The 110,773-nt window shown below is 34.7% G+C and overlaps 16 protein-coding genes and 2 pseudogenes across 30 annotated transcripts; 9 read left to right on the plus strand and 9 right to left on the minus strand.

The window, feature by feature from the left end:
• Nucleotides 1-4,217: 4,217 nt before the first annotated feature.
• Nucleotides 4,218-6,164, plus strand: LOC123213548 (AT-hook motif nuclear-localized protein 25-like). Its single transcript, XM_044633011.1, has one exon. The coding sequence runs from the start codon at nucleotides 4,842-4,844 to the stop codon at nucleotides 5,676-5,678; it is 837 nt and encodes a 278-aa protein (XP_044488946.1). The 5' UTR covers nucleotides 4,218-4,841; the 3' UTR covers nucleotides 5,679-6,164.
• Nucleotides 6,165-7,319: 1,155 nt separating this feature from the next.
• LOC123213306 (cellulose synthase-like protein D4) lies at nucleotides 7,320-10,580 on the plus strand. Its single transcript, XM_044632706.1, is given in 9 exon segments — nucleotides 7,320-7,731; nucleotides 7,734-7,904; nucleotides 7,907-7,958; nucleotides 8,069-8,457; nucleotides 8,460-8,869; nucleotides 8,941-9,223; nucleotides 9,226-9,244; nucleotides 9,320-9,565; nucleotides 9,567-10,580. Coding segments are annotated over 9 exon segments (2,643 nt in total). The 3' UTR covers nucleotides 10,228-10,580.
• A 75-nt stretch (nucleotides 10,581-10,655) lies between these two features.
• Nucleotides 10,656-18,411, minus strand: LOC123213308 (AT-rich interactive domain-containing protein 6-like). 2 transcript variants are annotated; one of them, XM_044632710.1, is made up of 13 exons: nucleotides 18,187-18,411; nucleotides 17,100-18,028; nucleotides 16,965-17,004; nucleotides 16,647-16,699; nucleotides 16,266-16,311; nucleotides 16,048-16,140; nucleotides 14,712-14,834; nucleotides 14,532-14,583; nucleotides 14,335-14,410; nucleotides 14,170-14,236; nucleotides 14,021-14,071; nucleotides 11,595-11,687; nucleotides 10,656-11,132 (listed from the first exon to the last, which is right to left on the minus strand). In XM_044632710.1, exons 2-13 carry the CDS (start codon nucleotides 17,882-17,884, stop codon nucleotides 11,028-11,030), a joined length of 1,584 nt encoding a protein of 527 aa, XP_044488645.1. In that variant the 5' UTR covers nucleotides 17,885-18,028; nucleotides 18,187-18,411; the 3' UTR covers nucleotides 10,656-11,027. The 2 variants fall into 2 exon arrangements, with proteins under 2 accessions (XP_044488645.1, XP_044488643.1); XM_044632708.1 differs by having other exon boundaries at nucleotides 17,100-17,902; nucleotides 18,187-18,405.
• Nucleotides 18,412-18,681: 270 nt separating this feature from the next.
• LOC123213307 (protein FAR1-RELATED SEQUENCE 9) lies at nucleotides 18,682-22,230 on the minus strand. The gene is made up of 3 exons (XM_044632707.1): nucleotides 22,042-22,230; nucleotides 20,202-21,696; nucleotides 18,682-19,011 (listed from the first exon to the last, which is right to left on the minus strand). The coding sequence occupies exons 2-3, from the start codon at nucleotides 21,678-21,680 to the stop codon at nucleotides 18,844-18,846; spliced, it is 1,647 nt and encodes a 548-aa protein (XP_044488642.1). The 5' UTR covers nucleotides 21,681-21,696; nucleotides 22,042-22,230; the 3' UTR covers nucleotides 18,682-18,843.
• Nucleotides 22,231-22,998: 768 nt separating this feature from the next.
• LOC123214478 (protein FAR1-RELATED SEQUENCE 5) lies at nucleotides 22,999-26,667 on the minus strand. Of its 3 annotated transcripts, none has more exons than XM_044634261.1 (3): nucleotides 24,084-26,667; nucleotides 23,629-23,674; nucleotides 22,999-23,375 (listed from the first exon to the last, which is right to left on the minus strand). In XM_044634261.1, the coding sequence occupies exons 1-2, from the start codon at nucleotides 26,244-26,246 to the stop codon at nucleotides 23,636-23,638; spliced, it is 2,202 nt and encodes a 733-aa protein (XP_044490196.1). In that variant the 5' UTR covers nucleotides 26,247-26,667; the 3' UTR covers nucleotides 22,999-23,375; nucleotides 23,629-23,635. The 3 variants fall into 3 exon arrangements, with proteins under 3 accessions (XP_044490196.1, XP_044490195.1, XP_044490197.1); XM_044634262.1 differs by having other exon boundaries at nucleotides 23,273-23,375; nucleotides 23,629-23,679; XM_044634260.1 differs by lacking the exon at nucleotides 23,629-23,674 and having other exon boundaries at nucleotides 24,084-26,665.
• A 4,052-nt stretch (nucleotides 26,668-30,719) lies between these two features.
• Nucleotides 30,720-31,754, plus strand: LOC123214819. The gene has a single exon (XM_044634814.1). The coding sequence runs from the start codon at nucleotides 30,941-30,943 to the stop codon at nucleotides 31,661-31,663; it is 723 nt and encodes a 240-aa protein (XP_044490749.1). The 5' UTR covers nucleotides 30,720-30,940; the 3' UTR covers nucleotides 31,664-31,754.
• Nucleotides 31,755-34,177: 2,423 nt separating this feature from the next.
• On the plus strand, nucleotides 34,178-37,065 carry LOC123213205 (probable L-type lectin-domain containing receptor kinase S.5). The gene is made up of 2 exons (XM_044632592.1): nucleotides 34,178-35,770; nucleotides 36,144-37,065. Exons 1-2 carry the CDS (start codon nucleotides 34,495-34,497, stop codon nucleotides 36,929-36,931), a joined length of 2,064 nt encoding a protein of 687 aa, XP_044488527.1. The 5' UTR covers nucleotides 34,178-34,494; the 3' UTR covers nucleotides 36,932-37,065.
• Nucleotides 37,066-38,689: 1,624 nt separating this feature from the next.
• On the minus strand, nucleotides 38,690-41,205 carry LOC123214581 (transcription termination factor MTERF6, chloroplastic/mitochondrial-like). 4 transcript variants are annotated; one of them, XM_044634441.1, is made up of 3 exons: nucleotides 41,060-41,205; nucleotides 39,579-40,574; nucleotides 38,690-39,114 (listed from the first exon to the last, which is right to left on the minus strand). In XM_044634441.1, the coding sequence occupies exon 2, from the start codon at nucleotides 40,567-40,569 to the stop codon at nucleotides 39,580-39,582; it is 990 nt and encodes a 329-aa protein (XP_044490376.1). In that variant the 5' UTR covers nucleotides 40,570-40,574; nucleotides 41,060-41,205; the 3' UTR covers nucleotides 38,690-39,114; nucleotide 39,579. The 4 variants fall into 4 exon arrangements, with proteins under 4 accessions (XP_044490376.1, XP_044490378.1, XP_044490375.1 ...); XM_044634443.1 differs by having other exon boundaries at nucleotides 38,690-39,054; nucleotides 39,579-40,601; XM_044634440.1 differs by having other exon boundaries at nucleotides 39,579-40,601.
• A 142-nt stretch (nucleotides 41,206-41,347) lies between these two features.
• Nucleotides 41,348-42,456, plus strand: LOC123214583 (pentatricopeptide repeat-containing protein At4g38150-like). Its single transcript, XM_044634444.1, has one exon. It carries the CDS (start codon nucleotides 41,535-41,537, stop codon nucleotides 42,324-42,326), a length of 792 nt encoding a protein of 263 aa, XP_044490379.1. The 5' UTR covers nucleotides 41,348-41,534; the 3' UTR covers nucleotides 42,327-42,456.
• Nucleotides 42,457-51,430: 8,974 nt separating this feature from the next.
• Nucleotides 51,431-53,931, plus strand: LOC123213719 (AP-1 complex subunit sigma-2-like). Of its 2 annotated transcripts, XM_044633203.1 has the most exons (8): nucleotides 51,452-51,527; nucleotides 51,744-51,863; nucleotides 52,507-52,593; nucleotides 52,774-52,865; nucleotides 52,950-53,058; nucleotides 53,170-53,205; nucleotides 53,409-53,495; nucleotides 53,591-53,931. In XM_044633203.1, exons 2-8 carry the CDS (start codon nucleotides 51,807-51,809, stop codon nucleotides 53,660-53,662), a joined length of 540 nt encoding a protein of 179 aa, XP_044489138.1. In that variant the 5' UTR covers nucleotides 51,452-51,527; nucleotides 51,744-51,806; the 3' UTR covers nucleotides 53,663-53,931. The 2 variants fall into 2 exon arrangements, with proteins under 2 accessions (XP_044489139.1, XP_044489138.1); XM_044633204.1 differs by lacking the exon at nucleotides 51,744-51,863 and having other exon boundaries at nucleotides 51,431-51,527.
• Nucleotides 53,932-54,884: 953 nt separating this feature from the next.
• On the minus strand, nucleotides 54,885-67,487 carry LOC123213718 (phototropin-2). Of its 3 annotated transcripts, none has more exons than XM_044633202.1 (24): nucleotides 67,106-67,487; nucleotides 66,048-66,673; nucleotides 65,777-65,959; nucleotides 65,353-65,444; nucleotides 65,004-65,271; nucleotides 64,484-64,700; nucleotides 64,310-64,380; nucleotides 63,452-63,558; nucleotides 63,240-63,289; nucleotides 63,034-63,138; nucleotides 62,392-62,451; nucleotides 61,815-61,904; nucleotides 61,585-61,661; nucleotides 60,228-60,312; nucleotides 60,027-60,107; nucleotides 58,876-58,979; nucleotides 58,520-58,569; nucleotides 58,020-58,126; nucleotides 57,282-57,404; nucleotides 57,002-57,053; nucleotides 56,664-56,776; nucleotides 55,503-55,643; nucleotides 55,304-55,422; nucleotides 54,885-55,181 (listed from the first exon to the last, which is right to left on the minus strand). In XM_044633202.1, the coding sequence occupies exons 2-23, from the start codon at nucleotides 66,635-66,637 to the stop codon at nucleotides 55,306-55,308; spliced, it is 2,883 nt and encodes a 960-aa protein (XP_044489137.1). In that variant the 5' UTR covers nucleotides 66,638-66,673; nucleotides 67,106-67,487; the 3' UTR covers nucleotides 54,885-55,181; nucleotides 55,304-55,305. The 3 variants fall into 3 exon arrangements, with proteins under 3 accessions (XP_044489137.1, XP_044489135.1, XP_044489136.1); XM_044633200.1 differs by having other exon boundaries at nucleotides 54,885-55,197; nucleotides 67,106-67,486; XM_044633201.1 differs by having other exon boundaries at nucleotides 54,885-55,197; nucleotides 67,007-67,486.
• A 2,538-nt stretch (nucleotides 67,488-70,025) lies between these two features.
• On the minus strand, nucleotides 70,026-71,236 carry LOC123212671 (annotated as a pseudogene).
• A 1,270-nt stretch (nucleotides 71,237-72,506) lies between these two features.
• LOC123214762 (histone deacetylase 19) lies at nucleotides 72,507-76,512 on the plus strand. Its single transcript, XM_044634737.1, has 8 exons — nucleotides 72,507-72,674; nucleotides 72,895-73,422; nucleotides 73,572-74,012; nucleotides 74,549-74,779; nucleotides 75,395-75,465; nucleotides 75,548-75,605; nucleotides 75,965-76,036; nucleotides 76,142-76,512. Exons 2-8 carry the CDS (start codon nucleotides 72,895-72,897, stop codon nucleotides 76,238-76,240), a joined length of 1,500 nt encoding a protein of 499 aa, XP_044490672.1. The 5' UTR covers nucleotides 72,507-72,674; the 3' UTR covers nucleotides 76,241-76,512.
• A 150-nt stretch (nucleotides 76,513-76,662) lies between these two features.
• On the minus strand, nucleotides 76,663-84,669 carry LOC123214760 (beta-amylase 7-like). Of its 5 annotated transcripts, XR_006501892.1 has the most exons (12): nucleotides 84,173-84,669; nucleotides 82,661-83,265; nucleotides 81,775-82,059; nucleotides 81,354-81,431; nucleotides 80,873-81,076; nucleotides 80,474-80,668; nucleotides 79,283-79,447; nucleotides 78,174-78,434; nucleotides 77,698-77,916; nucleotides 77,279-77,515; nucleotides 76,916-77,101; nucleotides 76,663-76,833 (listed from the first exon to the last, which is right to left on the minus strand). XR_006501892.1 is itself a non-coding variant. In XM_044634733.1 (11 exons), the coding sequence occupies exons 2-10, from the start codon at nucleotides 83,099-83,101 to the stop codon at nucleotides 77,285-77,287; spliced, it is 2,013 nt and encodes a 670-aa protein (XP_044490668.1). In that variant the 5' UTR covers nucleotides 83,102-83,265; nucleotides 84,173-84,669; the 3' UTR covers nucleotides 76,663-77,101; nucleotides 77,279-77,284. The 5 variants fall into 5 exon arrangements, 4 of the variants coding, with proteins under 4 accessions (XP_044490668.1, XP_044490667.1, XP_044490666.1 ...); XM_044634733.1 differs by having other exon boundaries at nucleotides 76,663-77,101; nucleotides 81,775-81,993; XM_044634732.1 differs by having other exon boundaries at nucleotides 76,663-77,092.
• A 110-nt stretch (nucleotides 84,670-84,779) lies between these two features.
• On the minus strand, nucleotides 84,780-87,231 carry LOC123214315 (annotated as a pseudogene).
• Nucleotides 87,232-87,772: 541 nt separating this feature from the next.
• On the minus strand, nucleotides 87,773-94,347 carry LOC123214761 (probable receptor-like protein kinase At1g49730). Of its 2 annotated transcripts, none has more exons than XM_044634735.1 (9): nucleotides 93,887-94,347; nucleotides 91,424-91,975; nucleotides 90,719-91,012; nucleotides 90,343-90,604; nucleotides 90,173-90,225; nucleotides 89,666-89,733; nucleotides 89,457-89,546; nucleotides 88,787-88,871; nucleotides 87,773-88,700 (listed from the first exon to the last, which is right to left on the minus strand). In XM_044634735.1, exons 1-9 carry the CDS (start codon nucleotides 93,963-93,965, stop codon nucleotides 88,156-88,158), a joined length of 2,028 nt encoding a protein of 675 aa, XP_044490670.1. In that variant the 5' UTR covers nucleotides 93,966-94,347; the 3' UTR covers nucleotides 87,773-88,155. The 2 variants fall into 2 exon arrangements, with proteins under 2 accessions (XP_044490670.1, XP_044490671.1); XM_044634736.1 differs by lacking the exon at nucleotides 93,887-94,347 and adding an exon at nucleotides 93,787-93,851.
• A 4,323-nt stretch (nucleotides 94,348-98,670) lies between these two features.
• On the plus strand, nucleotides 98,671-101,037 carry LOC123214316 (PI-PLC X domain-containing protein At5g67130-like). The gene is made up of 9 exons (XM_044634071.1): nucleotides 98,671-98,682; nucleotides 98,776-98,835; nucleotides 98,916-99,038; nucleotides 99,135-99,275; nucleotides 99,357-99,455; nucleotides 99,557-99,860; nucleotides 100,411-100,634; nucleotides 100,704-100,790; nucleotides 100,879-101,037. Exons 1-9 carry the CDS (start codon nucleotides 98,671-98,673, stop codon nucleotides 101,035-101,037), a joined length of 1,209 nt encoding a protein of 402 aa, XP_044490006.1.
• A 1,835-nt stretch (nucleotides 101,038-102,872) lies between these two features.
• On the plus strand, nucleotides 102,873-106,160 carry LOC123214739 (PI-PLC X domain-containing protein At5g67130-like). The gene is made up of 9 exons (XM_044634704.1): nucleotides 102,873-103,111; nucleotides 103,244-103,303; nucleotides 103,399-103,521; nucleotides 103,630-103,767; nucleotides 104,542-104,640; nucleotides 104,895-105,198; nucleotides 105,286-105,509; nucleotides 105,606-105,692; nucleotides 105,776-106,160. The coding sequence occupies exons 1-9, from the start codon at nucleotides 103,007-103,009 to the stop codon at nucleotides 105,935-105,937; spliced, it is 1,302 nt and encodes a 433-aa protein (XP_044490639.1). The 5' UTR covers nucleotides 102,873-103,006; the 3' UTR covers nucleotides 105,938-106,160.
• Nucleotides 106,161-110,773: the final 4,613 nt, after the last annotated feature.

Genomic DNA, 110,773 nt, shown 5'->3' on the forward strand with positions numbered 1-110,773 from the left:
TAATTTATTTGTACTATGTTATAAACTTATAATATTTTTAATCATGTAATCATAGAATTCCTTCGTTATAAATGAGAGATTATAAATAAAATGTTTGAGGTATTGTCCTCGATTTTAATAATTGAAAAATAATTTGTATTTAAAAGTTTTAATTAAAATTTAAAAAAATTATTTAATTGGGCCAAATCGTGGGTCGGGTCTTGGACCTTCAAAATTTCATAGGTTAACCCAACTTGAAGGCCTATTATTGTGCAGGCCTAAAGTCTGACCCATTGACATGCCTGTCTCCATCTTTGAACTTCACCAACATAAAAATGAATTTCTAACCCTAACACAAATTAGGAATGAATGTTGACTACTTTCTCTCTTTTGATTGGCCAAATGGCTCACTCCCACCAAAGGTTTAATCCATTTCTAAACTCTCCTTTACAAGATTTCAAAAACTTAAATACCCACCCATTATCTAACTTTTATTGAAATTCTCTGTTAATTATAAAGGTAAAACCATTATTTTATTAGTAATATTAAAATAAATTAAATTTTATCTTATTTTTCTACTTTAATTTTAAAAATTATTATTCGCCTTTATCCTAAGTTTTAAAAAGTTAACATTTCTGTTTTACGGTTTACTTTTAAAAACCCAACATTTTCTGACCACTAGAACAACTTCTAACTGCCTTCTTCAACCCACTGAACTCTCCCACCTGACTTGCTCTCTCTGTGATTGGAATCCTCCCAGTGTGAGTTCGTTGTACACAAAGACGAAAAGTTGATTCGTCTTTGTACACAACAACTCTTTATCTTTAATTTATTGTTGTGAGCCGATGACAGACAAAGAGCAAACGAGAAGACAACTAGTTGTTCTACCTCAAATACAAATTAGGAATGAATGTTGATCACTTTCTCTTTTTTTATAATCCAAAGCCTGTTTAATTTTCTAGCATGAGACTCCACACATTTAATGTATATACTTAGTAGAGAAGAGCACCAATAAAAGGAAGCAAAAAGAAAGGGTTAAGAGTCTAAACAAAGAATAATATGATAAGTATTTTATATAATTATAATTCCATAATAAAGCAAATGTATGATGATTGCATCCACTTAAATACTAAACTTCCAATCAATGTTGTTTTCTTTTCGTCAATATACAGATAGCTGATGCAACCTTTTTGTTGGCTCAAGAAAGGTGGTTAAATTTTATTAATATTAATCAAATTTTATAATATTATCCAAACCCCAACCCATATGATCAGTGGACACCATGTGACTGATTGATCATGCATACATAATTAATATATATATATATATATATATATATATATATATATATGTATATATATGTGTGTGTGTGTGTGTGTGTGTGTGTGTGTGCGTGTGTGTGTGGCTTTTCTTCATTCATTAATATAAAATAACTTAATTTTTTGAAGATTATGTAGCACTAATGATTGAAATTAGCGATAATATTAATTAAGCAGTGGTACAGAAAAGTATGTGGAGAATGGAAATAGGTGTGGTCCATTGTAGGGAAAAGAGGGAGGCCTTTCATTGCAGAAGAAGCTGGAGGCTGTAGATGACAATGATGTAATAATAAACATGTAATGTGGAAAGTGTCTTTGTAGAAGAAGTATACAGGAGAAGTGTGCTGATGAGATAAGATTGAGCAAGTTCCAATGTCCCAACACCTCTCACGTGCCTGACATGCTCGCCCTCATGGCTTTCATCCTCTCCCTATGCCACCACTCCTTAGTTATGTTTAATTCATTTCTCATTAATTTGTATTTACGCATCATTAATATGATATGTTGAAGAAGAAGAAAGAACCCTCCATTTATTAACTATTTTTATTCTTCAAGCTATTGGATTTACACGTAAAAGTGTCTTAGTTGGAGGCGACCATAAAACATTATCAATGCAATGAATATAGTCGGTAGAACTAGAGGAATGATGACTAATTAGTTTTATTTGAATAAATGGGCTGACTATATTGACTTATACTCAGTCTAGTTGATTAAATTGCATAATCAAGTTCGTCACAAAGGATGAATTAATTTAGCCCGAAATAATTATTCTCACCCAAGGTTTAGTTAATGTCCAAACCCTCACCCATAAAATTTAAAAAACTTAAATAACTACATATAAACTGTTAAAGTTAACAAAATTTATTAGTTTTAAGGATAAAATTATCATTTAACTAGTGATATTAAAAAAAAAATAAAACTTTATCTCATTCTCCCTCTTAAACCTTAAAAACTAATAATTTTTTCTAAACTTAAGTTTTGAAAAGTTATATTTTTCTTCTAGGATTTCAATTTTCAGTGACAATTTCCGGTGACAACTGCTTTCTCCGGCACTCTCTTGGTAATGTCTCTCCCTCTCCAATGTTGTCTCTCCTTCTCAATGTCCCATCGTTCATCTGAACGACAAATCATTCAACTTCATCTTAATCGTTCGACTCTCCCGATGAAGCCTAAAATATAGAATCTTAAAATCTATGACAATAATTCGTCTGGATGAATCATTCGTCATCCAAATGAATGATGAGGCACCATGAGAGATGACTGGAAAGGAGAGACAACGTCAAAAAAGGAGAGACATCATCGGGAAAGCATAAGAGAAGACGGCTATCATTGGAAATTGTCATTGAAAAATTGAAACCCTAAAGGAAAATATAACTTTTCAAAACTTAAGCTTAAAAGAAAATTATTAGTTTTTAAGGTTAAAAGAGGACGGGCGGGGTGAGAGGGGCTTTTAGATAACACTTATTAAATGATAACTTTATATATAAAACTAACTAATTTTAATAATTAATGAATAGCTATTTGAGTTTTTAAAACTTTGTAAGTAGGAGTTTGGAAATTCGCTAAACCCTGGATGAGATTAAGTTTTTTCACCATTAATTTAACACATTAATAATGCATGAAAATTTGATGTATGCCTTCATTGTCACGAAAGCATGCTCCTTTATTCTTTTTTTTTTTTTTTTTCCAATTAGGTCATATCTATTCCCACCCAAATTACATTTTTCATCCTTTAAGTTGAAAAAGTTAATATGTCCATCTATGATCCACTTTTGTAAATAGAAACTATTTGGTTTCACAATAAATAATTAGTTTATTTTCTTAATAAAATTATAAACTAAAATAAACAGTTAATACATATATCTGTTATTAATTGGTTCCTATTTTTATTAAAATTATAGAAATACTTTGAACTAATTTTAAATCATGTTATAATTATATTAATTTTCTATTCTTTATCAATATCTTTATATTTTCTTTATGCTTAGTGTTGTTGTAGGTTTTCTAGTGGTGATAAGGTTGCCACCTTGTCACCACCCACTTGTTCGACTCTATCTATGTCGAATTAGATTGTTCCTCTCTCGTTGTCATCAAATGGAAACATCAATCTCTTGTTATACTACTCTCACCCACAACATTAGACTGATCACAACTTGGTTTGATCTTCTTAACCTATTAATTGAGATACTTAATTTCAATGTTTATTCCTTTTCCTCCCCCATTGCCTCTCCCCGAGAAGCCCTCGAGTTGTTGTACGCTCCCTTAAAAACCCAAAATTTATTCACTCAAAATTAATTCACCACCTCCAACTCACCCAAAATCGTTTCACCACCTCCAAATCCAACATACTCAAATCTCATCTCTACCACAACCACAATTAAACCAATTCCCAACTCAATCACAATCATCACCTTGAAAACCTTTGCTTTTTGGGAGGCATTTGGATGAGAAACAGGTTAGGGAGGAAGAAAAGGAAGACAAATGTAAGGAAGAAGAGTATTTGGACATTGTTTCATTAAATTGTATGCTTTGTTTTTTTTTTATTGTTCGTTCTTTTAAAATTGATATATTTTTCAGGGTTTTGATGGCTTCATTAAATGTTACATAATTTTTCATTTCTAACTAATGAATTACAAAATTTTTGCATTTCAGGCTTAGTTTTTTTTTTTTTCAACCAAGAAAAAAAAAGTTTTCATTAGCACTTTTTGGAAGAAATCAAAGAGTATTGATTAAAATGATTTTATTGTCCTTTCACATAATGATTTTCATTAACGGCAATGAACCAATAGGTGGGTAAATGGTTTTTTGAAAGTGAAAGGATGGGAGATTGTTCTTTCATCAAAGGAGGGGTCATCTGGCCCTTCAGATAAAGTATTGCTTCGATGCCGCCTCTCTCTTTCCTTGCGTTTTCTACTTTTTTCCCCTTTATATTCCTCCCTAAGAATCCAATTCATTCAAACCGTGGTTTTCAAACATTCAAACTGGCTCATAGATTTTCAGAGAGCCCAAAAAAAGAATACCCCTATTATATTAATATATAATATAACATATAATTTACATTAAAATAATTTGTGCCTGCTCTTCTTCTATATATAATCACTGTTCAGGTATAGGTTTCTGGCCTTTGTTTTTCCTTTAAGTTTCTGTGGCAAGCCGTCTTCCATTATTCCTTTCTTCCTCCACAAATCTATGGATCCGATTATACAAGTGCTTTTAAGCTATCCTCCACAAAAAAGTATCAAGTTTGAATGCATTTTGATAGCAGTAGAACTATCACAGTGAAGAGAAATAAACTGTTAAAGCAAATTTACAAGCGATCTCTCTAATACTTCTGCTAGGGCGCTGTATTATTAGGGCAATTCTGGATTTGCTTCTTTCCGTATATCTTGTGCATATTAATTTGTAGAAGAAAACTGTTTATATTTTCTTATAGATCTTCCTTTGTATAGGTAAAGTAGAACTGAAAGTCTGGTTTCAAAATTTGGATTTTTTTTCTTGCTACTTATTCTGAGCTAGAAGAAAAAAAAAATTTATATATTGGTAATGTCAGGGTTAGAACCAAGTCCAGGTTCTCGCTATGTCCATCAGCTTCTGCAGCTCCAAAACCAAACGGATTCGGAAGAATCGCCGGAGCAAGAGCAAAGAAGTAGTCATGACTCCGATGCAGCCGCCACCAGTTCAGGCGGAGGAGGCACTGCTTCCGGCCGCAGGCCCCGTGGACGTCCCCCGGGCTCGAAGAACAAGTCCAAGCCACCTATTATTATTACTCGAGACAGTCCAAACGCGCTTAGATCTCATGTTCTTGAAATTTCAGCCGGCTCAGACATAGTGGATTCTGTGGCAAACTACGCCAGCCGCCGTGGGCGAGGCGTTTGTATCCTTAGTGGAACGGGGGCGGTTACAAACGTGACATTGAAGCAGCCGGCTGCCCCGGCTGGGAGTGTCATAACACTACATGGGCGGTTCGAGATATTGTCCCTCACAGGAACATCACTGCCACCGCCAGCGCCTCCGGAAGCGGGTGGCTTGACCATATATCTGGCGCGTGGACAGGGACAGGTGGTGGGAGGGAGCGTTGTGGGGCCTTTGACGGCTTCAGGTCCGGTGGTTTTGATGGCGGCATCATTTGCCAATGCAGTGTATGATAGGTTACCACTGGAGGAAGAAGAATCACCAGGGCAGGTTCAGCCTGCGGCTTCGCAGTCATCGGGAGTGACAGGCGGTGGAGGGCAATTGGGCGACGGAGGAAGTAATTCCGGTGTTGGAGGTGTTCCTTTCTATAATTTGGGAGTGAATATGGGAAATTATCCTTTCCCTGGTGATGTTTTCGGTTGGGGTAGTGGTGCCACTGCTGGTAGTACTACAAGGCCACCATTTTAGCAATAATTTAAGTTTGATGATTCGTAAGTGTGAAAAAAGTAAGAAAAGGAAGAAGGTGAAATCAAATTAAACTTGCCTCTGTAGAAATGCAGTAGTATGTCCTCTAGAATTAAAGCTAAGTTATGAAGAAAAGAGGAAAGAAGACCCATGTACGTAGGGCTTGAAGCTTCTGAATCAGTAAGTCCGACATTTATAATTTTTCAATTTCTGTTGATAATCTATATATCTATATCTATATATATGTATATCCTCTGCACTTGGTGGGGAATAATTTATTTTATTCATCTATTTTTAACATCATTTTATATATGTTTTTGTAATCCTCTAGTCAGTAGCTCCAGTTTGTACTGTGCTGACCATTATTACATAAGAAGAGCTGGGAAAGGAAAGTTCTAATGTCAGTTACAAACTGGCCTGCTAGAATTTTACATATGTTTCTCGGTCAATCTCTTTGTTGTTAAAAAGATTCTAATTGAACCACCGGCTTGGGCAGAAAGGAAAAACCCTAATTCCAAATAGCAAGAAAACAGATGTTATATATGGTGTGGGAACTTTCGAAACATTGAAACTAGAAACATTCTTCCTTAATTTTACTTGCTATAGAATTGCTTATAACTAGCATGTTATTTATGTCTATAACTTCAAAAATTATAATATGCAGTCTAGTTAGGTTGATCCATTTCTAAGAATTAATGGTTTTTTGGGCACTTTCCATGAATGTATTAACCTACCATAATTACATTCTTGATTTATTCCACATGCTGTGGGGTTCCTGAAACTTGAATAATCTTCATAAATTCCTTGAACAATTTAGCAAGTAATGCTGTGGGGTTCCTGGAAATATGGTTTCCATGTTCAGGTTTTCAAAGAAGCATTAATGTAATTAATTAGTTACAATTAATTTAGCAAGTGCGAATCTATAGTTACAATGAAATGAAATTCCATGCATTCATGATCAAATTATTTAAACAAAGAAATCATTTGGTCAGAAAGCTGAATTTTTTTTTTCAGCTCAGAATATATGTAATGTAAACTCTGCAGGATCTCTATTTTTAACTTATAATTAACTTGGGTTTCCTAAGTCACAAGTTAATTTGCCTCAAATTATTTTAAACTGAAGTTGATATTGTTGATTTTTTTTTTCTATAAAATTAATCGATCATGATAAATGAGGCATATTTTGTTGCATGGATCTTTTAAAGCTTGGGTTCCTATCGTACGTTCATGAGGAACAACCATGCAAGGATTCACCTATGGAAATTAATTAAAAGCATTTTGCAGGCGATGGATGATGAACAAATAAATATTCTTAATTAATTGATAATTATCTAGTGGCTGATATTGAAACCCGTTACATGTAACACTTTGTAAAGAAATTAATAAATGTAGATGGGTTTGTATATTAACGAAGACATTGGAGGGAAAAAAAAAAAAAAAGCTTGGCATTGATCAATGGTGTAAAAATTTCATGGACGTGGAAGAAAGTTTTGAAACTACTGTCTGTGCTTTCAAACAATCTTCTTACAATTCGTAAGAACTGCTTTGTATCAGACTCGGGTCTGTCGCCATTTTATCAATCTGCAACGTATAATTGTAATTAAAATCTAGCTAGGATTAGGAAAAAACGAAGGTTTATTTAACATGGCTTCTCTAACTTCACAAACGTCCAGGAAGGTAAAAAATGGCAGGAGTTTAAAGGATTCTCCCACCGGTGGCAATTCAACCAGTGGACAAACTGTAAAATTTGCAAGGAGAACTTCGAGTGGGCGGTATGTCAGTTTGTCAAGAGGAGACCTTGACACGTCTGGTGAAATATCAGGAGATTACACGAATTATACAGTCCACATTCCTCCAACACCTGACAACCAGCCCATGGATTCTTCTGTGGTTGTCAAGGCTGAAGAGCAACACGAATTATACGTTTCTTTGATTAACAAAGTTTATCAGTTTCAGCACATAATTTGAAGAGTTAATTGATAGTCTTAATGATAAAAGTGTTTCTTTTCCAGGTTCAAAATATGCAGAGATTGTCAATCGGATGGACAAAAGGAAAATGTCTGTGTCCGGGTTGCAAGGAGCCTTATAGGGTTGGAGATGGAGACTATGATGATGATGCTCCCAATTTTTCGAATCCAAAAGCGAATAACATGACCATGATGAAGAGAAACCAAAATGGAGAATTTGATCACAACAGATTGTTGTTTGAGAAAAATGGTACTCAAGGATACGGCCCCTCAGTAGGATATTGCCAATCCCACAAGCTATTTTCAACCCCTACAGGTTAACTTGTTTGAATGGTTAGCATGATAAATTAGACTTGGTTATACTAAATTAAACGAATTAATGATTAACCCTTGGTTTTGTTTTTTCTCTTGGGTCCTTGCCTGCAGGATGTTAATTTTTATTCTCAGAGTGGTGTTGGCGTTTTTCTTCCACTGGAGACTAATGAATCCAAATACTGATGCAGTATGGTTGTGGGCTATTTCGATTACTTGCCAGCTTTGGTTTGCTTTCTCTTGGATTCTTAATCAAATTCCCAAGCTCTGCCCAATCAATCATTCTAAAGACCTGGAAGCCCGCCGTGACAAGTTTGACATGCCTTCACCTTCCAATTCTACTGGCCGCTCTGATCTTCCCGGTGTTGATGTGTTTGTACCCACTGCTGATCCTGAAAGAGAGCCACCCCTTGTCACTGCCAACACTATTCTTTTGATTCTTGTCTTTGATTACCCTGTAGAGAAGCTTGGTTGTTACATTTCTGACGATGGAGACGCCTTTCTTAAATTGAGGCCATGACTGAGGCTGCAAGCTTCGCTGATTTATGGGTTCCATTTTGTCAAAAACATAATAACGAGCCAAGGAATCCTGATAGCTACTTCTCCTTGAAAGTTGACCCGATAAAGAACAAAAGTAGGCCTGATTTTGTCAAGGATAGGCGGAAAATAAAGAGAGAGTATGATGAGTTTAAAGTGAGGATTAATGGGCTGCTAGACTCAATCAGGAGGAGATCTGATGTTTTCAATGCGAGGGAAGAAATGCAGATGAAGCATATGAGGGAGAGTGGGGCTGTTCCTACTGAGCCGTTGAAGGTGACTAAGGCTACGTGGATGGCTGATGGTACTCAGTGGCCTGGGACTTGGGCAGTTCCTTCCAGTGGCCACGCCAAAGGTGATCATTCTGGTATTCTTCAGGTATCATCATCTTATACTTGGCATGGCCATTTTTTCATCATCGTATGATTATAATTCAATCTTCCTGATAGGTAATGCTGAAGCCTCCTAGCAGTGACCCTCTAATGAGACGGGCAGATGATGATAAGATCACAGACTTAACAGATGAGGATATACGCCTACCTTTATTTGTGTCTATGTCACGGGAGAGTCTACATTCCATGCGATTTGGAAATTCAATACTGCTGGCTGAATCTACTCCCATTGCAGAATTTCAAGGCTGACCTCTCGCTGATCATCCTTCTGTCTCCTATGGACGTCCTGGTGCTCTTAGAATCCCCGGGGACCCACTTGATGCTACTACAGTAGCTGAAGCAGCTCTGTCATTTCTTGTTGGTACGTTTCTACATTTTTTAAATCTTACTTGAGGTCCAAATCTTGAGTTTTTTTTTTTTTTTTCGTATATGACAGGTACGCAGACAAGACAGAATGGGGTGAGCGAGTGGCCGGATTTATGGTTTTCACTGAAGATGTGGTGACAGGCTTCCGTATGCACAATGGTGGATGGCAATCTGTGTATTGTATCACCAATCGTGATGCATTTTGCGGTTCACTTCCGATCAATCTTACAGATCAATGCCATCAGGCGCTGCGATGAGCAACAGGCTCAGTTGAGATTTTCTTCTCCAGGAACAAAGTGTTTCTTGCCTCCCTGCAGCCTCATAATGTATAATTTCCTCCCTGCCCTTTTGCTGCTTTCAGGACACTTCAGTGTGAAAACTCTAAATATTGTCTTCGTAGTTTACCTCCTAATTATAACTCTTGTCTGATCGGGGCTAGCCATTCTTGTGGTGAAGTGGGCTGGTATAGGATTGGAAGAGTGGTGGAGAAATGAGCAGTTTTGGCTCATATCTGGAACCACTGCCCACTTGGCTGCAGTTGTCCATGGTCTTCCACAAATGATGGCAAGGATTGAAATTTCTTCCACATTGACTACCAAATCTGCATCAGAAGATGAAGATGACATTTATGCAGACCTCTATCTAGTGAAGCGGACTTCCCTGATGATTCTGCCAATTCTTATAGCCATGATATATACAATTGCCATAGTCATAGCATTCTTGAGGCAAATTTACAGCACAGTACCACAGTGGATTAAGTTCATTGGTGGAGCTTTCTTTAGCTTCTGGGTGTTGGCTCACAAGGGCTTGATGAGCAGAAGAGGGAAGACACCAACAATTGTATTTGTTCGGACAGGTCTCATTGCTATTACACTTTCCTTGCTAAGGATTTCCATTAGTCCACCTGGAACCGATGGATCAGCTACAGTTGGAGGTGGCTGTTTCCATTTCCCAGAAACTGGAACCAAATACTGGTAAACTATCTTCTACTTCATTGCTATACGAAGTCAGAGGTGGTGATTTTACAAGATTTTAATGCCTAAAAATGAAGAAGAAGAAGAGTTTGCATTTACCTAGTCCTTCCTTTATCTAATCTAATGGATGTAAGTTAAGAGATAGGATATACAAAGAGGTTTTGTTCCATGACACTGTAAACTGAAACCATATTTAGTGTATTAGTAATCTGCTATGTGCTCCAAACTACAATTAGATGCTGCAAACAAGAAATAAAGCAGCCTAATATTATACCATTCTCTACTTTGTTGGTTTCAGTTCTCTGTTCATACCTGCAAAACTCGTATGATAATTAAAATCCATGGCAAGAGGCCGCTACAGTATATGCACAGAGAAATACATTTAACAAACAACTAGGAAGAAGAAATTTGCAACATCGGTAACATGCGAGCTATAAAATAAGAGTTATTTGCTTATCAAACTATGTTCTGACATACAGAAGCTAAAAATGCAATAGAAAGAAGGAATTTGTGACATAAACTACCCTCCTGAAAGGTAAAAGATACAGTGTTCCACATATTTATCTCTCTCAACAATAAAAGGAAAACCATAATCATCCATACCTATCCAACTATTATACTAAATTATAAACATAACTAGAAGCTTTCATAAAATAAGCCTGATCTTCAATTGCCATTGTGGACTAGTTTTCTTACACCGCAAAATCTGACTTGAAAATTTGATGTTAGTTTGTTTCATCTTCTTGTGGCCAAGCCAAAGGAAAAATTCCTGTATGCGGGGAAAGCGACAACAATCTCCACAATCTACGGATCTGACTGTTCAAATGGGACACGCACAAACAACTGGCCGTGCAGAGTAACGACAGCAGATGTTTGATGTGGATCAATTCTGGACGGTAAGCTAACAACCTATTAAAATGGAAAAACAACATGACATATGGCCATACAATTTCCATAAATAAAACAAAATTATTAGTATGAGACTTCCATAAAGTTTCTTTTAGTTTTTTCCACTCTTGCTTTTTTATCCTCCTCACAGAGCAATGTCTAATGAGAAAAAATCACATCAACCCAATGACTTCATGTTTCTTGCATTGATTTAAATTATTATGAGATCAGAATTCAACACAATCCACCTAACATCATTACCATTAAGTGCTCTAATAACCAAACATATTAAGTGGTACACTTTGGAGAGGTTTAGATAGTAACAAAATACTTTGCTATTTGGGATATCTAACAGCTCATTAAAGAGAGAAGAGATCCACAATACTTTTCAAGTGACGTAAAGATGCTGCAAAGCCAAAATGACTACACATATAGCAAAATCACAATTGCTAGATAATTTAATCTTATCAACCCTTGACTAACCTTCTTAAAAGGTGTCACACCCCAGGGATTATCCAGTTGCTCTGGTTGGCCAGATATAACCAAGCGTCCTGCTGGATCAGACTGAACATGCACCTGGTTCACCAAGAACAGAGTAAAAGCAATTATCAACGGAAGCTGGAGCATCAAAAGCAAAAATTGAGCAAACATTTGTTAAAAGTGCGAATTGTACAGGTTTATGAGAAGGTTTCTCCTTGTTTGATAAATATTTTTACTTAATATATATTAGTTTTCTGATAACCAAGAAAATTCAAGAATGAGCATTTGTTTCGAAACTAGCAACTACTACTAAACCCTATAACTTTTAGTAGTTACAATACAGTGAAATATAATATACAAGGTAGGGGATGTATAGGGAGATTTGAATGTCATAAATTTTGTTAAATCCCTTGGAATTGTGCGTACATGAACACTAGAAAGTGCATTTGTGATCTGACTACAGTCGGTTCATTTAAATACAGGCCGGTGAACAAAAACCATAACCTTGGCAATAGCTACAAATTAAAGGCCAGTGAACAAAAACCATACAGACCGGTTAAACCAAGCCGGTATAAAGTCCACCCAACCTAGACATCTATGCGGTTGACTAATGTTATTATACAATCAGGTCAACCTTAAGCTCTGAAACTAATTCTGAAAGAAAGAGTAGTGCTATGTGCACAACGTTGTATACAAACAATAATATATCGTTATGTGATTAGATAGTTGAAAATTAAAGATAAAACAACACTCAATCACATGATGACACATCGTTATTTGTACATAAAGTTGTGTATATAGTATTATTGCTGAAAGAATATACAACTCTGACTTTAATTTATGAAATAAGGGTACAATATATAGGAAGTGGACACAACCCACGCTCTCATAAAAAATGGAAACAAATTAAAGCTCCTAGTATTCTAACCAGATTCTTTCTAAAACAACAAGAAAATCAAATTAGTAACTACCTCTAATAATAAAAAATAGTCGACTATCCTATCTACATAAATATTCAAAATATCCTCTCAATGTATTTTAATAAGAGCAACCAATATGGGGCTCCATTGAGTTAATCAACTAGGCCACAACGATGGAATTGTTGAGATCCCACATTGCATATGTTGGATCTCTAGTATTGGGTAATCTAGTCTCATCAGTCCTCTTAGTATGTTGGAATACTAAGAGGACTGATTGGGACCATTGAAGTTTTTTTCCATTCAGCTTCTGATTGATGATCTGTACGGATGATTCGGATCCAGAAGATTGTGAGACCCTGGTTTGCTGGATTTATTCAGATGAAGTAGTAGATGATACAACCTTCTTTGAACTATAGACTTCTTTTCCTGTGTTCATGGTTGTAAGTCTTCAAAAAAAGATTGACGAGACCAGCAGAAAAAGGAATATCAGGTAGATCTATAGTTTCCAGTAGCAGATCTGCGATTTACCAAGAGATAAACAACACTTCCTGTGGGCTACCTTTGTGTTTCTAGTGATGACGAAGGACTACAGAGGTATTGACACTTCCTGTGCTATTTCAGCATTGTCTTTTTTCAACAACTTTTTGGGCTTTTCCAACTGCTTCTAAACCTTTTCAGAGTTTCTGTGACAATTCCGGCTAAAGTTTGTGCTTTTATGGTGGCTTTTGGGCTTTTTCGTTTGCTTCCAGACTTTTTTGACAGCTTGTGGATTTTTCTGACAGTAAAGGGGTTACCGGTGATTTCTGTTTTCCAACAAACTCTCACCTAGATCTCCTCAAGGCCCCCAAAAAAAAAAAAAAGGCCAGTTCTCTACTTAGGATTGTGACTTTGGTACCATGAAACTAATTTTGTGAGAATATACACAACTCTGATTTTAATCTTTGAAATAAGAGTACAATATATAGGAAGTGAACACACCCCACAATCCCATAAGAAAATAAATTGAAGCTTCTAATGTTCTAACAAGATTCTTTCTAAAACAACAAGGAAATCATATTAGTAATTTCCTCTAATAATAAAAAATAATCAACTATCTTATATACACAAATATATAGAATATAATGTCAATATATCCTAAATGAATACCTAAGATTTCTACATCCGTAACTCTGAAATTGAGACCAGCCTATTAGAAGACAACTTTAACCAAATATAATTTCACATGTTGGGTTCCCTTTTTGAACAGTTATGGGGAGAAGGGATTTGAACCAGAAAGTATGATTTCTTCTACTCCAGGAATCTTTTTTAACTTCCCTGCAATATTGATTTTGAATTTTCGTTTTTTCAATTGCCTTGGGTTGCCATGTACATTTCAATCCATACTTCAGAATTCTTGTTCGTACTTTTGTGAATGTTTTAACTTTTAGTATCACACCAATTTCTGCTTACAGTTTGAAAAACAAACAAACAAACAAAATGCAACATAGAGTATTCCATTTAAAGTGTTACCTCCTCTCGCAAAAGCCCAGGAACTAAAGCGTATACTTCAAAGCAATCACTCTGCATACAACCAATTTTTTCTGTGATAGTTATACATCCATCAAAATATTATTCAATGGAAAAATATTACACTTTCATAAGAGCAACACTAAACTTACAGTTCTTTGCACATTAATCTTCACCCAATCGGCAGGAGGTCCAATATCAAGTACCATTGTATCCGATCTGCCACAAGAATGGCAATGAACTCTCAATAGTCAGAATATAATTTGATTTATTACAGAAGTTAAGAAGTAGACCAAAAAGCATTCGCTGATCTTAACTGTGAATTCGCTCCTTTCACAGTAGAAATGTGAACAGTATGCTCAACACTTGATGGCTTTTTACGCTTCAGCATGCCTGAGTCAATAAAACCAAGTTTCAGAGAGTAATGGTCCAACAACAGGAAAATATACTATAAAAAATGGGGGACAATGTTGACAATTGAGGTTGCTCAACATGCTGACAGTTGAATTTGTACCTATATTTTTAATCTGTCTATCACTCTTTGGTGTAGAGCTTGAGTTCTTTTCCTAGTTAAGAAAAAATATTTTGTTTTAAAACAGTTAATAAAGCACAATGGAAAGTGAAGAGGTTTATTTAAAATAAAATAAAGTGAAAAAAAATAGATTTAGCTAATAATTTATACATCTTCACAGACCTTGATGATTGGCTGACAAACCTCACCACTACCAAGAAGACGCTTAGAATGCCAACCCTGCATAGCACGAGCTGCGGCATCCCTCCGAGCCCTGCCCGATCCTAAACCTTGGCAGCTAACAGACTGCAGCAATTCATATGAATCACACATAAGTTGCATGACTTTTTAGTAATTTCATGCACATGAGCATCATTTTGTACATAATTTAGCACTACAATTAGCAATAACAAAAAAAAGTACCAGAAAGCCCATCCAATGACAAGCACAATCACCACAAATGCTACAAATGGCCCAAAGATCACTGGCAATTTCTTTTTCTGGTTTATTTTAAATAAATTATATTAGAAACACCAAAGTTCAATTCCTTCAGGGAAAGATTTAGATCGAGAAAACTAGAAGCAACAATGAGAAAAGTGTCATAAAATCAAACCTCACTCATCTTCAAACACCAATATACACCTAACATAGATTATTAATCTCCTAATTAGCTTTATCTAGTCCCCCAGAATTTCATCAAGCAACCTACCATAAATATTCACAACCACTCTAAAGACACGGCTTAAAAGAATCAACAGAATATAGTAGCAAAATATTTCCCAAAGCTACCACTTAAAAAGATAGCAACTAAAAGCATAGCCAACATACTCCACGCCAACCCACACAGAGAGATGCTTATACCACTATCAACCACCCCACTGAGATTTTACAACAGATCATCTTCCCTTGTATTGATCAAATCAACATGACTGATACAACTGACCAACACCAACTACAAATTTTCCCAACCATCCAATTCTTTGGCATATCCCCCCACAAATCACAATTTCCAACACACTCCACAATCCATCAGTGGATTTATTTTCCCACAAGAGCATTCCTAAGCACCATGTAAATTATTATGTGTAGTGAACATTTAAATCTATGTAAGGAATTGCAATTTATAAGGGAACAAAAAAGATCAAAAGGGCCTAATTTACAAAGGGTAACAACTCCTACTTCCATGATGCCATCAATAACAAATCACTTCATGCCTTTGCCTTGCTAAGAATGTGAACTTCTATTTTCACCAGCAATCTTCCATTCCTAAATCTTTCTTATAGTTTCTGTCCAACAGAGTATCACCCAGAACGTATCCTCGAAATTCAATACCCCACAAAAAAGTAGACAAAATCTCATAATCTCATTCCTTTCGAGAAGCACAGAGAACATGGTGCTACCAAATAAGACTATAATGTATACATGGTGTATCATGATAAGCACAAACAAATCGTAGCAATAAGATAAAACATTTCATTCTTGACACATCAAAGACATGGTTGAACATCCTTCAAATTACCTGACTCTCAATCCTACTGGGCTCTGTAAGGGAAACATCACGGTAAGAATGCTCACCATCTTGCAATCTGTGCTTCTCATATTCGAGTAAAGCCTGCAAAAAGTGATGATTAATAAAGATTTAAAAGATGCAAATAAGCAGTTGGCTTTTCTTTTTTCCTCAAAATAAAATTGCATTAAAAAAAAAAAAACCAAAATCGACAAAGCTAAGAATGTAACCTTCTCATAAAAAATTCGGAACGTCCAGGAGACAGTGGTGCATGTCCTATCCAAATGTAAACCACATAAATCTATTGACACAATAACTTTAATTCTTTTATTAAAAAAAGTAAACAAATAAAAGCACAGTGATTAATAATTATCATTATCAACAAAAGCAAGTAGAAAAGTAATCAGGGATGAGTTATATAACAAATAATGGTTCACTAAACATTATCCAGGGGAAGCATACATATTGTTGTAACTTGTAAACTTGGGTATCTCAACCAAATAAAAAACACAGTATAACAGACAGTGTGATCAAATTTATTAAAACAAATTCATAAGATGAAAACGTAATGCTTTCCATCATTTTTTCCATAGATATATAGTCATCCTTACTTTGGGGGATTGAATGATTCTCCCACTTGCCTCCACAATTTGCATGAAGTGACCTGCAAATGCCCAGAAACATTAAAAAGCTTTAATACCTCTGGTAATACTTTCATTCACTAAAACGGAATACAAAGACCAAGTGAACTACAGCTGGATGATTGAGCAGAATCAGAAACCACCAGAAACTAAACACAATATAGGCACCCGGTACAACATATAGCTTAACTTAGAAGCACAGTGAAATCAAGCTTCTCTGATCAGCATTTGAAATAAATAAATAATTACTTGAACAAGAAAAAATTTCAAGAGATAAACCAAACAAACCTCTTCATAGCCACCAAGTTTGATCACAGCTCTCCATAACCTAAACCAAAGTACCACAATAACCTCAAATAAGTTAAAAACTCCCCAGTAGAAACCATACTCAAACTCAAACGACTATGATGGACAAATACATACTTGAGCAAATTCAGGTCCTCTTTGTAGAACTTCGGGTGCTTAAATTCTAGGCTTCTCTCTTTATAGAAATTTTCTACCTCCTTTACAAATGCTATTTGCTCCTCCTCAGTTCCTGATTCATTACCCTCAGCAACTGGAGGTTCATAAAGAAAGGAAAGGTTTGAGCTTTTCATACCAACTTCACACCCAACATCCACATTAGGATTTGACTCCTTAACTTCACTGTTCGGAGACAACTCTGTTTCAGTCACTCCATTCAATTCCTGATCTTTTTCATCAATTTCAGCTTTTATCTCAGAAGACCTCAAATCCGATGCAACACAGCCCAGCGGATTTAGTGGAAGCTCATGGTCACCATCATTCTTGCTATGAGAAAGTTCATTCGCAGTTTCATCAACAGCTGCAGCATCATTCTCCACTTTAGCAGCAGCAGCAAATTTGACCAAATTTTTATCATCAACAATTGATTCATCAGCCTTGTCATTGTTATCCACTGTCTCCATTTTGGCATCTTCATCTTTGCCATTTAATCCATCCACATTGTCACAAGGTTGAACATCAGCAAGGGTTTGGTTATTAACAACAGCAGGTTTACCATCAGTGGCTAATCCAATACTTTTGACATCAGCATCCTTAACTTTCTTAGTGGCGTCTCCATTTTCTGGTTCAGACGAAGGTGGGTCTTTGGCTTCAAGCTGATGGTTCTTATCGTTCATATTCACGTCCTCCTCCATATCCTCTTTTCCCTTTTCTTTTTTGACGCCACCCGTCTCACTATCGCTCATTTTAAAAAACAAAACTTCCTGTACATTTAAGCAAAGTTAAACTCCTCCAAAACGAAAAGAAAGAAAGAAAGCCCTAAAAGCCAAAAGGATCTCCGCAACAATATAAGCAGAAGACAGGCCGCAGCTAACATATACAGTTGCCTCCTTTAAAATAAAAAGTAAAAGAAAAACACAAAGAAACATAATTTACATACAGAGAAAAATACGTAGTTAGTTTAAAATAACAATGGAGAGTAAAGTAACAATAAAAAAAAAATTAAAAAAAAAAAAACCAATGGGGGAGTAAAGAAGAAGAACCGTACTTGGGTTGAGCTGAGAGATAAAGCAGCCGTTTAAGTTAAGTTGAGATTAGCTTAAAACCCTAACGCTGTTTTTTGTATTGTTTTGTTTAGGAGTTGCAGAAAGCCAGAAACAAGTGAGAACGCGGCAGTGTTTGTTTGCATAGAAGGGGGAAGACAGAGCAGAGCTAAACTGTCACGCCTCTATTTATCTTCTCATCTTTCTCACATGTGTCACCAAACTATACCTCCATTTTTTTAAATATTTCCAAATTTTTTCTTTTTGTTTTACAAATTTCCCCTTTTCTTTGTATGTTTCTTGACTTTCCTTCTGCTACAATACACCGATACCATCCACCGTTTTTTCATATTATTTTATTTCCAATTAATTATCTTTGATTGAAAAATGTGAACTGTATTGAATGAACAACTTTTCTGTTGCGTATTTTGCTGAATAAAATGTACTAGTTGATTTTTTTCCTCTTTAAGATGCAACATTGGAACATTGTCCCGTTTGCCTTATGAGAAGAACCCTATGATTGAAGTTACATTCAAGAATACTGTAGTATAAGATTATCCGAAGTCTTTGTCATACATTCTAAACTACAATCTGAACAAATTATTTCGCCACAAATGATACAGAATGGTAAAGCAGACTATTGACTTGCCCTTACAACGCTATCATTCTTTCAAACTAAGCCTCGCATTTTGCACCTTCACTGTTAACTTTAATTTCTGTTCTTCCATGTCTCGTAAAACGGCTAGCAGATTTGTCCGGTAAACTTCGCATCGATGATTTATGCTTTCCAACTCCGCTGTCATTTCACGAATTTTCTTTTCCTTCTCATCCTGGACAGGAGAAGGGAGAAAAATATAAGAGAAAATTAAATGAAGGCATACCTAGTGACCTAGTGATGTTGTAGACAAAGAAAATATATTGTCTTCAGATATTATAAAACGTTCTAAGACATCAGTATAAGGTCATTCAGCAATATATGTGACACACGCATAACGAAGAAGAAGAACAAAACTCAGAGGAGCATCAATAAAAGGTCATTCTCACTAGTGTAAGTACAAGTATAGACCAACATGAATAATACAAAAAAACAAGCAACTATGATATGCAACAAAACACTTAAAGATACATACACCAATTAAGGAGGATAAAAAACAAAATTCTGAGTAACCCACAAATTCTCAGTTATGAAATTGTATTTTGGTTAAGTCTGACACATCCTGGAATGCTTCAAAATTAAGTTGCTCCCACTTTTTGTTTATTTATTGATGCACTTAGATCCTGCAATTGAGCCAAATACAACTTATCACATGGGCTTTATGAAACAGTCTATGTTTTTTCTTTTATTTCTCTTTCCCCAAGTACAACTCAAATGAATCCCCCTCCAAGTTAATTTGCTAGTATAAGGGAGATTTCATCCTATACCTCTTGCTTCCTCTTCAATTGCTTCCTCTTCAAGAGATCTAAGCAGATAAGCTGATTTTACATTTTATTTAATTTGGAAAAATCATGTGTCTTTCAAGCTATTATTTGAGTTTGGAGGATCTACTGATTCAAGGATTAATAAGCTTGCTTGAGTTTCTACATATAAAGCATTATCAAGACCTTACTAGTGAAAATCGTAGACTCCATGCAATGAATGATGGTACTAATGTTTGGGTTTAGAGCTATTACAATTTGCTAAAATAAATCCTCAAGGGGACAAATAACTATTACAATTTGCTTGTATCAATCTGTCACTGATATTCCCAGCAGAAAAAAGCCTCAAGCCCTAGTAAAAAAGGGATAAACAATGAAGGTATAAAAGGTATAAACAAACTAAATAATCATCAGATAATATAGGAGATCTATTATGTTGTACAGTTCATTTTCAAAAAACTGCTCCCTGGTTTAGCAACTCTGAAACCTATTATGTTGCTTTAGCTTTAAACAATTAAATAAATCAGCAGCATGTGCAAGCAATTCTTCTTTAAAATAATGAAGAACCTTGAACTCTATCAGTTGCAGGGTAAGAGAAACTAACCGTCGATTGAAGCGTTGGAGTTCCTTCAGCTAAATGCAACTCTTGGCTACCTCCATTTGTCAAAGTGCTGGCATGAGTGACTCCAGAACCTTGATTCTTTGCGGCAGCAACCTTCCTGGTAGCCTCTTGTAAAGCATCCATTGCAACATTATAAATGTGAATTGATTTTGCCCCTTCTTCAACATATTTGATCGCTTCCTGGCGTAGATTGTTATATCGAACCGTTAAAGACTCTCTAGCATTATTTGCCAATTCAGATGACGGTTCATCTGTCACAACTCCGGTCTTGGCATTTCTTGTCCATCGTTTTAATACATATTGAGAAGGTAATGTAAGAACATTTTTTGCTCTAAAAACTGCTAAAATGTGCCTACAAATTATTCCTGAATATTCAAACATTTGGCAGCTGCAGCTAGCTTTCATCTCAAAAGAATTGAAACTGACAGTTCGAGCTTTGTGGTCTTCACCAAATTTGGCCACACGATACATTATGATGGCTCCTGAGTCATCAATCTTAGTTGCAGGATTAGCAAGGGTCTCAACCAATTCCTCTTGAAATTTCATAAATGCTCTTCTTGTATAGAGGTTCGCTGCTTGTTTTTCCATTGGAGATGGTGTCTTCAGCACCGGTGCAGTGTTGGTAGTGTCATAATCTGCCTTTAATTCCTTCTCATGCCAGCTCGCTACAGCTTTCTCATACTGTTTTATGAGTATCTGTATGGTAGTTGATGCATTCACATATCCATCAAAGAACAAGTTCCCTCCACTTCTGTCAGCAGCAGACATCTCGCCAAAAAAGGTGTCTCGCATATAAACTGGAACCCATTGTTGCCGAGCATTATACATTGATTGCAGCCATTCATTATCCATTACATAGTATCTTTCCAGCAGTGACTGCCAAGCTGACTCAAATTCATCAATTGTTTCAGTCTCATTAATACACTTGTGAAATTCAGTTTCAAACACAGGATGTGATTGATAAATTTGAGCCAGTTTCTCTTGTGTTTCTCTAAATATTCCCCATTTACAGAAACGGTGACGGGTTTCAGGAAGAACCTGTGTCACAGCTACCTGAATCAAGCTATCTGGGTCAGTTGTGATGGAGACAGGGTGGCACCCAGACACTGCATGAAGCCAGGTTTGAAACAGCCAGATGAATGAAGACTCAGATTCGTTAAGAATTAGAGCACACCCAAACAACACAGGCTGACCATGATGATTCAGCCCTGTGAAAGAGGCAAATGGAACCCTATACCGATTCGATCTGTATGCTGTGTCAAATGTGACAGTATCTCCAAAGTAAGAATAGTTCAGCCTAGATGTTGCATCCGTCCAAAATATGTTTCCAGCAGTATGATCATTATCACCCTGAGCCTGAACTGCATAATAGAAAGAAGGATTCTCCGCGTGCATCCGTTTCAAGTAGTCCAATATATGCTGACCCCCACTACCAAGGGTCCTCTGTCTGCCGCCACTCATGGACTCCAAAAATCAACTGTACCAGCATGGAAGTAACAGATAAATAATAAACCATAATATTCCTAATTTATTAACACATTTACACCACAGATTATTTACTAAAAAATGAAAAAAAAAAAAGTTTGAACATGCGCAATACTATTCTTTTCAGTCTAAAACGAGTGAAGTCGAGTTAAGTATGTATTAATTAATATTGGGCAAACTTAGTTGGGAATTTTCCAAGAGAATTTAATAAAGGGAATTAGAACATTTTCTGTAGGACGAATGTTAATTTAGCAGAAAAATATAAAATTTAACGAAAAGGATTTAGGTTTCTGAAAGTAAATAACAAGAAAAGAAATAAGAAAATGGAGAAACTGACCTAAAGTGCCCGGCAGAGAAGGTGGGGTATTTATTTTTCTAGGTTTCTGATGGCTGTTAGCGGTCTCTGCCTCTTCAAAACGATTTAGTACTTGAATTTTTCTTATCCAGATTAACTAAAAACAGAAGAGATACTGTTGGAAGAAGAACTGAACGCACTCACGGGTATTCCCCGTTGTGACCCAGACCCGAATAAATGAAATATTTCTTCCACCCACATTTGGCCTTTTCTTGTTTATTTATTTTATTTTATCCCACATTTGAAGTTGAAAATATAATCACTCTAAATTAATTCACTTATTGTAAAGTTGGATTTCTTTTTTCTTGTTGAATAATCTCTTTTAGGTGCTTCTAAATTATATGATTTATTAATTGAGTTAATACATTATCTTTATTAACACTTTCATTTTTATAAGCATTAAGATATGATTAATCATTTTTTTTATAATATAAATCTCGTTTGTATTTATCGGATAAATAAATCTAAAACATAATAATTAGACTTAAACTTTTACATTATAAGTTTAAATATTTTATCAATTTTGTTCAATTTTGTTAACTCTTAAGATTGGATATAATTAACTTTAGTTAGTAATTTTTCACAAGCTTTAAGTTATCATGACACACAAATGGAAACCCAATATCTTTAACCATAAGGTGGGAAGACACATTCTCAAGAATTATCTTCAATTACAAAAACTCAGTGCTAAATTGAAAGATAAATCCATTAATTGACAGAAATGAACCCCCTCAGTTTCAATTGACATTGGATTGACTTACCCCAAAAAAAAAAAAAAAAAAAAAAAAGATATTGGATAGGAAAAAAGGCTGCCATCTTCATATACATTTCAACCTTTATCAGCTTTTCTTTTTTTGCATTTTACAAAGCAATAATTTTTTTTGTTCATCCTGAAAATGCCCAGTTGAATTTACATGTATAGGCAGTATAGAAGTTAAATGAAGGAAATATAACTTGAAATTGGCAACATAAGCATCTAAAGAAATTACGTAGACTGTACAAGGTAACAGAAAGTGTAAAGCTAACCTATCTCCACAGCATCAGCAGGTAAATGTAACAGAGCCTTGCCAAGGGAGAACTAGAAGTACAAAAGAAAAAAATTTAACAAGAAAAAAATACAAAATAAAATTGTATAGCTTCTTTTAAGGGCTGTCTTTCAGACTAATCTTTATGTTTTGCACTCTTATCGACAACTGTAGCTTATGGTCCTCAATATCTTTTAATACTGAAAGCAGGTTAGCCCGATAAACTTCACATTTACGACTTGCAAATTCAAGCTCACTGGTTAGTTCTCGAATTTTTTTGTCCAAATCATCCTGCAAAAGTAAGTGAATATTACAACAGTCCATAGCAGATAATATACACATACCATCTTGCATTGCCAGACTCAAATCATCGGTAGAAATATAATAGCAGAATAGGCAGCATTCATACATGACAGGAAATGAAGCAATAGAACAGCATTAATGCTATAAATGACATGTCCGTATAACCATTGGAGTTGGCAAACACATGACATGAGTTTGAGGCTTTGAGGTGATAAAAGACAAGCATGAAAGAAAGACTCACATGAATATCATAAAATTCCTACACTCCAGTCAACTGCTACATGTTGCTGCACTATTGAAAAGAACGATTAAATTCTTTGAATCATAAAGTAGAAAATGCTTAGTTGATATGACTGAAACTTAAATGGTTCAAAACAAACCTAAAAAGACATGCAGCTCTGCCATACCACTAGACCCGAAGAACCAACCCTTAAACCATGTACCACCCAATCAATCAACCGAACACTATGACATGCTCATAATATATTTTGCACATCAGAGACAAAACCCAAAGAAGTGCTATGTAAGTGTAACATTAGCTTTCAGTGTTTTATAGTTTTTTAGCACAATATCATTAAACTACAAAGATTTATTAAAAAGAAAAACACATCCTCATTAAAGAGACTATAAATTATCACATAAAAATTAACAAATATATATAAGCAATGCACAACATAACTGAAAAATGATTCACACCTCTGACAAAGGTTGGCTGGAGACAAGATGATTTGCACTAATACTAATTGGTCGATTTGCCTCAGTTTTGGTCCTCATGCGCCCATTCACCAAAGTAGTTTTCCCATCATTCCTTGTTGCCACTGCAACTTTTCTCGCAGCATCTTGCAAAGCTATCATTGCCGCATTGTAAGCATCCACTGACTGTGCCCCTTCATCTACAAATTTAAATACTTCATGACGTAGTGTATTATATCGAACTGTATGAGATTCTAGATAATTGGTATATACATCATTTGCATGTTCTTCTAATATAACACTGCTCTTAGCATTTCTTGTCCATCGTTTCAAGATATAATGGGACAGAAGTGTAAGGACATTAGTCACCCGAAAGACTGCCAGTATATGTCGACAGAGAAGACCTGAAAACTCAAACATCTGGCAACTACAAGAGGCTTTCATCTCTAAAACATTAAATTTGACATAGTAAGCTTTATGATCCTCCCCAAACTTTGCCACTTGATATGTAATGATCTCCCCATCATCCTCAGCTTTTGAAGCTGTGAATGTAAGCGTCCCAACCAGCTCCTCTTGAAATCTCATAAACAGTTTTCTGGTGTAAAGCTCAGATGCCTGTCTCTCCATTGGAGATGGAGTCTTCAAAACCGGGGAAGTATTCATCGTATCATAGTCTGCTTTCACTTCTTTCTCATTTCGAGATTCTAGTGCTTTCTCATACAACTTAAAAAATTGACTAAGATTGGTTGAAGCATTAATAAAACCGTCAAAGTATGAATTCATACTATCACTTCGTTGAGTTATGGACATTTCTGCGAAAAAAGTGTCCCTCAGATATACTGGAACCCACTGCCTGCGAGCATGGTAAATTGTTTGAAGCCACTCATGATCCCTGAGTTCATATCTATCAAACAGAGACAACCAGAAAGACTCAAATTCTTCAATTGACTCAGTCAAGTTGACACATTTATGAAACTCTGCTTCAAAATTTGGATACTTGAGAAAAATATGGGACAATTTCTCCTGACATTTTTTGAAGATGTGCCATTTGCAGAAACGATGACGTGTCTCTGGGAAAACCTGAGTGATGGCTGATCGTATCACGGCATCATGATCAGTAGTGATTGACACTGGGGGGTGACCAGACATTGCTGCAAGCCATGTATTAAACAACCAAACAAAAGATGCTTCAGATTCATTGATTAAGAACGCACATCCAAACAAGACAGGCTGTCCGTGATGGTTTACTCCAGTGAAAGTTGCAAAGGGTAAGCGATACCTATTGGACCTGTAGGTTGTATCAAAGGTAACAGTATCACCAAAGTAAGTGTAATTAGTCCTAGCCTTTGGATCAGCCCAGAAGACATTGCTGACAGACTGGTCGTCATCACCCTGCACAGCATAATAGAAATTGGGGTTCTCTGCATGCATTTGCCTCAAATAATCCAAAAGTAGCTGAATGTCTCCTTCTAAGCTCCTCTGCCGATTATTTCTCATGTAATTCCTACAGTCCACCTCTGTAAATCCAACTTTGCTTATTCCACCATATTCTTTTATTAAGGCTGACATAATCCTACGAGGGCCCATTCCAGCTGCTTGCAAGGTATCAATCAAGGTTTTAGCAGGACCAGAGATTTGCCTGTGAGAACGAAGGCAATGAACCTGATCGGGAGGAACTAGCTCATGATTGTGTTCTTTAAAAAAACTAGACACAACCCATTTCCCAGAATTGTGCATTTTAACGGACAAAGATGCTTTGCACCCAACTCTAGTAACAGTTCGAGGTCTCTTAATCTCCCTATCCTTTGTGCGCTTCTCATTCAAATTCCTAAACCCTTCTTTAGCACAAACAAATTGTCTTTGAATAATAGCTCCATCCCGCCTGGAACGGCGCGAGGAACTGACACGAGTACTGAACCCAACACGTCGAGCATAAGAATTGTAAAAGGCTTTGGCAGCCTCTTCAGATTCAAATTCCATGCCCTCATAAGGTTCAAGATCCAAAAGGTCACCCTCAGGAAGGTAAATTTCACCACTCCCAGTATTACCAGTAGTGACAGGAAGAGGACTATCATCCATGTCCTCTTCATCAACACCCTCATCTCCGTCTCTCCCACTACCCACTCCTCCTAAACCTATATCGAATTCTAAAATCTCGCTGTCCATTTCAATCTAATAGATATACCTCCACAACACAATCTTGCACAAAAATGAAAAATAAACCCATTAACTAACCATTTTTACAATATAAACTTTGAGTATTTGCGCCTCACTCTCCTCCGGTTGATCCCTAGTGTAAAGAACGTCAGCCCGGCAATTAATTGGCAAAGTAGAAGAGTTGTGGCACTGACACACAAAAAAGAGAAGGTCTTTTCATTGGAGTCTAGGGTTTCAAGTAAAGATTGAGAAGGGGAAAGAAACCCTAGAAGAATGGAAGTTAAATTTGGGAATTCTTACGAGATTGGTGAGAATTGGGGTGGGTTGAAGTGAAGGAATTTCAAGAATTTTTCATTTTTCAAGAGTTGAAGTCTTGAAGAAGAGAGAGCAAGGAGAAACGTGAGAGCAGTGGGAATGTGGGTTCATGTGTTGAACTTTCTAACCTAAGTACTGTGTTCTGGTCCTACCTACCGTCTCTACCGCCTGATCTGACTTTGAGATGATCTGGTGCGTATATTGTATATGACGGTAGTTTTGATCTTCTGTATATTAACCAAAACAATATTAATTTATTATTACGGCTCCCTGGAGATTTGTTGTAGTTAATTATTAAAAATTTTAATAATTATTTATAAATAATTAAAATTAATAAAATTTATTAAATTTTAAAAGTAAATTTATTATTTAATTAGTAATATATTAAAAATAATAAAATATTATCATTTTTTCTTTACATTAAAAAATTAATAATTTTATCTTAAAATTAAATTTTAAAATATTATATTTTTTTTTAGAGGTTTTTTTTTTCTCTTTTCCTTTTTTTATGTTATCTTTGATTAACTTCCCGCTCTCTCTTTTTTTTGATATTATCTCTAAATAATGTCTTTATTTGAAAATAGTATTAAAAAAAGAAGGAGAAAAAAAAAAACTAGTCAAATATAGCAACAAAAGAAAGGAAGGAGAGAGAAGATAGTGTTAAAAAAGAGAGGGGCAAGGAGAAAAATAAAAAATATATATATAATATTTTAAAATTTAATTTTTAAAAAAATTATTAATTTTTTAAACATAAAAAAATAGATAAAATTAACTAATTTTATTAATTTTAATAATATATAAATAAATATTTAAATTTTTAATACTCAACTGAGCCCGATTAAAAAATGTAACAAACTGGGTGGGGATAAATCCTTTAGCCTATCATTACCTGTATGAATTTAAATTCTTTAGAATGCACGTATCATTGGATTATCATTTCAGCAACTTTGCACAAATCCTAAAAATCTGAGTTTTGAATTCCCACTTAGGCCTAGGCCCAAACAAATTCCAAAAATCTGGACAGACTTAGTGTCTATGGCCTAGGCCCAAACAAATTTCCACTTAGGCCTTTTTCTTACAATTTTGAACTTAACGGCTCCTCAAATTTCAAGATGAAGATTAATGAGTCTCTGAAATCTGAGTTCTAATTCTTAAAGCTTTCAACTCCACTCTCCCTGCATTTTGGCTCTAGTAGTATTGAGTCCTGACTTGACTTCATCTCGTCCCATTGTAGCATTTTTTTCCTTCTCCGCATAAGTCGCCATGGTTAGAAGCCCTTTGCATCGAGTCCTCTGCCCATCAAAGCATCCATCCAAGGAACTTGTAGGAGACAAGTTTGGGTTTGACTGAGAGATGTGTAAGGTTTAGAGGATAATAGGAAAGAAAAAGGTAGGTACAACATAAAAAAATTACATGAATATATCGTTTCATCGTTAATTCAGTCAACTAAGAAAGTCTATGGTATCACAATGATATTATCAATATCATATTATAAAATAATATGTGTATAATTATCTATAATAACTATTAGTTGCAATTAATTTAAAGATCAATACAACTATTTATACTTATAATACGTACTAATAATAATGTGTTATCATATAATTAGTTAATTTTAATTTAATGATAAAATAATACTTAATTATATGATAATACATATTTATTTTATGCTTAAATTATACTTATTTATAAGTTTTTATGTACCTATAAAAAAAAAAATCACCCTCATTATATTGTAGATTTTTTGTAAAGACTGATTTTCCCTCCCTAATTGCCTACACATGAATGAGCATTTCTTCAAAAAAGGTCTTTTGGTTGAGTGCCTCAATTTAAGCTAAAAATTTCCTCAATCATATTAATGAGGCCAAAGGACTTGTTCCCACCCAAGGAGAGGTGTAATTCCAAATTCACGCCCTTCAATTTTTTAAAATTTGAAATCTCGTTTATAAATAAAATTCTATTAAAATTTTCAATTAAAATTAAGGTAAAAATCATTATTTAACTAAAAATATTTTTAAAATAAAATTTTATCACAATTTCCTCTCAGTTTGAAAATTTAATAATTTTCATCTTATCTAAAGTTTGAAAAGTTGGATAGTTGAGTTTACGATTACTCCTAACCTTGGGTGGAAACAAGTTTTTTGCCCTATTAATAATGTATTTGGAATGTTGAGAATATGGCATACATACAAAGAAGTCCAAAGTTTTGCTCTAGACTTGACCACGGTTCATGAATCAATGGTTTCGGTTCGAAACTACCGGTTCACGGTTCAAAAAAATAAGAACCCTGAATCAGAACTGTTACAGGACGGTTCGTAATCGGTTTGGAACTGATGGTTCCGGTTCATGACCCCGGTTCGAAATCGACATTAAACTGTCAGTTCTTATTCATGACTCTGATTTATTTTTTAAATTAATAATTATAATAATTAAGAATAAAAAAAAGCTTAGACTTAATTTTTCAATTAAGTTTTTTACATATCCTCTTGAGATTTGGAAGAATCAAAGTCTACATAGTTTTATTTAGTGTATTTTATAATTAATTTTATTTATCATCTATTATTATTATTTTTTCTATTATCTTCCATAATTAATTATATAATTTATTTTATTCATTATCAAAAAATAGTAAATAGAATTACATAGACTTTGATTCTTTCAAATCTCAAGAGAAATAATTAATTATAAAATTGTATAATAGAAAAAATAATAATAATTAAATTATAGAAATTAAAATTAGAATTGATAAAAATAAAGAGAGAATTTAATTAAATTTGATATAATTTGATTGAAAGATTGAGAGAGTATTAAAAATGGAGAGAATGAGAAATGAGAGAGTTGAAAGATTGAATAATATTTATAAGTAAAATTTTATATTAAAGAATTAAAAAAAAGGGCCAAACAGTAGCCATGTTTTAAACATTCCCTGCAAATGTTTTAAAACATTTGCATTTACCAGTTCATGTAAATTTTTTTAAATTTAAAATATAAAAAAATCGGTTTATGAATTTTTTGAACTATTGGTTCATGAACCGGCTATGAACTGACAGTTTTACGGTTCAAAAATATTAAAACAGGAACTGAACCGTTAAAATTCGGTTTTGATTTCGGTTTATATTGGTTCCAGTTTTGACGGTTTCGATTCTAGTTTTGATCGGGGTAGTTTTGGTTCGGTTCACGGGCCAAATGGCCCGTGGCCAAGACTATTTTGCTCTCCTCTTTTTTTTTTTTTTTTTTTAGCATTAAGAAATTTTACCTAAATTAAATAAAATTTTATATCAATCATATTGAATAGAACAAATCTTATGTCCAGTAACTTATCTCACAATCATTAAATTAGATAAATTAAAATTTTGACCTTAATATATTATTATAAAAAAACCTTAAACTCATTTTTTTTTATATATAAAATCTCATATTTAGTGTCCAAATAATCCGTAAGAGGGCTTTGACCTATACATAATTTCATTGATTATCATAGCAATTAATTACTAATATTAATTAATTAACCAACAGTCCAACCGTGTCGTTGACGTTCATGAACGACGGCAAGGGACAATCTTTCTCTTTTATGTGTTCCTTCTACTGAACTTAACGACAAAAGAGAAAGCAATTAACGAATCAGTAAAAGAGAAAGGAAAAAGAAAAAGAGAAAAATATATAACGAAGGACCTAGTCACTGAGGCAGGCTTGACGAAGTTTCTATTCTCAATTTGACCATTCCTATATTTATTCTGGATCTTTACGACTCTATTTTTCTGGCTTCATCGTTTAATTATTAATCACATTTACCACCTTCATCTTTCTTTAACTAGACAAATTACCCCCATTACTAAACAATATCGAGGAACTGACAATCTCTGAAACAAATACCTGAAATATGAGTGGCTGGAATTCTTCCTAGTAGTTGAGACGCTTTCGGCTTTTCTTGTTAAAGTAACAAACCAAATCTGCAGAATAAATCCAGGCGACTGCTTTATCATTTTGTTGAACTCCTTTTGTATTGAGTTCAGCCAAATCCTTGGAGCTTTTGTATGTTCTCTTGTTAATTTGTACTATGCTCATCCATAAAGAAAGAGTTCGCCATTAAAATTTTATTAAAGCTATTATGAATAGTTAGCTTCTTTGGCCAAAACTCCGACAACATCTCTTCAACTAAATGATGATAAAGATACGTCAAGATCATTCTTTATGATCTTGCTAACCTGATTGTTGATGAAGTAATCCCTATTCACGAACTTAATTATTTTCTCAACATTCCCAAGTTATTCTCTTATTGTGAAACTTAAGCAAGGCATCTGTATGTACCGAGAATTAACACTGTTGAAAACCCCTCAAGCCTTATATATACAACAGTTTGTTAATAACATTTGATATCATCGATAATCATGAAGATTGACGGAGAAATCTTTCACCCTATCCACCCACAACACAAACTCAAACTCGAGTACACAGAGATCCCATTCAACTGCGATGGCTGCAAGGAAGCCGGCATTGGCTTTAAACACACTTGCAAGCAATGCGAGTTCGACTTGCACAACGCTTGCGCCGTGGCAGATCAAACCTTCACTCACCCATTCTACAGAAAATGCGAGTTCGAGTTTTATTATCAACCTCCGGGCAGAGAAATGAGGTACTGCGATGCCTGCGGAAAATACGTTTTAGGGTTCGTCTACCACTGCAAGAGATGCGGATTTGATATGCATCCTTGTTGCGCTAATCTTCCTCAAGTCCTCGACGACGGGGAGCACAATCTTTACCTCTGTTTGAAGCTGTCGAGTTCGTGCCACCGCTGCGGCGGCAAAGGCGGCGGCTGGTCTTACAGGTCGAAGTGTAAGAGTTACAGTCTTCATGTGGCGTGTGTGAAGGAACTGCTGGTGGAGAGTTGGCAGGCCATGTATTTGAATGTGGATAAGAATAAAGTGAGGGAGATGCAGACGAGGATTCCAACTCTTAAAGGCACGTTGAAGAATCATCATGGAGGAAGAGGCGGAAAGGTGAAGAAATGTTGTGAAATGGCTGCAGGCGCCGTTAGTATTATTGTCTCTGCCATTCTTGGCGATCCTTCTGCTTTGATTGCCGCCGTCATCGGTGGGTTCATGTCCAAGTAATAGTTAGTTAATTTTCACAGCCACTCTTGTTCCAGCGTGTATTATTTTATAGGATTTGCTTAATTATTGATAATATACTGTCTTTTTTAAACTGGACCAGTGATCTAATTTATCATTTTATTGGTTCACTATTTAATCAATCAACCAATCAATTTAATTATTATCTTTTTTTAATAATATAAATACTTATCATATTTTTTAAATATAAAATATAATTTCAAGTATATTAATTAAATAATTGAGACTTTATTATATAAATAAAGAAAAATCTAATTATAAATAGTTTATTTTAAATATTTTTTTAATTTAATAGATTTATTTTGTTGGATCAAATTTTCAATAAATTAATATTCATATATTAATTAAATTGAATTATAAAATTAAATTAAATTATAGATTGATTTATTATTTAATTGGCCGAATCAGATAATTCGCTCAACTTTAGAAACACTGAATGTATATATAAACATGGTTTTATTTTTTCAAATGTGGTAAAGAGCAACGCTGCTTTCATTGATCAAAGTCAGCCAACTTGCCTCAATCAATCATGTATCTACTTCTTCTCTGTCATCTTCCTCTTTGAAAACCAAAGTGATGGTAAGTTGGACTTGGAATTCTACAGCCTCATCGTCTTTCATGCTGCGGTCCAGTGATTTCATTATCCCACCCAAATTTTAACACAATAAGTCAAAATAAAAAATTTAAACACTTCCGATATCTCAATTATTATTAAATTTTTTATTAAATATAAAATTAAAACTGTTATTTAATAATATTATTTAAAATATAATATTTTATTTTTAAAATTTTAAAAATTAACATTTAACTGTCATATTTAAACTTTAAAAAATAATTTTCTTTTTAAATCTTTGATTTTTTTCTTTACTCTTTTCTTTATCCACTAACGATTGATGTGATTAGTCTTATTCCTCTGTCGTTGATCGACTATTTGTAGAAAAAATAGTTGGATTTTAGAAATAAAAAATGGTTGGATTTTAGGAAGAAAAAATACATTTTTTAAAACTTAATTTAAGAAAAAAATATTAATTTTTCAAATTAATGAAAAAAATGAGATATAATTTTAATTATTTTAATATTACTGATAAAATGATAAATTAACCTTTTTAACTCTATTAAAAAATTTATAAATATATTTTAACAAATTAAAACTTAAATAGGTATTTAAAATTTTTCTTTGGACAAAATTTGGGTGGAAAATGGTACTTTTCCCTTCCAATAATTCTCACCGACCGTGTTAAGTAGTTCGGTCAGAGACGGCCGCGTGGGTTACAGCTTCCTTCTAAATATTTATATTAGTAGTATACTTACTGTACATGTATTTACGCTCTCTTTTTTTATTATTTTATAAAGCCCAAAGACTATATTCCATAAGGTTGACGGATTTTTATTGGTTAATTTAAAATGGCCAAATGATTATATTCCATAAGGTTGTTGAAATGAGGAATTTTTATTAGTTTATTTAAAGAGGGTCAAAAGACTTGTTCTTAGCAAGATTCAGTGTATTTTTTAAATTAAATTTTAAAAATTTAAATACTAATTTATTAATTATTAAAATTAATAAAATTTATTAATTTAAAAGATATAATTATTATTTAATATTTAATATTAAAAAATAAAATTTCTACTTTTTTCCTTCTTAAATTTTTTCAAATTTAAGTTTAAAAAATTTTACTTTTTCCTCTATTAAGGTTTGTATTGATTGATCATTCAGGAGGTAAGCCATTAAAGATAGGACAACAGTGCCAATAAAGATTTGCCAACAAAATTGGAAATCCTAGGTAGGCTGAAAATGTTATTTTTTAAAACTTAATTTTAAGATAAATTATTAGTTTTTTAAATTAAGAGGTTAAAATGACGTAAACTTTAAATATGGTTATTAAATGATAATTTTATCTTTAATCTTAACTTAATTTTAGAGAGTAGGTGTTAGTTTTCCAAATCATGTATGGGTGTTGAGTTTTTGAAAGTTAGAGGATAGAAGTTTGAGAATTTACTATACCTTAAATGGGAATAAGTCTTTTGGCTTATAAAGTAATACTTTTTTAATTATAAATAATTTTAAAACTTAAATTTTGAATACTAAACACGGTAACTATTTAAAACTTAATTTTATTTATCTTTCATTTTAAGTAACCTTTATATAATATATATCAATAAAATTATGTATATATATAATTAAATATACATATTATTATGTAATTAGATAATTTTTAATTAATAATTAAATAATATCTAATTATATAATAATATATCGATTATATACTTAATTATGTACAAAGAAAACGTATACATGTAAGATTTATTTCTTGAACATATCCAATCTAAAAATTTTTAATTATGATTAAAGGCTCTCCTTCGTTTCTAGTCTGAGGGTACAAGATTGGTAGTGTGCAATCACAGGCAGGCTATGATAGTGTATCTTCTGCAGAAAGTTTCTTACAGAAATGTAATTCCAATTCCAATTCTACTTTGATTTTCTTTGGGGCGTGCTGCTCTCTTGACCTTACTCTCAGATTTCTTCAACATTTCCGGTTAGGAAAAATTCAACTGCCCCTGCATAGAACTTGGAGGAAGGATGAATTTATAAAAGTATAAAATAAGATTACTTTAATGAACCCATGTGGAATTTGTAGAGGGTCGAAAAGTCAGTGGGGAAACATAGCACTCCATTGAAGAAACTGAAGCGCAATTTCCTAAAGAGAAATAAAAAATTATTGGCGGCCAGCTCAAAAATATAAATGTGAATACAGAGAGAAGCACAGGCACCGGTTATCTCTCTTTCTCAGCTTTTCTCATCTTCTTCTTTTAGCATGTATGTGTACATGGGCACACGCAAGTCAAGTGAAATTTTCATCTTGCTGCAAGTTTTAGTACTTTTCATTTGCAGCACAGAAGCTGCAGCAGCATCCATTGAACAATTCAATTTTTCTACCTTTGATGGTAATACGGATTCAGATTTCTTCACTCGTGAAGGGAATCAGACTAATATCGAAAACAAAGCTCTTCAATTAACATATGATTCCATCAGTGATTCGACTTATGTTAAGTTCTTCAACAACTCAGGTCGCATCATGTATCATACACCTTTCAGGATCCACAATGGTGATGATGGAGGTGAAATTCTGGCTTCCTTCAGCTCAAGTTTTGTCATTAATCTCTATCGGAAACCTGAGTGGGAGCCTGGTGACGGCCTTGCCTTTCTCATAGCCCCAAATTGCAGCTTACCGGGATCAAGTTATGGCCAGTGGCTTGGCCTCACAAATGGTTCTACAGATGGCAGCAGTGAAAACCATTTTGTGGCCATTGAATTTGATACTAGGAAACAGGAATTCGACCCGGATGGCAATCATATTGGCCTCAACATCAACTCTGTCAAATCGAAAAAGACTGTTCCTCTTGATGAACATAACATCACACTGTCTCCTAATAGTACACCCAGCTACAAAGTCTGGGTTGAATATGATGGAGCATCAAAATTGATGCAAGTGTACATGGTGGTATTACAAGGTGAAGAAGACTTCTATCCTGAGAAACCCTCTGAAGCGCTTCTCAACGAGAGCATCAACCTGCAGGATTATTTGAAATCAGAGTCCTACTTTGGTTTTTCTGCTTCAACAGGCGATCCATATTTTCAGTTGAACTGTATTCGAGCATGGACATTGAAGATAGATGTTGTGCCCAAGATAAAAGATTGGAAATGGCTGATAATTACTGCTGCAGTTGGCGTCCCAGTGGCGATAATTTTCTTAATATGCATAGGGGTTTACATGAAGAGGAGAAGAAAAACAAAAGTTGAAGAGTCCCATGAGTTGGGAAGATTGAAATGGTTGCCTGGGATGCCAAGGGAATTTAAGTACAAGGAATTGAAGAAGGCCACTAACAACTTCCATGAGAGTATGAAGCTTGGAGAAGGTGGATTTGGAATTGTTTTCAAAGGCATCCTTCATGAGAAGGATCATGATAAAACTCATATTGAAGTTGCAGTCAAAAAATTTTCCAAAGACAACATCCAAGGCAAGGGTGATTTTTTAGCAGAGCTTGCCATCATCCACCGTCTTCGTCACAAACATCTAGTCCGCTTAGTTGGTAATTTTCCTTGTCATTTTCTTATTACTTTCTTCTACTCTGTATTTATTTACATGCAAGCTTGTTTAGTTAAATGTTTTCTTTTTCATTCAAATAAGGCATGCCCAACATAGAAGAAACTTGAATAAAAAACATCGACCGACATATTTTTCAAGACCTTCAAAGTGTTTGATCTTATCCGGTAGGGAGGGATAGAGTCAAAGTTCAAAAGTTGAATGCTAATAAAATATTGATAGGGGGAATTTTCAAAGATCAAACCTTTTTGGTTTTGTATGTTTACTGACCGCAGAAAGCTTATCATTGGGAGAAGGTAAGTTTGGAAGTTCATGTATGCTAAGTGCTAACTATTTCTCCAACTTTGAATTCTACCCAGGATGGTGCCATGAGAAAGGGAAGCTTCTATTAGTATATGATTACATGCCAAATGGAAGTGTGGAGAAATATTTATATAATAATTCTGAGCAGACAACACTGAACTGGAATCATAGATACAAAATACTAGCAGGGGTTGCATCAGCATTATATTACCTGCACAATGAGTACGACCAAAAGGTGGTGCATCGTGACCTGAAGGCGAGCAACATCTTGCTTGATGGAGAGTACAATGCTCGACTGGGTGATTTTGGTCTTGCCCGAGCCATTGAGAATGAGAGAAACTCCTATGCTGATGTGGGATTAGACGGAGTTCCAGGCACCAGGGGTTATGTGGCTCCGGAATGTTTCCATACATGGAAGGCCACCACAGAATCTGATGTGTTTGGCTTTGGAGCAGTGGTGCTTGAGGTGGTTTGTGGAAGATCTCCGGGGGTCGTGATCCCTGACCAAGAAGTTTCTCATACCTTAGTCGATTGGGTCTGGATGTTGCATCGCGAAGGGCGCATTCTGGATGCTGTTGATGAGCAGCTCAACAATGATTTTGTAGAAGATGAAGCCAGGAGGGCTTTACTTCTGGGATTGGCATGTTCACATCCCATAGCCAGTGAAAGACCTAAATCAGAGGATATATTGCAGATCATAACTGGAACTTTGCCAGTCCCTGATGTACCTCCATTCAGGCCCTTCTTCACATGGCCTTCTATGGATACTTCTGCCACCGTAAGTAGTGTACTTACAGGCTTCTCATTGTCTTCTAAAGATTCTATTATGATGACTGGTGTATGAACATCACAGAAGGTTACACCCCATCTCCCAGTTTAAATCTTTCAAGCTTCTCCGACTGAGCAGCATGCTTTCGCTAGAATTATGCTTGTATTATTTGCTAATACATAAGAGTTCTTCTGTTATTTGCTGATGAATTGCAGGAATTATTCTAATGCATCTATTTTTTAATAGTTGGTTTACATCCCCTTTTAGACGGTGTATCATTGGCTATTATGCCAGAGCAGGGAAACAAAAACTATACACGAAATTAAGAACTAATGGAAACTTTATTTAAAACAGACGAAATACCCTTTGCCATCTTCCGGTTGATTTAATTGACCAAATTACAGAGGGATAATACAGAGTCACCTCAGTACCAAATTACTCCAAAAGAGACAGATAGTCGAGAGCTTGAATGCATCTGGAATTAGTTTGTTCTGATGGTTTCTTTCAAGAATGTTGAAAAACTGACAATCAGGAAGGCATCATGATCACGAGTTGATTTACAACCACTATATAATTTCGAAAATCTTAAGGCGAAATATCAGACTTACCGCTTGAATGTTTATTAGGCTAATTTATCTTATAAGCTAATAGCACAGCGGAGAACTAAAGTTCACCCGTAAGCCATTTTCATTATAATCTTTATTTTATTATAATTATATTTTTATTTATTAAATTTTTTAAAATAAAAATAATTTCATTTTTAATTAACATAATAAATAATATAAAAATTATTTTAAAATAATTATATCATAATAATTAAATAAAATAATATATTAATATTTTTTTATTATTTCTAACTAAATAAACTTTTACTAAATTCTTTTAAAAATTATAATAATTTATATCTAATAATTCTTAAAATAATCTATCTTTAAGATAATATCTCAATTTTAATAATAAAATATTTTCGAAACTAACCATCCCAACGGGTCGACTGAAAATAGCCATCTTTCATCTCAGTCCTACTACAATGGAATTTCAAACACGTGATTAAATCCCAGTGGAAAGTATTCATTTCTCAGAGATGAAACAACCTCTTCAAATATGCTTCTCCGGGTTTACTAGACCTTAAAAATTAGGTTTCCGAGATTTGCTAATCAGAAATTCTTCCAAAAGTCTAAACAAGAAAGGCTATTAAAGTGGCCTACTGATAAATGACAAAAATCCTACTCTCTTTGTACATAATCCACAGACACAATAAAAAATTCTTCCAAAAGTCTCACCAAGAACAAGCAATTAAAGTGGCCTACTAATACATTACAAAAATCCTACCCTCTTCCTCTTTGAACATAATCCACAGCCACAATGTCTGTTAACAATAGACATTGAGCAGGAAAACTTTATATTTGCATGCTTACTATAGGTATGACTCAGGGCAGCGCAAAATTTTTCAGAACTTGATAATATGACACAGAGGATCTGAGACAACTAAGAAATGGTCACAAGGAAGCTACAAAAGTTTAACTTCTTTAAGCAAAAGATTTCCACTGAGTTAGACATTCAGTGAATTGGAACTATAGGAGAAAAAGTTTAGTTGAGTAAAATAGCAGTGAAGTACAAAATGAATGGCCTCATTGATATAGCAAGTACCAAGTAGACCAAGTCAACTGGAGAATTTTTTGGCCATGCGCAAATAAAGATCTTCATTTGGGAAGCTGAGATATTGATAGGTACCTGTACTCAGCTAAACTGCAATCCCACAATCCTCACCCAAAGTGATTCCCAGCAAAGCCAAACCTCAACCAAGTAAAAATTGACAGATAACAGTGAAAATGGATTAGGAAAATAATATGATTTGTATTAAAACAATTCCATGCTTGCTTGGCATTCAACAGATAGCAGTGTCTACAATGCAACAGTAAACAAGGAATGACATTAAAACAGTCCCATGCTTGGCATTTGATAGGCCAGTACTCTCCTTCCACTCATTTCTTCTAATATCCTTCTTGCCTCTTTTTTCTCCTCTCCGATCTTTATTCCTCTTCATAACTGCCAACTCTTCTCAAATCATGCCACGTTCATCATTATCTCCCTGTGGTCCTGCCCTTCTTTTCATGTGAATGACACTTATGCTTCCCAAGTTGCTCCCCTGTGCTTGTGCCAACTGTTTCTCCTTCTTATGGGTATATTCATGGGTCCTAACAGATATTGTGTGCGAAATTGTGGACACTTACAATCACTGGACAGAAATAATGCAACTGCAACAAGTAAAAAAGTCACAGAGGTACAAATGAAGCCAAAACTCCTATTGAAGATGATAGATTCTTCTATAGAAACTGATCATATTATAGCACTAAACAAGTAAGCTCTCAGATTCTTAGATGCTAAAAAATATCCAAAAGCGGCCTTATGTACAGTGTTGAAAACCTAAAAATCACCATCTCTCTTAAATGTGCAACAATTTTCTTTTATTAAAGCAAAAAAAAAAAGAAAAAACCCATAACCAAAAGATTAAATATTAGCATTTACTGTAGAACACTACCAACAAATAAGTAGATTGCTATGGATCCCTGAGTCACAAAACTTTATTGCTCATAAATCCACACAGAAAAACATACAAGTTGAAATCTTTGAAAACCCAGAGGAATATATCTAATGAAGGGTTTGTTAAATTAAGCTTGAGGTTGCAAAAAAATAAAGACAAAGGTTGCGACTTTAATACCTTAAGCAATTAAACCAAACTTTATTTGGAACTTCTTTGCATTACAGTTGAGCATTTCACTCAAGCTACAGTCTACATTCTTTTGTTTCAAAAGCTTGTGTCGCAGCTCAAGACTCTTCTTCAAGCCATGCCGAAAGAAGTCTGGACACTCAGCAACTTCATCAATTTGTCGTCCCATAACCTCCACCAAAAACTTTATTCTAGGTTCTAAAGAATTCTTGATGCTCTTGATAAGAATGGGGGGATAAGCAGTAACCAAAGCCGCTATCTGTCCATCTTCAAACCCACATCTCTTTAAATAATTAAAGTTTGGTCTCAAAATCTTGTTCACATCTCTGCACAGAAGTTCAGGGAATTTTACTGCTACCATTTGAAGATCTAGTTCCTTCAGTCCTACTGATTTCAAAAACTCTGAAGTAGGGCGAAGCCTATTAACAACACTATAACCCATCATAAATGGATGTTTCACAAGGACTTTACCAATCATTCCATCTTTGGCCAGGCCAAGACTAGCTAGAAAGTCCACAGTTTCCTTGAGCTTAGATTCAATGCTGTAGCTGATAAGCCTCGGATTGAGCAGTATCATCCTTCCAAGTTGCTTTTCAGGGACTCCCAGAGCCTGAAAGAACGCCAAGAGTGGACAGAGCTTCTCTTCCACACTATGGGAGAGTATATGAGGAAATCTGGTTATGGCGGAAGCAACTTCATGGGGTTTTGTTCCTAGTGTAGTGAGGCACTCAACCATGGGTGCAAGCTTTTCATTGAGACCTAGAGTAAGGATTTTAGGGCACTTAGTAATAATGTGAGGGAGTTTTCTCTCTTGAATACCAATGCTTTTCAAGTAAGCCCAGTTCTCAGAGGCTCTTTCTCTTTCAACACCCTGCAGACGCTTGCACCTTTTGAACACATAATTGATGGTTTTATCATCAAAACCCTTATCCCTGAAGAACCACAAGATGCTACTACCATTTTGACTGGTGCTCATCTCCATATCTCCTGAGAGAAATTCACATCAAACTGAATCTACACCACAAGTTCTCTGTTATTTTTTCTTTTCTTGTTAAAACTTAAAAGATAAATTTACAAGTTGATAAATGTGCATACCATTTGGAGCAAATATTTCAATATTTGACTAAAAAAATACCAACTCCGTCAAGCAATAAACTGTTGTACTCCATAAATCATCATAAAAAGGTATGGATTAATGCTCAATTTGCAATGAAACTTTGTTAATCCAGTTCCTTTTCTACCTCCAAAGTAACTAGCATAGAAGGATGACAAAAAAACAAATTTTGGTAGATTTTGTTGGGGAAAACACACACTTTATAGCAATTACTAGAAAGAAGAGAAGATTTGAAGCAGAAAATCAAATACAAGGCCAGGACAAAAGCACAGAAGCAACATTCGAAACTTAGAAAGCGCAGACATGTAATAGTGATAAACAAAAATTCAGAAAAAGAAAACAGCAAAAAGTGCTTTACCTGAAGTTTTAAAATGACTTCTAGTTGCGCATTGAATTTTGAACTTAATTGCTTCCTCTCGTTCTATCGTGTAGTCCGAACTGAGGAGCGAAGAGAATGTAAAACGAAAGCCAAAACCAGAACGCCTTATCTTAAGTTACATCTCTAACTCTGTTTTAATATCTGACCTCATTTGCCCTTGTGGCATCCACCTGAAATGACTTATTTGCCCTTCCTATAATTAGCCAAAACCCCAACATCCTCTCTCCGGGCCCAAAACCCATGAATTCATTGTTGGAGGGAAAACAGTTCAGACGATGAAGGCATTATCTCAAGCTCGGGTTTTTATTGAGTTTTTACCCAAGTCGGAGCTCTGTGACTGTGAGCCTACTTCAACAGCGATACTACGCCGTTTTTCTTCCTTGAGAGATTTCAATGTTAATAATGGTGAAGAGGATGGTAGATACGGCAACAACTATCAGAACCTTCAGAGCCAATGCCCAATAGGCCTTTAAGGGGAGGTAGACAATTTTGTCATCAAATTGATCAACCTCAACACTCTCAAACTCACTTAAATAACACTGGCAGAGCTCGTCCTCAACCATCCAAGATTGCTGATGATGTTCAATCAAACGAGAATTTCCTGGAAAAATTCAAATTTTCTGTTGAGAAGAAGGCAGAAAAGCCCTCACAAAATCATACACCAACAGCAACACAACACAAGATTGAGCCTCCACAAGACGCGGACGAGATCTTCAAGAAAATGAAAGAGACGGGTCTTATTCCAAATGCTATTGCTATGCTTGATGGACTCTGCAAAGACGGTCTTGACCAGGAAGCTATGAAACTGTTTGGTTCGATGCAGGAAAAAAGCACCATTCCTGAAGTTGTTATTTACCCTGCCGTTGTTGATGGCTTTTGCAAGGCTCATAAATTAGATGATGCCAAGAGGATCTTTAGGAAATTGCAGACCAATGGCATCTCTCCTAATGCCTTCAGTTATGGTGTGTTAATTCAAGGTTTATGTAATGCTAACAAGTTCGAAGGTGCTAGTGATTATTGTATTGAAACGTTAGAAGCTGGTCATTCTCCGAATGTTACTACTTTTGTTGGATTGGTTGAGGGGTTTTGTGGGGAGAAAGGTGTTGAAAAAGCTCAGAGTGCTATTGCAACGTTGAGACAGAAGGGATTTCTTGTTAATAAGGAATACTTGGACAAAAAAGCTCCTTTTTCGTCATCAGTTTGGGAAGTAATCTTTGGGAAGAAAACCTCTGGGAAACCATTTTAACTTTCTTTTTTTTTTTTTTGGGTGAGTTATTCAATAGCGCCCTTTCATTGATTTTGTGGCTTTATTGTTATATCATATGAGAAGATGTGAAGATAATATTTGATTTAGACAATGGAAGTTCTCATTTTAACTTTGTGCTTGCCATAATTCTTTTGCTTCATTCCCTTGTTTAAATAATTGTGTTGGCCATGTGTTTCTGCATAAGTGATCACAGTCGGTAATTGCTAGGTTCCAGCCAACAATTTAACCAAATAATCAATACAAATCAATAACACGATGGGAGATGAATAAGAAAACTGATATGTATTCTACATTGAATCACAGTCCTAATTGAATGAACAGTATTCAAAGCGAAAAGTAGTAATAATAATCAGAGAGCGATTTCACTCTCCCCCGGCCTGATATACGAGAGACCAGATTCTCTCCTCAAAGGTTTTTCCTACAATTTTTCTGTCTGCCCCTTTCTCACCCACCCCAAGTCACTTTTATGCTTATTCTTCTCATAAATGCCCACACAATTTGCTGTCAAGTTTGTTTGTTGTCCCAAGTGGTCCCTTCTCTAGGTATGACACTTTTTGCCTCCTACAGGTACAGCTATATGAGTCCTAACATATATTAACCTTGAATCATGTTGAAATGACTTGCCCATGGTTGTCCAATATCAGAACTAAAGCTACACAGGATTAGCAATAAGGCTAAATTTCTGATCTTGTGTTTTCCTCTTTCTGCCGGTTGTTGCTTAGTAAATTGTCCTGCAAAGTTAACTTGTGAATTGCATCTGAAGGTGATTGTGTAATGGAAGTAGGAGTTTTCATTGAGTATTGAAAGTGCCAAAGATAGAGGAAATGGTTGTGGAGATCTGTTGATGTTCCTATCTTTCTGAAACATTAAACGTATATATAGATTTTGTTAGCAAACTAGAACATTGAAGTTGTTCCTTTTACTGTTTTTGGTTAAATATTTTATGTCCAGTTAAGTTGTCTTTAGTTAGAACAGGTAATAATGTGTGATTTACCTTAAACTAAGGAACTTTTGTTATATTTAGTATGACCATTGTTATGACTTCTTTGTACTTGTCTTCATATATATGTATCTTTGATTAATAAAGAAATGACATACTTCTGTCAAAAATCATTTCTTCAACTCTCCCTTTTTTATTCATCATCTTTAGACTACAATAATATGCTCCCTTGCTTCTGCACTTGCTTTAAAACTTGCTCATTCAAAAAACAATCTAGCATGTTATTTTGTCTAATATAATTACAACATGGTATCAGAATAGTGAGATTTTAATGGGTGTGTGTGTGCTTGTCTTTAACAAAAAAAAACTAGTTTTAAAACTATTTTATCAATCATTGCTCCATGACATCCTTGTCTTCTTCTATGTCACCGCCAATATACAATGGTGAAAATTATCACATATGGGTAGTAAAAATGAAGGCATTCTTGAGGGATTTAGGATTGTGGCAGTATGTTGAGGAGGCGAAACAACTCTCTCCTTTGATGCCAAATCTAACATTGAACCAAATTAGAATGCATGAAGAAGAGATGACTAATGGTCTTAGAGCCTTGTCTATGATCCATCAAGGAGTAACTAATGTTGTTTTCACAAAGACTATTGCATGTGAAATAACCAAAGAAGCTTGGGACAAGTTGAAGGAAGACTATTTAGGAAATGAGAGGCAAGACAAATGAATGTCTTGAACCTAAGGAGAGAGTTCGAAGTGTTGAAGATGAAGGAAGTGGAAGCTATAAAAGAATATGTTGACCGAGTGGTTAAAGTAGTGAATCAAATTAGGCTAATAGGAGAGACCCTATTTGATCAAAGGGTTGTCGAAAAAATACTTGTCACTGTTCCAGAGAGATATAAAGTTAAAATCTCTTCATTGGAAGACTTTAAAAAGTTTTCTAAACTCACCTTGTCCGAAGTGTTGAATGCCTTGAAAGCTCAAGACCAGAGAAAGGCATTAAGGCAAGAAGAGTCATCTAAGCAAGCCTTGAGCATGAGAGTTCAAGATAAAAACTGGAGTGGCTATGGCAACAAGAAACAATCTTCTGACAAAAGAGATGAAAAAAGAGATAAGAACAAGTCACAAAACGATAAGAAAGGGAAGCTTAGTTCATGTCCTTACTATAAAAGGAAGGGTCATTCTCTTAACAATTGTTGGTTTAGGCCCAATGTAAGATACAAGTTGTGTAATCAGCAAGGACACATTGATAAAGTGTGTAGAAACAAGCCATCAAGCCAAGGTCATAATACTTAGTAAGCTCAAATTGCTGAAAATCAAGAAGTCTCAAATGAAAGCTTGCTTGTGGCTTCATGTCATACTTTACAGAAAAATCAAGCAGCTACAACCTGGTTGATTGATAGTGGCTGTTCAAGTGAGATGACAAATGATGTTTCACATTTCACCAATCTTGACTCTACTTTTTGCTCCAAAGTCAGAATAGGAAATAAAGACTTGCTGGAGGTCAAAGGTAAAAGATCATTCCTGGTCAATATACCAAAAGGTACCAAACTCATACATGATGTGTTTTATGTTCCCAGTATTATTCACAATCTATTGAGTGTTGGTTAAATGATGCAAAATGGATATTCACTCAACTTTGAAAGTAATACTTGCTTTATTTTTTATAAGAATGGTCTAGAGGTTATGTCAGTGGGTATGGACGACAATAATTTTGCTGTTAAATGACAATTTCCAGAAGCTAATTCTGTAAACACTGTTATCGATGAATCAAAATTGTGGCATAGAAAACTAAGACACTTCAACTTTTCTACTTTGAAAAGTATGCATGATGATGATCTACTTTTGAATTTATCTGCCATAATTGACCATAAGTTATGTGAAGTATGTCAATTTGGGAAGCAAGCAAGGCTACCCTTTACTAAAGGTAGTTGGAGAGCAAGTAAAAAATTATAGCTAGTGCATTTTGACTTGTGTGGTCCTATGAACACCTTGTCACTGAATGGAAGCAAATACATGTTGCTCTTCATTGATGATCTAACTAGATATTGTTAGGGTTATTTTTTGCTAAAAAATGAAGTCCTGGACATTTTCAAAGGATTCAAATAGGAAGTGAAAAATCAACCAGAAACTAAAATCAAGATTTTAAGAACTGATAATGGAGGTGAGTACACCTTTTATGCATTTGTTGATTACTACAGAAGTGAAAGAATTATACCTCAGCTTACCACTCCTTATACCCCTCAACAAAATGAGATTAGTGGGAGAAATAACAGATCAACTATGGAAATGGCAAAATATTTGTTATTTGAAAATAGGTTGCCAAAAAAGTTCTGGGGAGAGGCTGCCAATACTGTCATATACCTATTGAATATGTTGCCTTCCAAAGCATTAGATAATGCTACTCTTTTTGAAAAATGGCATGGAAGAAAAGCCTCAGTAGATCATTTAAAAACATTTTGTTGTATCTGTTATGTTTTGTTCCTCAAGAGAAAAGATCAAAGTTGGATTCCAAGGTAGACATTAGAATTTTTATTGGTTGTAGTTCTGTCTCAAAAGAGTACAGAATATTCCATCCTCAAACTTCAAGTGTTGTGGTTAGTAGAAATATTAAATTTGATGAGACAAAGTCCTGAAATTGGGAAAATAGTTTAGGTGACCACTTTCAGTCTATAACCTTTTCAAAATCAGTCTCCAAGACTGAAGAGTTATTAGATGACAGTAATAATGATGAGATAGTTCTTATTTCAAGAATGAGATCACTTGATGACATTTACAGTAGGTGTAATTTAGTTCTGAAAGAGCCAGAGAATTTTGAAGAAGCATCCTAAAATAATAAATGGTTGAATGCCATGAAGGAAGAACCTAGAGTCTAGTTGAAAAACCAGCAGGCCACAAACCAATTTGGGTTAAGTGGATTTTCAGAACAAAACTAAATCCTGATGGTTCAGTCAATAAACTCAAGGCCAGATTGGTAGTTAAAGGGTATATGCAACAACCTATATCTGACTTCTCTGAAACCTTTGCTCCTATGGCAAGGTATGACATAATTAGGCTTTTAATTGCCTTATCTGCTAAGGCAAGTTGAAAGATACATCATTTTGATGTTAAATCAACTTTCTTTAATGGAACTCTGGATGAGGAAATCTATGCTAACCAACCTGAAGGCTTTGTAATTCCAGGAAAAGAAGAGTGTGTTTATAGGTTACACAAAGCTCTTTATGCGCTTAAGCAAGCCCTTAAGGCTTGGTATAGTAGAATACATGGACACTTACTTAGCCTAGGATTTGTATGCACTCGAACTGAACCAACCTTGTACATCAAGAGACAAAATGATGAAGTTAAACTCATTGTGTCCTTGTATGTTGGTGATTTGTTGGTAACAGAAGGACATACTACTCAATTACTGGAATTCAAACTCAGCATAGAAAAGGAATTTGATATGTCTGATCTTGGCCTAATGAAACACTTTCTTGGCTTGGAAATCCATCAACTTTCTGATAGAATTTTTATTTCACAGGAAAGATATGTCAGAGACTTGTTGAGTAGGTTCCATATGACAAATTGCAAGTCTGTTATCACTGGTTGGTTCTTGACCCTACTGCTCCTCAACTAGTAAAAGATTATCAGCAAATATTAAGAATCTCTGAAAGCCTAATGATCTGTGGGAATACACTGAACTGCACAAGATTGAGAAGCCTACTTTAGTTGGTATGTAAGACAGAGACCTCACAATTTGTCGATAATATGTATTTAGAGAATTACTTGGTAAGCTATGTTTATGTGTTTTGGTCCATTGTTATTTATCTCTTCCATTTTATATATTAGAAACTGAATATATATTTGTTTCATAATGTGAAAACTTATGTATTTGTTCAAAAACTTTTTAGTGGGTGCAAATGCATAGGACATAGTAGATCCTTAATGTCGTTGGAAGAGTACATGCAAATAGACTCAGTTTATCTCACAGCAGAATTTAAGGCTTTGAAAGAATCGGAACTGCACCACCCTCTTCTGGGGAAACTAATACTTCTCCCTCGTTAATTTTCAGGTCAAGACAAATGGTGAAGATTCAAGCTTAATGGACTGATTTTAGATTTTCTTTTTACTTATTATAGTTTCTGTCATCCAGCCGACTTCTGCCTTACCTTTACTTGTTAAGAACTCCTATGAAGTTTCGTCTTCTTTCAGAAAACCACATGCGTTATGTTCCAGATGTGTTTCTGGAGCTGATTTGGCTTTGATGACTCCATTGAACCCTATGTTAATGTTAACTAGCATAGTTTGCGAAGATGCTGATATGCAACACCAGATCTTCCCAGCCAATAGTTGCAGAAAGAGTGCTTTTATTTAACTGGGATCCGATACGAAGACAACCCAACACCATTAAAACGTTGGCTTTCTGAGATAAAGTTGCAGTTTTATAAATGGGGATTTCATGGGTTGACGTCAATTGGAGCCTCTGTTCTAGACTTGGAATTTTTATGGTTCTCAGAACACCTAAGACAGATTTTTCTAACCAAACTTTTCAGAAAGAATCATTCTTCAAAACTGGGATGTGAGATACAACATTAAAAGATAGGCTCTTTGAGACATAAAAATGCAGTTTCATAATTGGGAATCTGATCACAATAAGATACATGATAGCGGAAGAGTGATGTCAAGAACAATATCGGCTCTGTTAGTTCAGTGTTTCATGTGCATTCCATATGGTCGGTAATTGTTTAATTATAGTGAGGTAAGATGAAGAAGATTCATCTCCTCTTGAAGAGAGAGAAGTTGGGTATCGCTAATTTAAATTAAATGTTGAGCAAAAACTCACCAATAAAATTGCCAATCCCCCTAGAAGATCTTTGTGTGATCTGGTCGGCCTGATTGTTTATGCTGGTCAATTCCAAGGCAGAAAGAATTGCGCAACTAGTGGCGGGGTGGCATTTTGTTGTGCTTGTGTTTACGATAAAAATAATAATTGAATCCGTTGTTGTTGCTGCTGAGTTAATATTTTGACCACCTCACGCAAATTCAGTCTGCTCTAGCGTGAGCGTGTTTAGTGCACGTGCTATCTGTCTTCACCCATTTGCAAATGTTTGGAATTGCAGCCAATTTATCACAAGAGATTACATGAGGATACATACATACATACATATATTTAAAATTATGTTGATATAATTTATTGTTATAAAAAAAATTTCTACTTCAACTTTCAAATCAACATTTCTTTTATAATTATCCATGCATGCATTGTAAATGAGGCATTCGAGAATAATATTATATGAATCTTTTTTTAATATATGAGTAAATATATATCTATGTATATTATTATATGATTGAATATTATTTTATTTTTAATTTAAAAATATCTAATCATATAATAACACATATTAAATATATACGTATTTGTATATTCAAAGTCAATATCCTCAAATGATAGCTTGAATGGTAAAAAAGGAGATTTTAATTATAAGAAAATATAAATTGAAATCTCCTCTAGTGATATATCAAAATTAAATTTTCGATTTACTTAATTCAATGATAATAAAATCAATCACTGATTCAGAGTTTATCTTATTTTATCTGATATGATTTGTTTAATCCCAACAAAATGATAATCTAATTTAAATGAAATCTCTCATTACCTACTAAAAAAAGGGTAACTCATGAGCTCATGAACAGATTTACGAAGAGGCAAGTTGAGGCTAGGGCTGGACTCGAGCCGAGCCAGCTCAAGCTCAAGCTCGGCTTGGTCGAGCCCGAAATGAGCCGAGCTTGAGCTAGCTCAGGTTAGCACGATAGATTTTTTTAAAAAATTTTTTATACAAAATGACGTCGTTTTGATCAATATATATTAAAAACGATGTCGTTTTGATAAGAAAAAACGAGTTAAGCCAAGCCGAGCCAAGCTCGGCTTGGCTCGAATCCAGCCCTAGTTGAGACTGATGAATTTTCTTTGTAACTTAACTTTTTTTAAAATTATTTATTAAAATAATTAAAAGATATGTATTTTACAGATTGAAAATATTATTTTATTTTCTTCATCAACACAAGTCAACTAAAGCTAAAAACTAAAAAATTTTATAATATTATTTTTATCATAATAATATTTTATTTATTTTGAATTCGTCTTCTAAATGAATTTGAGATACATCACAAGAGGCACCAGAGAAGGTGCCTTTGGGTTTATTGGTAAAAAGCCTAATGACTTTTTCTTACTTAAGTTAGAAGTAACCACGTAACACTTTAAATTTTAAAAAAATAAATTCTCATCCCACATTAAATTTCGTCAATAAATTTTATTTAAATTTCTTTAAAATGATTATTTAACCTTTTTTTTTTAAATTTTCATTAATATTTAATATAAATTTTAAATTACTAATATATTTTTACAAATTTAAAAATTTTATATATCCCTATTAAAAACTTTTGAGTATAACTATTATTTATAGAACTATTAAAAATATATTAAAATTTTAAAAATTTCAAAATATCCCTAAACTGTTTTTTTAAATTTATAAAAACCCTTTAAAAACTTTTATTAACTCTTTTAATATTTTTAAAAATTATAATTTATTCGTATATTTATGAAAAGAAAATAAAAAAATAAAAAAGCGTTGTAAAATAATTTTTGTATCATTTTATTTAAACATATTTATTAACGAAAGTTAACAAAATTTATTAATAAAAATGAATGAGAGCAGAAAATCCGAACTTTTGAAATTTAAAGTGTAACAATGTACCATTAAAGCAAATCATAGGTGCAAAAAAGTCTTTTGGCAGCATTGCATGGTCCAGGAGGTAGCGTGAGGGAATTAGTTAATTAAGTTGGGTTAATTAATATTTAGCAATAATTTGGTGTCCTCGTTAAGAATTAAATAAGAGGAGACTGGGAGGATGTGGGGTCGGCGCCGGCCCTGCTCCTCCGCCGAATTCAAAGTTCCATAACCACCCAACACTTATTTAAACGCGACCTAGTATGATTCAAACCATTCTTAATTCTCAAAAATCCTGCAAAAAGTCAATACAGAAAACAAACACTAGTGCAATTCAAGTTAACAAATACTATAAAATAGTTTGACCCTGGAGTGAAGCCTAATATATATTTCCTATATAAACAAGCACTACTGCAACTTCGTCTTCCACCTTCAGCCCTATACAAAACAAAGAGAGAAAAATGATTTCTTTAGTGTATTCTCAGTCACGCCTGTGCATGGCCAGCGTCGCTTTCTACATTTTCATTGTCATCCCATTACTTCAACTGAAGAGGGGTCTTGAGAGAATACTGGGTTTCCTGCTTTTCAAGAATGCCGACGAGGGCTTCGTGGAGGAGCTTGCGGCGTACCTTTCAGTTAGTAGGTTTGAAGAACTAGAGGAGGCGGAGGAGGGAATGTGCTCCATTTGCTTGATGGAGTTCGAGAAGGACGATGCAGTGAGCAGACTGTGTAGATGTGGCCACGTCTTCCACATGGACTGCATGGAAAAATGGCTAGATTGTTGTCAGCTTACCTGCCCACTCTGCAGAGCCTTCGTCCTCATAAATGTTAAATCTTCCCGGCCAAATAAGTGCCATTTTCATTAGATTCGTGTAAACTTTTGGCTTTAACTTTTGCAGAGAAATGGAACATTTAGTTTAATTGTATATGAGTATGATTTCGAGAACAGTGTTAACTAAATATGGCTTTGTCAGGCGGCGGGAGCATTGGAATAAGGAATCTAATGGTTTTGGAATTTTGGGATTGCGGCTTTGATGATGTCAAATGCTTAAGAGTTTGACATGTGCCATATTTGCTTGCTGTCGTTCATGCTTCTTCTTTCTTAATTTATTATTACCATTATTCAAATGAAATCTCAACTTCCATGGCAGTTCCAGTGTGACTAAACGCAATGATTTTCATAAAAACAGTTGAAAAACTGAATAAATTCAAATTATTATTGTTGACATCCCTAATTTTATTATAAAAGCTCTGGACTTTGTGGGTAGCCATTGAAGAACTTCTGAGAAAGAATCAATCAACTAGATGGTTACATTCCGAACCAGCCAAAACAATTAAACGAAGTCAAAATAATGGGCTGGGCTCTCGTTTACAACCCAAAGTCATATTGGGCTTACATTAGAAGTCTACAAAAATACAAATAACTATTGGGCTAGACTCAAACTATGAATTTAACAGTTGTTTAATACAACAGAGAAGAGCAAAGCAGAATTGCATCTCATCGTCGATACAGTTGGAAAACCATGGTATGTAATGAATGTAGAATTCTTATTTTTATTGTTTTATGGATTTCATTAGCCAAATGGAGGATTGAACCATGGAATTCCTTTTCTGTATATCTACCTCGTTTATTAATTTTTATAAAATACCATCTTTGGAGTTCTGCATTTATTGAAATATTACATTAGATTCGGGTTTTGGTTCAGCTGATGCATTTTTCTTGAACTGTTTTTTATATTTAGGTGATATATCATCACCGTTAGATCTGACTTCATAATCACATTTTCGGAAGAATGGTTGAGTAAATGTTTGGGATTATGATGGATTGGTTGCTTTCTGAACGTGCAATTTCCCTCAGTTGGGTGATGTATTTGGCTACTTAGTTAATCTTATGTGTATCAACCTGTCTAAGATCTTGAATTAGAGATTCATTGAAACTTTAGGCGTAGAATAACAGTTTTGTGAATTTCAGTAGGTCTTCAATCGACAAAGCTATATTAGTTTACCAATTTATTGCCAAGTTCTGAGATCTGCCTAAGTGGGTTAGTCATTCTTGAACCATCTTGTCTTTAAAAAGAATTTTCAGAAAGAATATATGAATTATTGTATCACAGGGAAAGGGATGTATTTGATAGAAAATGAGTTTGCATGGAGACTTCGTATGTCTGAAAAGTGAAATTTAAGTTGGAACTAGCCTATCAATTCTGTGCAATTGGCTTATCTTGGAAAATAACCTATGTTTTATGCTATTTTTTCACAACATGGCGGGAAATGTATCATAGATTTAAGGAACAGAAAATTTTTTATTGCTAAGAATTTACTAGTGCGCTTTAAAGTTGAAATGCGTTGAATAGCAACCTTGGTTGCTGAGATTAAGGCTATTGAGCTTAGTTAAGGCCCTGAACAATTTTATCTAGTTAATTTTATGTTGCCCACGCGTAAATGAAAAATTAATGTTTTTATTTTGCTCCTGTTCTATAATTTTTCATCCTCAATATTTTTCAGATTCACTTTGTGCTTCTTATAAGCAGACAAGGAAAAGTCCGGTTGACTAAATGGTATTCTCCTTATTCACAGAAGGAACGAACTAAGGTATGGCTTTTAAATCCATTTCCCTAAGATATTCTCTCGTCAGATCTTAATTATTATTTTTTATCAAAGGACCTTCCATTTGTTGGATAAGTGATCGTTGTGGTATCATGTTCTCAACTTATTGTAATAGCTTTGGTTAGGTTGATGATTTGTTTGAAGCTGCTTCTTTTGTCTGAGAAGGTTATTCGTGAGCTCAGTGGAGTAATTCTTACACGAGGACCAAAGCTCTGTAATTTTGTGGAATGGAGAGGATTTAAAGTTGTTTATAAAAGGTATATGTATTCATGACACAATGAAGATGTTTCACCATCATGGAGATGATCAACTGAGTTGGTTCCGGTGAATACGTTTTGCAGATATGCTAGTCTTTACTTCTGCATGTGCATTGATCAGGACGACAATGAATTAGAGATCCTTGAAATAATTCAACATTATGTTGTGATTCTTGACAGATACTTTGGAAGTGTGAGCAAAGTTGTCTTTACTTTTTATAAGATCACTAAGTGCATTGAAGCATATATGTCTATTTGATTGGGATGGAAACTGACGCTTGTGTTAATGTAATTTTGCTTCCAGGTTTGTGAGCTGGACTTGATCTTCAACTTTCACAAGGTATGTTGCAATGGGCTTGTTTTGCAATCTGGATTTTCCTTTCTCGAAAGGTTCCACTGTATCATAAATGGTGATTGATGCAATAAGTAACTGCCCAAAAGTACTTTATCAATTAAATGCTATCTTGCTTATAGATCAGTTTATATTGTATGGATGCCAAAATCCGTGTCTTTGCTAATTGCTGACAGGTGTTTACATTATAGGCCTATTTTATTTTGGATGAACTCTTGATTGCCGGTGAACTTCAAGAGTCCAGCAAGAGAACAGTCACACGGCTAACAACTGCTCAGGTTTAATTTCTTTTTCTTGGTTGCAGAAGGGTTTTGGTTGTCGGTTTTTCATTTTTCTCTTTTTCAGTGTATCATATTTTTTTTTTATGTTGAAGGATTCATTGGTGGAGACTGCAAAAGAGCAAGCCAATTCAATAAGTAATATAATTGCACAGGCCACCAAGTAGAGTAAGATAATCTTGGTTGAGCATGTTTTGGTCAACTTTGAAGCGCTATCTGTATTCAGTTTCATATCAAATTACCTTGTAAGAGCTGAATTGCACGTTAAGGATCTCTCAAGAATTCTACACTTGATTTCTCATTAGATTTAACAGTGATGGATTTGGCCGATGCATCTGTACAGTGTAAAGACACTATACAACTGCAATGCAAGCTGTAATTTTCAAAGCAACAGTACATTTTTTCAATGGGAAGTTGATTTTCATTATTCTGGATATATTATATGTTCTTCAATGATTCTTCCTCTTATACACTTTAATATACCAAAAAATACCACTTTGATTATGATCAGATGTTTTACTGGGAAGATGGCAACGGTGCTGTGAGTTAATGGAGTGCAGATCGCAGTGTAGAGGGTGAGGATTTGTAAGCTATCATATCCTCATAATTCGAAGATAGAGGCTGTATGTTTTTATAGGAGCTGAATGCTTGATCTGTTATGCATGTTTCAAGATTAGATTGTGCATCTGTGAGCTGACAAGGAGATAAGCTAGAATAGTTAATTGTGCTTTATTTATTGGCCAAAGCACTATTTCCTACCCAAGGTTTAGTGAAATGATGATAAGTCTTACTTGTTAAACTTTAAAAAACCTAAATGTTTATCTATTTATTAAAATTCGCTGTCAGGATTAAAAGTAAAATTATTATTTAACAAAAATATTTTTAAAAATTAAAAAAATGTCATATTTTCTCCTAGGTTTAAAAACTAACAATTTTCCCTAAACTTAAACTTTGAAAAGTGACTAAATCACTCATGGGATTTTCTTTTCCCTTCTTTGATAATCATCTCCAACAATCGGTATTCCCAAACTCCTTTTCTCCGACTAAAGCAACCCAATCTTTGGCTAAAATTGTCAAATGAAAGCGAATTGTCTTCATCTCTTTAGGTAGACAAAAACGATTCGTCTTCATATGACAAAAATGCATGTCATCATTTGATCATCGATATGAGAGAAAGATATAGTGAAGACTGGTTGTCAACCAGGATCAAGGTGGGCATTGGAGAAGGGAAAAGAAAATCCTACGGGAGATTCAATCACTTTGCAAAACTCGGGTTAGAGAAAATGTGATAAATTTTTAATTTTTTTAAATAGTTTGTTAAATAACATTTTTATCCCTAACTCTTATAGTAAATTCTAACAGATAGGTGGATATTTAAGATTTTTAAAGTTGATAAATAAGAATTTATCATTTCACTAAACCTTGATGGGACATAGTCCTATGGCCTTATTTATAACACTTACTCACTGGGTAGACAGAAGTTTAATATCTACAGCTACGGCCAAAAGCAGAGTCCCAAAATGAATGGGGGTGATGGGACCTGTGACTTACATGGTTAAATACAGGCAAGGTCTTAATTGTTCCATAGAAATCAAATAATATGGCATATGGCATACATGTTTTACTTTAGGTTTCGGACGACGTCATGGCAGGATCTTGTCCATTATCTTCATTGTCAGCAATATCCTATGTATCCCATTTTCTGTTCATATGATAGAGAGAAAACATGAATCAGCAATGAAGGGAGTGCAGAGCAGAGCAGAGTCATCTCAAGTTGTTTAACATCAGAAATGGTTGTTAGTCCAAACCTTTAGAAAAGGTCCAAATCTACAGAATTAACGAGCACTCCATCATCTTCCCAATTGGCATCATTGGCTTTCGGATCTTTTCCAATTAACCGAAGAGGTGCATCTAGCGGGGGCGGGCTCTGCATATGCACAGACAAACGGTCAATATTAAATCATTTGCCGTCTGAGAATTCAGTGTGTAAAATGCAAGAAGTCCTACCATGGTGCGAATCAGAGGCCAATTGATGCCGCGGAAGAAAGGATGCTGTTTAATTTCATTGGCACCATTATTTGATCCTAAACGATCGACAGGATTTCTGTTCAACAACAAATGAATCAGCTGCCTGCCTGCAAGACTGACCTGGAATGAAACACCAAGCAAATTAACATCAGCCACCTGCTGCAACTTCCTTGCCATTAAATTTGCCTGCTCATCTCATGAAACTGAAAATGTTCTAACCGAATGGAATACTAATTTTGCAAGTTCAATGAAGAGTCGCATCTCTTATCATCATCAGTCAATTCTAAATTCATGAAAGACCAAGCAAGACGACATCTTCAACTAGGATTTTCCTAACCAGTCAAAAGTTAAAGCTAGTACACAAATGCATCAAAGGCAGTGAAAATTTAGACCCAAAATATTTAGTAACCATGTGCTACTTTAATCTTATCAGGAATAGGGATGACATTTTGGCCCACGAAACTGAGTCTTCGGTCAATCTCTCCCCATTCGGGGAGGGGATTCCTCAATAAAGACAGAGACGGAGACAAAAACAAAAATGACTAAAATCCCCACAATCAAAGATGAGGGTAAATAAATCTCTGACTCATTCTCTCTTTAGCTAGTTTCTTCCCTTATATATCTCTAAACCCTTAAAATTTTTAAATTATTACAAATATATCCTGACACCTAATAAATAATTATAGCTTTTCTAACAAAAAAAAAATGTGAGTAATTTTCCCTATAGAGAGAGAAAAAAAAGAGAAATTTTTCCCGCGGAGAGGAGACAAAGATTCTCTATCATCTCTATATCGAGAATAGGATGAGAACAAGGATGAGGATTAATGTATTCAGCCCTTACCAGCCTCATTACCATTTCTAATAGGGAAGGATTCCACTGCACCTTTCCAAAAGTAGTTTTCAGTTAACACTCACCTAATAAATGTTTTTTACCTTTTCGGATTCATCAATTTAAGTTTAAGAGATATCCATATTTCAATCCAACCTAAAGATCGTGACCGTGCAATACAATATCCATTGACTCACCAGAATAACTAGAGAATAATTGTATCTGAATTATGCATATATATATATATATATATATATATATATATATATATCATACATAACAATTGCCCTTGAAAGGTGGCAGATTTTTACCGGAATGCTACTTGGAAAAGTGAGGTCTTTGTGCAAAATGTTGGCAAATGTCTTCTGTCTATTTTTACCTCTGAAAGGTGTACGGCCGTAGAGCATCTCATACAATAAAATACCTGAATACCAGACATAAAATGAATTCAAAGCACAAATATAAGCCAGTGATATGTAAAATAATGTCCCACAGAAGGAAGTTTTTTCCTTATAGATGCATATATAAAGAAATTAAAATGGTATCTGCAACTGGTATTTTTAAAGCACATCATTTTTAAAGAAATAACAAGAACAGAAAAACAAAAAATGATCATGATATCATGCATTCAGCTTCCGTGGGTGCTTACCAAGAGCCCACCAATCAATAGCACTGCTGTGGCCTGAACCTGTAATAATTTCCTGAAATGGAGTAACTTGTAAGAACTCTGAATTCAAAACAAATAGATAAAAGCATTAACTACAATTTCAAGAGACAAGAAGACAAAGAGTTTTCATACAGCAAATATTATCTAAACCTTCTAACTTCTTTTCCTATTTCAGCTTAAGTAAATGGATGTTAACAAGGTAAAGAAAATCAGAAGCAGCATGAAATACATAAGCTCTAGTCAAAATTGAAATTTCCCTTACCGGAGCAATGTACTCTTCAGTTCCAACAAATGAATTTGAAATTGTAACTGGTTCTGCCAAAAATGTTGGCAGTGGCTGACTCCTGGATCTTCTCCTATGATTAGGCAGGGGATGCTTAATAATCTGCAGAAGCAATAAAATTTATGGCATGTGAAGGTAGTCACAGTTCCCATTCTAAACATTTGACAAGTATCAAAATGATAGGAAATTCTGGAATGATGTAATGCTCTGCAGATTTTCAATGTAGACGTGACAAAAGCACATTCAGTGGTGAATAGAGATTACAAGGATCCTTTTCATAACCTTGCAGTGCCAAAGAACGAATACAAAAAGATTACACAGTTTTCTTAAATCTATGATTATTTTTTTTCTTTTCCACATTCCAAGCTAGCAAACATAGACCTTCAAACTCTGGCAAGGGCAGGATTTATTTCATAGACATTGTACACCTATAAGAAGCCTCAAAAGCTAAGATATAGGGAGTAAGCTACAAATCATGCAATCTATATCAAGATATATAAAGGAAGTGTTCTTGCCATTAAACAGCCTTCGTGAAAGGAATTTCATCGTTTTCATGTATACCAATCACAAAAAAAAGGAATTTGAACACTCTCCGAAAAACAGCTGATAAACAGAGCTAACTCATACTATCTATGTTAAGAGAACATAAATTTGAATGGGGACAAGTGCATAAGCCAAATGAAAATATAAACAATTAACAGGAACATGGTAACATACCCGGGGTTTACATGATGTCATGAATGATAAATCAAAGTCACTTAATAAGATATGCCCATCTTTCTGGAGTAAAATATTTTCAGGCTTCAGGTCTCGATAAATTATTCCTATAGAGTCATCACCAACAAAAGTATTAAAAAACACTAGATTAATGACATGAATTAGTTAGAAAAAATTACTGGACTGAAGCCAACTAATTTTCTTTATCTTAAAGCCATTGGAGAACATGTCTCTCACTTCCATCATTAGCTTATCAAATACAACTTTATAACAAAACTTCTCATACACAAATTTTCTTTACCTAAAAGCCCTCACTTCCTTGTACATTGATGCAAAATATTTTTGTTCAAATCCAATGAAAATATGGACTCTGACATTTTCCTAATACTTCAACCAAAGATGATTACTGCTCACTAATGCACTCACATAAATAACTTGGTATTTTTCCAAGTTATGATACAAGAAACTAACACAATGAATTTATCTGAACAAAAAAATACCTAAACAATGAAGATATTCCAAGCCAATTACAACCTCTGCAGCATAGAACCTGAAGGAGAACTAATTGTTAGATATTTATTTTGGTCACAACATAACAGGGGTATGATATTTGGAGAATAAGCTAAGACAAATAGGAAATAAAAGAAAAGAAAAAGGGAAACCAATATTAAACAGTCAGTCTCAAATTTTAGCAGGAATAAAGGTAAAATAATTGATTTTTCTCTAGGTTAGCAATTTGAAAGCAACATACTTCAAAAATTTGCTCTAAGTTGTACTAAAAGGATATCATTAACAAAGTTTCAGGTCATTCAATAAAAAATAATCAGACACCTTCAATGATAAAAGATGAAAGTACCTGGCAGATTCCTCTTTAAATAACTTCATAGGCTGCTTATCAAGTAAAGCAAATAACTCTCCACCAGAGCAAAAGTCTGTTACCAAACATAAGTGTGTAGGAGTCTGAGGAGATAAAAAGACGTCAGTGCATATTACTGTAGTTACAAAGTCATTTTAAGAAACCAAACAAGAAAATTTCTTGATGATGACTCTAAAGAAATATGTTAAATCATAATATTAAGGGCATTTGATTGATTATCAGTATAAGCATAAAACATATAACAAATACCATGATCTCTCAATTTCAAAGAGAAAAAGTTGAAAATACCTTCTTCACCTATTTAACAAATTTTCTTTTCTTATTTTACTTGGGATGTTTTTTTCCTGGGGCAGATTTCCTTTGTCTATTTTGTTTAGTTTTTTACCACTATAGATGAGAGCCTTATTTTCTTTTGGGATTTAGACTTGCTAATATTGATTATTGTGTGAAATAGCATTATTTCTCTCTCAAATTCTCTTTGTTTTCTTGCTTTTCTTTTTCCTCATTTGACTGTCATTGCATCTCCACATATGTTTTTCATCTTCTGATGTTTCACTTTAATACTAAAACTTATGTTGGTTGAAATTTTATTATTTTATTACCGTTTTGCTATATTTATAACTGAAACTATAGAGACAAAACCAGGATGGTAAATCAGCGTCATGGATTTTGTGCAAAACTCATGCCAACTAGAGAGTAAGGTCACATAAAAGTACAATTTCGAGCATACTCATTGACTAAGTAAGTAAATAGGAAGATTTTTCTTGCTAGTAAGTGAAAGTCATAAAAGATTCACAATAATTTTTGTATGCTAGTATCAGTATAAAGGTCATTTAGGCAAAACTGAAAAATGGCCTAACACTAGGATTATGCTCCCCTAACTGGCTTCCTCATGAATAACATGGACCAAACTAAAACTAGATATTGGGCTCTAACAAAAGCATTTCCTTCAAGATTGAGGCTTAGTTGAGTTGAGTTAATCTAGAAGCTTCTAAGAAAAATCAACTATAAAAGTATGACAACAAAAATGTGCATGAAATTTTTTAATTTTTCCTATTCATTTTTCATTTGGAATAAGAAAAATTTTTAGTGCTATAAAAAAGAAGGTATAGATACAAACATAAGAATACCTGAAAGGAAGCATAGAGTGTGGGTAAAAAAGGATGATCCAATAATGACATTATTTCCCTTTCAACACATGCTCGGTGAACCTAAAACAAGAACAAAAATTAGATATTACTCTTTGCACAAAATTGGCACTATGAAGCAATTATTTCTCTTGAAAATACTTTTATTTAAGAGTTGAGATTGATCATGTTATATAGTTGTACCTTATTACGATTTATCATTACAGATTTTTCCATTGCCTTCATAGCATACAGTTCACCAGTCTCTTTCAGTTCCACCAGGTGAACACTGTAACACATAGCACAAAGAAAAGAAACCTCTAATTTATGCACAACTGATTTAGGAAAACAACATTCTCAGCATTATAGTGTCAGACATTAGAGACAAGATTTTGATATGCAAGTAAATCTCCTTACATAGAGTATTAAAGGAACCTAGAAACTTACCCTACTATTCTAGGCATAAATAAGCACCTTATCCACACAGTGCAGGAGTTTTAAACATAAATCAGGAATGTTGATTTCTTATTTAAGTTTGAGCAAACCAAATTATTTTGAAGACCATACAAAATTCATTTTTTTCTCTCGCCTTTACCCTTCATCCTAACAACTCCATTTCAATTGCCATTATGAAGTTCACAGAAACTTTTTTGGGATCTAACCCTCGCCATATCCCCACTACCTTTCTAACTTACTTTCAAATTTTAGTTCACGAGACAATGGAAACTTCAAAGATAGGTAATGAAACAGTAGAATGACTTTCATATTCCCATTGCTATTAAAAAATGATTAAGATCTTACAACCAACATCCTGTTGTGAACCATGTACATACTTTAACTTGCCTAACCAATATAGGAATATGTAATTCAAAGATACATGGCATTGAAATTCCTTTCATGGTGTTTTATAGGTTTTAGAGTGGAAGTCTACAGTTACAGAATAAATGAAGGCATTAATTGGAGGAGTTGGTGCTCTACAGTCAATTTTCTAAGTGATATGAGTCTATGCTGTGTTGTGTTTGTACAACTATTAAATGACACTTTTCATTTGTAAGTGCATATGTTTACATGAATGTCAAGATAAATACTCTTAAAATGGTAGAATCATTATAAGAAAATCAATATGTCTTAATAAAGTTTTAAGAAATTGATCCACTTACCAAGGATTTGCCTAAATTTAGGTTTCAATTCTTTATGAACAAACTAGACATGATAAACATCTATTCTCCTGCTTATAAGGGAGTGCTAGAAACCAAAAATAAATCATAAAGTTTAGGGATACAATTTCAAATTAATTATTGTATATTTCTGTATTTAATTATTTCCTAATTTAATTTGATTTTGTTTTATTCTTCTCTAGTTTAACCTAGTTTTTTTCCTAATTTCTAGGGCTTGATTTGTGGTAAACCATGTATATATTTACCTATTCTCTACATAATGAAAGTAAGCAAACATTCTTCAATTCTTGTTTCATTGGGTACAAGGAATGTGAAGAAAATCAAGGTAACATAATTTGATAATTTGAGGGATACTAAAGTAAGCCTATGAAGGAAAAAATTACCTGCCAGTATCACCACAACCCAAGGGTTTTATTGGCTTGAAATGATGTAAACCAATTTTTTCACCACGTCCAGTGATCTATGAATCTCAAATAGTTTATCACCACAGAAAAAAATAGGAATAATAACAAAGGAGGAGAATTGTAAAATTTAATTTTAATATGATTGAAGATGAAAGTTTTCTAAACATTGAATTATTGTATTATTAGAGATGAACTCTACAAATTAGTACCTTTTGTATTGCTACCCAACAAGCATTGTGCTTTTTGTGTGGTCGTGGAAAAACAGGTTGAGAGTGGATTTTCCACAAGTCTTCTGGTCTCTGAAAAAGTATTATATATTTCAAGGTGCATGAGCTAAGATGCAATCAAATTTCTAAGTAGCTTGGTTTTGGCCTTTAGGCAGTAATATAGCGAATCAATGTAATAGAGAAATAGTGAATAAATGGTACATGATAGATTTAATTGACTGTTAAAAGATCTATAATAAACGAGATACTTATAAGCTATCAAAATTCATTAGTAAAAGCAAGAATATGTGAACTTTTTGAAGGATTTAAAACCAGCTCATTGTAAATATCAGCAAGAATCTCAGAAACAAGCCTGTGTTAATGTGGTGAATTATTTTTTTCTGCTTAATTATTGTTGAAAGATGTGCAGAATGGAAGCAAGAGGGAAGACGGTATCTGTTTTTTTTCTGTAAATTTAACAGTTAATAAATAGAAACAGAAGATACTTGTGCTCTTTTAAGCCATAATAAAGGCATAAGCTATTTACGAATGCTAACACAGAATGAAAGGAGTACCTTACCAAGTTGGCATCAGGAAGTTCTCGAACAGCTTCATCAACATTTTCTGCAGTAGCTTTGACCTGATAAGAAACAAAAACATTTTCATGTATCGGAACTATTATGTCTCTTATGATTATTACACTTTCCACATGAAAATTTACAAATCCTTATATTAATACTTGTAATTTTGGTAGTTGTTCACTTCATTATTTTCTTTCTCTATATGCCAATGACATTAACTGTAGCATGCATAGCAAAGCTTAGAAAAGTTCCACAAAACAAGCAAGGGAGAACAACTGAACTTCTGTTATTATTTAGCTCCTCTGTTGAAATAAATAATATTTCAATGAGAACTATAGTTTAGTCCTACTCCCTTTTAAGAAAATTAAAGAATTATGACCAAAATTTTACATTGTGTGGCCTCTTCCCTTTGCCCTTTCAATTAATTAGTGATTAGTTAATACAGCTAGAAATAACATATAATTTTAGCAAGTTAAATGATTTGACTATCACTAAAAAGTAATCAATAAGAAGAGCTATGATGCACAAACCTAACAAATAATCACAGAACACAGTTATACCACAAGAACTTGGACAACCCAATGATTGAACATGAGATTAATGGCAACTGATATATGGAAAAGGAAAAAGAAACTACATACAAACTTTGTACTTTTTTGCTCTGTATTCTCTGACAAGCGGTTCCTCAAGGGTTCCAAATGATCACTTCCATCGAGTTGGACACCAATGAAGTACTGAAGCTCACCCTGCAAAATTAATAAGGAAATCAAAAGGTAAAGTTAGAAACCATACGACCCAGATGAATTGAAATGAAAACAATTAACTGGAACGAGGATCCAATAGCCACCTTTTGATCACGCATGGGTTGCAAATGGAATAGGTTCCAAAATTTCCTTCCTGCAGGTCATGAAATCATAATGATGAGAATTTATGCACCGCATGGAACTTTCAACTAAACTTCAGGTGAAATAAAACACTATCAACTTAAAACATATTAAAAGAAAACTATCCTAGTTCATAGCTGTTTCCACCATATGTAAATCAAAAGTGTTTACAAACCACTCTTGGTGTAGTTGATCAACTGAACAGTAATTTCCTTCTGTTCTCTAATTGCATCTCTTATCTTTTGGACAGTTGTTTGATCAGTTTCAGGTCCTTGAAGAAACCTGTAAATTGACAAATAAAATTAAAAAAGTTATAGGAATTGCTGAAAGAATTAACTGGTACATGTCATAGAATAGATGAGAAAAAATCAGTGAGTTTACAGAACAAATGATCTGCTGATATATAAAAGAAATTGCCATTGAATTTTCTGCAAGTATGAACACATTGCTATGGTGATTCATACAAAAGAAATGATATTAAATCTACCACAAGTACGAAAAATTTGCTCACTGGTTCATATAAAAGTATTTGACATTGAATTTACTGCAAGTATGAACAACTAGCTATGCTAATTGGCATAAAACAATGACACTAAATTAACTTTAAGTTTAGTAGGATACCATAGCAACAATACTTTTAATAAGTTCTTCTATAATAAATATTCATATTGTAGTTTGAGAGAAGGAAAAGGAATCAACTTAAAGCTATAAGCCCAAAAAATTTAATTGCCAACCAAATGTCACAAGGATATCATATAGAACCAACACTAGAAAGGATCTACCTTCACTTTAAACTATTATCGAGCAGACTAGGTACACTGGTTCCCTAAAAGGCCTTGCCAGTACTAATCTTAAAATGAAATTCCAAAGTAAAATTATTTCCACTACCATATGAAGGTCTTAAATTTGATGCCATCTATATCTAACATGTTCCATAAAATACTCTGTAATTGCATGTATATACAAATATCTTCAACAGAAAAGAGAAGAATCCTTGTTCATAGTCACAAATGACTACCATTAAAATTCATACCGACAATTTCTTCCCAAAATTTCCTCACGTGTATATTCAGTCAATTCAAGAAAACTATCTGATGCAAAAATCTGCACATACAATACCAATCAAAGTGAAATCCGGATTCAAATGTTGCTTCTACTACTTATGCTTCCAAAAAAAACAGATCATAATCAGACGTTTGAGTCTTACAATAGGATTATCTGGAAGCCTTGGATCTGTGATAACAAAATTCTTTTCAATGCGTTCCAATGTGGTTGCTAGATCAATTCCCTGACGAATATCCCTCTCTCTTTCTGCACTGTCCCAACTGTCTATACACTCTACATCTTTAGTCATTAAAACTTCGGGTGCAATAATTAGTTCAGGTTCATCCTTTCCTGCAAAGCTTGAAGACCTCCCTTTAAGTCTGCAGAAAATGTTACGACACTTATCTAATCTGGATACTTATTGAGCAGACTTATGTAACAAAACAATAGACATGCAAGCTTAGAAGCTGGAAAATATATAAGGCCAAGTATGCATATAGAAAGTTTAGCATAGGTTTTGAAACTAGGAACAGATTGATCATAGTTCTCATTTTTATTACAATATGAAAAGTGTATTAGAAGACAAGGAACATTCCTAAACACACTGAAAATTCCTCAAAGTTTAATGCCACCATCACTGTAACCATGACAATGCAATGCAACGTTGAACAAGAAAGACTTACCTTATAAAAGAACTGCGCCCTGATTGTCTAGAATTTTTGCCAACTTCATTAAGAGAACTTGAGTGACGCATATCACTTGTGTAATCACTCTGAGTTTGTCTACCAGGTGTATTAACTGACTTAGGCAAAACATAGTCGAGGTTGAATTTCTCATGCTCTCCAAGATCTTCAATAGTAACAAGACTTCCAGTTGGCTTGTGAGATTGTGGATGTTTCATTGTCTGGACTACCTCTGTGATGGAACATAAAGCTTTTTCCTTTTGACGAGCTGACACATGAACATAAAAGTCAGTTATTAGAAATGGATTTAAATTCTAATTATGTGTCAAGCGAGGTTAAATAGGCTTACCATCATACCGGATCAGCGACCTAGGCAATCCATTTGGCCGTAATGCCTTATCATTTATACCTTCTGTGTATTTGCTGACCTCAACCTGCATTCTGCAAAAAATAGAATTGATCATGTCAGAAGAAAATACATCCCAAATAAGTTGTAGAAAATAGTCAAATACAACAGATTTACAAGAACAGAAAATTAAAAACCCCATTATTGAATAGATTTTGTAAAAAACATAGAGTATTTTAGTTACCAAAACCAAGACTTCAGTAAGTTTAGGAAAAGAAAAACACCAACCAAAACTGAAATTATCAACAATGATGATTTGATTAGAATTGTTCATATAACAGGTATCATAGTTTTCTTCCATATAATCCAAGTAAAGGTTAATTGGTTCAAGAGAGAAGTGGGGCATGAGAAGACTGAGAACACTAACCCAATAAATTTGATGGCTTTGCCACTGTCATCTTTGATAGGGGTGACAGTGAGCAGATTCCAAAAGGGAGTACCATCCTTTTTGTAATTCAACAGCCTCCCGCAGTAGCTTGTCCCATTCTTCACTGCATCTCGTATCTTCACCACCTCATCTCTATCTGTATCCGGACCTTGAAGAAACCGGCTGCAAACCAAGCACAAACAGCCATGAATTTACTCAGTTGTTTCTTTTCCTGATATTAAGTAAATTATGATTGAAGGACAATGATTACCAGTTTCTTCCAATGACTTCCTTGGAAGAGTAACCGGTCATACCAAAAAATCCACTGCTGGCATACATAATTGGGCAATCCGGTTTAGTAGCATCAGACACGACAAATGTTTGTTGCAATGTTGCTAAAGCCTCCTTCAATTCTTGAGACACTCTTGGGAAGGACCCTGATTCTGATTCTTCCGATGTCCTTGTGGAATCCACTGCAAATCTTTCTGATGAATTTTTGCTCCCCTCACCGCCAACGGCTTTGAAACTTCCATCTCCAATGTGTTTCTGCACCACAAATCCCCATTCCGCTGTCCTGTCAGCTATGCTAGGTCCTGTTAATATTTGATTCCCCTCCGTCTGGAGACTAGTGCCATTCGATTCTGTCTTGCCACCACTCTCTTCTTTTTCAAACACCGTCCATTTGTTAACAGTGTCCTTGTTGGTACAAGTACTACTATTAAGAACGGCAGTTTTTGATGATGCTTCTTGTTTTACACTACTCGATTGTCCAACACCACCATCACTTGCTTTCGGTTCAAACACATCAACTGATCGTCGCTGATCCTTATCATCATTTGCAGATAATTTGGGCAGCTCCATATTTCGAAATTTCAATAACGGGAAACAGAATGCTGCCTGTTTAACACAAGTCAAGAAACAATATAACAGAAACAACAAAAGTCCTGCTGATAAAATAAGTTGAAGCTAGAAACTGAACCAGAGTTTTCCCCTGAAAGTGAGAATTTTTATTATCCAGATACCACTAACAAAGAAAATTTTTTTTCCTAAATTTGAAATACATATGCCAGTATCAACCATTACTGTTGAAGTTCAATTCTACAAAGAATGTATTTCCACTAATTTGTAGTGAGAATAGTTCAAAATATTGTAGTGGCAACTGGTAAAGAAAAGTATTTTATTGTAGGTGACATGTGAGAAAGAAAATTGGAAAAGGGGGCAATTTCTCACTAGTGTTTCAGACTAAAAGGAGCTGAAACTTCAATACAGAGTAGCTGAAATGGAAACAATTATCCATTGTAGTTTCATCTAAGCGAGTTCAGTACGTACGGATGAATTATTATCTGTGGAAGTTTTCTTCTCTCTATCTGTTGCTACGATACGAATGTGAAGAAAGGAAGATGGAGAGAAGGATAACGTCTAGAATTCGCTATATATGGAGTCACAACTATACTTTTATTTGCCTTTTCATCATGACCTTCCATTCATGATCGTTGGCCGTCCACCATCTTCATAATGACGGAACTGAATTGATTTCATCTGCGGACAACTAGCATAATATCACAATTTTAAACTGTACGTTAAATATTCAAATTATGCGGCTGCAAAATACCCATCTGCCACAATTCTAAAGATAAATTTTGCTATCACTTCAAGCTGGGAAAATGAATGCCCATTGCATATCAAAGTCACCAGGACCACAGCCTCGCAAACTTCCACGTCTTGTAACAGTGCAAAATTTAAGACTTTATATCGTCCATAAAACTTTGTTATCCAATTTCAACACTCGGCTTTACGTTTCTAGAACTATCATTTTACTGTTTCAGACTGTCTGTTCTAGCTAATCCCCTCTGGTTTGCTGATAATATAGCGGTATGGCCAAATGGGAAAAAGTTTATTTAGGAGTTTTTGCATTGCGTATGAATTTTCATGCTAAATTAGGTTAAAAGTAACTCACTTTCAATTCTATCTCATCAGTCTGACAACAAAAACAGAAACCCACACGTATAATGTACTGGTGTTTTGAGGCACTAGGCCAGGAAAAATGTCTTTATCGGCTGGTTGGTGATCAATGTGGCAGCAATTGCAGCCACAGAAGCCCTCAACAGTCACTTGGATACGTGTCTGTATGTACGTCTTGGGACACTGGAGATTTTGTGGTCTCCATCATCTGCCTTGGTTGAAACGTTTCACCAACCTATTTATGCTTTAATGTATAAGACATGTTGCATTCTTCTTTATTCATCTCTCTTTCTTAGCCCGAAATAATAAATTGGGAAATTATAATAAATAACCGAAATTAAAGAGATTTAAGTAAAATTATCCAAAATAATAAGATTAAGCAAAAATGTTCAACTTTTATAAAATGATAAAACTGCCCCTGTATATAAATAAGAAATTTCCACAGTAATTTTTCATAGTTTTACTGTATAAATTCAAAGAAAATCATCATTTCCATAGTTATTCCACGATCATCTCATGGTGAAAGAGATTTTCATAGATTTTTGTGTTTTTCGACAACTGAAAATAATAAATAAGGATAGTACATCATCTCACGTCTTATTTGAATCAATTTATTGTTAGGATTATTGAGATTTGAGGAAGATTTTGAGGTTTGAATGTTTAGGGTTCTGATTTTAAACAATGCATAAAATGTTTTTATTCTTGGTTGTTTTGCTTGAATTTCTTTAGAATTTGGTGTTATTGGATATGTAGATTTGATTTGTATTAAAATTAGGAGCTGAAATAACATTTTTTGGCCAAAAAATGGATTAGATCTGCTAATGCTGCGTAATCTCCCACAGACACCCGTGAGATAGGGGGAAAATTTAACGTTTTCAAAATTTTAGGAGGAGGAGGAACAGGGGGAGATCCATGAGGGTCCGTGTGAAATTTTACACTAAACCGTGGGCAGTCCGTGAAAACCGTGGATTGGGTGAAAATTAATTTTTTTAAAACTATAGGGTCTATATGAGACAAACTTTGAACGATCATAATTTTTGATCCAGGAGGAATTACAGGACCTGTAATATATCAATGCGAAGCTCGTTTCGAGCGCTATAACGACAACCAAACTTTTCCAATTGCACCGAATTTGGAGGCCAAAATAAAACTGTTTTAATGTGTATTATGTAGTTTTTTTGTTTTATCAAATTTAAGATTTTCGGTTTTTATGATTTTGAGTTTGTTTGTGACTGGGCTAGACTTTTTTTATATGTAATTTTCAAATTTGATATTTGTAATTACGATATGTTTTTTTAGACACGTTTTACGATTTAATTATGAAATTTTTGATCGATTTTTCGGTTTTCTCATTCATAAGCTACTTGAACATATAGTTTTCGAAATTTAGATCTGTTTTTTTTAGATTTTCGAGTAATTTTTTTATTATTGACATTCTAGGGTATTTCAATATATCTATTTATTCATAACATATTATTTTCAATATAGTTTTTACGAATTAATTTTTTCGATTCAAATTCAAAAATACAAATTTTTTCTTTCTGAATGAACTTGTAGTAATTGATATTAAATAAAAATGAGAGTGAAAATGAGTATTTAAGTGATATAAGAAATATATGTAATGAGAGTGAGAATGAAGGAGTTTATATAAATGTAATGAAGGGTAATTTTGGTATTTAAAAAAAATAAGGCATTTTTGCTTAGGAATAAGGAATTTGGATATTTTTACTTAGAAATAGAAAAATTGGACATTTTTGCTTAATGGAGGGGTAATTTAGCCTTTTATTATAATTTCCCTAATAAATTACAATGATGTCAGGAGAGAATATAAAAGTGAATAAAGAACAATCTCAAAAGTATTGTTTCTGTAAGATTGCTTTTTGCCATCTACATAACCTTGCTGCACAAACCAAGCAAGCCAATCATTAAACATTTCTTCAAAAGATTTGAACTCAAATCCCAAACTCGTCAGTTTTGAAGCGTTAATTAATAAGCAATTTTTATGTTCTTCAATAGGATTGCTCTTTGCCCACCGCAAATTTTATGCTCATAAACAAGGATGAGGCAAATAATTGGATTAATAAGCATGCCATTAATTTATACTGATTGTGAAGAAACTTGTATAGAAGATAATTGATACAGACCTGGAGATGAAAGTTTCTGATCCAGCAGATCAGTGCTACCCAGGAGGCAGTTCCAGAACGGCAGCAATCTCAGAATAGCAGCACCACCCACAATGTAATGGGGATAGTAATCAATGTAACAGTGAAATGTAAATCATTCAATGTAACAGAACAGCTAGCTCTGTATTCATTTCATTCAATAGAATTTGATTACAAAATGGAAGAGTTCATGTGCATTACAATTAGATTTCATTACAAAAAAATGGAAGAGTTCCTGTACATTACAATATGAATTTCCAGAATTTACATTAAATAGAAACTGTTCATCCAAAAGAACAACTTTCCTCAATAACCTAGCCAAACACAACTGCCCGTTCCACATAGCTCTTCGAGAGGCTATACTCTTCCTTCTATCTACTTTCCACAAAAAAGGCTGCCCTCTACTTCCCTCCTCTCAGTCTACATCTAGTCTACCACTCCCCTGCCTCCTTCCTGCCACTCAGGGTCTGCCACCTCATCATTTGAATTCCCCAGGATCAAATCATTCCTGCTGCTTTGACTTGAAAGACTCTTATGACCTGCTTGGTTATCTTCTGCTTTCCCACTTGGCTGCTACTAGCTACTTTTCCTCTTTTGGTCTTCTTTTTGACATACACCTTCACCCTAACAATAATCAAACAGATTAACCTTAACCTTTTAGTAAGCCGAGCACATAAGATGCAGTCGAGCATAAATCAGGAGGCAAACTGGGGCCAACAATGAATGAAAGTAGGACTGTGACTAAATGGATTCCATTCTCTTCACAAAATGCCCATGTAGCCCTTTCAGATGGTGTTTTTGATAGAGCATCCCATATCTTAATACCAATGACACTGCTCTACATTATTGAGAACTCCAAACAAAAATGTTTGCTACAGAAACACAACATGCCTTGGGGTCAAATGAAGGTTTGATTACAGGGGAAGCAGTGTGAAAGAAGCCTTGGCATCCCTTGATTGCTTCATCAAAGCTTCCTTCTTCCATTAAATTGGCCCTCACCAATTGCAGTCTCTCCTTTGCGCCTTCCAGCCTCCACAAATGAGCTATTTCATAAACTCAAAGTTAGAGAGACACTGTGATCACAAAGAAGAGCAATTAAGGGTTAAAGACAGACCTGGATCCGTAACTGTTCCAATGACTTGATAGCCCGCCAAGAGAAGGTGCTTAACGAGCTAAGAAGCCAAAAAGCCAGAAACCCCAGTTACACAAACTTTGCCTTCTGTTTTATCCATTGCCTTTTTGCTCTTTCCATGCAGCTATGGCCTCCCAGTATATGTACATGGCTTTCTTGATATTGACTGTAGGGAATTCGGAGAGTTTAACTTCAAATGTGGAGAGAAGGTGAACCATTCAGGACTTGTGAACTATCTTTTAATACTTCCAACGCCAAGTGCATCTTCCATTTTCAAATAGCAAGTAGGTAAGAAAATCGAAACTGTTAATACAAAATAAAAAAAAACCGAAAACATTACAGGTTACTTGATAGAAGTCTAACCAGAAAAGTTTCCATGGCTTTTTGGATTTTGAGCTTTCTTTTCAAGCTCATTAAACATATAGAAATTTGGAAATATATCTCTATTCAATCTTTATAAAAGTTCTGTTCTTGATAAACATTTTCAAAAATAAGATCTCTCTTCTATACTATGATTTTTAGTCAAATAAGTTATACCAAATAAAAGAGCAGGCTGAAGCTTGGCTTAAGCCTTCGTAAACCCAAAACCTTATCCAGCTGAAGAAGTTAGAAAATTTTTTAAACGTGGATAAATATTAATATATTTTTTTAATTTAATAAAAGCCAAATAAATATATAGTTCAATCAGTATTTAAAAAATTCTAGGGTTTATGTAATTGTTGACTAATTGAAACATTTAGTATTGTATAAATTATATGTAAAAAAATATTAATTATTAAATTTAAAATTGACTGAATATATATTTGTTAAAATTTGCGTAATTTAAATTTTGCAAAGGATAATTAGGTAATTTAAGTGTTTTTGGTTAAACAATTTTCCTTTTATTTTTTTATATGTATTATTAATGTAGTTTATTACTTTTTGAGCAAGTAATTAAATTATCTCCAAATTGATGATAAATCCTTTAAATATAATTATAATTATCAATTAGATTCCCAAAAAGATTTAGCGAAGCTTAATTAACCAGTAAATTATATTTAACCACCACTCTTTTCTCCTTTAGGCCCTTTTCCCGTTTTATTATTTATTTCTAATTATAGTATTGCCATCAACATATTCCTAAAACAAAAAAGGAAGAGGATTGTTTCTGAATTATATTTAATAATTAAAATCCCACTTTTTTTTTAATTTTTTATCAATAAATTATCCTTCTGCATTGCTGCAAAAAAAAAATGTCTTAAGATTCAAAAATGAAAATAATTCTATTAAATATAACAATAAAATTATACGAGTTATAAATATTTTTGATATATATATATATATATATATATTATTATGTGATTGAATAATTTTAATTTAAAGATAAAATGATATCTAGTCACGTGTGGTAACACATCATATATATAATTAAATTATGTATAAAATAATATATATATATATATGCACGTACGTACGTATGTATATGCACGAAGCATTGTTAGGGTTGTCGTATCCAGAAAATACATTAAAAATAAATTAAGAGTGAAGAGTTCTGGAATTTATGATACATTTTCATTGCTTGGAATCAATCGGCCGCTTGATGATTCTTCAGTGACAACTGCACTATACGAGAGGAACCCGTCTTCTCCTTCTTCTCTTTTAGGTATTCATCAATCTCTTCATCCTTTTTCATCATGGCTTTTATTAGATTCACCGTCTTTTGGGACAATTCCGTCTTTTCTTTTCTTCTTTGAAATTTGGTAGACACAAAAAATCTTGTGTTTATGATTCTCATGTCTCTTGTTAAGAATTACTTAGTTGTGTAAATGAAATTTTAGAAATAATTTTGTTTTTCTTTTTTGTTGTTTGTGATTTCTCTTTAGATGGATACTGGAGGCAATTCTTTACCCTCTGGGAGCGATGGGGTTAAGAGAAAAGTGTGTTATTTCTATGATCCAGAGGTGGGAAATTATTACTATGGACAGGGGCACCCGATGAAGCCACATCGCATTCGGATGACTCATGCCCTTCTCGCCCATTATGGATTGCTTCAGCATATGCAAGTCCTCAAGCCTTTTCCTGCCAGAGATAGGGATCTTTGTCGCTTTCATGCCGACGATTACGTGTCTTTTCTCAGGAGTATTACACCTGAAACTCAGCAGGATCAACTCCGGCAGCTTAAGCGCTTTAATGTCGGTGAAGATTGCCCTGTCTTTGATGGACTTTATTCCTTTTGTCAAACTTATGCTGGTGGCTCCGTTGGTGGAGCCGTCAAGTTGAACCACGGTCTGTGCGATATTGCTGTCAACTGGGCTGGTGGGCTGCACCACGCTAAGAAATGTGAAGCTTCTGGTTTTTGCTATGTCAATGATATTGTCTTGGCTATTTTGGAGCTTCTTAAGCAGCATGAGGTTTGTTCAATTTTAGGTGCCGTCACTTTTTCTTCTATTGTTGTAGACATGTTTTGATGGTATTGTGCAGTTTCATTTTCTTATATTATTGGTATGGGTATTAGTATCTACTTACATCACCTAATTTGTTCTATAATTATGTCTTGCAGCGTGTCTTATATGTGGATATTGATATCCATCATGGAGATGGTGTGGAGGAGGCGTTTTATACTACTGATAGGGTCATGACTGTTTCATTCCACAAGTTTGGAGACTATTTTCCTGGTACAGGGGACATACGTGATATTGGTTATGGAAAAGGAAAGTACTATTCTCTTAATGTTCCATTGGATGATGGGATTGATGATGAAAGCTATCACTACTTGTTCAGACCAATAATTGGAAAAGTGATGGAAGTTTTTAAGCCTGGTGCTGTGGTTCTCCAATGCGGTGCTGACTCATTGTCTGGGGATAGGTTAGGATGCTTCAACCTTTCAATCAAAGGTCATGCAGAATGTGTCAAATTTATGAGATCATTCAATGTGCCACTCTTGTTGGTGGGAGGTGGTGGCTATACCATTCGGAATGTTGCTCGTTGCTGGTGCTACGAGGTATGTTTTCTTTTCAATATTGAATTATTGATTGATAAAAGGTTGCTCTTGAAAAAATATATAATTTCTTTGGCTAGTGGGTTTGTGGATATTGGGTATAAAGTTTAGTCAGATAAGGCAAGGAACCCTGCTCTTTATTCAATAGTACCCAGTGTTATTTCTGTCAAAATCTGACTGTGGAAGGAGAAAGGGTTACATCTAATAAACATTTTTACAATGCGAGGCGGAAAACATGTTGGCCTCTATTATCGATATATTTATTATAATATATATTTTGCTGAGGGCAGGGATCATGCTATACTATTGTTATGTTCTAGTTTCTTTTTTGTTTTTATTCAAATGTGAAAGCTAGTTATGGAATATATAGTTTGATAGCTTGACTGATTGAACTAATATTTCACTTACTATTCCTTGACTTGTGATTCAGAAATTCGGATTAAAGTTATAAAAGTTATGAGATGTGATGCCTATTTTGCTGTTTATTGTCCTTAGAGGTGCAACTATATCTTATTGCTAATGTCTTATATGCAATGCAGACTGGAGTTGCCCTTGGTATGGAACTTGAGGACAAGATGCCACAACATGAGTATTATGAGTATTTTGGTCCAGACTATACTCTTCATGTTGCTCCAAGTAACATGGAGAATAAGAATTCAAGACAGTTACTTGAGGATATACGAAGTAAGCTTCTTGAGTATCTCTCAAAGCTTCAGCATGCACCCAGCGTCCAGTTTCAGGAAAGACCACCTGATACTGAAATTCCAGAGGTGTGTTCTGATGCTATATTTTCAGTATTATCTTTCCATTCTTATCCTTCCTGTTGTCATTGCATTTGATAATCTATTGGTAGAATGTTTATTATCATAAAAATGTAATTCCCTAAGGCCTTTTTACACCTAGATGCTTGGGTAGGTCTCATGCTTACCCTATAAAATTGTCATGGACAGCTAGATCAGTTACAGATATACCTGTTGATCTCTGTTGTTAATTATAATCTTATGTCCAATTAAAAAGAATGGTGTTCCATTGAAGAACAATGCTATTCTCTGTTACAATTTTGCATCATTATGGCAATATATGTTGGAATGAGAAAAGTGCTAAAAATGGGACAAATGGGAATATGGAGTGACAGACATCTAGAGACAAAAAGATTTGGAGAGGAAGAAGAGAGTTTGGACAGAAAACACTTCATTGGTGTAGATTCCAGTGAGAAAACATAATGTTATAGTTAGGAAGGAAAATGTCAGATGCCTTTTTCTCTCCCTCTTTGATCATTTCTTGAAATATGGTCTAATTAAAATATTCTGTTATATACACTTAAAAACAGGATCAGCTGCTTGATACTAAATCCTGTGTTTTGCTGATTGTTGGATAATGTTCAGGCAGATGAAGATCAAGATGATCCAGATGAGAGGTGGGATGCAGATTCTGACATGGAAGTGGATGATGAACGGTATCTTTTTTTCCTCCTAAATTTATTCCAGTTTTCCTGTACCATGGCCTTTGTATTCTATAATAACATGTGTTTTGTGCAGAAAACCTCTACCAAACAGAGTAAAGAGAGAAATGGTTGAACCTGAGCCAAAAGATCTGGTATGCTCTAATTTGTTTAAAATCTATATAGAGTAACTCATTTTTATACATAATTTATATTTTTAAGGTTTGTATAAAATATAAGGTAAATATATTGGCACCCATCTATAAATTTATATATCTGGTTTATGAGAAGAAAGAAGTGGAACTCATAAACCTTTTTTTTAAAATAAAAATAATATAGTAAAGATACTAATAATTCTTCAAATTGGAATATATTGTACCATGTAACCTCGATATATAGGCCATATTCTCCAATGAATCTCCCATTATTTTTATTTCTTTAAAAATAGTTCCTATTTGTAAATTTTATGTTGTCTCTATCTTTTTTTATAAGTTTCTGCTTATTTCTCCTGCAGGAGGGCCATAAGGGAATTGCTGAGCATGCTAGAGGGTTTGATACAAACGCTGATGAAACTGCAAACACAAAGGTGAAGTTAAAGCATGCAAGAACAGATGCTTGAATGTGTAGTCCCGGGTGTGGACAAGGTCGTTCACACTAAAATATCTTATGTTTTTCCATTGCTACTTTTCAGGTATTGGATACAAATTCAATGCAAATTAATGAAGCAAGTGTAAAAGTAGAACAAGAAAACATGAACAAGGCATCTGATCACATGTACCCAAAGCCATGAGTGAAACTCACCTAAACATCAGTCATCGGTCAGTAATGTATTAAGGCAGCGGATCTCTCATTTAATTGAAGATGTAGATACATCTATCCGAATGAATGAATATTTGTACTGGTTCTATAAAAATGATTGTCTATCCAAGTGTGGTTTCTTCAAGTCACATATTGAGTTCTGTATTAAGACTGCACCGTAATCTAACATCATTGGAGGTTTTCTATGTTGTGGGAACAAACCTCATTTGTTTATGCAATGGTCTGCTCTACTATTATATTCTATATTAACTTGTCTCTGCACGGTTGATTTGCTGCTTAATAATGGCGTTTGTTTCCAGTTATTTTCCTGTCAGATTGCCATCCGGGTTGGTTTGAAAAATGTTGATAAGAAATGTATGATGGATAACCTGATCCTTTGAAACAAAACAAACGTGAAGCAATCCATTTGTTATTGTCACGTACATATAATACAATTAGCATCTTATTTTATTCCTTAAATGAAAACAAATGATAGTAAAACTACTTGAATTAAACCTTCTCTTCGACATCACAGAAAATTTGACTTTGTATGAACACCTAATTCACGGAGTCCTGAATACAAACCTGCAGCAGCAACGACACTAATTTTACAGCAAAACCCAAGTCGACATGAACGTGTCAGCAAGCACGGGTTTTGGGAAACTACCTGTCTGCTTTTCGCTTCTGATTACATATACAGCGATACTGTATTTCTAGAATCCCTTAACAATATTGACATTCGCTAAACTGCAATAATTTGGTCCCAATTCTTCTTTAGGGAAAACAAATGATACAAAGTCTGTCGGGAAAATTTTCATTCACAGCTACACCTGCAGACCAACAACTGCTTCCCCTACAACAACAAAAGCCAAGTTAATCACATGTTCAAATCCTGATTTCCTTTCTTTCTTGTGTTGAATATCATCACCACTAAGCAAACATTCCTTGATCATATTTTTGGTGATTTGGTTAAAAAACTTGTAGCCAACCGATGAAATTGGATAAAATATTATATAACATTGCACATTACTCTTCTTTAGAGGTTAACATGCATCCTTTTCACAAAGCGTTCAAATTCCAAGAAGTTTTCTCTCTCCATAAGAGGAGGGCTGAGCCTGAGGTAGATAAACGAAAAGAAGTGTCTTCCATCTGGATCACCGAATGGCTTCGCATTATCCAGAATTCTGTTATAGCTTACTCTATCATGGCAAGGAAGTGGGTTCTCACTGGCAACAGGTATGCAAGCATCCCATGCAGCATTTAGCACCTGAATCAGACAGTTATCATGTTCACACAGACAAGTCAATCTTTCAACATTAATTTGCACTTAGTACTATATGGCCTGCTAATTCACTAACACCCAAAAAAGGGCTCTGTAACAGTGTTTTCATGCTCAAATGAAAAACTTATATAGAGGAAGAATTGTATTTGATAATGTCTGCTGCTTACTTGCCAAGCTAACCCTTCAGAATCCGCAAACGCCTCCAATAAGCCCTCATGCCGGTCTAATATGTGCTGTTCAGCAGAAGTGAAGTTCAGAACAGCTCCATGCTTTTTTAGCATTGCTGCAATTGCAGTATAGCCATCACGATTACATGGATTATAGAATCCAGCAGTTAGCTCAGCAGCATGACTGGCTGTCTTGTACCACCAGTGAATACCTGATAGCTGCTCAGCAATTAAAATATAGCAAACAAACTGGATAGAGTGATAACTACTACAAGAATTTTGTATCTGTTTCCCCAAGGGTTAATACACATTCAGGATCAATATTAGTTGAATAAAATTTTATATAACTCACTCAACCCCAGTCAATAGATGACTATACTGCCTAAAAGATCTCTCAAAAGAACAATATCTCCAATCCTATCTTAGTAAGAACCCATTCCATCTAATAAAAGAATATATCGCAAAGCTAAACTCACCTTTGCTGCAATGCAGGTGCCCTCAAAAGCTAACTTTGCTAGAGAAAGCACCCGATCACCATGATCAACTAAAGCCTGAGAGTACCAATTAAGGAAAAACCTTCCATAGTACCCATTATAGTCACCTCCATCACAGAAGAAGCCTGTCTCATGTGGCTGTGAATTATAAGAACCAGCATTATTAGGTCCCTTGTCCCAGAAGGACTGTCCTCTAGCTTCTGCTGCTTTCCTCAGGCATTTTAGTAAATACTGATCATAACACTGAAAAAGAAAATTCTATGTTAATGCACTAACAGATAATAATATGATACATAAAATGGATGACACAAGACGAAGATCCAAGTGCACAAACCAAAAAAAAACAGTGAACCAACTAATCAATGGGAACACCCCATAATTATCATTACCCATGCTAAGAAAGTGGAGAGAAGCTCATTTTCCCAAGAAGATCAAAAACCTCTTGTCATAAATACATGTTATACTTCTGCAATTATAACTCCTTAAATACCATGTTTGATGATAAGCCTGAAAAACTCTTCACATATCATTTCCTATTTACAGGGGTGAGGAATGGGGATGGTAGGAGTTGCAGTGTTCTGGTCACCAGAGCATGTAAAAAGAATGAGCGCAGCCATTAGAATATTTTCAGGGGATCTAAAGTGTTATGACAAGTAAAATAAGTTCATAATGGCAAGTTTGTGTCTACGTGCTTATGCATTTCCAATTTATATGTATTAAATAACCACATGGGACAGATTTAAGTCTTCCATTGGCCAGATCAACAAAAGCAAAGTATTAGCCAGGCAATAGGAAAGCATTCCTTGGTTTTGGATAAGCTCTACTCTAACCTCTTTTCTGGCGTCAAATTTTTTTGCTTCCCTAACACTATTGAAAAATGAGCTTTGATTTTTTAGTTCTGAAAAATGAAAAAATAAAAGTTCAACTTCAAAGTCAAAATGGCCATAGCAACAAACATATCTAAGCTTTTCTAAAATAGCAACTTCATTTCACTTGCAATCCAAATAGAAAAGTACACAATCAGCAAAGCGCTATTAATTAGATCAGATGGAAGAGAGACTTAGTCAATGTTGAAATTACAAACAAAGTACCTGAAATTCTCCAATGCCAGGATATCTCCAACCATGCTTTACGGGGCAGGAAGGGTACCTCAGTTCGCCACAAGGACCTAGTCCGACTTCAACCAAGGAGATGATACCATCCTGAAAGAATTCATCAAATTCCATACGGAAGCTTCTCATGAAGTCAAAGTACACCTACATAATTCAGAGAATAGATTATCTAAGATTGTACCCAGAAAGGCCATTTATTAGGTGAATAGATTCAAACTATGTTAATGCCCACATAAGAAAAACATCAAACATGCACAAATAAGAGCATTTCATTCAACAAGGGAAAATTTTAGACACACTTATTTATTAGACCCCCGATTGTGGTGACCTATCATTGAAGGAGGCAAAAAACCAAAGAGCTCAAGATTTATAAGTGAAGAAGTAAGTACTTGGCTGCAGAATAGTAAAGTAGTTTGGAAATATTCAATAAGGGAAATACCCATTAAAGTTAGGATTGCTAGGATTAGGAAAGTGGTTATTAAAGTCAATTATTAAGTTGTCTTGATTTCATGTTAGGAAAATAGTTATTAGGTTCAATTATACAGTTCTCTGTTTAGGAATTATGTTGAGATTAGGAAAACTTGTCAACATAAAGATGCTTGCATAGGTGAGCAAAGGCAATTAAGTTCAAGAACATATTCCAGATTTTAAGATAAGGAGCTCTGCCAAGTTTTGTTTGAAGAGATCATTTTTCTAAATTGATGTTATCATTATTTTAGTTCATTTCCTTTTGGCATGGGGTGATTTTAGGTAAATACAGTGTCAACTCAAATGAGTGGAAAAATTTGTGGTTAACAATGAATCTTTTGGAAGCCCATGGAAAGCAATATCTAGAATTTTTCTAGTTAGTCCTAGCTTAATTGGATGTTAGATGACCCCCCCCATTGGTGATTTTAAAACCTTAAAAGATGGTTTGGAAGGTTAAAAGTTCTCCCAAAGTCCAACTCTATGCGCAGGCTTTAGCTCAAGGAATAATCAAATGTACAAATGATATTGCAACACTGCTAGTGTGGTCAAATTTTTACTTGCATATTTTACTTTTTGTCAGTCCAAAGAAACAACCCCCTCTTTCCACATAGACACACACCCCAGAAAGAAAAAAGACAGAGAGAGGGAGAGAGTAAAACCACGATCAGTTTTAGTCTTTATTATGAACTCAAAACCGAGTACCTCCACAGCAGTCCGGCCTCTTAAAACCCGTTCCTTGTCAATCCCCCATGAGAGACACTCAGGGTTTCGTCTTCCCTCTCTATCAGTGAAAAATATGTCGGGATTACTTCGACCAATTTCTGCTACCCAATGTGGTAGAGGAATACAAACATCATCACCAACATTGCCTCCACACTCATGAAATGACATCACAACCTGAGCCAATATAAAAATTCAATCAACTATTAGTTCCAAAGTGAATTCTTTGAAAATTAAAAAGCAAACGCATCCATGGAAATAACAAATTATTAAAATGAGAAAAGAAGATAGGAAATAACATATTATTATGTCAACTAAGAATATTATGCACCTGCTTAGAGAACTAAATGCTACTAAGAGAATAAACCACATAAAGCAAACCTGTAACTTAAGCTTGAGCTCTGAAACCATTTGAAACAGCTTCTTGTAACCATTCCAGTTATAATCTTGAGGAGCATGAGCCTCAACTATTCCCCACCAGCAATCAACCATGACCCCATCGATACTGATTGATTTCAATACCCTCAGCTGCTTAAGTAGACCATCTGCATCAACCAGTTCGCACTTCATGTTGATAACACCCAACTGCCACCACAAGAGCGACTCGGTGAAACAGAATCTTCAAAAGAACTTAATAAGACATCACACCTTGCATTTGGTTAGCCCTTAAAACAAGCATATACATTAGACAAAACATACCCTTTCTTCATGATGATAAATCACAAAGCTCAAAAATATCTTAAAAAAGTTGCTTGCACAGAATGGAAATAGGCTGACATTGATTAGAATTGCAGGCTGTTAAAACAGCAATAAACAAAAAAAGGATAAATCATTGAACTATGATTAAAATTAGAAGACTCACAGGTAGCATCACATAAACTGGAACATATGGAGTGCCAGAAAATTCACGCTCTGGTAACTTTGGGGGTAAATCAACAACCTGCAAAAAGCAAGAGAAGTTGGAAACAAATATATAACATGAACCAACAAAGCAAGCTTTCAATTTCAAATTGAAAATGTCAACTTTTATACCAGATATAGAACATCACTATTCAAAGTCATAGGAGATACTATTAAGAACACAGTTGTTTAGTTCTAATAAATGATCCTGCCATCAAGAGGTTTGTTTTCTGTTGTATCTAATTGTAAGATCAATTATTTTTGTACTCCAAGTGCACTTAGGAAAATCATGAAAATTCAAATTCTAAAAACAGTACAAGATATCATCATCAAACTACAAAGAGATCAAAATGCAAAGAACCTCTGACCAATTCAGACCTTACCAGCTTGTCATTAACAGTATCCATGGAACCACCAATAAGCGAATGAATCTCAGTTTGTTCTCCTCCACCTCCCACTAGAGCTGAAGTTTGGGACCGAGCACTAGGGGATAAATCATAAGGTGAGGCTGCGGGCATGAATACACCTTTCATGCGACATGTGTTATACTCCACTGAGCTCCTATATCCAGGAGAGATTCCTCTTTGAGAAGTAGTTGGTGTCTGTTGTGACATCACATGAGAAGATGAATTTACCATTGCAGAAGTGCCAGTAGCAGACCTTGACCCCTATTGAAATTTATAGAAAAACGTTCCCATTTTATTTTCTGATTTTCATTCAACTAAATAACAAAGGGATGACCAAGGGAGAATTATAGTTGAACACATAATATAAGAGAAGCCCCTATTCACTGTTATCCAATACAAGTTATGGCCTAAGATTAGCTAATTGAAAAATATAGGACAAATAATCTATAATTACTCTCAATGTCAAAAGTAAATGATTACATTTTTAATCTTTCAACAAACTCATATAAAAAGGCACATGAAAAACACACATGAAGCTACATGAGATCAAATAGTCTTTGCTAAGTGAATTTGAATAAATTAACATGATGTAGATGGATTTATGATTAGAAAAAAAAGAAGTCACCTGTGCACCTCCTATGCATCACCAAGGCCACTCCTTGCCCAAGGATGCCCTAGGAACAACACAGGAAAACCTTCATTGGCTCAAAACATTTTTTATATATTATCATGATACAAACTTTTGAGACATTAGCTTCAAAGATTTTATACGGCGTTATTAGATATTTAATTTAATTAATGAGAAGCTGATAATATGTTGATTGAGTGACAAATGAAAACTCTGTACTTCACAATTAAGTACCTGAGACCTTGAAGGAAAGGTGGTTCCATCAGGAAGAACAACCCAGCCAGCTTCCCTAGCCAAAGCTGCAATCACATCATTAATATCTGCTCTGACCCTAAGGTTATAGTTCCCATGCCTCCTTAGACCAGCCAAGATCCTTGCAGTGATTGCCCTCCGATGCCGCTCCCTCAGCTTTGTCCTCTCCTTCTCTTCCAAAGGTCTACACCTCCGAACTCCACCCTCTACTGGGGTGCCCACTTGCTCCTGAATTTGTTGGTGGTGTGGAAGTTGATTATTATTACTACTACTAGGTGCTAAACCTACATCAACCCCCACCATCACTTGCCTGTGAATGTGCTTCCCTCCATTTTCTTCATCCTCTTCCTTCACATCCATCTCTAATTCTTCCTCATCATCATCCTCACTTGTTCCTATTAAATTTTGCATATCTGTTGCCATCGTTCTATCTTTTCTTTACAACTTCTATCCCCAGCTACCCAGCTACTTCTGACATAATGAGTTCTATCCAAAATGCAATTATTACAGCTGAATTTTGTTCATCATGTATATATCATCAAGATTATATGATCTGAAATACAATGCCTGGTTGACTAAAGGGTTCCCTGAAAAAGAAATGGAATTTCAAATTATGTCTCACATTGATACAATACCAATCAAATAAGAATGATAGAATGAAAATGAAGGAAGGAAATGCTCCCTTCAAATAAGCTGAAAAAAAATCAAAACGGATAGTAAAGGGGTGAAAGACTAGGGCTTTTAGCAAAATAACACTTTCACAACACTTTAACAAGCACTTATGCTAAATTCTTGCTATTCTTTTAAAAAGTTAACAGGGTTACAGTATTTGCTCCTTCAATTACAAATGAAAATGATCAACGGAAGTAGCTGAATGAAAAAGGAAGGTTGAATAGGATTTAACACACACAATCTCATCCGACTCTTCACATTCTACTACCATCTTCCTCTCTTCAAAAATTATTTGATTCAAGTCAAAGTTATTGAAATTGAATTCTAGTGCACAGCACAGCTATCACAATGAAAGCTCCAAATATCTTTTTTTTTTTTGGCTAAAAACCTCCACAAAATTTGTTTCAGGTTCTAATATAACTTCCATTCTAGTTGAAACATTCAAACATTTACAACCTAAGTAAACAAATACGTACTCAATTGTCTACTGAATGAAATTGACTCAAAGAAGTTGAGTTTCTTTTCAAGTTTTTTTAAAAGTAAAAACAGGTAACTTGGAGTTAATTTTATTTTTCTTTTTGTTTCCCATCGTTTCTTCAGTAATCAAACAGGAAGAAAAACTCAATCGAATCAAAAGACAAAAATTGGCCATATAACTCAAATGAAGAGTTAGGACGTTTCAGTCACAAAAACCTAGAAAGCAAATTCCTTTAAACCTGACCTACGTACTAAAGTGATAATCAAGTTTCCAGGAAAATCTGAAGTTAACAAAAGTAAGATGAAGTTATGAGGACAGCAGGAAAATAAATAATGTTATAGCACCTTAAACACGATTTCTCGCTGAATTCTCAAGCAAATCCTTCAATTAACATATATGAACACAGTCTTAAGGGCCTCCAACTTTACATAATCCACGAATTCACCTTCTCACCAACCAAATCTCTGATATAGATACCCTTCAGCCACAGGCCTTTAAGAAACCTATTTTCTCTCTCCCAGAACTCTAACAGTACCGCCGTTCTTACAAAACTTTTCAAATATTTCCGCCACCAGAACGAATCTCCGACGTCATTCCACGGCGACTCGTCTGACCTGCGATGAACAAACAAACAAGATGCGGAGAAGCGAAATTCGAGGCTTCTCCGGCGGATACGAAAAGCGCGGCGACCAGTAAGATAGGGATTGCGCCCGTGCGTGTGAGGCCCAGGGTTTCACGCGTGTGTGCAGACTCGAACGTGTCGTGTGTGCGAGATTAGGTTTGGCACGAACGAGGTGTGCGTGTGTAAGAGCGAAGGAGAGGATATACGGACGTGCGACTAAAACACGCGTGGCACCTGCCTATACAGGTTCCCCCAGGGAACTGAATCAATATTTCTGACACAAAAGTATCCCATGGAAGGGTAATCTTGTAATTTCATATACAATTAAATAACAAAAACTCGATTGAAAATTTTTAGATGCATATTAATGGATGGCATCTCTTGTACAAGACAAGTTTTAATTTAGCACAGTACATGAAATTACAAGATTACCCTTATTGTAGTTTTGGGTACTAAGAGCAAACGCAAAGACTATTGGACTTCTCACAGTATGTTTGCCATTATCCTTGTACCATATCAAAAACCCAAAATTTCCAATATAGTCACTTTCTGGACTTAAATTAAACCATTTCCCACGTCAATTTTCACCGTTAAATTGAACTCAGCTTTGCTGTATTTTCCGGCAAACGTTACTGTCACGGGTTTCACAACAACTTCCATACCAGTTGGAGCCTCTACAACCGCGGTATAAACCGCACTATAGTCATCTACATTTTTCAACACCCTCTTGAAGGTGAAGCTTGCAGTATTGGTGTTGTTCAGTATGACCGTAAAGGAGGGGTAATTAAGGTCTAGATTAGCATTTTCACAGGTGAAATTTGATGCCCCTGTGAGAACTCTAATCTGATGGCTTGTGTAGTTGAGGCCACACAAGTAACTGATATAATCCTCCACCTCAATGTCATATACAAGTCCAGGATTTATGGCCTTGTTGGGATTTACATGACCTGAGCCGAAGTCGAGAGGGGGGCCAGCAACGCCGGTGGTCATGTCGATAATCATTCCATGAGCATTGTCCCTCAGGCTGGTCGTAGTCATCATTGCTGAACGAATGGCAGCTGAACTCCAGTCAAGGTGGCGGCTTTAAGTAGTATGTCTATGCCCGCTACATGAGGGCATGACATTGATGTTCCAGATACAAGAGCACAATCAGTGAGTAAATAATTGTCACTTATTGGCGGCGAAGCCCCGCTGGGAACCCAAGCAGCCAATATATTGACCCGAGGTGCCAATATATCAGGTTTTAGTATCCAAGGTGACTGTCTCTCAGGCCCTCGAGATGAAAAATCTGCTACCTGGGGGCCTGGCTTTGTACCCAGTAGTGTAATCTGGAACTTGACACTAACTGTTGCATTTATAGAATTGATTATGTACTTCTTTACTAACTTTCCATCTTGCAAATTCACTGTCACAAAAGGCAAATTGAAGTCATCTGGATGAAGAAACTGGCCAAAGTCTGTACTGAAGATAGCTCCAGGTGCTCCATCTCTGGACATTTCATCTGGTTGAAAAGATTCACAAAAGATGTATTTGCCTGCAACATCTTCAGGGTTTAATGAGTTATACTCACAAAGTTCCTTGGATTGATTTCCGTGTCCAAAGTATATAGGAACCTCGGAGACACAAATTTTCTGGGTAGATAGATCTTCCTGTGACAGTCAGCTCTCCATCACCTGGAGTGATGTGAGCTGCAAAATCTCTATCGATTGTTCCGGCGCCAACAGTGGTAATCCAACGAGCTCCGTTAAACATTGTGTATGAATGAGGACCTCGATTTCCAGCTCAACATGCAACAAAAATTCCTTTCTTCAGGGCTGCAAAAGCTGCAATGGTATAGGGTTCTGATGAAAGGGAGTTGTCTCAAAGAATCCTAAGGACAATGACAGGACATCCACGCCATCCTCTATGGCCTGATCCAAACCGGCCAGAACATCAGTTGCCGCTGCATCATAACTGGTGTTGAAGAACAACACTTTGTACAACGCAATCCTTGCCATTGTTGCCATTCCAATGGCTGTTCCTTCAGCGTATCCGAAGTAATCAGCATGTTGAACACGGCTGCCGGCTACTGTTGATAATGTATGGGTGCCGTGACCCCAGTAATCTCTGGGAGAATCATAGTTATCTGGTTCTGTTATATTCAACCCGTACTGCTTCATGCCTTTGCTGAATGAGCGAGCTCCAATCAATTTTTTGTTGCAATGAGAAGCATTAAATTCAACCCCAACTTCGCGTGTACCATGCCGTCTCTCAGGAACCGGCGGTATCCCTTCATCGTTGAGGCTTTCGCTTTCTGGCCAAATTCCAGTATCAAGGATTCTAATTGTTATATCATTGCCAAAACCTGCAGCTGGCCACAACCCAGCTTGTTTCTTTAGGCCAAGAAATTTATGTGTGTGTGTAGTGTGGAGTTGGGCAAAAGATTCTGGATATGCAGCAATGTGGGATGGCAAACTTTGGAGTTGCTCAAGTTGGCTATGTGACAACACGGCACTGAAGACATTCATCACATGACTGTAGGTATAGAGATGGGTTGGAGCAATTTCATTTCTTGCTGAGGGATGAAAGTGTATAAATGTACCAGTGATGGGGAGTGAAGAAAGGAGCTGGCATGGCTGACTTGTCAAAGTGGACGATGTAAGTTTTACGGCCACCTGACATTGATAATGACGTGGCAGTAGATACAAAGAGAAAAAGGGAAAGAAGCAACAAAGAAGTAGCAATATTCTCTATTGTTATGGTCACTAACCTGTGGGATCTGAGAGGATCTATATACACAGATTAAGGTACACATCGTTGTAAGCTAGCTGTGATCGATTAAATCAATGTAATTGTCAGCTGAAAACACAATGTTGAGTATTGAAGTATCTGCATGTTTACAATAAATCCAAAATTTCGGTCTAATGCATGTAGAATTTATATATTATTTTTTGTATGATTTTGAGCTGGGGATAGCCTCATACGTAATAGGCCGGCAGCTGCTACACAAGTTACCAAGCATTGGATTTATTGATGGAATTTTATCTTAGACTAACATTCAGAGGAAACCAAGGAACCTGCACCTCATGCACTCTCATAACAATTATGCAGTATCTCTATAAAACTTAGATTTGGAGATAAAAACTAGGAAATAGACAGGCTCTGGCAGTTGATAATCAGAGTAGAAGGTTTAGCCCTTTGGCTGCTGCTGCTGTCAAGCTTCTTTCAGCGGGAAAATAAAGCAAGAGAATTAAAAGACCAAAGCTAGTTTTGGGAAATAAAGATGACTGTCTCCATACCAAGAATAGATCATTACCAACCCACAAAAAATCAAAAGGGAGTCTTCAAAATGTTTGCTGATACTGTATACATCAAGGCATTTTTACCGATTCAAATCAAAATACTCAATCAATCCTTAAAATTAGTTGCAATATCCAGGTGCCTATCATGAGATAACTGATATATTTATCAATGCCTCAGATTTCCAAAAAAAATTCTCATATAACATAAAATGATTTGTGTAAAAGAGATACTCTTGCAATTTCTATTTCCCTTTTTAAAGTAACAACCTCAGAATCACTCCAGAGGTTGATAGTAGGAAAACTTTTACCCTGCAAAGACGGTGAACTAATAATTGCCACGTGATTTATAGCTTCTCGTAATGGTGTTGGGCTACAGGCTTTCTACTCATGAGCAGTTGTGGATGCCAAAAAAAATAAGTTGACTTTAAAGAGAGAGCAAATTGGGAGGAGACTGAGGAGAGCCATTTTCAAGTAAGAAGCTTCGACTACAATATGACCTGGATGTACTTGACGAAGAAGCAAGATACCTTCCATCCCCACTATGAAAAATTGGGTCACTCTTATGCATTTTCCCTTTACTTGTCCTTGGCCTCCCATCAGTTTCTTCATATACTTCATCTTCCACAGCTTGTACAAAACCACTATGCGTTGGGTCAGAACTCTCATACAGAAGTCTAAGGACCTGTTTGATTGAAGGCCTGGCCTGCCCTTCTCTCTGAGTGCACCATCTCACAATTGTCACAACTGTCTGAAGCTGTTCTAAGTCAAAGGAGTCCTTTATACGAGGATCCACTAGCTCAGATAATCTAGATTTTGAGGCCATCAACATTTGGGTTGACTCTACCAAATTCTTGCCATCTTGTATTGCTCGTCTTGCAGTCACAATCTCCAATAGTAGCACACCATAGCTGTAAACATCACTTTTCTCAGTGAGCTGTTGAGTGACCACATATTCAGGATCCATATAACCTGAAAGCCTTTCAGTTTTAGATTCTTTGGCAAAAAAAGCAAAATTTGAAAATGTTCAAGCTTTCAAATACTATTTTTTTTCTAACCTGGAGTTCCCCGGATATCAGTATTTACTGGTTCAAAGCAAACAGAACCATCTTTTGAAGCATGTACAAGGCCGAAATCTGCAATCTGGAAAGGACTATTTCAACAACTTGAGGACACATTATGAATGCAATAACTGCAGGGTTTTAACTTCTTTTATACGTCTGAATATGAAATCTAATCAAAGATATGCAGAATCTCTCTTTTTTCTTTCTACCCAAAGCTTCAATACATTTTGCAAGAGAAATTTCTACTGGGGCGTTGCTATCCAGGAAGAATAGGCAATCTAGATTTGTGAATGGTTCTAGATTATTTGTTGGTAGAATGGAAAGAATTAGGGGAAGGACGCACAGGTAATGAATGGGAAGATAGAAAATTTGGAAGAAGGGATTTTTGGTTAGGCTAATGGAATTAGCTACGTATTTTCTTCAAACAAAAATATAACCGAAAACCAGTTCTTCCTTCCGAGTTGAGACTGATTATTCAGATAGATGGTGGTAAATTAATGAGCTCAGATATTAATCCTCTTCTTGAACACCATTTAGTTTTAAAAAAAAAAAAGTTTTTAAGTCCGGTGCTTAAAAGTTCTAATTGACATGAAATGAAAATTTCGAAAGTGCAAACATGGCCAAAATGTATTAAGCTAAAACCATGCAGGTCAAAGGACACTACCTTTGCAACAAAGTTCTCATCCAGTAAAATGTTGCTCGACTTAATATCTCTATGGCATAAAGGTGGATCACAATAAAAATGGAGGTATTCCTGGACAAGAGAACAGTGAATTTGGAAGATAATTCCACAGTATGAATAAATATGACATTTCATCAAGCTGAACCAAACAGCCACAATAATGAGAATAATTTTACAAAATTTAATATTACCAGAGCATGAGCCACATCAATGGAAATTTGGATTCTTGTCTGCCAAATCAGAGGTGCTCTTCCTGGTGCTGCAAAATATTTACCAAATCCATTCAGATAACAGGGAACCAAAAAAGCTTCAGAGACACAGGTAAAAGTTGATTTGATCATTGCCTTCAATAGGCATGTTAAATCAACCATGCTGGGACCAATTGGTGTCTCCGTGTTGGATTTTCTTTTTGGTACTTCTGTTCTCATTTATAAAAGGGCACCCTAACAGCCTGAGCTGCACTTGACATGTTGGATCTGCCTAGCAGCACAATACGCCTTTGGCAACATGCCAGTAATGGGGATGAAATGGAACAAGCTGGTTTGGCTGCACTACGCTAGTTTTTGCAGTACCAAAAAGAATCTAGGTCAACCCACTTTACAGGTGTAATCTCCCAACACTTTTGTGATTAAAATTAAAGAAATGAATCTCAAATGCTAAAGGAGAAGCAATTAACTGAGGAATGGAGAAGCACATACAATGAAGATGATCCTTTAAGCTTCCATTTGCCATATACTCATACATAAGAAACCTACCATGCAACAACCAAAAGTATCATTTGGCTGGCATATAAGTTCACCACATACACACATCTGCTGGTATTATGAGTTCATCACAGACTACACACAATGTTACCTAATTGGATTACCTCTCGCATTTTTTAATGCAGAATCCTCTCAGAGTTACTAGATGACGATGATGCAATCTAGCAAGAAGCTCTAACTCTCTGCAGAATTCATCCTCCCCTTGCTCTGAAACTTTGTTCATCCGCTTCACTGCCAAAAGTGAGCCATCACTTAATTGAGCTTTGTAGACAGTTCCAAAGCCCCCTTGTCCAATTACAGTATTAAAATTATCAGTTGCCTTCTTTGTCTCCCTGTAGCTGAATTTTTGGAACATTGATGCAGAACCTGCTTTTAGAAATCACCCACCCAAAAATCCCCCAAAAGTTCCAAAGAAAGCACATGTTTAGTAAATGCAAACATTAAGAAAGCCCCTAACCAGGAAAAGGATCAGAATCAAACCTTCATGAAATTTTCTAATAGACTGAGTAGGGAAAGATTTCCAAGAGGTCTTATCTGTATTCTCAGAACAGTCCAGCTCCCTGTTTTTCCTACGAATAAGAATTATCAAGACTACTAACATCATAACAGAACCGGCTGTGACTGCAATGCCAATGCCAGGAATTAATGTCAGGTGATAGGAATGGTGATTTCCATTTTGTCCCTTTTGAGGTACACCCAACATGAGTTGGCTTGGGCTATCAGCAACCAATGGACTTGGAGAAGCCTCAGGGACCAGCGAAGATGGAGAAGTATCTGAAATTATCATCTCCAGGAAGTTAAACTTCAAGTGATTAAATAAGAATACACAAAATGAACATTTTTAAATATAAAATGCCATCATCAAAGGGATGCACAGCATATTTTGGATAGAGAAAAAGAAGTGACAATATATATACTTCATCATATATTTACAGCATAAATTATTGAGATAACAAGCAAAAGAAACAAACATAATTAGAGCAAAATGATTGAAAAGTTTAGCCTTTTCCAGAACTAAAATTTCTTATTCTTTTTTTTTAGTCATAAGCAGGGTAGTTTCTCACTGTAAAAAGTAACTATGATGAATTCACTCAGACAAAGAAAAAGAAAATAACAGAAATGAAATACATAAATCAAATGCAATAAGATGATAAAATCCAGTTTTTCTTTGAAAGCTCTTTGTACCTGAAGAGATGTTAAGCCCCTGAACTTGAAAGAAGCAGCTCGCAAGGTCAACAGCTGAACCATATTCAAGTTGGCTTGCAAGTGCAGCAAAAGTTGCATCACGGCAAGTACTCAAAGTCATGTTATTTTCTGCTCCTACCAAATGATGAAGGTAGACAATGCCAGCATTTAAACACTTCCTACAATCACTTTCCTCTGAAAGAGGCAGTTTGCAATTTTCTGTGACATCCACAAATTTTGGAGACTGTAGCATCTGTGTGACTGTTGTTCGACCCCCACAGTCATAATTGACAGGAATTTTTGTCCCAAACCCACAGAAAACTGTAGCATTTCGTGAAACTCCATACAAATCCATTGTCTGTGATATGGAATGGAGGCAGATGTCAGATAAATTTGAAGTGACCCCAAGGTTGCCTGTTGCATTTGCATACCGAGCAATGGAGATTGCAACAAAAGTATTGATATAGCGACAACACTTCCCTCTGTCATCTTTATTAGAACACATAGAGGCCACTAGAGTAAAGTTTGATCCACTCAAATCTAAGGGGCACTCTGCAGAAGTTGTAAGAGGATTAATAAATAATAAGATGAATTTACTTACAATTTTGAGCTTGTTCCATGAAATGTTTGAGTGAAAGGAACTCCAATAATAAAAGTTAATGTAAAGTCTCAATCTAACTTCTACAAGATAATCTTTGCAAATCAGCTCCTGGAAAAGAAAAGGACAAAACTGCATAACAAAGTAAATCCTAATGTTTGTTTTGGTCATATTTAAGTGTCTAGCATGTACTCTAAAAAATTTTTGGCCAGGCTGTAACACCTGACGCACTGCATTGTTCAGCCACAATACCCTCACCCATGCCATAATTCATTTCTTATTGCAATCAGAAACTGAAAAACTGGTATTAATATTCAAGACCACATCCATGTCAGTCTCTTTCCTGCTCAAGAACAAAGGAGGAGATATTTTGATTCAAGAGAGAAAAACCATATGGGTAAGGGTTTTGGTATAACAAAGAGAAGAGGCAATAAAGATAGCATAGGTTCAGGTAAACTCTTGCATACATTCACCAGAAAAAACCTAAACATACTGTAAAAAAAAGGAGAGAAAATAAAATAAACAAAAAAAACCAACTGTAGGCATGCAGGAGTAATGTAACAGTAGTGAGGGACTAGGAGTGACAGTTTATGAGAAGGTGATGCACTTTAGTAGTTTCTTCTACCGATTAGTAAATGCACAAACAAACCCGAATGTAGTCTTTGTCTCTCACTCTTCTCAGGACATTTGGACAGATTATGATTAATTAAAGTGCCTCAAAAAACCCCAGAGTTGGTTGGATATCAGTCAACCACTCAGACAACTTCACCAGTTGAACCATGTTAGCAACCTTGGTGATGCATCATCAAAGACACTTGCATTGGTTTCTAAACCCAGAAAAATATAAACAAAGGAAAGACCTTCTCATTAACTGCACTCAGCCGGCTAGCATGCCATGACTCTTGCCTTAAAAATATGACGATGGGTGGAAGTCTGAAACCCCTGTATTTATCCCCATCCATGATATTCATGAAAAAGGATGTCAGAAACATGCAATTAGCCCATATGTTTCCTTCCAACATTTGCAAGCATCTCCTCAAGAAACTCTTTTATGAATATTTACAAATTGTTAAAATAAAATTTAGCACCAACATCATTGGTCAGATTTATAGTTAAGTTTGAACAAATATTATTGCAATCAAACCTGAGCTTCAAAGGAAAACTAAATTTAAAATTCCCTCCATCAACTTGTTCATAAAATCCCCCATCATTACACAATGTTAACAAGTGATTCAGCATCAATATATTGTCTAGTTAAGAGAAACGACTATCACTAAGCTAGTTATCAATCGGCCACAGCTAGACATTAAAAGGAATTAGCAATACAAGTAATTGAAGTAGAAAGAAGAACAATATCATGCAAAGCACACAATCCCAGTTGAAGAGTCACCACATTGCACTGCATTCTTAACACAGACATTAAGAACAGCTAACTAAACTAAGCCATAAACAAATCGAAATATTCCACCACTCGCCTAGAGAGTTCAAATTTAAAACCCGCTAAGCAAAATGTTAATTACCCCCATATAAAACACTACAACCGATTTAACAGGTCAATAAAAGATCCCAGAAGCCAAAGAACTATGCACAATCTGAATGTTTAATAAAATGAAAAACATAACAACCCAAAGAAAACAAACATAGAATAACTCAAAAACAGTTAATAACCCGTCAAACCCATCTCCAAAATTCCAACTTTCCCGCAAAAACCAACCAAAACAGGATCATAGGAAGATTAGAGAACCAAAAACAAATACAAACATACCAAACTGTAACTCTTGCCATAATTTGAAACAAAGAGCAAGAACCCAGATCACAACAGAACTAAGAATAGAAGAAGAAACAACCCATTGGCAATAACTAACCTGTCATTACCAAATGAAGCAGCATTCCAAGAAATGCCAGCGAACCCAACAACAAAAATGATTGCCCCCACACCTCCATGGTAAGAGAGGGGAATTGGAGGTATGTGAGTGCAGGAACAAAACTCTCGTGTGTTAGTTTTAGAACAGCAGGGAACTAACCACACAGGAGTGGAGGAGGTGAGCGAGAGAGATTCAGACTAGTGTTAAGTGTAGTGAAGGTGAATGAGGTTTTTGTTGACTGTGCTATTAGAAGTAAACTCGGCTTCGTGCACAGTGAGATGGCACAAAAATATAGGCCCCCCATGTTTCACATAATGACTTTGTAGCAGATCCTCATTCCTCATGCCTCTTGTATACCAGAGAGTGAAAAAAAAATTATTCATTCATCTTATTGCATTCAAACAAAATGGAAAATGCATATCACAAAAAAACATCTAAATTTCTCTAATCAAATACCAAATATGACATCATTGATTATTGGATAATCACAAAGGAAATATCTTTCTTTAATAACACAATACAGGAAAGAAGAATACATTTTTATAAATAAAAGCACGTGAAGTAAAGTATATTTCAAGGAAAAGGTAAAGTGGCAGCCACAACTGTTCCACACTTCAAGATAATGGCATATTCGTTTGTGTATGGTATGGGCATGGTATCTTTGGAATTATATATATCAATTTCCCTTTTGTATGCAGACGAATTACACCTAATTTTTCACTAATAAAATAGATAAAAACCCATAAATAATAGATTTTTCTCAATTATTTGTTTTTTTTTTCAGGGAAAATCGAGAAGTGTGACAGTTTTGTATAAATTTTGTTGAGGTTTGATTGACGGAGTAAATTTGCGTTGTATTGTCTGTCCTGTATCTGTGCGTGCAAGTTTTTCGGCCTCCTTGGCCCGTGACAAGCCCTGTCCTGCAGCGGAACTTGCATAGGACAGAACTCTGTTGTGGCAGAATGACCATTTTTCACACTTTTTCCTTTTTCCAAGGCCTAAGGACTATTTTCCATTCCAGTTTTAATGCAATATAAAATCACACTTATAGAGTTTACAAAAGGCCAAACGACTATTTTTCACCAGAGGTATATTGCAATCTCAAATTTTTATCCTTTAATTATGAAAATATCAAACACCTACCTATGAGCAGTTAAAATTAATGGTGATAAGGGTAAAATTGTCATTTTATCTATAATATTAAAAATAAACTAAAATAAAATCTACTTTTACCCCCTAAACTTTAAAAACTAAAATTTTCCTCCAGCCTAAGTTTTAAAAAATCGTAGTTTCACCTTAGGGTTTTGTTTTGAAATCTCCGGCGACATCTTCGGCTCCATTGCCGACGGCCTCTCCCTCCCGAAGCATCCTCTCCTTTCGACGATATCTTTCCTCTCATTTGGACGTCCGATCGACGTTGGAGAAGTCGTGGAAGACGAAAAACTTCATCGAGGAAGACAAAGCCCAGTCGTCGTCGTCTAGGAAGATGATCGTCTTCCCAGACGACGAAGATGAGATCGATCGATCTCGTCTTCGTTGTCTAGGAAGACGATTTCTCTTCCTAGACGAGGTCTCTCTGTGCCGAATGGGTTCGGGTGGAGTTGAGGGGGGCCGTCGGTGGAAGAGAAACCGTCGGGAGGGGGAGACGGCCGGAGAAAGTGAAAGGGTTTGGAAACTAAACCCTAGGGGGGGAATGCAATCTTTTCAAACTTAGTTTAGGGAAAAAATGTTAGTTTTTAAACTTTTAGGGGGGAAAATGAGATTAAATTTTCAGGAATTGGGGTTTCGTTAAATTTAACCGACCATGGGTGGTTGTTTGGTGTTTCCATAATTAAATGGTGAAAACTTGAAATTGTAGCATACCTTGAGTGGGAAATAGTCGTTTGGCCTTTACAAAACTAAAAATCTCATCTATAGGCCAACTGTCGATAGAATTTTCTATTAAATGCAAGATAAAATTTTTATTTTACTAACAATATTAAAAAAATATAAATTTACTATATTTTTTTCTCAAATTTTAAAAACTAATAATTTCACTTCTATTTAAAATTTTTTAACTTTAAAAAGTCATATTCCCCTCAAGCCTTGGGTTTTTTTTCACCTCTTTTAGCCTCTATTTCTAACACCGATGAGCTCCCCTCTCCACTCTAAATCATTGGTCGGTACACAAGTAGAGATCTAGAGACATTAGTGATTGGAGATTTTAACGAAAACGAGTCTCTTCGTCTTTTCATAGAAATGGATCTTTTCGTCTCCAACAAAAAAATCTCTAGCCGCCAATATCTCTAAATCTCTTCTCGTGCACTAGTCAACGGTTTGGGATAGAGAGGAGAGGTCGTCAGCGTCAAAGGGGTGAAAAAAAAAATTAAATTTAGGGGAAATATGACTTTTCAAATTTAGGAACTTTATAAAAAGGTGAAATTATTAGTTTTTAAAAACTTAGAGAGAAAAATAATGAATTTTATATTTTTTTAATATTATTAGTAAAATAAAGATTTTACTTTTGTCTCTAATAGAAAATTTTAACTGTTAATTTTAGATTTTGTAAACCTTGTAAGTGTGACTCTGAAAACATATCAAAACTTAGGTAAAAATAAGTCTTTCAGCCATTTCCCAAAATACTTTCTCAAACTGAAATTTGCAAACTGATACATGTTTGTCTTTCAATTTTTCCTATACAATTTTAAATCTTAATTATAATTATATTATATTATTATTTTTTGTGTTTTTTCTTTTTTATTTTATTCATTATTTCTTTCGACTTTATCATCGACAACACACCACCGCCGAGAAGTGACACATGTTTGGGATACTTCGACTGTCTTGGTTGGAGTGTTTTATTTTATCATGGATTAAATCCTGTGTGGCACAGAATTTAATTAGCCTTCAGGTCAACCATAAACTAGAGAAGCTAAGGAAAAGTGAAGAGCTTTGCGACCTCCCAAACCAAGATTTCCTCAGCATCCACGCCAAGATATTCACTCATCATCTTGCCAATTTTTTTATTGAACTGGTTCAATTATCATCATCTTGCGCATTGATTTTTTGGATTTGGCGTTTGAGGAACAAGAAAATTAAAGAGGAAATGGCATCATTGTTGCAGTGAACTCTAACTTCAACTGCTGCCAACGAAGTTAAGAAAGTGCTGGGGATGAAATTAGCAAAGAAGAAAGGTGTGGGCTCGGTGAGTCAAATGGTTGGACAATGTTTTGGTGTGTGGGCAAACCTCATGGTTTTTTAGCTGGCATTGCTTCCAATCACGAAGAAACAGCCACAAATAATAATTTCTCCATTTATCAATAATATCTGTACCAATTATTCATTTTATTTTGTTTTATTCTATTTATTTACGCACGTGGAAAGTTCTCCAATTTTTTTTTCCCCCCTCTCCCTCGATTCTAGGGAAATTTTCCACGTTTAGTTTATAAACATGTTTATTTATGATCCGTGGAAATTAATCAAATTAATAATTTCATTCTAGGCACGTTCGGGTCAAACCAAAATCAAATTTGTATAATATTTTTCAAGTGTTTTAGTCATTTTAATAACCCCGTTAATTAGAGGGGGGACTTTACTAGTATATGAAACTGTGAGATCTTGACTTTATTCACGAAAAGTCTAGGGGTATTCAAGTCTCTTAGTTTCAGTCATCAAGTGTGCTGTCCTGTCTAAGTACGAAAAGGACGACTACACACCCAAAGCTTTTAGTCCAAGACTAAAAGATTTTGGTTTTTTAAACATTGGACAAGACCCCTCATAAAAACAGCCATGGATTGAATTTTAACTGTAAAATAACATTTTTAATGCAAAATTTAACCGTGAAAATACAATCAAATTGTAGTGGGGTCCATGTAATTATACCCTGAAAAGTAAGCATTAAATGTAATTTCCCGAGCAATGATGTTGTTGTGACCCTCTCCGTCCTCCCTCGTCGCGACATTACTGACCACCAAGCAAAAGGTCACCAGAAATGCCAAATTGAAGGAGAGGGTGGAAAACGCATGCTAGAATTCGCCATAATTTTGGATTGTTGTGCATCAAAAAACCGCTAGAGACGATGCAGGGGTGCTGACAAGATGGTTTAAAGTATGTTGGAGTCAATCACCAAGACAAATAATCACCAAAAAAGGTGAATATATTTGTTGAAAGAGCAACTATTAATCTTGAAATATAGAAATTTTATATGGTGAAAGTTAAAAATTACTTTAAAACTAGATTAGAAAGAAAATTATTAATTTTTAAATTTAAGTTGAGAAAGTTAAATAACTCTGATAATAATAATAAAATTTAACAAACTGGTGGGTGTTTGAACTTTCAAAACTTAGCGGATAAAAATTTGGGGATCTACTCAACCTTGGGTGGGAATAAGTCTTTTGGGCTTGTAATATTATGAAATACCCTATACAAGAGATGTCCATGGACTTGAAACAATTTGCAGTAGAGGGAATTTCTGATAAAGACATATTTGGACTTCGAAGGAGTTATATATGAATATAAAACATTCACTCTTAATTAGAATTATAGATGAATTGAAACACAGTTGATGCATGACACAGGTAGAACTTCAGTTGTTTGTTGTTGAGAGCAATTTGTATTGTTTCCTTCCATTTTCCAAAAACTGAAACTCTCTTTAGGCCAAAACGTCAATGCATTATCATTAACAGAAGTCTTTTTCACCATTATAGTACAAGGATTTGCGGCACTATTCACGATGGAACACCATTAGCCACTCTCCATAGTTTCTACTCCTTCATAGTTTCAGCAAACGAACATAAATAACGTCAATGCAAATGCAGGTGATTGATAAAGTTACTTCTCTTCCTCTTCTAGCTAGATAATTCCATTTGATCTTAAAGATAGCAGCTCTGTTAGTTAACATTCTTTTGCAGAAGTTCGTTTTTGCTGTCATTGCAACAACTCTTCTCTTCAGTTTTTTCCCTGCTCTCAAGGTACTCAACTTTTTTATTTTCATATAACTTTATCAAGCATTCTCTCTTTTTCAAATTTTCTTTCTTGTGGGACGACACAGGAGGGACAGACATGTTTAAAACATAAAAACTGTGATTCTGGGTTGCACTGTGGAATCTGTATTGCTAATGGCAGTGTACGGCCAAGGTGCACTCGAGTCAAGCCTGTCAATCCCACTTCACAGGTTCATTAACATCACCATTTTTCATATGAATGAATTTGAAGTTAAATATGTGTTTTTGTTTTTGTTGTGATAGCGGTTAATTATAATGAACTTCAGGTGAAGGGATTGCCATTTAATCGCTACTCGTGGCTCACCACTCACAACTCTTTTGCAAGACTTGGACATGTCAAGTCTGCAACCGGGGCTGTGATTCTTTCTCCAACGAATCAACAGGACTCCATAACCAGCCAGCTCAATGTATGTGTTGTATGTTTTGAGTTGGCCATTTATATTCCTCTGTTTACAATAACTTATATCAGAAATGACTTCTTCCTGCAGAATGGTGTTAGAGGTTTAATGCTTGATATGTATGACTTCAAGAATGACATTTGGTTGTGTCACTCCTTTCAAGGGAAATGCTACGGCTTCACAGCTTTTGTAACTTAACGGATTTGTTATATATTTTTCAGATTCTTTTAGTGACTACAATTTATTATGGAAGTTGGGACAAATTATTGACCTGTAGTCTTGTTTTTCAGCAACCGGCTATAAATGTATTGAAGGAGGTTCAAGCATTTCTTGAAGGAAACCCCACAGAAATTGTCACTACTATCATTGAGGACTATGTAACATCACCAAATGGACTTACTAATGTATTTGCTGCTGCTGGCCTTGCGAAATACCGGTTTCCAGTTACTCGAATGCCCAAAAATGGAGAAGATTGGCCAACAGTTGATGATATGATTCGAAACAATCAACGTTTGGTGGTTTTTACTTCAAAATCCTCTAAGGAGGCTTCAGAAGGGACAGGTTATCAGTGGGACTATATGGTGGAAAACCAATGTATGACTCATACTGGTCTTCTTAATTTACAACTTTTACTGGATCTATATAAGAAAATCTAATTAACTCATCATTAGAGATTGGCAACAGGTTAGGTTGGTGTTAAATATCTTAATCTCCGTTCTCGTCTCATCCTTGATACAAGGATAATGGGGGATCTTCGTCCCCTCTCCATGGAAAAATTTCTCTCCCCGTACCTTTTTTTCAAGAAAATTCCTTAACACTTTTTTCTCCTCTCGTTCCAGTAAGAATAATAATGAAATATTTAATAGCTTTCAAGGTATATGAGTAATAATTTTTAAAAATAATTCAATAGATAAGAGTTTAAAAAATATATAAAAGAGAGAAGGAATTGAGAAAAAGACGGTTGAAGAGGATGGGTTGAAAATATATTTATTTTGTCCCCGATTGTGGGAATTTTAGTCATTCCGTTCCAGTCCTTGTCTTTATGGGGAACCCCCTCCCTAACAGGTTGGAGAGGGGCAGGCAAAATATCCAATTTTGTGGACCAAATTGTCATCTCTACTCATCATTTTAATACATGCTGCAGATGGGGATAGTGGGATGAAAGCTGGTTCATGTCCAAACCGGGGAGAATCAGCTCCGATGAACTCAACATCTAGGTCATTAGTCCTAGTGAATTACTTTCCTGACGCACCAGCGATAATGCAAGCTTGCAAGCATAATTCAGCTCCATTGAAAAGGATGATTAACACATGTTATGAAGCTTCAGGCAAACGATGGCCTAACTTCATTGCTGTCGACTATTACAAGGTACGTACACACTGTCTGATGAAATTGTGCCCAATTAATATCAAACTAAATTGCGTGTGAAAATTTCAGAGAAGTGATGGTGGGGGAGCCGCAGAAGCTGTGGATGAGGCAAATGGTCATCTTGTTTGTGGCTGCGATAATATTTCCTATTGCAAGGTTTGCAAAACTTACTTCAATCTTATCCTTGACTGCAAGAATTTTTTGTGATGTTTAATTGATAGTTAGTTATCTGATACTCATGCAGGCAAATATGACTTATGGAGCTTGTGACCTGCCTGAGGCTGCAGCCGTTCAACCTGCATCTGAATCAGTAGCAAACGAATCCAACTTCTTACATTCAAATAGAAAACCAGTTCAATCATGGGGGTTGCTTGGAGTAGCCTTGCTGACTATTCTTTTGTAGTTGCAAATATTGGTTTTAGTGGGTTATGATTTGTAAATCCATTTCTGGTTCCTTATAAATGAATCCTGTGTTTTATTAATGGCTTCAATATGATCAGTGAAGTTATTATTATTAATGTATATCAATATCAAGGGCAAAATTTAGTAGTGTCTTTCTTTTTGGAATTTAGATACTGCTTATGTATTTTACTCGGATAGTGGTATGGATGACATCATACAATTGCATGATTCAAATTGTTCATTATTGATTGCCACCAAGTTAAATAATTCCAAGGCTTTATGAAGTACTAGCTTTAGATGAATTGTAGTTAGAATTCATACCTAAATTGGAACTTCAAATATTCGAATTGAATCCTTTAGGTTTTTTGTATTCAAGTTTTTTACCGATCTAGTAAATAAAAAAAAAATTAGACTTGCTAATTTCATGTAGAAGAACAAGTACTATGGTTTTCGTGGCCCAATCTAAAATCTCTTATTTTTTTCAATTGAACAAAGAAAAGCCCGAAAACAAAAGAGAAAAATAAAAAATAACCTATAAGGATCGTTTGAAACTGGAGGAAATATCAAAGAACATTAAAAAAAAAAAAAAACAGAAACAAGACTCTTCTTCATAATCCAATTTGTTTCATAGTTTGTGGCTCAAATATAATGTAAAACACTTACAATAGAGCTCAAAGATTATGTTTTAAATGCTAATAATAAAACTAATGTTATGAACTATAATGGATTCTTTGCTAAAAATGATATCAACCACATCCTTATAATCACACTTCATTTGGATAACAATGAACCCAAACAAACTTAAGGCTATGATAAATGGCCAACAACTCTGTGGTACTACTTTCAGGGGCACAAGATGTTGCCCCCAACCATAGCGATAGGCTAGTCATAAGTGTGGTGGAGGTGGTAAACTATGATTGGGAACTTCATCATAAGCAAAATTAATAACAGTTATATATAAGTGGCAAATAAAAGAGATTATGTTGGAAAACAAGAAAGCTTATGTCAAAGGCTCTCCTTCGAATATGAAATTGTTGATGTATACATATGTATCAACAAGAGGTACATTGAATCTATGAGATCCGATGCAGGAATTTTCAAAAAAGACAAAATTATATAGAGAAGAGGCAGAAGATTTTTAATGTGATTCGACTATAAAGCTTTAGGATCATAACTATTAGTATTGATGCCTGCTTTCAAGTATTGTCCAATATCAAATTCAATTTTCCAAACAACTTCTTCGTGTGGCATGTGGGTGATTTACATAGTTAAGCAATTCTTTTTCTTTCTCTTTTGTGGGTATATATAAGCTTTCTTCAAAAGCGTAGAAATGAAAGAGGTGAGCTGATATTATTATGTACCCGAAATTCATTTGAAATGGTGACATTAAGGCTGAAACTTGCACGTTATAGACATTTATCGATGACTCTGCTTCAAAGACAAATACACCAAAAGCAAACAACAGCCAGAAGTTTATGAAAACGAAATTGCTCTTAAAAGCAACATTAATGGAGTCGAGTAAGTATCCCGAAGAAAACGTTTTTCTCATTTTCTATGGAACTTCATCTCATCCCAGATAAAGAAGCCTATAACAACGTGCTTTGGGTGGAAAGCAATTTGATAATAATTTGTTTTTCCTTTTCAAAAGTCATCAGTTTTCTTTTTACTTTCGGCCATCACATCCAAATAATTCAAGACTAGAAGCAACAAATTAAAGGTAAAATATTTCTTTGTCCCTTTGCAAATTAAACGTTTAGAGTTGGTTTTTTTTAACAGTTCATATATTTGCTTATGTCTTTTCACTGCTATAATCATTGCTGCAATGAAAGTCTCCTCAAAAATATTCTCAGGTTGAATATACCATGAGCATATTCATTTCTAAGAAAATGACAATGAATTTAAGTAAATTAATCAGATAATGTTTCAGATGTGGCCTAAAAACACGGATTAGTTAGCAGTTTTCATAAAAAATGGAACTATTTATCTCCTTATTTTCCACTTCTAATTCTTGGCGTTTCTCTTTCAACCATGCTCTTTCTCTCTCTATGACGCCAACATCAATTTCATCAATGCAGGCAAGTCACCATTCTTCTCTTTTTCTTCTCAATCTTGTATTTTCCATTAATAATATCGAAGATACATACATACTTGTATATATATATATATAGATGCATATATTTATTTAAAACTGTATAATTCACTTGCAGAAGTTCGTCTCTGTCATCATCGTAACAACTCTTCTCTTCAGTCTTTCCTCCGCTCTTAAGGTACTCAACTTGTTCATATTAACTTCGTCAAATTCTTCTTTTTTTTAACATCTTTGTTGTTGGTGGTGATCAATTGCGGGATGACAAACAAGCAGGAGGGACAGACATGTGTAGCTAATAGCAACTGTGGCTCGGGTTTACACTGTGAAACCTGTGTTGCTGATGGGAACCCGCGGCCGAGATGCACCCGAATTCAGCCCTTCAACCCCACCTCACAGGTCCATCAAATTCAAATTTCAATGGTTAATATATATATATATATATTGAGCAAGCATATGTATAAATATATAGACACACACTTAAATCGGTGTTGATGGTGTGGTCAGGTGAAGGGATTGCCATTTAATCGGTACTCATGGCTGACGACTCACAACTCGTATGCGAGACTCGGAGTGAAGTCTGCAACTGGGTGGGTGATTATTGCTCCCACCAATCAGCAGGACTCCATAACCAGCCAGCTCAATGTATGTTTGTTTCTCTTAGTTGTATCTAATTGTGGTTGCCTGGCTAGTTGTATTACTTTCTGGCGATGAGATTTTGAAAGACTTTTAACCTACATTTTGTTAAGTAATTATGTCGTTAGGTGTATTTTGACTTTGATCATTAAGTCTTAATCTAGTCACAGTTTTCTAATGGGAAAGGATATCTATAAACTTTGAGAAAGGGAAAGCATTAGGTGAGTAATAATGTCACCATAGAGGTTGAATGCTGAATAAATCACGAGTTTTTGCTCAAAAAGTCTCGGTGAAGTTTTCTTTTTTAAAGAAAAGAAATTTGCTCATGGGAATTACATGTGATTCTTCAACTAACAATCAAATTAATCTTGACTGGAAAGTATTGCCAACATGCTTTGTTTAAAACACAAGTCTTCTTTCTTTCTGATGAATAAAAAAAGACCTAAGGAAAAATGTCAAGCATAAACTTCCTGACAATGCCCTTTGTTCATTTTTGTTGTATCCATCTTGCTAAGGAATCAATTAGGTGAGCCTTCCATTAAATAATTGATGTCATTTCGCATTCTTCTGATAATTGAGCTCAATCATCCATTACATACTTGATATGACAGAAGGGAGTTTCATTTCCTTTGAGAATAGATCTCAGGCTACCTTGTACTTAACTTATCACTATGAGATTATTTATGCCTTTCTCCTCTGTAAATTTAACTGGTGTATTTTGCAATTGTAAATGGGTGTTAACCATTGATAACGACTCTAATGGTCTAGCATTTCTTCTTGCAGAATGGTGTTAGAGGTTTAATGCTCGATATGTATGACTTCAAGAATGACATCTGGTTGTGTCATTCCTTTGGAGGGCAATGCTATGACAATACAGCTTTTGTAAGTGAACAAACAATGCTGGGAGGTTACCTCCATTAATGGAGACATCATTCCATTTTAGAGTTTCAACTAAAAACCGTCTTCTAAATCATAAAATTCTACAATTTTGAATCATAGACTTGTTTTCCAATTTCCAAGTCATTTTAAAAACATTGCATCTTAAAAACCTTAGTTCCGAAATGTCATTTAGGTGTGCCTGTTGCTTATGTTTTCTTCTAAATAGCTGGTTGATATGTCGTTGCCTTATGTTTCAGCAACCGGCTGTAAATGTTCTGAAAGAGGTGCAAAAATTTCTCGAAGGAAATCCAACAGAGATTGTCACTATTATCATTGAGGACTATGTAACATCGCCAAATGGGCTTACTAATGTATTTGTTGCTGCTGGTCTTGCGAAATACTGGTTTCCAGTTACTCGAATGCCCAAAAATGGAGGAGATTGGCCAACGGTTGATGATATGATTCGGAACAATCAACGTTTGTTGGTTTTTACTTCAAAGTCTGCTAAAGAGGCTTCAGAAGGGATTGCCTATCAATGGAGGTACATGGTAGAGAACCAATGTGAGTGTTCAATTCTGTTGTTACATATTCTTAATTTATAACTTAAATTGAACAAAAAGAAGGATTGTCTTGGCATTGATATTGCAGATGGAAATGGTGGGATGGTGGCTGGTTCATGTCCAAACCGCGCAGAATCACCTGCCATGAACACACAATCAAGATCTTTAGCCCTAGTGAATTACTTCCCTGATGTGCCTGACTTTCCCCAAGCTTGCAAATACAATTCAGCTCCATTGATAAGCATGCTAAACACATGTTATGAAGCTGCAGGCAAGCGATGGCCTAATTTCATTGCTGTCGACTTTTACAAGGTAAAAATTATATGTGAATGTCTTACCGGTTATATCATTATATGATGAAATGGTGCCCAATTAGGACAGTAAAACTTATGCATCTAAAATTTTCAGAGGAGTGATGGTGGGGGAGCGCATGAAGCTGTCGATGAGGTTAATGGCCACCTCGTTTGTGGTTGCGGAAATGTCGCCAATTGCAAGGTTTGTAACAAAATCAGGCGATTCATATGGCAGGATGCTTTAGTGAATTTTCATTGATTGTTGGTTATCTGATAATTATGCAGGCAAATATGACTTATGGGGTATGTGACCTGCCTGAAGTCAGTGTCAGCCCTGCATCTGGAGAAGCAGTAACAAATGAATCCAGCTTCATATACCCAAATAGAAGATCAGTTCAATTGCGGTGGTTGGTTTTAGCAGCCTCAGTGACAATTCTTTGTTTATAACATGGGAAAATGATGTCTTTTTAACCTACAGATAGTTGTTTTCGGATAGTTGTGACTAAAATATTATTGCAAATCCAGCTTTTTGTATCTTAAGGATGTAAGTTGGATTTCACCTGTCGACGCAGTGAGGGACATGGAATTAGTATCAATTCTTATGTATATTCTGTTCTTTTATTAGTGGCTTCAATGTGAAGCGTGAACATAGTGCTTTTAGAACCTGCAACTTTTGCTACCGTCTCCTTTTCTGCATTCAAAACATTGCTGGATTGAAGTATTTCCAATAGAAAATTGATGTATGTGGATAGTATGATGTGTGTCATGTGCGTCTAGTGATTAAATTTGCATATACTTTTTGGTCTAAACTGTCTGCTGATTCTGGATTTTCCTTTGAAATTTGTTGTTCATGATGGAGTCACTGCCAAGTATATTTTCAGTGGTGTCTGGTGGATGCAGGTTGTCACCACTCACTTTGCCCACAACCGAAAAAAGCATGCTAGTTGGAATTCCTTGTCACAGTACTACATACAACTTTTAAAGTGTGAGGAAGAGAGAATAAATGAATGATAGCCACATTAATCCAACAAATTGAAAATGTTTCCGATTCCTTTAAGGTCCTGCTTCATGAATTTACATTTGGAATGCAAATTTCTGGCGTCTGACAGACTGACAGTCTGATATAAGCATTTTTTACACAATATATATATATATATATATATATATATATATATATATATATATATATATATATATATATATATATATTTATTTATTTATTTATTTATTTATTTATTTATCTGTATGTATATACAAATTAGTCATACTTTATCTATTATTATCAATGAGATTTTGCCAAAATCGCAATTTCAAGCTTTTCATAAGTTAAAATATAATAGTAACGATAAAGATTTAATAAAAGATTATGCTATCTTTTATAGTATGATATAAATAAAGTAAAAAGAAAATAAAAAGGGATGTGAAATTTTTGAGTATACGAATAGATATACATTTATATGTATTATTATATGATTAAATATTACTTTATCTTTAATTCAAAATCATTTAATTATATAATGATATATGTTAACTATATATTTGTTTATATACTCAAAATGGGTATATATAATTTTATTGATTTACTAATAAACGAAGATTTTTTTATTATCATAAGATAGAAGATCAATCTACGATTTCGAATATGTGATCAACAGAAAATGTAGTTAATTGTTGATATTATAGTGAGCCAGTCATTTGAAGAAGTTCTCTGAAAATTGATACTTCTAAGATGGCAATTTTTAGCCTTACAAAACCTGTACCTAGAAAACCATCAAAATCCTTTTACAGTCAATACGTTCACACTTCAAAAGGGATTAGTTGAGTTACTTGGTACCGACCCAAACTCAATCTTTTGTCCACGAGGCTCAGGTGGCACATTCTCTGCAGAAATGGAGGTACTTGTGCATGAATCAAGGGCAGTCAATGGGTTTGTGCACAGCTCAAGAAACCTTAAAAACTGTTTATTTTTACGAATTCTAGGCTCATGATACCTTTAACCTGGACACTACACTAGATTCGTTACATCCCTTTCTGACTTATTCCTTGTATCAATACAATTTCCTCCCCTTTTTTTTATTTTTAATTCCAATTCATGGAATATACGACTTGTAGGGTTGTAGGGGGAATCCACTACAGCTTGTCATACGGATTGGCTCGGGAATAATAACAAATTTTAACATAGACATAATAAAATAAACATCATTCTCATTAAAATTTTAATTTAATTTTGTTTTAAGTATTTTTGAGTCCAAAGTGCTCCATCCACTCATATAAATACTCTATAATCTCTGACTAAACCTAATCTGGTTTGACTTGAAGAGCCCCCTGGATTTGGTTTTTCAAAGTAAGTTTTCTAAATTTTTGCGCATTTATCTCTTAGAGTCCTATAATGTTGCCGAAAGATACATATAGGGAAAACTTTGAATATCACGTTTATTTATAAGCTATAATATTATGAATATATTTATTTTAAATATATAAATATATTTATATATTTATATCTCATCGTAATTAGGTATCAAGATTATGTCTCATTGTAATCTTAAATTAAGAATAAGGTTGAAAGACTTATTCTCACTTAACATTTAATCTATTTTAAATTCTCACTCACTAGATTTTAAAAATACAATTATCTATTATTAATTATAAAAATAAAATTATTATTTTATTATTAATTTTAAAATAAATAAAATTATATTTCATTTCACTTCGTAATTTAAAAAATTAATAATTTTTTTAAATTATATTTCTTTTTAAAGTTTGATTTTTCCAATTTTGATTACACTCCGGAAGGACTATCAACCATTTTTAGTGTAAATATTAAATTACCATTTAATCCCATAATATATTATTTAAAATATCCCGTTAGTGAAAGAAATTACCTAACTAAAACCTATCTAAAAGAATGTGGATGACACCGTGAAATTTCCACCATGATTAATGCTTCTATTTACGCCTTTGACCAATCAATTCCATTCCACTTTCCCTATTCCTTCTCCACGATTAAGCCCGTGCCCATCCTCCATCAATTTCTATGTTTGACTGCTTCAATCACAAGCCACGTTCTTTGAATTCCATCGATCATGATCCTCCTCAGCTCCACCTTACTATGTCTGTAGAATATCAAATCTCCTTTTGGTTAGATTTGTTTGTGCTTAAAAGATCCATTTAAAATTTAAACTTTTTAATTTTTTTTTACGTGTCTTTTAGCCTCCATCCAATAACACATCTACGTGGACTACTCTTCTACACATACTCTATTTCAGTTGCATTAATGGACCTTTACTTATCATACACAACGTCAGCGTCACTATTCCTCTGTACACGTGTTCTCATTTCATTGATCCTACCAAAAGTCGATTCAATTATTTCATAATTGGACCACTTTTCAAAGATTATATCTTGGCCGAATCACTATGCCAACTACACTTACCTCCTTTACACTCCAATCCCTGTCTCCTTTATTATTTCAATAAAATAAAATTATTTATATATTTTTTTATATATAATTTACAAATAAATAATATTTTATTATATAATAATATATTACTTAGATATATATATATATATATATATATATATATTGTATATCAAAATTAAATACATATAACATTACTCTTTATATTTTAATAATATCCCTAATATCATAATATTTTTCACAAATAAAATATAAAAATCTCTATATTTAGAAAGGGTTTTGATCCAGAGGAAAAAAGAAAACCTATTTTAATCTTTAAAAGTTTGCTTGATTAGAGAATTTTTTAGTATCAAAAATAAAAATTACCACAAATATAGATTATTTTGTATAAATTATTAATATATTTGATAAAAATTAAAATTTATAAATAATTATATATTTAGTTGGATGAAATAAAATAACATTAAGATATTATTATACATAAATGCTTAAAAATTATTAGGTATAATTATGTTAAAATTAATTGAAAATAAGAAGATTTATATCCATAAAATAATAATTAAATATAAAATTATAACAAAATCAAACTTACCATAATAATCTTTTTAATATCTAAAGTGTTAATAATATTATTTTTTATATTATCTGTCATATTATTATTAATAATTTTTAATATTTAAAAAAAAAAAACTCGACCATTCATATTAAATTAATGTGATAAGAATATGAAGGTTAGGTAAAAGTTGAATCGAAAGATTCTCCGAATTTTATAATAAAGATAGATACGCCAAATAATTAAAGTGGTTGAAGGCTTGATATACTTTGTGCTCCATATTAAATATTAAACATGTCATTAGACATTTATAAATCTGCCTTTAACCCAACAAATCATACTTTTTAGTTCTAAATATCATTTTCAACCTTTTATATTTATAAAATAACTTTACTGCCCATATATGTTCCACTTTGGTGACTTGGATTGGAATTTTTCACAATTTACAATTCCTTATTGCGCATCTAAACAACAAAAATCACTTTTATATATGTTTTTATATTGGTATTTAAAGAAAGTGGAAAATTAATTTCGTTTTCTGCTATTCCATATACATCTTTCTTTTCTCGTTTTCCTTTCTTCTTCTTATATTAGTAGTATTAGGACAAGACATAAGTAGATAAAGTTATATTACCGAACCAAGTTCAAACATATTTTAATTCAAGTTTAGTCAGAATGAAAAATAGATCAATTCAAGTTTGACTTAAATTTATCGAGTCAATATTAAAGATGATTCGAGTTTGATTCAAATGAAAATATTTTGGTTCAAATTGGGCTTAAATTTATTGTTTAAACTCATTATTCAAATATATGGCTTAGATTCATAATTCGAATTTGTGACTTATTGACAAAACGATATCAATTAACAATTATTCAACATAATTGAAATCAAATCACGAGCTAAGGTTGAATTGAATCAAGTCCTCTATTTAACTCATGATCCAAACTAAACTGAATTTTATCTAACTTAAATTTGACTTGGTTTCAAAATGAACAAAACCTCCTAACTTGACCTCAATTTAAATTTGAATTAAATAAATTTGAATCAAACTAACTTTTGAGTCTCCGCCAACTCAGTTCAGGTCCAACACTAAGCATTGAGTGAAATGAAATTTTTTATTGACAGGTTGACTCATAATATTATATAAATTAAGTATTTTTTTAGTAAAATACCTTATAGCGCTTAATGAGTATAAGATTTTTTATTTTGCCATAATTAAAAATATATACTGAATGGTAAAAATGATGAGAATGTAAAAAAAGTGATCCAACAAAATTTTGAAAAGAGATGGAAGAATAATGTATGCGGTTG

Source organism: Mangifera indica, chromosome 4 (genome assembly GCF_011075055.1).
Source record: "Mangifera indica cultivar Alphonso chromosome 4, CATAS_Mindica_2.1, whole genome shotgun sequence".
Classification (NCBI taxonomy): Eukaryota; Viridiplantae; Streptophyta; class Magnoliopsida; order Sapindales; family Anacardiaceae; genus Mangifera; species Mangifera indica.

Bases quoted from the DNA above. Each gene is read 5' to 3' on its own strand.
- LOC123213548 (XM_044633011.1), top strand. From the start codon at position 4,842: ATGTCAGGGTTAGAACCAAGTCCAGGTTCTCGCTATGTCCATCAGCTT.
- LOC123213308 (XM_044632710.1), bottom strand. From the start codon at position 17,884: ATGAGCGATAGTGAGACGGGTGGCGTCAAAAAAGAAAAGGGAAAAGAG. The intron at 14,835-16,047 runs GTAATTTGAAGG...GAATTGCTGCAG, and splicing joins CCAGTAGGATTGAGAGTCAG to TCTGTTAGCTGCCAAGGTTT. The intron at 14,237-14,334 runs GTTAAGATCAGC...TTCTTGTGGCAG, and splicing joins GTGAAAGGAGCGAATTCACA to ATCGGATACAATGGTACTTG.
- LOC123213307 (XM_044632707.1), bottom strand. From the start codon at position 21,680: ATGAGTGGCGGCAGACAGAGGACCCTTGGTAGTGGGGGTCAGCATATA. The intron at 19,012-20,201 runs GTTAGTTTCTCT...TCTCCTGTCCAG, and splicing joins CTCCAACGCTTCAATCGACG to GATGAGAAGGAAAAGAAAAT.
- LOC123214478 (XM_044634260.1), bottom strand. From the start codon at position 26,246: ATGGACAGCGAGATTTTAGAATTCGATATAGGTTTAGGAGGAGTGGGT. The intron at 23,376-24,083 runs GTGTGAATCATT...TTACTTTTGCAG, and splicing joins CCAGCCAACCTTTGTCAGAG to GATGATTTGGACAAAAAAAT.
- LOC123214819 (XM_044634814.1), top strand. From the start codon at position 30,941: ATGAAGATTGACGGAGAAATCTTTCACCCTATCCACCCACAACACAAA.
- LOC123213205 (XM_044632592.1), top strand. From the start codon at position 34,495: ATGTATGTGTACATGGGCACACGCAAGTCAAGTGAAATTTTCATCTTG. The intron at 35,771-36,143 runs GTAATTTTCCTT...AATTCTACCCAG, and splicing joins ACATCTAGTCCGCTTAGTTG to GATGGTGCCATGAGAAAGGG.
- LOC123214581 (XM_044634441.1), bottom strand. From the start codon at position 40,569: ATGGAGATGAGCACCAGTCAAAATGGTAGTAGCATCTTGTGGTTCTTC.
- LOC123214583 (XM_044634444.1), top strand. From the start codon at position 41,535: ATGCCCAATAGGCCTTTAAGGGGAGGTAGACAATTTTGTCATCAAATT.
- LOC123213719 (XM_044633203.1), top strand. From the start codon at position 51,807: ATGTTTGGGATTATGATGGATTGGTTGCTTTCTGAACGTGCAATTTCC. The intron at 51,864-52,506 runs GTGATGTATTTG...AATATTTTTCAG, and splicing joins GTGCAATTTCCCTCAGTTGG to ATTCACTTTGTGCTTCTTAT. The intron at 53,206-53,408 runs GTATGTTGCAAT...TTTACATTATAG, and splicing joins TGATCTTCAACTTTCACAAG to GCCTATTTTATTTTGGATGA.
- LOC123213718 (XM_044633202.1), bottom strand. From the start codon at position 66,637: ATGGAGCTGCCCAAATTATCTGCAAATGATGATAAGGATCAGCGACGA. The intron at 65,272-65,352 runs GTAAGCCTATTT...TTCATGTGTCAG, and splicing joins GTCGCTGATCCGGTATGATG to CTCGTCAAAAGGAAAAAGCT. The intron at 57,054-57,281 runs GTAAGGGAAATT...ACTCCATTTCAG, and splicing joins CTGAAGAGTACATTGCTCCG to GAAATTATTACAGGTTCAGG.
- LOC123214762 (XM_044634737.1), top strand. From the start codon at position 72,895: ATGGATACTGGAGGCAATTCTTTACCCTCTGGGAGCGATGGGGTTAAG. The intron at 73,423-73,571 runs GTTTGTTCAATT...TATGTCTTGCAG, and splicing joins AGCTTCTTAAGCAGCATGAG to CGTGTCTTATATGTGGATAT. The intron at 75,606-75,964 runs GTATGCTCTAAT...TTTCTCCTGCAG, and splicing joins AACCTGAGCCAAAAGATCTG to GAGGGCCATAAGGGAATTGC.
- LOC123214760 (XM_044634732.1), bottom strand. From the start codon at position 83,101: ATGGCAACAGATATGCAAAATTTAATAGGAACAAGTGAGGATGATGAT. The intron at 82,060-82,660 runs GTACTTAATTGT...AAATTTCAATAG, and splicing joins CCTTTCCTTCAAGGTCTCAG to GGGTCAAGGTCTGCTACTGG. The intron at 80,669-80,872 runs GTTTGCTTTATG...ATATTGGCTCAG, and splicing joins AGCTCAAGCTTAAGTTACAG to GTTGTGATGTCATTTCATGA.
- LOC123214761 (XM_044634735.1), bottom strand. From the start codon at position 93,965: ATGGAGGTGTGGGGGCAATCATTTTTGTTGTTGGGTTCGCTGGCATTT. The intron at 90,226-90,342 runs GTAATCCAATTA...GTTGCATGGTAG, and splicing joins TGCATTAAAAAATGCGAGAG to GTTTCTTATGTATGAGTATA. The intron at 89,547-89,665 runs GTAATATTAAAT...TCTCTTGTCCAG, and splicing joins TTGATGTGGCTCATGCTCTG to GAATACCTCCATTTTTATTG.
- LOC123214316 (XM_044634071.1), top strand. The intron at 99,039-99,134 runs GTTCATTAACAT...AATGAACTTCAG, and splicing joins CTGTCAATCCCACTTCACAG to GTGAAGGGATTGCCATTTAA. The intron at 99,456-99,556 runs GTAACTTAACGG...CTTGTTTTTCAG, and splicing joins GCTACGGCTTCACAGCTTTT to CAACCGGCTATAAATGTATT.
- LOC123214739 (XM_044634704.1), top strand. From the start codon at position 103,007: ATGGAACTATTTATCTCCTTATTTTCCACTTCTAATTCTTGGCGTTTC. The intron at 103,112-103,243 runs GCAAGTCACCAT...ATTCACTTGCAG, and splicing joins CATCAATTTCATCAATGCAG to AAGTTCGTCTCTGTCATCAT. The intron at 103,304-103,398 runs GTACTCAACTTG...ACAAACAAGCAG, and splicing joins GTCTTTCCTCCGCTCTTAAG to GAGGGACAGACATGTGTAGC.